We start from the raw sequence: 144,179 nt of genomic DNA on the forward strand, positions 1-144,179 counted from the left end.
TTATCACTCGTGACTTAGTCGTATGCTACTATTATCATCTGTGGCTAGGCCGTATTGGAACAAGACATAAACATCATAATCAAACTTTAATAAAAATATAACTTCAAAAAATCATGGCAAGGTTTTCAGATGCTACAACACATCAATACAGAGTACTGAACAAATTCAAATCATTTCACATCTTGAAAAATAGATTCAGAACATGTTCACGTCACATGCAAAAATTATCAAATTTTCATATTTGCTCCTTTTTCTCATTTTAGAAAACAAAATGCACAACATTAGCTTATCTTTCATACGGATCTCATGAGTAATGTAGAACAATAATAAAGGTTATTTTAGCATTTCTTTTAAAAAAAAAAACATATCATGCACATTTTCATAAGCCTACCCCAGTTCATGTTCTTTTATGCAAAGTCTAGCATAGGAACTCCACTTACCTAGACTTTTTAGTTTTTCAGAATTTTCTCACAACAATGTCGAGCAAATATTAATCATCACCTATAAAATAGACACATAGCTTCCGTAAATTCTCGATTAACACATATTTCGGTACTTAAATCTTAAATGCTAAAATAACATTTTTTTTCCTAAATGTCTAAAATTCTTTTAACCCTAAAATATCATTATTTTTCAAATTTCATTGATAACCATCTAATATTCACTTAACCTAATTCCAACTCAATCACAAGTCTATATAAAAAATCAAACTCAAACCCACACAAGATACTATTGGTGTTTTGTAACAATTCAAATATTTGACCAAACCCACTTGAAATAATTAAAAGTTTAAAACAATATGCAATAACTTCCAACAAAAGGGCAAATATGTAATTAGCAATAAAAGCAAACTTAAAATCTTTCATTAGAGCTATAAACGTGATACTAAGGCATTAGTGATTATGTAATATAAGTGTAGAACTAACGGCTAGAACTTGGAGAAAACAAACAAGCTTTAGATGAGGTGTAGTGAGGGAGGGACCGTGCGAAGTAACTCACCATGAGCAAGGCAATGAGCGGCGACCAAATGGTTGGGCGCAGTGGTAGAGCACTGGGAGAGGGAGAGGGAGGAAACTATTACTTATGGCAGAGAGAGAGAGAGGGGGGAGGAAGCTAGAGAGAGATGACGGAGAGATAAACAGTATGAAGGGAGATGAACTTATCTATGGTGGAGTAACTGAGACGATGGTGGAGTGATCGACCTGTGTAGTGTCTCACGGCTAGGCTACGGTGTACGGGCGGCAAGTGGCTAGGCGGCTTGTGAAGGAGTCGTGCATAACGGAAGAGCCGTGCTTTGTTTTTGTTATATAGGAATAGAGCTTTTCATGTGGGTTGAAAGCGTGGAGGAAGAGTGGCTCATGGTGCCTGTGAGTAGGAGAAAGGGTGCATTGACAAAAGCCTTGTCGTGGCTGAGTGTGAGCTTTGGTGGCTCAGATTGGCTTTCGGCGTGGGTCTGCATTGCTTGCCACGGCTTCAACAATCAATTGCTTGATGTTGCAGTTTCGTGGGGGACAATGGTAGCGATTCTCTAGTGCAAAGGAGGCTTACGACGATGTGGAGGTCCTACCTTGTAAGGGAAGGGCTTGTCGTGTGGGGTTGTGGCGTGAACAAAAAAAACTTGCAGTGGGGCTACCCTTCAGTGGTAGTGGTTGTTTACAATGGATGAGGGTAGCAGTGCAACTGGGCCTATAAGTTATGGGCGATGGCTACACAAAGGGGCTCGAAGTGGTTCGCAGTATAGGGTGGCTGAGCAGAGGAAGGAGGTTGCAGGGGTAGAGGGACTTGCAGCACGATAAATGTAGTGGAGTGGGTATATATACTAGCCGCTGAAAACCCTAGGGAATGGAGCCATGCATGGTGAGTATCTATATATGTGTGTGTGTGTGTGTGTGTGTGTGTGTGTGTGTGTGTGTGTGTATAGCTATACTGAAACCCTAGAAAAAAGAAAAAAAAAAAGGTAGAATTTTGTGTGGTGCCGTGAATGTAGTGGAGAAAGGAATGTACATGTGTGGTGAACGTGGGCGAACTAGCCAGAAACTAAACTAGGTTTTGACAAATAATAAGATCCACCCACGATGTATGGGCTGGAAATATATATCAATCGATTTAAGAATTGTAATGAAAAGGGGACTTTAGAAGAATTTATTGGGTTAATATTTAATTATTTAGGGTTCACTTGGTTCATAAATGGTAAATAAGCTTTAACCTAATTATCAAATCTAATAAAATTCATATCCCATCATAATAATATTTTTGAGCTCGTGACCAATTAAAAAATTATCTAATAAATATCAAATGAGCTTCCCATAAATAATAACTTAAAAAAAAAAATTATTGGTCTGGGCTTGGCTTGGCTTGGTGCTAGGCCCGGGTGTTACATCCTCAAAAAAAAAAAAAAAAATTCGTCTTCAAAATTTGCTAATACCACAAGCAAGGCCTAAAAAATTATCCACTCCAACCATTCCATGCTTATCCCAATCATCGATCATAATATTGAACCTAATATTCCAATATCCTACTTTCCCATGTTTTGCGCCCGGTGCCTTGAGTATCTTTAACCCTCTTGGCATACATATTTACACACTTATGTCATCGTCATACACCTCGAGGTCTATTTCAAGTTTGAAAATATGAACTCTAACAATTAAAGCCTAATAATAATCCGACATTTTTTTTTTGTCTTTCAAGGAGAAAATGAGTAGAGTACATATGGTCGCATAATTGTCGTCCTCAGCATCTCCAGGTGTCAGTGCAAACACTCAAGCCAGTTCCATTCTACGCTAATTGTTTCCCTGAGTTGTCTGTCGGGAACCTGGAGGTGGGTTGCGCTTGTTATTGTCTTCCAACAGTAATGGACACTCTTTGATGAAATGACTAGTCTTACCACATCGAAAACATGCCCCCATTTCCTTTCTGTACTATCCAATGCATGCACGGTTACAATACTTACAGTGGTTATTCGGTTGATTTCCATGCATCTGTCTCTGACTTGAGTTGTTCCCCTCCTTTCTCTTCTTCCATGGCCCTTGATCCATACTAGGGTGATTCTTGTGGAGTAGCTCTCTTCCTCTGTTTTTGCAACTCAGCACCTCTCTTAAAATTCTACTAAACCAACATTGTCTTATGCATTAACTCTGAAAAACTCTAAAGTTGTAGGACCATCACCTATTCATATATCATGTGATTCAAACCCTCCTCAAACTTCCTGGCCTTCTTCTCCTCATCAGGAATCAGGTATGATGCAAAGCGTGATAATTCCGTAAATCTTGCAGCATACTAGCGCATAGTCATAGTCTCTTGCATCAAGCTGGTGAACTCTCGAACTTTAGCTTCCCTGTCTACTTTAAGGAAGAAACGGTTGAGGAATTTTGCTTAAAGTGAAGCCAGCTAACTACTCATGTTCCCTCAGCTTCCCTGATGACTTTCTCATAATTCCACCACTTCTTAGCTTCCCCAGTCAATTTATAGGCTGCTAATCGTACTTTCTGCTGATCTATGCACTCCACGACACTAAATATCTTTTCCATGTCTTAAATCCAATCAGCTGCTGCGTTTGAATAGCCTCTTCCATCAAATGTGGGAGGATGGGTACGATTAAATTGCTCGAATGTGTAGTCTCGTTTATTGTTGGTTTTGTTCAAATCCTCAGGATTTAGAACTTGATAACGAGGTGTCATCCTATGAGTTTAAACTTGGTTAAACGTTCTAATGAAAGAAAACAAAAAATATGTATAAACAAAAATATATATACCAGATAAATATTTAAAACAGTTCAAGATTTTCTTGTTTTATCAATTCTTAACCATATCTTAATCAACTTGTAAAGCCCTTCTTACCATCTATAGTCGTAAACTAACATTGCTTTAACTTACGTATATTTTTAGAATCTAAACCTCAAACGTCATGACTTCAATCTTAACATCTGCTTAATCTAAAACCTCAAATTTCATAAAACAAAATCCTTAATACTTGCAGATTCTAAGACCTCAAATATTAGATGGATTGGCTCTTCCATCCGCAAATTTCTAAGCATCAAATCTGAAATTATTTCCTAAATTCGCTGAAATCCAAAACTTCATATCCTAATGTCTGCATAACAACAAACTTGGCTTTCAATTAAGCTTATGTACACTTTCAAAAACTTAGACCTTAAATCTTATAAAGATTATTTTCTATAGTTCACAAAATAAGCCAACCGAAACTAAAATCCCAAAGGTCATGAAAATCATTTCTTAAAATATAAAATATAGTTATGAAGTATATTCAATATATAAACATAAGCAATTAGGTTAAGTATTATATATTTGATCATAAAAATGCTATGTTTATATCATTAGTTAATACATATATATGTGTATATATACATAGGTGTATATATATTTATTAATATATGAATGAGCTTAATCGAGTCGACTCGGACATAAATAAGCGGGCCTTAACGAGCCTTAGCCGAGTCAAGTTTTGTCAGGTATGTTTCATTTACTAATTGAGCGGGTATCTGCTTTTACGAGTGATTTTTTTTTTCATGAATCGAGTTCAATTTAAGTTTAATCGGACGAGTATCGAGCAGGCTATCGAATAGGCTAGTTCATTTACAGCTCTACTCGTGAGAACGTTTTTCTTACGTTCTTAGCCTTCTGTTATGATTTTGAGGATTAAAAACTTAACTAAATTAGCATTCAATAGAATTAGAACTTTTGCATCAATAGTTGAATCTTTAATTGATTGTTAATAAAATGTATGTTGTTTTTTTTACCTTCTGACCTTGATCATTTGCTAGTTCTTTCTAATATAATATTTATGATATCTAAAATTTAGGCTCTGTTTATCACAAACTATCTCATTTCATCTCAACATCTAAATATTATTCAAATATCAACATTTTTAAATTTTAAATTTTTAACTTTTCAATTTTTTTATCTAATCGTTACCAAATCATTACAACTTTTACAAACTTTTAACAAAACACAAAAAATAATTCAATTTTTTCAAATCTTAAAATAAAAATTATATTAAAAAATTATATTTTAACAATATTTTAACTTTATAATATTTTTATTCCACTTTTTTTTCTCATTTTTTAAAATTCCATAAAATATCTTTACTCAAACTATTTTATTATTATTTATAAATAATGTTACTACTATTTACATATTTCTCATCCCATTTATATAACCGAGACTTTAATTTGGAGATATTGGCATGTCAAGCTCATTGACGGGTCATCGTGCATGCCTATATGGTTTTGGAATTGTTGGGGTCAAGGATGGTAGTATTTGAAATGACAATTAAGTTGGCTTCTTTTGTGGCTCTAAGTTCAACTACGGTCTTTGTTTTGAAAAATGACCGTAAAAAAGTAAAGCAGAATAAAAAAAGAAATCAATCACACGATATAAAAATTTAATTGGCTTGACAAGGTGTTTATGTCCACGAAGTTGCTGATAATTTTATTCTTTTGATAAATGATAAAATATATTTTGAGGTGAAATACACTGTTCCAAACCGGTCATATTGTTCATTACTTGCATATTCATAGGGTTGTACGACGGAAACCTTAATTTCACAATTTTTGGATTATTCGCTCCAACGAGCCTCAATCGAACTATTTGTTAGATGTTCGCTCGAAGGATATGTCGAGCAAGTGTTGAGCGAATTCTTTATCCGAGTTTTGCTCGAGCAATCAATCACTTGAATGTTGAGTAAATTTTATATCTGGCATTTTTTGAGTCAGCTTGGGCCCAAGCCTCATTCAAACTCTACCAAAAAAATTGTAACAAATTATTGTCGGGTTGAATCATTAAATCGAACCGCCACAAGAACAAAAGAGGCTTCGCAAACCTAACAAGGTAATCTAACTTGCGAGTGTTGGTTGCCATTGGAATATTAGCTTTTGAATATAGGCATAGAATGTTTATTAGTTAATTATCTTTCCTCGATCTTAAAGTTTGGTAAAGCTGAAATGGATGCTTCCTTTTCTGTGGTGTTCTAGTACAAACATACCTCTACTGCATCAATTTGATCTTCATTAGATACAGTTTCTCCCAATCATTTTATTTCCTGCGTGGTATTCTGACTTAATTATTACATGTTGAGATACTTCATGAGATACCTCTGCATAGTCAAGCCTAGTACTCTCAACTACTTGACTCTACACTGTACGCTTATTTCTGGGGTGAGTACTGAGTACTGCATTATGTCTTTAACTTTCTAATGCATTTTTTCTGGAGCAGGATGGTAGGCTAGCTGTTTCTTCATCTCAAGTATTTGTTAATTTCGATGCAATTAACAATCGTCTTGACTTGCTTTCTAGTATATATAATATGCTCCAAATTGGATGGAAAGGACTGCTGCTACACAACAGGATATAAGTGGGAATTTCAAAATAGCACCTGACCAGAACTTTGTTGTACAGAGTTGCTTGTATTGTCCTAATAATAGAGGCCCAGCATATTGACTTTTGAGCTTGTCGTGTACTCAGTCCACAAGACTTTTTGTAAAGTGGACGAAAATTGAACATTTTGAAGCACCATTGCTGGGGCTGTTTTAATTTCTTTGATAAGTGAAGAAGTCTCGAATTATTTTACTACTATTTATAAATTATTTATTATTTTTTTAATACTATGTATAGATCATCTGATATCACTTCAGCATCCAAACGTAACCTTATTATGTGGTGGTTAGGCTTCTCCTTCATGTGTTAGCAAGTTGTCAGCTTTACTTTTGCTGTTGGAGTGGTTCTGGTCCAAATATCCATAGCTGTTGAACAGAATGCCAAAACAACATTTGTCTCATCATATTCCTCTCATTTGGTTCAGTTTTTCGTATAGATACTGGCTAGAAGCTTTTTTTTGTTTCTTTTCATTTCTTTGAAAAGGATAGGGAACCATTTATCTTGTAAATCATATACTTTAGATTAATTAAATCCTACAGCTGTTCCTTACAAAAAGAAGGATCACTAGACTTGAAGATCGATCACTAATGATTCAAGAATTTTAGGGATCATTGGATGTATAAATTTGTAGCCTTCTACACCATTATGCTTATGATTCTCGCTCTCTCAATCTACCACACACTGTGAGGCGCTCCTTTCTGAGGTTCGACCGCAATCTCGGCTACAACATACACGACACAACAGAAAACATAGAAAACCCACATGAACAGTGAGCATTCAAAACATGCAAATAATGCAATCAATACTTGAAACATGGTGGGCCAAGTCCAAAATCCCTGGGGGGTCCATTGAACTGGTAAAGAAAGACACAAGGGTCCAGGTAACATAATGCACCACAGCTACTTCATTGAATACAGATCTTTTCTGGTTTCTAATGCCGCCAGAGGAGGATTGCATTGAAAAATAACAAAAAAGAGAGGTGGTTTAATATATTTTTCATTAGAAAAGCGAGCCGAATATGAAAAAAGAATAGCCACAGAACTAATAAAGTGGCTTGGATTCATATTTCTTGGTTGAGACAAGATTAATGGAACCGCAGCCTTGGTGGACTTTGGTGCTGCGGTTTGAGACCACAGCCTTGAGATACGCACTACTGCAATTGGCTGTTCTGGTTTGTGTGATGAATTTTTCACTTCCTTCTTTACATTCTCAGTTATGGAAAGCAAAATCATATCTAGATAGTAAGGATTGGACAACTCGAGCGCACTCAAAGATTACATGCATGCGTCTTTACCACAAAAGATATAAGCAATTTAACATATGTTTATGTTACTAATTTATGTCAAAATCATCTGCAATGAATACGCCTTTCATGGGGCTTTCAGGAGCAAATTAAAGTAGGGCAACTTTTGCTATATAGATATATATATATATATCCATGTCTTATTTTTGTTTTACTTTCTCCTGATCATACGATGCACATGAAGCAGAAAACAGGAGCCAACACCTAATTATCTGCATATAACTGGTATTATTTATTTTGTTTTCACTTTTCATTGTTACAATGGCAGCTTGTGGTTCCCAAGTGTCTATCACTCAATCATCAAAATGATACTTTAAGCTAAGAATAATAGTAAAATATTTTATGTACAAAATCAATATTCCTAAGCCTCAAAAACTGCAGCAATTCGGTAATGCTGTCCAACTTCTATTCCTTTTTTATTATTATCCTAATACTTTCTACTTTTGTTTTTATTATTCCCAACATTCAGTTGTGTATTGGAGGTTTTCTCTTGGCCGGAGAATAGTCCATATCAACTATATCAGTGTTGTCCGGAAAGTGCTCGAGGGCAGTACTCTCACGATGCTCATCAGATGTAGGCTTCCCACTAACCATGAAAGTCTGTTTCTCCCCATGTTCCCCACTACCCGATTGGCCCTTTGGCATTGGGTCGGCTTTATTGTAGTAGTAATCTTGACCACTCTTCTCATTCTGTATACATGAAGTATATATGTATGATCACATAATCATAAAGAAGAAGAATGAAGAACAAAGGGAGATTAGTTAATTTTCATTTCAATTTTCTTAATGTCTTAAATGAAAAACCAACCTTTGAAGTGGTGGTGATGGTAGAAGTGGTTGTGGTAATAAGTTTTCTATTCTTTCCTGCAACAATAGAACATTAGGAAACCCATTTAGATTCTCATGTGACTTCTGTGCTAATTATAATATGGGTCTGCTACAAAGTGTCTAATTTGTAGAGTAGTACATGATGGTCATTGGTTTTTGGAACTCCGAAAACCCCCAACTCCTTCACTAACTTTAGAAGATAAACTACTGTCTGAAATGGAAAAGAAAAAATAGAAGTCTAGAGGGTTGAAACCAAACTAATGGTGCCTAGGTCTGTGACTCCTAGGTCCATTGTAATCTTCATGAATGAACGGTAACCAGTGATGTGATTTCTTGGAAACATGACTAGCTACTCTTTTCTTCACGGTACCTGAAGAACAGTGCCCATCTTTGCAGAGAATCATCACCTGTTCTCCAGCACCACCGTTGGTTTTTTTCATCAAATCACTTCCATCTTCCTGTAATGTCCCAGTAACAGGAAATCCAACATCAGAAAAGGAAGACATGTCTTAATTAAATACCATTTCTATGAAAAGAAAAGTAAAACGAACTAAAATGCTAGTAAGGCTTACTTTCTGTTGCCCATGTGACATGAAGTAGTACTTCTTATCCAAGCGGATACCTTCACATAAGTAATAGAAGCTTATACATATGATCATGACAAAACAGATCAAAGCTTACCCTAATACTCATTATGAGGTGGATATATATTGCTTACCTTGAGCCTCAGAAAGGAGGAGGGACCAAAGAAGAAGAAGAGAGACTGCTAGATAAGGCCTCATGAGAGTAAAGGTTTTGAAGAAGAAATCAGAAAGGATATGCAGATTGTAGGAAGAGAACTAGGCGTTCTGAATGTGTAGCTTGGATTCTCTCTCTTTTCCTTCCTAAAATCTTTGAATGTGTAGCTTCTGACTGGTTGCTAACTAGCACGGGGAAAGCCTACTTAAATATAGAGAGAACCGTAGGGTCCACATGATGTTTAAGTTCTCCGACAGAAACTGAGAGCAGGGTTTTAATTTCTTCCACTTTCCTTTTCTTTTTCTATTTGTCAAAGGAAATGACTACTCACCTCATATTTCTACAACTTCATCAGATTCAAGCTAAAGAAAGAAGGCTGGAAATAAAAGATCACAAAAGTAGGGTTGCTTTTAGTCATTTCCTTAACTGCCCCATTCTTTTTTATGCAATAAGGAAATATATTCTGAATCCTTTTTCAGATTTTGCACTATTAGTCGCTTTTTACCCTTTGTCTCGTCCCCTTTCATGCGATCATACCATGCAGATAGCTAGCAAGCTAAGGCCGAGGTCTCAGATCTCCCTAGCTAGCTAAGGATTAGACAATTTGATTTGCCAAGTGCTAAACATCAGTACTACATGAACTGGGTTACATATCGTGAACATCTTTATTCATCGTCATCATCGTTCTTTAAACAACTTCACCTCTTTCTATTCGTCAACTACTCATGTAGTAGTACTGTTTCATATATTTATATAACTCATCAGATCAAATGGCGCTTTCAATATTACAGGGACTATAAAATTATAAATGATTCAGATCACCATAGTTATAATATTGCATGCTCATAACATTGGTCATGGTCTAATTTTCAAATTTAAATTTGATTAGAAGTTTAGGTTTTGGCTAAAATTAAAATTATTAGAGAGATTAATCTATGTTGGACTATATATCTATTTAAAAGTTAAAATAATAATATAATATTAGATATTTTAATAATAATTTTTTTTATATATTTTGTAAATACACTCCATATATTAATTAATAATTTAATTTTTATTTAAAATTATTATTTTTAAACTATTTTTTTCTCAACTTAATTATTCAACAGTAGCCATTGAGAATATTTTTAGAATAAAATATTATTTTGGAGATGAATAGTAACTAGTCAAATTTAAAAAAATGAATGAATTTACTGTAGTTAAAAAATGAAACCTTAGAGTTTTAACTACTCCAATATAGACCACTTTTAAACTACTTAACTAAAGTTTGACTAAACACTTACAATTGGCTAGGCTAATACCAGTGCTCTTACATGGTATGAGAAATGATTTCTATATGTTGAATGGATAAGTTTGACAAATCCTTGTACAAGAAAATTAGCGGGAGGCTTTTTGCTTAACCCTTAAAGTTTCCATTTGAATTTTAAGAATATTTCAAATTATTTATGAATAATAATAAAATAATTTTTAAATAATAATAAATAATTTATAAATAATAGTGAAGTAGTCTCTGTATTTCAAATGCAGTCTATCTTTATTCTTTGAAAAACTATAACCTTTTGCATGCAAGTTCAACTTTGTACTTTTTACTATAGTGCCTAAAGTTTACTGTTTTTAAGAAAAAATTAGATTGTTTTCTAAATTATTATTAGATTGATGTTTTATATATAGGTTTAATTTACATGGTTAATCTTGACATGTTTGTAGAATGAAATGATTCCACTGAGTCTTATAGTTGAAATAAATATTATAAAGGAGCTCGTAGGTCGGAATTGAAAAAAGTAATAATTGTAGGGGCACGAGAAGAAATAAATTTGAAAGTGACAGAATTAATAAGTCTGGAATATTTAATTACTCAACGCCAATTGGTGTCATAAATTGCCCCAATGGAAGCGGCCGATCCACGTGGAAGTCGATATCCAGGGGTCCGCCGGAGAAATGACGTGGCAGGCAAGTTGACAACGTGGGCGCCTCCTAATCACGCGGCTGTTTGCGCTCTGCCTAGCAAGATATAACATTTACATGACAACTATGTCGGCCGTGTTCAAATTTTTTTTTTCTTTTTTAATAATATAAATTATATTATTAACCATTTAAATTGGTTTTCCAACACGTACGTTAAATATTGTGAAAACTAATGATATCAAAATAATTAATATTTTTTTTCCTCCGGCCATTTTCTTAATTTACGTGATAAATAAAGTATATATGCAACTGATCGTTTCTTAATTTGCATGCGTTCGTTGGTCAGGAAACGATTTCAATATTTTAAAAAATAAAATAAAAATTCGAGCTAAAATCTAAAATAAAAAACATGCATGTGCTCAAACATAATATATATAAAAAAAATAAGAAATGATATTTACAGTCGTGAGTACGTAAGCGTCGTGCAATTACTTTGAAAAAAATAAATAAATACGGGATCCACATTAAAAAAATTAATTTTTTAATAGTAAACATCACCATTTTTCAAAGCGACTGTACGACGTTTGCATATACTATGACTACATATATATAACATTACTCTTATATATCTTGTGTGGATTCATTAGTACTTCTTTTGCCTAATTTTTGTAATTAATTTTTAGCTGCAAATTAATAATTAAGACATAATTTGTAGTGATTATGCACTCTGATCATTTTAATTAAATATCTAAATTAGTGCGAAAAGGATGTGGGGATAGTGTCATGATAATTAGTAAATCATGCAACCAGAAATTGGTTGTGTTTTTGCAATATTTCTCACATACAAATAAATAATATAATATAATATAAACTGATCTACTTCAAAGCTTTGAGGATTATGAGATTTTTCATATTGGCGTCAGGGTAATGAAGCTGCTCGTCGTGCTCAGTTTATCGAAGTGGCATCAATGTTCAGACTTTGTCATTGTTAAAGCATCGGTGGAAGTTGGATTGTAATTGAATCTTGATATATGTTATATTGTGTTTGGACTCTAATTTTGTATTTGATTCATTTCGTTTGAATGAATTCTGTTTCTTATAAATAAATAAATATATATATATATATAAGAGTGGCATGCATGTGTGATCAGAACTTTGGAAATATTGTTTTGAAACAATGTTTCATGCTTTTATTTATCACTAATGGTGAGTGGTACTGTGTATTAGAGAGAATACCCTTTTTACTTTGCATGCTAAACCATTGTTTCACTCACTCCAAAGTCCAGCTACCAAAAGTTTTGATTTACACTTAAAATTACATATTTTCTAATTTTGTTTAGACAGGTAAATAGTTAAGCAATATGGTATATATCATGTATGATATATACAAGCAATAAGTAATGTTAGATGTAGTCTTAAGATGCATAAGTCCTGCATACTCTTTTTTTAAAAAAGTGAGGTCTACCTTTAAAAAAATGATTTTTTTCATGTAGGTCTCAGATTCACCTATTTTTTAAAAAAAAGAATACGCAAAATTTACAAACTCTATGACTACAAATATTATTTTTTAAGAAATTTAAGCTAGCAGCTATATTATACATTCAACCCTCGATCGTATATAAGAAGCTGTAAATTATTAAGGTTTTGAAAATGTAGTACTTGGCCGTTTCTTGAAACTAGCTAGCTAGTTCCATCACTCGATCTGGAGAGATCATTTGCTGTATGCATGGACATGAACATGATCTTTTTAATTTCTTGATCTTGAAAACATGCATAAAACGACCAAAGAATTTGACTTCTGGCCGGATCAAACAAAACATTATATATACATGTTCGAATGAGTCCAAGATACCAAAAACTAGAAGTACGGGAATTAAGATGAACTTTCGGCCGACAAAGAGACATTATTTTAGACTTACCATAATAGATCGTTCCATTTCTTCCAAAAACAAAATAAACAATTAGTAACCTAACCTTGATCTCTTTCTTTCGGGGTTTAATGTTTTGTGACGATCTGTGCATGTCTGATCACAATCAAACAATATACCCTTAAACTTTGCATTAGATTGGGATCAGTTTCTAAACATGACTGATCATGTCTACAACCAAAACCTCCAGAAAATGATGGCAGTCCTATATATATATATATACGCGGTTTGGGGTGCATAAACAGTAAAAGAATGTAAAGAATATGAAGATGATCTTCTGCAAGTCATATCAGATACATTAAGCTTAGAAAACTTCGAGGAGCAGTGGCATGCACCCCAAATCAATGGCTGTGTGTTTAGACGTTGCATTCATTTCGAACTCCCATGCGAAAGAATGTACAAATAATATTATAAATCATAAATTAATACACGACAAAGGTACTACAGATCACGTACAAATAGACAGACCAAATTCCTAATTAAAACCATGAGCAGTACTGCATCCCACATAAACTGTTTCAGTGTTTGGGACTTTTGTAACAGATGTTTTCTCTCAAGATCGATTTGATTTATTTCGGTCTTCGGCACATTCCTTAAAAGCTGCTAGCTCCTCAGGATGCTGAATTTATGACCATTAATGTCATCAGATCGATGATAGGTTTGTGATTATCTGTGGTACTGTCGCTTACTATATATAATATTATCCATCTTTGCCATTATTTATGCCAATTTTTTTCTTAAGAAGAAGACGGTATTCAATTTTTTTTAATATTCTTCGCTTTCGAGATCACAGAAATACCATATACAAGAGAGAGAATTTGAGGATTACAAAAATTCCAAACCAAGTCCTAAAAATTAAACTGAAACTATATGATCAATCTATACAACAGTAAAATGAAGTTTATCATATACACTTCTGTACTGAACAAAACATATAAGAAAAACTACATTAACAACTACAGTCCAATACGCTACAAATGTAAACTATAGTATAACAGCTGTATAAAACCCCTTGATGGTGAAGGATTTGCATGATTTTGGAGTATCACTCCCTTCAAGGTCTAAGGTTCAATACCTCATGATGTGTACAAATAATCCTTTAGGGTCACACTCCTTGGTGAAAAGTCAACGATTTAATCAGTTTCTTATAAGAAAACTTCTAACGGTACTGTGCACGGGACTGGAGTTTACTTTACAGAGATGGGTCCGAAATGTCTTGTCTTGGAAAGGTTCCCCGATATAAAAAAGCAAAAGAAAAAAAAACTGAAACTATATTATTTTTGCCAAGTTTATGGAGGGGTAAGCATAATTAATATAGATGAGGTGATCATATATTATATCATGTCTTGTACCATGCAAACATATATATAATTATATCATGTCTGGTACTTATGCAAACATATATATGATAAAGGTGATGATAAAAAAACCAGATAAAAAAAAAAAATGTAAAAAGACTAAGGAAGAATAGATTGTATACCCTTCAACCATTAGATCTTTTGTAGTTTTTCATAGCCATAAAGATCATATTGTATACACATTGTAAGATTTTGTCACTTCATATTTTATTTATTTATTTTATTACCATATCAATTTTGATAATTTAAGCGCAGGGGTATTTTTTTTATATATACTAAATTATATATCAGTCTGCTGGTTGATTTGGACCATGCATGGACTAACCTGACAAAAACAAAAACAAAGAAATGAAATGTGCTTTTGATGTATGGGTCATTGGAGCAGGAATATGGACATTTCGTGTTCCTCGCGCTTGAATGAGTAAATGCTTGGTTAGGTGAGGCATTAAATGATCGATGGATCATGTCCATTCAATGCTCCCCCAGATTTCAAGGTGGAGACGCGACCATTAAAGGCTTTTTTCCCCGTCAAGGGAAGTGTTTTTTCTTTTCTTTTTTATTAAGAACAAAAACTGAAACACTAACAGTAGCAACTAGAAGTATTAACAGTTGAGAAATATTTTAAAAGAATTAGCTACGTTGATTTGTAAATTTAATTTTATATAATATCTGTATCTATAACAATTCTCTTAACCATTATTCTAAAAAAATATATATATATATTAGCTGTCAATCATCACTGAACCGAACGTTGAATTAAAGTGTCTTTAATTTTAGCATTGGATACATTGCTACTAATTATTATTTACTTAATTTTTTATTATTATTTAATATTTTATATTATTTTTTCATTACTATTTACAGAAAAATAATGCTAGTTACTCGTGATCTCAACTTCTATAATTTTTTATTATATTATGATGTGTCATTAGATGATTAAAGATTATTTATTATGTTTTACTTATAAATCTATCATCTAATATTATATTATAAGATGATAAAATAATAATAAAAATTAAAATAATAAATAAATTTTTTCTTTACAGAATATCTGAAAATAACTCATTATCCAAAAACAATCTTAGAACTCCATAAAATGCATCTAGAAGCCAATTACTAATCACGTACAAAATCACTTAAATTAAGCTGTCTGATAGGGAAGAGAACTGCAACTGCAACTGCAACTGCAACGGACAGAAAATGTTTCTCCTAATCACAGCGGAATAAAGGAATTTTGTAGACGGAAATAAATCACTTAAGTGTGACGTTTTGATCCTAATCATGGGGGAAGCGTAGGTCTAGATCATGGCAATCAACAAGTAATATTCCTTAAAATGATTGAAAACTTATACAGGACATGATATTATCACATGCGAAAAACATCTGCATAAACTAGCTTAGAAATAAACCTCACTGTAAGGAGGATGGTACGTATGAACTGCACAGATCCTACGTACGATAGGGATTCGTGTTTTCATATCGTTTTAATTTCAATTCGCAGTCTTCCACTGTGACTAGGATCCTACATAATTGTTTGGAAGAGAATTTCTTGTCCTTATAATGATTAAAAGGGCTTTTAATTATAGCATTGAATTAATTCTTCTCAAGTATATATATAGCTAGCTTTCCTTAGACTTATAAATGATATTAGAGACAATAACTTCATTTATTTAATTAAGCATCTTGTTAAGTACAAACAGTTTGATACGTACATCAAATTATATATAGACACTAACATGTCTTTTTTTATTGAAAAGAAAAAAATTTTGAGAGAATAAGAAGGTCAGCCTTTGTCTCATGAAAATTATTTATGTTTTCAATTCGTACCATTTCATTAAACAGATACGTTACATGTCAGTATCGGTGCGTAATTTAATATGCAAACTCGCTTGCAAGAAAACTTTTCTTTTAATTAAATGGGTTAGACCTCTCAATCCCATGCAACTCACTAATTTTGTATTGGATTTGAATTAGATTCATGGGTCATATCAACAATTCTAATTAGTCTTATATACCCCACAAAGCCTCACAACATGAACAAGCCGCTGCTTGTCAACAAGATTAGGAACGCAGCCAGCAGCTTGTTCACACAAAAAGAAACAAAAACTGAGTCATGCATTGAATTTCTTGTGGACTTGTACGTCCAGCAGAAACAATTGACCATGTGTTTTCTTTCTCTTGTGTTAGTGTACCAACGATCTCGATATACATATTGGTCCCAGCCTCATATTGCAAGTGTTATAAATTGCCCTATGATCTTCTCATACCTATATGCATGATGTGCTACATGAACCTTCACATGTTTACTGGTACACTGGCACATGGGAGCACGTGGGTACAGACTAACCTACACAATCCACCATGTACCAGTCCATCATTAACACGAGTACTGTTGGCCTGTCTTAACGGATCCATGTACTTCGGATCATCGATATATGCATGTGTCGGCCAGACATATTGGTTGGATCGATTTATATACCGACCATAAATCAGCAAAAGATCGATCATGTACAAGTGTGAGATAAGATGATCAGTACTGCTTTTACTAGCTAGGGTTCATTTGTTTTCACTTCTTGAATTTCTTTTAGCATATGTTTGGTATGATACTACTTCATTACTATTTATGATAAACAGTTTACTACTATTCAGTATTACTTTTTTTTTTATTACTGTTTATAGATCATTTGAGATAATACAGTATCTAAACATAGCCTTAATAGGCCGGATCAGTAAATTTTGATCTCCTTCATTTCAAGTTCTGCTACAGGCAGTACCACTTCATTGATCTCTTTGATAATTAGTATTGCATTGGGTCCAATGTTGGTAGAAAAGCTTGGTGAATGTAATTATCTAAACATTAACTGAGAATACATGCAGGCATGCATGCATCTGAATAATATTAGTAGTTTTCTTCACTGCATGGCCTGCCTGCATGCATCTCGGTTGAGGAAGATTAATTATTAGTTTAATGAAAAGCTAATGATCGATCTTGATCCGGCCCGCCTCTAATCATAATTTCCAAGTGTTGATCAGTATTGTGTACATGTAGTAATATCGGTGGCAATGTCAAAGAGAGAACACTTTCGAATTAGGTCAGGACAATGACTCGCATATAAAGAAATACCCGACAGTTTTCGACAAGAGCCTCTTTTGAATGACAAGGCTTACTCTAGTAGGGTTGCAAACAACGATTGATGGCTGGGTCAACTCAAAGTCTTCGACTCTTCGATCATTATTTCATTTTTGTAGTTTAGCTATGTGTGTGTGTGTATATATGTGTGTGTGTGTATATATATATATATATATATATATATATATATATATGTGTGTGTGTGTGTGGCCCAACTCTTTACGTGTTTTCTTTAGTAAGATGAGCATGTTGTTTAAGTGGATTTTATTGTGTGTGAGTGTGAAAGACGGGCCAGCCCATGGGTGTGTGTGTGAGCCAGCCCAGCCCGTGCAAGTGAACCCAGCCCTTTCTCTTAGGAGTGCTACCCACCCCTTACGGAGCGAGGGCACCCCTTCCCGCACCCCGCCCCGAATGGGGTGGGAGGTGGGGTTTTCACCCCCATCCCCCGCCCCGCCCCTGGGATGGGGGCGGGGTACCCTGCCCCAGTGGGCGGGGTGGATTCCCGCCTCATTCTACTTAAAAAAAAAATACTACATTTTATTGGATTTAAAAATTATTTCTAAATGTAAAAATAATTAAAAATACATTTTTAAACCCAAATTATAAATTTAAATTTTGTAAATATGACTATAATTTAAAAACTATGTAATTTTAAATTTGCTAGTACATATTTTGTGTAAATTGTAATGTATTAGTTTTTAAACTATATAGTTTTAAAATTTTTCAATGCATATTTTGTGAACAAGTCTAATAAATTGTAATATATATTTATATATAGACAATTTGTAAAATATAAATATAAATTTATGTTTATGTTTATATATATGTATATAATGTATATAGAAATGTAAGTGGGGCAGGGTTGGGCCCTCCCCGCCACCCGCCCCCGCTAGGGACCCTAGATGTGGGGCGGGGCCCTCACCCCCGCATGGGCGGAGCGCACCCCTACTTTCTCCTAAACTACCTCGTTTTAGCCTAAGGGAAGAAAACCCTAAATTTTTTTCTCTTCTCCCTCCTCCCTCCTGCGCCGCACCCTCCCCCTTCTCTTTCTCTTTTCTCCCCTGCAACCCAGATCTTGCCGCTGCCTCCTCTCCCACCGTCCAACCACCATTGCCTCTCCTCACTGATAAGCTCTTCCGCACCATCTCCCTCAATCTTCCTCTATTCGTCTATATATATATATATATATATCTACCCACAATCACATTAAGCTTCCCGTTAGGTTGTGCTCACAGTCGCAGAACCAGCCCCGTCGCGCCGATCGTCCCTCCCTTGTCGCTTGTGTGGTTCTAGAAGCATTGCGAAGAGACCCCTTTGACCATCTCCACCTTTGATTTCTTGACCCTCTCTCGCCGTTTTCTCTCTTCTCCTCCTTAGCTTTGGTGTTGCCACCACCAATTACGCTCATGGCCATTTGACTCCAAGGATGGGCAGATCTTCCATGGATCTCAGCCGACCCTCAGATTTGTCGTCGCACGACGTCATCATTCACGCCTGTCATCATTGTTTCCTTTTCTCAGATTTGTCAACCGCTATCTCTCATAGTTCCTCCACCACCCTCCACCGCTTAGTGAAGGTCTTCCGACCCCCCCCCCCCTCCAGTTCCAAATTGGCCTCTCTCTTCTCAAATCTTCCCCAACACCGAAACCAGATCTCTATCTCTCTCTCTCTCTCTCTTATGCCTCATTTGTTTTCAAAACTCATTTCAACACATTTCATCTCATCATTACAACTTTATATCAAATTTCCACATAAAATAAAATAAACAATTCAATTTTTTCAAATCTCAAAACAAAAATAGTATTAAAAATATATATTTTAATAATATTTTATACAATTTTTAATTTTAATTTAAACTCATCTATGAAAACAAACGAGGCTTTAGGGTTTCAAACCACCACCAGCCACCACTAGTCCCCTCCCCATCCCCTGAGTTTATCAGATCCACCACCCATAAATTTTCCCATGTGAGTTTTGTTTTGCCCAAAAATTGCCACTATTCAATATGCCCCGCCACTGTCGTCGCCGAGCTCCGCCTCTCCCAACGCAACCACAGTAAGTTGTGCACCACTATATTTTCGTATTAATTTTTAGGCATCATCAGTTTTAACTAACTGTTTTTTTTCATCTCGCTGTGACGCGCACTCACACACGAGATACCTTAGGCAGCACACTCGATCATCCTAGATTGCATTCTGCATTGTAAGTAAAACCCTAGACTGACTCTTAAAATACTTACATTGAAAATTTGTGTTTTTATTACAGTCTGGTTGTAATTGGTTAAGTGGCTGAGGGCTTATGGAGCGTTGGGATAATAACTATAGTTGGTGATGAACTGTTGGCTGAGGGTCGGGTGAAACGTTGGGAATCACGTGTAGTTGTGATGTGTGAATATGTGAATTTGTATGTTGTTTGGCCATTGGTTGATGTATTACTCCCATGTCATCCAATATCTGTCTGTTCACGCATCTACATTATTATTATTTTTAGTTATCTTGATCGTATTAACTGTGCTCTGATCTATGTCTATGTCGTGATTAATTTGTTAATTGTGCTATGTTCTCTGGTTGTGCTGCAAAACTGGAAAGCTTCGTTCTTAGTGTCATTTATTAAAAACGTGTTTTGTGGGTGGGTGCGTATTACGACCCCAAATCGAGATGGGACATTATCTCGGTGGAGCTCCTTTGGTTACTCAAGAGTGGTGTAAAACTGAGTGACGTCATCTGGGTTGTTGCTGGACAACAACAAGCTTGGATGAGATGGTAACGATCTCGTGCCGATTTTGTGGCCTTTCTGCTAGCGGAGGCTAGAGGATGCTTGGTCACATACGCGCCTGGTACGGATTAGGGCATTACTGGTTACGATGTCACATGCACAGTCGTTACCCGTGATGTGGCGAAGAGAGTCAAGGTGTGCGGATGGTCCATAAAGGAGACAATGGTGCATGCGTAGTTAAAAGGATGCTTTAAAAATGGAAATGTGGATTTTTGGTGTGCGTGGCATTTTCTGTAAATTGCTGAAAAACATATTGGTTTCGTGCATTGTTGAAAGATCTCATTTTTTTCAAATGCTGTGATATGTCTACTTTTTTTGTGCTTGTATTTTTGGGTATTATTCTATTGGTTTTACTTGCTGAGATTGCAAAATCTCATCGTAGTGTTCCCACCAGCAGTTCCGCTTTGCGAAACCATAATTTTGATGCAAATGATGGTCATGAGCTTGGAGAATTGGTTCCTCTTGAGGAGTGAAAACTTGGGTACCTTTTTCCTTGCGTAGCGCTGTTTGATGTTTTCCTTTTAATTAGTCGGATGATTGTATAAGTTTTATGTCGGAGATTGAGAGACTAGTGGCTTATGGATTTTTTTGTTGGAATTGTAAATTTGAATTTCTGACACTCTTAGCAGTTCAGACTTCCCTTTTTTTTATTTTTCAATTGTAAATTAATTGTACACATTTATCGAGTATGCGAGCACGCACTATACTTTCACATTATTCGAGGGGTGTTTGACCCAAGTGGATAGCATCCCGGCGTTGCAACTCCTGCCTGAGCCCAAGTGGGGTTGAGGCGCCACAATATATGTATGAAAATTCTGATTAATGTCAATTCTATTTAATTTGGTTATTTTTCCATAAAGAGTAATGTTACATGCAGTCGTAGAGTGCGCAAGCGTCGTACAATCGCTTCAAAAAAGAGTGGGGTCCACTATTAAAAAATTATTATTTTTTCATGTGAGTCTCGTATTTATTCACTTTTTTTAAAATGATTGCATGACGTTTGCACACACACGATTGTGACTATCATTTTTCTTTCATAAAAATGAAAAAATGGAGAACGAGCAAAGACTCATGAAAATTTACTAATAATGTTCAGAGTAGACCAAGTTGAAATTCACAACTCTCTAGGTAGTGTTTAGAATTGTTGTGGTGCTCTTCAGATTTCAATGGAAAGCAAATCTACTGAACAGTTGAAGTTTTTTGTGGCTGATCCTACTTATTAATTGTACAGTCTATTAATACCAATTGGACAGAATATTGGAGATAAAATTCAAAATGATCTTAACGGCACACCACAATAGGGGTGCTACCTGCCCCCTACAGGCGGGGCCACCCCTCCCCTCCCCCATCCCTCGCTTGGGTAGGGGTGTCAAAATTTCCACCATACCCAACCCCCGCCCAGGTGGGGTGGGGTACCCCGTCCGTTCACTGGGATGCGGGAGTGGACTCCCATCTGTCTGCCCCCTGCCCCTCCTACTGGACCTTCGGCCCAGCTCATTTTTCTGGGCCCTAAATGGCCCAAAATTCATTTTTGGGCCACTTTGGACCCAGAATTTAACTAAAAAAATAAATATATTTAAAAATTGAAAACAAAGATACATATATATAGATAGAACTATTAACTATATACTAAATTTTAACTATTAATTAATTAAGTAATAATCATCATTAAGGTACTAAGCTATTACAAATTACAATTTACAATTATACAAATTAAGACTCTAAGAGAACTAATAAACTTAAACTATTACAATATTACAAACTCTTCTAAAAATATTAAATATTACAAATTGTACTATTAACTATTGTAACAACATTACACTTAATTTTAAATTAACAATTATAACTATTAAATTTTCAACTTGATCAATTTGGGATGGCGCTATGGCGGTGAGTTCACTGAGTGGTGAGTTGTGTCGACTGCTGTAAGACTGAAAATCAAGATCATAAACATTAATAAGTTATAAAACCTGAAATATTAATAATTTAAAAATAAAACAAATTAGACATATAAAGTTATAAAATGAAACAAAAATTTAAAAAATTAAAATACAAAATATTAAAAGTACTAACCAAGAAGAGATTCAGATTGGGCAATTGGAATTTGAGATGCAGTCTTGAACATGAGGCAGATGATCATAGATCGGTCATTAGGATTCGGCATGTGTATATTAAGAATATAAAAGCTAAAAAACATATAAGCAAAATAATTAGATACTAAAATATAATATAAAATTATAAATGAAAAAAATAAATAAAGGACAAATTGTGCAAACCATGGCAATGGTGGGTCCAATACAAAGTCATACTGTATCGGAGGTAGCCGTAGACGCCGTCTCATGTATTACTATAACAATAAAAATTGAAATGAATTTAATGAATACCAATTAAATGAAAATAAATTAATTAATAAGAAATTAGAAAATAAAATTAAAATAAATACCAGATCCAGACTGATCACCACCCTCCTCCTCGACGTCGGCCTCCTCATACTCAAGAACATCCGGAACATGAATTGGAGTTCCCTTGATCCAATTCTGCATGCAAATCAAAGTCTTCATAGTGATAGGAGCTAATGAACTCCGAAATGAATCCAATATACGCCATCTGGTGCTAAAGGCCGACTTCGAGGCTATGATGCTAACAAGGATGGCCAAAAGACTGCAACTATCTCTCCAAGGATGGTCGTAGGGGTAGGGTACCTTGGGCTTGGAAAGGAGAACTCGCACTAGAATCTACTGGCATATCCATGAACTCAAGCAAACAAAAAATCTGAAATTAAAGCAAACGTAGCAACATGCAAAACAATTAATATCGAAGCATTAACATATATATGGGAAGTTGGAAGATCAAACATCAAACATAAAAAAAAAAAAAAAAAAAAATGAAATACCCAATTACCCAATTAAAATGAGTTATAAAAGTTGTAAAACAAATTTAATACCCAATTAAAATAGGTTATAAAAGTTGTAAAAATAATGAAATACCCAATTAAAATGAGATATAAAAGTTGTAAAAAAAATGAAATATGGTATACCCAATTAAAATCGATTAGAAAAGTTGTAAAAAAAAAAATGAAATACGATATACCCAATTAAAATGGGTTAGAAAAGTTGTAAGAAAAATGAAATACCCAATTAAAATGGGTTATAAAAGTTGTAAAACAAATACCATTACCCAATTAAAATGGGTTATAAAAGCTGTAAAAAAAATTAAATACCCAATTAAAATGGGTTATAAAAGTTGTAAAACAAATTAAATACCCAATTAAAATGGGTTATAAAAGTTGTAAAAAAAATTAAATACCCAATTAAAATGGGTCATAAAAGTTGTGAAAAAAATTAATTTCCCAATTAAAAATCAGATCTTATCCCACATTAATGTAAATCCTCAAAATCCCCCCAATCCAAAACCCTAAAATAATTTAGTGAAACCCCTAAATTATTTTAGGGTGAATCGAAATCCTAAAACAATTTAGGGGTTTCAATGATTGAAACCCCTAAATTAATTTAGGGTTTCGGATTGAAACCCTAATTTAGGATATTTCGAAAAAAATAAAAAAATAAACCAATCACATTCACGGAGAGATAAGAGATTCACACACAAACACACTGTCATCAACCATTCAAACCAGTGAACCACATGCACAATCAAGTCTCCACAGCACACAATTCACCAAATCCCATAATCTATCTCCGATTAAATCTCATTCTTCCTCCAATCTCCATTCTATAAAAGAAATTTCACAAAAAATTTCAGTAGATTTAGAGTTTCTTACCTTCTGCGACGGAGATGAAAACGAAGTCACAGAAGGCTGCAGCGATGGCTACAGTGATGACGAGCGATGGAGTGAGACACAGAGAGCGCAGCGACTGGTGTGTGTGTGTGTGTGTGTGAGAGAGAGAGAGAGAGAGAGAGAGTGGGAGAGAGAGAGAGATTCTGGATGAGTGAGTGGCAGATTGATCTCGCCCGGGGGGACGGGGGGATTCTAAACAAAACATGAAACGACGCCGTTTTGCCATTAACGAAACGGCGTCGTTTTGTTATGGGTATTAAAAGAAAAAAAAATTGGGCATGACACGACTTGGGTTATTTTTTTTATATATAAATACTTATATATATTTATATTATATATATATTTTTGAAACGGGCGGGATGGGGTATTTGCAGGGCAGGGGTTGCACCTATCCCTCCCCCACCTAGGGGGTTAGATGGGGCGAGGCCACCCGCCCCCTGCATCTGACGGACGAGGTGCTCCGCCCCGTTGAATGGGGGCGGAGCGAAAGCGGGGCAGAGTCCCGCTGCCCACCCCTACATCACAAGCCAAGGCAACAAGTGTGCTGAACATAACCCGAGAATGTTTGTTACTGATACTTCGGGCTAGCTGATTTATTAGCGTTGTGCTATTACTTATGATTTTCGAATAACTTATGTATAGGAGGGGTTTATGGATAGCTTGTCTATAAATCTTATACGCTATGTACACTTCAAATTATCTTGAATGAAAACGTCTTATCCATGCAATCTTTTTCTCGTGAATCTTTACATAGAAGATCCCAAACAATGAGAAAAAGAATGGTAGTTTTGATTGAAGTGAAGAATAATTTCTGTGTAGCTAAATTTAAAACATGATAAGAACGGCCTTAGCTTCGATCTGAAAAAAACCTGAAAATTCTAAAGAGCAAAAGAGAAAAAAGAAAGTAACTAAATGAGATCCGAATTGAATAAATTTCCGTGATGCTGTGCAAGCCTTTTTTGGGCTAGTTCTGGCCCAGTACAAGCCGGTTGTCATGGGGAATATAACAGGTCTGAATTTAATTGCTGATATTTTTCACACTTGTTGGTGCCGCTATTAAGGAAAACGAACTTTTGTGATTAATTTATTACAACCAGTCTGAGCCCGTTCGAGCATATGAATCATGAAGCAGCGAGTTCCTGCATGCACCTCTCAACAAGGCCAGGCCACGCTTCTTCCCCCTCATAATAAAATATAAAATAAATAATAAAATTTATTTCTTTTTATTAGTTTAGATTTTGGAAATAAGTGGTGATTTTCGTGGTATCAAAGCAGAGGTTCTTAGCTCGAACTTTGACTCTACACTCTATCCCATTTAAATATTTCACATGTTAGATTACCTATTGAAGGGGAGTGTTAGTATATCAAATAAATAATAAAATCTATCTCTTCCCATCAGTTTAACATCTTCAGACAAGTGGTGATTTTACACCTCCAATGCTATTAAGTGTACAGAATGAGACTCAAATTGTAGAAGTCCTTTGGCTCCCTCATCTAGAAAAAATAATCTTGGTTCATGACTTGAAAATTTGGTATCATTAAACTTAAAATTAATTTGTGGTTTAGAAGCTTTGCTAATAACAAGTGTAGTGCTGCAGTATTCGTATTCGTTCCTACCTGGCATAAGACTGTTGCAACATGAGCAGAATGTTCAAGTTCAAAATCAATCATTGACATCACTCTTCAAGGAAAATTATACCCTTGTTCTGCTGAATCTCATCCTACATGGGCAACTACTTTTGGTTTTAGATATTGAAAAAAGCCCATTATCATTATATGTGGTGTTTGAGATTATATTCTGAACTGCAACTGGAGTCAAAGCTGGCTTCTTTGCTTATGATGGATCAAGTGGGTGTTCTTCGATCAGATCGAATAGTTCATCTCCAATAATAAATCCAAGCATCCTGGCCATGTCACTTGTCTTCAGTCTAGGCTTTGGAATATCATGTCGCTTCAACCAAGAATAGACAATGAAGACTTTCTTCATAATAAACAGCTCCAGTGCCTCAGGATTAAAAACAATACCCATTCTCATGTTCATCTGCCAATATAAAATTTCAAAACTTAGAACATTAAAGAATTATCTATTCTCTATCTGTCTCTTACTATTTAATTAGTCATTACCTGGTGAGGGACTAGCATGGCTGCATAACGAGCAAGCTCTCCAGCTCTCCAGTCCAACAAGACAGGCAGCCATGGATAAGTGGCATCGAGTCTGACAAACCAGAGTCTTATATCAGGAAATTCTGATAATTCTCTGGGATCACGTGGATCTTCTCTTGTATAGTTGATGGAAAAGCCAATTTTACGTTCAAGGAACTCTTGTGGCTCGACTGTAGCAATATCAACAGAGAGGATCATATATATGAAACGATATCTTGATATATCCAAAAATAGTTAGGTTCTTCACATGGTGCTTACCGGATAATGGTGAGTTGATTCCTGTTGTGGCTTGAAATGGGGATAAGTCAAGACGGCGAATGATATCATTATCAATAACTATCTCAAATCGGCCTTCACTTGGTGGCATTGGGGGTGATGGTTTTGATGCATCTGCCAATCAAAATCTGTCAAAAATACTGTTCAACAAGTTCTACCAACTATGAGAAGGTTGCTTAATGCAGCTTTTGTGCAGTAGTGTATTCAACTACAGCCATAGCTCTTTTTTAAAGTGGAATTTGAGTACATGCAGATTTAAACATTTATGTGCATGATGTTTTATCTTGTAAGGTATTTTCGTTTCCTAAATCCAGTTAAGGCCATGTTCCAAGCTCTCTGCTTTTTGCTTTATTTTGGTAGAGGACAGGGGAGTTTATCTATTCAATACTAAGCTTGGCTATTCTCAACTTGATGCGACAGCTCTAAAGCTGAAGTTTTTATTCAAACACAATTAATGTGCCATTGTACTCATAAATCCGACTGACGTCTTTTGCAAGATTGAGCTAAGACTATAAGAAAATAGCGGACTGGTTGATAAATAACTGATAATTTACTTCATGTAAGTTTAAGGTGTTACCCTCTTCATCATCATATAAGGAGAGGTCGAAATTCCCAGATGGATTGAAGGAAACTGAGGCCGCCACTTCTCTACGGGGCCGAGTTGAATGTGAAATGTGCAGAAAGGCCATAGGATCTGAGATGGGTTTGCAGGACATCCATGGAGTGGAAGAGTAAATGGTCTGATTTAGTGGAGGAGAGAGTGGAAGTATAGGTTTGATAGATAAATCCATTGAATGTTTCAAGCTCTGTATCTGTATGTGCGTGTGTTTGGGATAGGGTCCGAGACGACTGTTGATGAAAGTTTTTCACGTTTTGCTTATTTTATCTGCATTTTATCATGGCCTTGTGTTTTCAATTCCCATATCCGGATCTGGGTTTTTGTAGTTTAAAACCTCATACCCGTTATCCAAAATTGCTCAGTGCCCAACTTGGGGATGGCCCATCTAAAGATCATCAAGTGTGGGTTATTCTTAATGACAAATATCGACCTTTTGCCTTTAAAATCCATATGCAAAACTTCCATCTCATATTCATAAAAGTAAAAACTTCGATATAAATTTTTTTTTTATCAGTTTAAATTTTTGAAATAAATGATGATTACACATGATATCAGAATAGAGGTCTTAAATTTGAATCCTGACTCTACACTTTATCTCAATTAATTAAATATTCCACGTATTAGGCCACCTATCGAGGAGAGCCTAACCCACACATGAGGAGAAGTATTAAGAGATGAAATAAATAATAAAATATACATCTTTCCATTAGTTTAAACTTTTAAAAGTAGATAGATTTTATTATTTATGTTATATTTTCACGCAACATGATCAAAATCTCCTTTTAGGTCTGGCCCTTGCTATTTGGAGTCTTGGCCAATAATAAAAGTCATTCAAGTATTGCAAAAAGCCTATGACTTAATTGACATAATCTCCTAACTTTCAAAATGGAGGTCTTGTGCTCAAAAACCCCTCCCCAAATGTATCAAAAAAAAAAAAAAAAAAAAAAAAAGCCATTCAGGTATTTGGTCGAATTTTGATGCTATTTTCATTTTTTTTTCTAATGCTATTAAAAAAATATCTTTTGTAAGCTTGTGTACTTAAACTCTATTAATAAGTAAAAAAATCTCATTCGTTGAGAAAAAAAGTGGTTTGGACTTTGAGACACACCTGCCCGCGTCCATGATCACCCATCTTGTTTTATTTGAATTTTTGTACTACTGTTTCCTCACATCAATTTCAAACAGTTTATGCACATGATTTTTATTGAAAGATGTTTCTTTTTATCAAATGACATGATCAGTGTGAGCAGAGTAGGCTTCCATATTCAAGATGTCTTTAATTCAGGTTCATTCATTGTGCTGTAAAAGTTGCCCTTTTGCCGCTTTTTATCTTCATAAATCTTTCTTTCTTTCTAAGAAATGATCGGATTGTTTGACGATCTAATATCTGATAAACAAAAGCACATAAACTCGAATATGTATTGTTCCCAAGCTCTCCTTCTTCTCCAATTACTGAGCGAAAGAAATGGATAAGGAGAGCGAAAGAAAAGGATAAGATTAGCACTTTCAACGACAGCTAGACACGCATGAATAAGGTCATGAGGTGCCATGCATGTTTTTTGTTTATGGATTTTTCTGTTAATATCGTTATAATGTTTCTGTCTTTGTTCCTTCTTGTTTGTAAAGGTAGCTCCTCGATCGATGGCATGCACTTGCTAAGTTGCTATATATAAGAATTTAGTAATTTTCATGTGTTTTCTGTCGACAGAAATCTAAAGAATTCTGAATAGAAAGGCAGTTAGCAAATCGGCCTCACTGCATAGTTCAATCGAGGGTATTTGAAAGTAGAACAAGCATGGACAAATATGGCCTCATGACCACAACAGTTTTCTGGGGATTTTTATGTATAAAATAGAAAAAAATTCTTCTCATCAGCCACTATTCACCACCCCACACCTCATACCCTATAAAAAACACTCCACAATCTATGAAAAATACTTCCACATCCTATGAAAAACTATATGTGTAAGGTGTGGGAGTCATGAATAGTAGCTGATGCATAGAATTCCTCAGAATATAAATCTTTTTTTCTATGTATAAGGGACAAAATATCTAGACCTAAGACCAGGTCACCACTAGGAGACAAGAGGAAAAGCAAGAAGGTAAGGAGAAGACTGTGTCAAGAGGTAAAAGGGGCAGTGTCGGGAGAAAGTGCAAAAGTGAGAGGTAATCAGACACGCAAATCGGACATCCCTCACCACTATCGAGCCGCACGCGAGAAGAGGGTCAAATAAATGGCATGCGACCAAACAACCTAGGGACTTTGACTTCATCTTCAAACTCTTGAAGGGGAGCTCTAGCGAGGGGTCTTTTCTAGGAAATATATTCAAAATCTTTATTGTACAGTGAGAAATGAGAAGTTATGGAAAACTGTAAACAAACATATTATAGTGGATTTGCTCTCCCCAAATACTCAGTAGACGTAGGCATTATGCCGGACCACTTAAATCTCTGTATCTGAATCTCTTATTTTCACTGTATTTATTTTTTATACACCGTCATGGATATACGTATCAACACCGTACGGCCGTACCGGACCACTGTCAGGGGCACCAAACCACACCGATCGAGACCCAAATCTTCATAGTGGGCCGAGAATGATTATTTCTCTCCTTCCGGCTTCTTGTGCAATTTTTTTTTGCATCAACGCTATGTATACATAGATTTGGTAGCTAACATAAGACGAATGAGGAGCACAATATTCCAAAGTGGACGTCAATTTAGATCTAGAAAATCTCTGAAGAAAAAAAAAAAAGAGCACCCACTATATATACATGTTTAATCAAACGATCATGTGCTGCTTATTTTTCCTATATAAAGCAGACTTGGTATTCTTGTTAGCCACAGCCAAGCTTCAGCTGTAATTTTTTAGTTAGAGCAAGAAGTACTTCGGAAAATGGAAAAACGGGTGGCGATCATAGGGGCAGGAACCAGCGGCTTGCTCGCATGCAAGTACATGTTGCAGAAGGGTTTTAACACAACTGTTTTTGAAGCTAAAGAGAGCGTAGGAGGATTATGGACTCATACTATAGAGTCGACCAAGCTCCAAAATGCCAAAGAAACCTACCAATTTTCAGATTTCCCTTGGCCTTCTTCAGTGCAAGAAGTGTTTCCTACTCACACTCAAGTGCTGAGGTATCTTGAGTCCTATGCTCAACACTTTGGCATCATTCCTTACATTAAATTCAACTCCAAAGTCATCAACATAGACTACGTTGGAGAGTCTTATGAAGAGATGGAGTCATGGGATCATTGGGGTGGAACCGGAAAGCCTTTTGGCTCTAGAGGGAAATGGCACATTCTCGTACAAGACACTAAATCTTGCTCCACAGAGGTAGTTTCCATTTTATAAATGATCTGTTACTGTAAACTTCAGCACTCTGAACACAAAGGATCTGCTATTCTTCTTAAACCCATCCCACAAACGTCCAATTCAAGGAAATTATTTCGTTTTATGTTTTGCAAAGTTATTTTTCATGAGAAAGTAACCTGGCCATATATGCCGGCCTCATTTGACCTATAAAATGTCATACAGTTTTATACTAAAATCATGCTCTTAGGTCATAGTCAGTAACAAACTAACCCCAAAATATAGATACTGTTGTCCAGACTTTAGTTTTCAACAGATTCAACTCGAATCAAATGCTGATCAATAGGTAAGAAAGAATGCATTTTGAATACATAGATCCTGAGATTATGTGTTGTTCTGCCAGGTGTACCAATTTGAGTTTGTGGTTCTTTGTATTGGAAGATTCAGTGGTCTCCCAAATATACCAGAGTTCCCTCCAGATCAAGGCCCAGAAGTCTTCAATGGTAAGGTGATTCATTCCATGGATTACTCAGATATGGACAAGGTGAGTGCAGCAGAACTTATCAGAAGAAAGAGAATTGCAGTTGTTGGTTCATTGAAATCGGCAATTGACATTGCAGCAGAATGCGCGAATGCAAATGGTGAGAAAAGTTTATTTAAGGATATCTTTTTCTTTTTTGAGTTATTTAAGGATATCAGTTGGAGGAAACTTCATGAAGTAAGAACTTCCTAGTTATACTTTGAGAATGTATAGAACTTTTAGAGTAGAACTTCCTCGTTAGCTGCGTTTCTCCAGAAGATATCTTTGAGAATATGCCAATGCTTCTCAACCTGTCCTTTTCTAAATGAGTGCTTATATCTTACCTTCTTTCGTATAGGAGTTGAGTACCCTTGCACATTGATTCAGAGGACTGCTCACTGGTTTCTCCCCAGTGGCTCTTTGTGGGGTGTAAGCCTTGGCTTCTTGTGCTTCAGTCGCTTTTCAGAGCTGTTGGTTCATAAGCCTGGTGAAACATTCCCATATAAGTTTTTGGCAACCATGCTTTCACCCTTGGTATGCTTTCTTTCATCTTTGAATGTGCATATTTATACAACGATAATATTTTTTAATCTTGATGCCGAAGGGTGCATTTTCAGAGATGGGGAGTCTCAAAATTTGCTGAAAGCTATCTTAGATGGAAATCCCCATTAAAGAAATATGGAGTGATACCTAAACATAGCTTTCTTCAAGATTTCTCTTCATGTCGGATTGGAATGCTGCCTGAAAAATTTTATGACAAAGTGGATGAGGGAAGCCTTGTCTTAAAGAAATCACAAAGCTTTAGCTTCTATAAAGAAGGTTTGATCATTAATGGAGAAGAACCTCAGCAGCTAAAAGCAGATCTTGTAATTCTAGCCACAGGATACAAGGGTGACCAAAAGCTTAAAAACATGTTCGAATCTCAAATCTTCCGAAAGTACATTGTTGGTTCAGCAACGTCAATAGTTCCTCTCTATAGGTCTGTCGGCTTATCAATGTCTTTTTAGTTCTAATTTTAGAGCTTTGTGTCTTGTTGATGCTCCTTAGTTCTTATGGTATGCTTTCTTAAATAAATCTGCAGGCAGATTATTCATCCTCGGATTCCACAAGTTGCAGTGATAGGATATGCAGAGAGTTACTTCAATTTGGGTACCTCTGAAATTAGATGTCAATGGCTTGCACATTTCCTCGATGGGAATCTTGAGCTGCCTAGAATAAGAGACACGGAGAAGGAAATCATATTGTGGGAAAATAACATAAAGCAATATGATGGGAGATATTTTCGGAACACGGGTATTGCGAGCTCTAATATTTGGTATAATGATCAGTTGTGCAAAGACATGGGATGTAAGCATAAAAGAAAGAAGGGAATATTTGCAGAGTATTTTCAACCATATGGACCGTTGGATTATGCAGGTCTCCTCAGTAAATGACAAGAAATGAAGATCAGAAATAAATAAACAAATTTGCTAGCTTGATGCATGTGTCTCATCCTCTCTTGTTCTTTTTTTTTTGTTTTTACTTGTATTCAATACCAAACAACTTGCATATTTGCTAAGCAAGCGTCTGTATTTTTACCCTTTAAAAATATGTTCTCCGAACTCAGTCTATTGTTTGGATTTCTATCGGTTCTAAGGCTATTTTATGAACTTTTAAGATTGACTGAGTATGCAAACCTAAAAAACGGGTTATACTTAGGGATGAAAGGGGCAGTGTTATAATGGCAGCAAGTAGAGTTGAGAACGAGGTTGAGGATCGAGAAACAGTGGAGTTGGTTGCTATGCTTCGAGGTCTTCAATTTTGTCTTCAGTCAGGTATCTCTAGACTAATTCTGGAATCTGATTGTTTGGTGATGATTATCGAGCTACAAAGACTAGCTGCAACTTCTATTTCAAAGTCGAGGAATCTGTTGAAAGAAGTCCGAGCTTTGATGACACGTTTTAAGCTTAGTTTGGACAGTGAGAATACTTGAGAAGTATTGAGAATAATAGTGAAAAAATAATAAAAAAGTAATAATAAAATATTAAAAAATAGGTGAAAAATAATGAATAGTAAAAAAATAGATAAAAAGTAATAATAAAGTAAAAAATAGTAATGAGAGTATCTCAAGTACTCTCACTTACCAAACATACTCTAGTGTGTAATTGTCAACATGTAAACAGGTTGGGTAACGAGGCATCACATAAGTTGGCTGCATGGAGTATTGATGATATTGTTATGTGAGGGGATCATGTTTCACAGTCTGTTGCCCAAGCTGTTTGGGTTGATAAAAATTCTTTGTAATTCTGTTATTTGATGAAATGCATGATCTTTTGATATATATATATATATATACATATATATAAAAGCAGCTTTAGTTTTTTTTTTTATAATACTAAGTGATATGTGACACATTCATTACCATTAGATGATAAAGAAACATATAATAAATGATCATTTAATAGTGATAAATATGACACATTATTCTTAGTAGGATGTAGAATGATCATTTAAGAATTTTTTATTAAAAAATTCTTCTTATTAATCACTATTCACCATTCCATATCTCATACCCTATAAAAAATACTTCACATCTTATAAAAACTTATAAATATAAAATATAAAAATAAATAATGACCGATAATAATATTCCTCCGGTCTATTTTGTCAATGACACAAATTATTCAAAACGAATAACAGTACGAGTGAGTGGAGAGGCAGCCCTCGAAGACTGTGTGGCAGAGCAGCAAAGTAAGATGTAAGAGTTTTGGGGAGTATATTTGTACACTTGGTTTGTCCCACAACGCCAAACAATACACGGTCAACTTGGCTCTAATCATTTGACAAATCCACCGAAAAAAAACACTACACTCTGAGAAACACGAAGAAGAAAGTGTCGGAGCTCATGGCCATAGCTTCCTCCTCGTCCCTTCACTACCCTCTTCGCCAAAGTTCATTCCCGAATCGCCCGTACCTTCCTAACAATGCTCTATTCCGTCCCCGCCTCCACTTCCCCTCTTCCTCCATACGTGCGAGCTCCGCAGTTGCTCTAGAACAGGTAATCCCTTTAGTTGTTCCAAAATTTTCCATTTTATTTCTCCTATTATATAATCTCTTATGCTAGTGTTTTTTATCCATATCAGTGGTAATCAAGACTGATTTATATATAATATAATCTGTTGAATTAAGGTAAGACTCTGTTTGATTGGCAAGGTTTTTTTTTCCTTAAAAGATGACAAACAGGACCTTGAAAAAGATTGTTCATTTTCTTTTTAATATAATATAGTCTTTGTTTGATTAACTTTTAAAGTTAGAACCTAATGAAATAGACTTGAACAGAGAAACAGAGTCTGAAAATATTTGTTTTCCTTGATATCGAAATGTTTGATACAGACTGCTATTTATACACATAAGTAGGAATCTTCTTTGTAACAGATTTTGTCACTACAAATAGAAACAATACACGTGTATAACAGAAAGTTATTCTTGAATATTCTGGATTGGTACGTCTTCTGCCTTTTCTGATGTGGTGTCCTTTGAGGGCTGATCTTGAGTGGTACTGATATTTCTGATACACCCCTGCGAGCCAAGCATGTCTGGAAGAACAGTGAGGCTCGATCTTAATGTTGAAAATTTGGAGATAGATAAGGGCTTTGTAAAAATATCCGCAAGCTGATCCTTGCTTGAAAGAAATGAAACTTGGAGTGCTTTTGCTTGAATTCGATCCCATACAAAATGATAGTCAATATCAACATGTTTTGTACGAGAATGCATCACAGGATTCATGGACAGGTAAGTAGCCCCCAAATTATCATAGTAAAGAGTAGGAGGTTTTGTTAAAAAAATTCCCAATTCAGACAATAGAGATTGGAGCCACAACAACTCACAAGTGGCATGTGCAAGGGCCTTGTATTCAGCTTCTGTACTTGATCTGGCTATAGTAGACTGTTTCTTTGAGCTCCATGAGACCAAATTTTTACCATAAAAAACACAATAACCACCGGTTGATTTCCTGTCATCGGGGCACCCTGCCCAGTCCTCATCGGTGTATGCAGCCAGAAATGGAGTAGAAGATGATTGAAGAAATAAACCATAATGCAGTGTATGCTTTAAGTAGTGTAAAATCCTTTTAACACTCTGCCAATGAGATAAGCATGGGGCATGCATGAACTGACAAACACGGTTGACAAAGAAAGCAAGATCTGGTCTTGTGAAGAGTAAGTACTGTAAGCTGCCCACTACACTGCGATATAATGTAGGATCTTCTACTGATGTGGAATCAAACGCAGACAACTTAGTGGAAGGAGACATAGGACTGCTAACTGGCTTACAGTCCAACATATTCACCTTCTTAAGTAAATCCAAAATATACTTTCGTTGAGAAATCATAAGTCCAGTAGCATCACGTCGACATTCAAGACCCAAGAAATAATGTAAATTGCCCAGATCCTTAAGAGGAAAATCAGTGCTTAACTCAGAAATGAAATGGGTTAAAACACTCGGACTGGAGCCAGTAAGCACGATATCATCTACATAGACTAGAAAATATACAGCCACCGATTGATGCTTATAAATGAATAAAGAGGTGTCTGATTTTGAAACTACAAATCCCAACTCAAGTAACTGAGAACTGAGCCTTGCATACCAAGCTCGTGGAGCCTGTTTAAGGCCATATAAAGCTCTGTTGAGTTTATAAACATATTGGGGAAATTGAGGGTGTATAAACCCAGGAGGCTGAGTCATAAAAACATGCTCATCAAGAGTCCCATGCAAGAAAGCATTCTGAACATCTAACTGGTGAATTGGCCAACCAAAGGAGACTGCAATGGAGAGAACTAACCTGAAGGATGTGGGCTTGATCACGGGACTAAACGTTTCATTGTAGTCCAGGCCTTCAAGTTGACTGTAGCCCTTAGCAACCAGTCTCGCTTTTCTCCGTTCGACAGAACCATTTACAAATACTTGGTTTTAAAAATCCATCGACAACCAACTATATTCTGATTAGAGGCAGGAGGAACCAGCGACCAAGTGTTGGTGGACATAAGCGCGTCAAATTCCAACTGCATTGCATGCCTCCATTCGGGAAATTTAGTGGCTTGTGTAACTGAGGTGGGTTCCTCTGGAATGACAATGGAAGTAGCATGGGCGCGTGGTATCGGCCATGAAACTGTGCCGTCAGTTCTTATTTTGGGACAAGTTTTGTTGGCTTTGGCTCTTGTTTGCATCGGATGATCAGAGCTGGGAGTGATTTTAGGAGGAGAAGTCGCGATGGGAAGGGAGGAGTCTGGAGAGGGTAAGTGTAAGGGTGCCCTAGATGAGTCAATGGGTGGGCTTGATGGAAGAGACGGTTCGGGTGAGTCTAACGGAAGTTGGGTTTGTGGGCTAGGAGTTGGAGATGAAAGGATATTGGAGATGAAGGGTGATGAACTGGGCCGTGTGAGATGTTGATTATAAGAAGAAGAAGGCCCATTATTTTGAGAAGGAAAAGGAAGTGGCAGCTGAACGTGAGATGAGTTGGACCGAGAATTATTTTCTGAAAATTTGTTTGATTGAGAGACCGAGAAAGGAAAATTATTTTCATCAAATAATACATCTCTTGAAATGTACATTCTTGCCGTAGGAATATGGAAGCACATATAGCCATGATGAGAAGAACTATATCCAAGAAAAACACATGGAAGGGACCTGCAGTTCATCTTGTGATTATTATAGGGCCTAAGATTAGGCCAACATTGACAACCAAAGTTTTTTTAAAAACAGATAATCTGGTTTTTGATGGAATAGAACTTCAAAAGGAGACTTGTTATTTAAAGTAGGAGTAGGAAGTCGGTTAATTAAGTACACAACAGTGACAAAAGCATCAGACCAGTAAGAGTGAGGTAAAGAGGAGTGAGCAAGTAATGCAAGACCCGTTTCCACAATATGTCTATGTTTTCTTTCTACTGACCCATTTTGAGAATGAGCATAGGGACAAGAGAGGCGATGAGAGATGCCAAAAGAGTGTAACACATTATTAAGAGATCTGAATTCTCCACCCCAATCAGATTGTAATGCATGAATTTTTGTATTAAAGAACGTTTCTACATGACTCTTGAAAGAAAGAAAAATTGTGACTACATCAGATTTACATTTTAATGGAAAGATCCAGGTAAACCGACTATAGTCATCAACAAAGGAAAGATAATATCTAAAACAACCACGAGATAGCATTGGTGCAGGACCCCATACATCTGAAAACAAAAGATTAAGAGGAGCAGGTGATCTATAGGAGGATCGGCCATATGGTAGTTGATGGAGTTTGGCCTTGCAACACGAAGAGCATAAACCCGAGGAGGTAGATGACTTGATAGGAAGAGACACTTGTGAAATTATTTTGTGAACTAATTGCATAGAAGGATGACCGAGCCGAATATGCCATTGAGAGGAGGAGACACGTTCACCAACATGAGCTTGAAGAGATGGTGATGTTTGTGGAAACACATACATGCCATCTTTAGTAGGGCCTTGAAGAAGAACATTCTGGGTTCGAGAATCCTTCACATAGAAAAAGGAAGAGTGAAATTCAAAAAATACACAATTATCTTCACAAAATTTTCTGACTGAAATTAAATTTTTAGAAATGGAAGGAGCATGATAGAGTTTTGAGAGAAGGAAATTGCCATGAGTGGAAGGGATGGTGGAGCTGCCAACATGATGTATTGGAAGAGAGTTACCATCACCTATACGGACTTGTTCATCACCCTTGTACTCCGATGGATTAAGAGATAGATTAGAAAAGTCATGTGTGAAATGGTGTGTAGCAGCGGAATTAGGATACCAGCTTGTGTCAGTGGGGTGTGAAGGTGTTTGAGTGGAGTGAGGTCCTGAAGTGAAATGTGCCGAGAGGGAGGGTGGAGGTGGTGATTGAAAACTAAAATCAAACCTATGGTAGCATGTGCTAGCTGTGTGACCTTGCTTATGACGCACTTGACAAGTGGGTTGATTAGGTGCAGAGACATGTGGGGAGGGGGGAAAACCACGGCCACCATTTCTGCCACGACCACCACGCCCTCTGAAACTTCCCTTGCCATGAGAGAAACCACGGCCTCGAGAGAAATTATTCCCAGTGTGTTTCTGAGTAGCATTAGCAGAAAAATCAAGAGAGGCAGTAAGACCATTGTTCTGATGAAGTATTCTTGACTCATGCATGAGAAGGTGACTATATACTTGAGCTGGAGTGAGGGGATCCACACGGGTAGTAATGGACGTGACTACAGAATCATAGTCAGTGCCCTAACCAGCCAAGAGATAAGTAATGAAGTCAGAAGGGGATAAGATTTTACCAGCCATAGCCAGTGTATCTTGAAGAAGCTTAGCACGCCTGTAGTATTCGGCAATGGAGTCCGAACCCTTCTTGAGGGTATTAAGTTGCAGCTGCACTTGCATGGTGCGAGCTTGTGAATTTGCAGCAAATAGTGCTTCGAGGATATCCCATATTTCACAAGAAGAGGATGCCCCTAACACATGTGCAATCAAAGGTTTAGATAAAGAAGAAATGAGGACACTCATGATCGCTTGATCCTGTTGGTGCCAAGCTAGATAGGTAGAGGTTAGTTTAGAACTTTTATCAAGCTGTTGGGGGGAACAATGGTCCCATCAATATGCCCGAATAGGTTCTCTCCTTTGAGATAAGGCATGATTTGTGCCTTCCACAAAATATAGTTTTCATTATTTAACTTAACAGTAATCAAGTTAGAGGGTGAGGAAAGAGAGATATTCGTAGTTGATTTTGGGAGAGTTGGTGTTTCAGGAGTTTCAGCCATGGACGTGAGCTTTGTGCGCTCTGGACTAAAAACCCCGAGGAAAAGAAAGAAGAAATATGGACGTGAGTCCTGACCAGCTCTCCGATACCATAATGAAATAGACTTGAACAGAGAAACAGAGTCTGAAAATATTTGTTTTCCTTGATATCGAAATGTTTGATACAGACTGCTATTTATACACATAAGTAGGAATCTTCTTTGTAACAGATTTTATCACTACAAATAGAAACAATACACGTGTATAACAGAAAGTTATTCTTGAATATTCTGGCTTGGTACGTCTTCTGCCTTTTCTGATGTGGTGTCCTTTGAGGGCTGATCTTGAGTGGTACTGATATTGCTGATAGAACCCAAGAAGATTATCGCATTCTGCTCCATCAATTCGATAAGGACCATGTAAATATCTTGGTCTTAAAAAAATGCCGACATTCTTGTGCTAATCTAACGTGGCTACAATATTTTGGTTCCTGTGACTTGAAAAGTGACTCATTTGATTCAATATCGGGGAAGGGGCATATGCTTGATCAACAAAGATGTTGCCTCTCCATTATTCCACTGAAAGATGTTTGTCATTGTTAATGTTGAGTGGCTTTGCTTCTTTTCACATGGGGAAGAATTTTGCTTACTATAATGTTTGAAGACATTAAGTGCATGTAAAGAAAAGATCCAAGTTTGATGTCTAGGTCCTTATGGGTGTGAAGGTTTTTTAGCAATTTAATGCTTCCCATGCTTTGTCTCCCTTGTGTCTAAAATGGTACACAAGCTCTCATTTAAAAAAACATGCATCTTATATTGAAAAGGTGCAGAAGAACATTGAGAAGGAAAATATGCAGAGGAGAGATAGTTGTTCTCTTGGTATGTTCTCCGTCATGAGACTTTGAGTTTGAGTGATTTGTTCCCACTCTTTTATAATCCATCTTTGTGATTAGTGAATTTCTTCATGATTGTCTCTGCCAGCATCTTTAAACCGAACCACTTAAATTTTGGTATCTTGTGTGATTGCTGAAATTTATTCTTGTATTTTCTACTTCTTGGTGATCCTAAAATCTCCATTTGTCACAACAGTTAACATGGTACTTATTCTTAATCATGATGTTAAGCCGAACGTAGAGTAGAAGGGTTTTCTTGGGAAACCAAGATATGGTTGACTCAGTATTATGAATGAGATGTTTGTTTTTAATTATCTCATTACCTTTCTCAATAGTGTATAGAAACTAATAAAAGAATGTGCTTTCAGGATTTAGGCACACAACAGAATCAGAAATTGGAAGTAGAATTGTTTGCATGCCCAGTATGTTATCAACCACTGATAAGAAAGGGCCCTCCAGGTATTAACTTGTAAGTTACAATATATAATGATACATGCAGGTGCATATACTTCGTTTCATTTTTCTGGTTGATTCTATTAGCTGGTTACAACTTGACTTTTCTTTTGTCCTGCAAGTTTGACTTTACACCTTTGAAACCCACAGGCCAGCAATTTACCGGTCTGGTTTCAAGTGTAAAGGATGCAATAAGGCATACTCCAGCAAAGACATCTATCTGGATCTCACAGTTACTGCTGGCTCAAGAGACTACACTGAAGTCAAACCAGCTAGGACAGAGCTATTTCGGTATACCTAAATTTCTTTTTTTGCCGGATACTTTCGTGATAATTATAAAGTTGATTCTTATCTGCACATTTAGATGTTTTCATGATCAATAGAAGCCATCAATTCTGACATATGGACAAAAACGCAACAAACCCAGTGCTTGATACCTTCCTCTAGATACTTCTCCAAATATTGTTCTTTTAAAGAGAGAGTATCTTGTACTGGTTATTTTCTTGCTGCATTTGGTCAATCTTTTTACAAATCTGAAAGTAGACCATGTGTTGCATATGAGATCTCGGATATCGTAAGATCATTAGCTGTTTGGATACATCTTACTTTGGTGCTTGCACCTTTGTAGGAGTCCGCTTGTTTCATTCTTGTATGAAAGAGGCTGGCGTCAGAATTTTAACAGAAGTGGGTTCCCTGGGCCTGATGAAGAGGTATGGCTTTCCTGGCTTTTTGTGTGGTTCAAATGCACTAATATTTGCAAAATGCTTTATGAGGGCGATTCTGTAATAATGATCCTGCAGCGGAAGCATCTTTATTATGTGTTGGTTTGTGGAGTCTCATTATGATCTTGGAGATAATCTATTTTTGAATTGTATCTTCATCTAATGGGATTAATTAATCTCAAGCTACTTCTATCCTTGAGCTTCATTGTTTTACTGGGGGTTAAATTACACTTTATATTTTGTAAAATACTTCTTATTTCATGTCCAATGCAGTTCCAAATGGCTCAGGCATACTTCAAATCTGCTGAAGGTGGTCTTCTGGTAGATGTTAGCTGTGGGAGTGGTTTGTTTTCCAGAAAGTTTGCCAAATCTGGGTCCTATTCTGGAGTTATAGCACTGGATTTTTCAGAAAATATGCTTCGCCAGTGTTATGATTTCATTAAGAGTGATGGCACTCTTTTAACTACGTAAGTTTAACTAATCCTTTAATAGACTATCAATTTATAGCTTCTGTGATGTGAAATCTTTCAATATTGATGTTTTTTTCCTTTCTATGATTTCTATAAGAGAACTCACTGCTATCCTTATCGACACTTGCATTGGATAATGTGCAGTAATCTTGCTCTTGTAAGGGCAGATGTTTCTAGGCTTCCCTTTTCAACAGGTTCAGTAGATGCTGTTCATGCTGGCGCAGCCTTGCATTGCTGGCCATCTCCTTCCAATGCTGTAAGTATTATATCTTCCTCTGGTTTTATTCTGTAAGTTTATCAGTGGCTAAGGATTTTTCGTAATAACTACCTATTATGTGTGGAATGGGATGATTACAAGTGTGTGATATCCCATATGATAAGAGGATAAGGTAGGTGGTGCATGGGATCTCACATTGCTTAGAAATGAAAAGTTCTTGCTCTTTATAATATTTCAATGGGTTTCCAATTGTATCATTGGCTAGTCCTTTTAGAGTATAGGTCATGTGGTTTGGATTTTCCATTGGGGCGTTAGAAATGGTATCAAAGCCTATCCCAACCAGAAATATGTGACTTGAGCCGTGCCATCATCTCCCCCAGACCAAACCAGACCAGACTGATCACCCCTGACCGGATCGGATTGTTAGCTATCGGTCCGGTCAGTCCACATCGGTCCAGGCCAGTGTCAAATGGGGCCCAATCTTACAAAAATGCTCATCATTCTTGAAGTATACAAAAAAATCTGCAATGTGTATTTTCAGCCCGATAGTATAAAAAAAAGCCCACACTATTTATAATTTTGAATAATTCAACTATTTAACTTTATTTGCACATTTTTGACTTAAAAATAGCCTAAAAAAAGTTGTTCAAATTATCAAAATTGATAATTATATATTAGTTAATTGATATTAGTTAATTAATAATTATATATTTAACATTTATATTCTCAATAGTCATAGGTTAGATAAAAATTACATAATTCACTTATATAACTACTATATAAAATAATATATATAATTTATAAAAAAATATTTAAAAATATATATTTGTAGCTCGGTTGGTCCGGTCCGATCCGATCCGATCCAGGGTGAAAAAATCCCACTCCGGGACCAAACTGAAACTCATTCGGTCCCACAAATGGAGGACCAAAACCGACCAAACAAGTTTTCGGTCCGGTCCGGTCCAATTGGTTTTTCTGGTCCAGACCGAAAAGTTTACACCCCTAGTGCTGCCTACGATAGATGAGCCCGACGAGGACATCCAGAATTTAAAGGAAGGAGATTGTGATACCCCATGTAATAAGAGAATAAGATAGGTGGTATATGAGATTCCACATTGCTTAAGAATGAAAAGTTCTTGCTCTTTATAATGTTCCATTGGGGTTCCAATTATATCATTGACTAGTCCTTTTGGAGTATAGGTCATGTGACTTGGGCCTTCCATTGGGGCATTACAAAGTATCTAGAGGACAGTTGTCTACAAATTAAGAGTCTGGATGCATCGTCAGGAAAGATTAAAAGAAAAAAAAAAATCATCTTGTGTTTTGATTGTATTCTTTGCTTTGTGTACATGGATGCTTCACTAATTCAAAAAAACTCGTTGAACTAATGAGATTCCATACTTGTCAGGTTGCCGAAATCACTCGTATATTGCGAAGTGGAGGAGTCTTTGTAGGAACCACATTTTTGCGGTACAACTCATCTACTCCTTGGATATTACGCTCTTTGAGGGAGGTAATACTTTTGCAATCTTTTCTAAGTCTGATCTATTGTAGATAAAAATCTTATGGTCAATTTAATATATTTTTATGGAATGTGCAAGCCCCATTGTCATGGTGAATTTTCTAATTGGTTGTGAGCTGCAATTTTCTACCCAAAACAACCGAGCCGCAATTTTCATCCTAAACTACCACTTTTTTTTTTTTTTTTTTTTTTGGGAAATTTGCAGTCTAAATCCAATATTAATGGTCAGATCTAAACTGAGATTTTTTTTTTTTTTTCAAAAAAAAAAAAAAAGGTCTCAAGTATGGGGTTCAAATTGACAGACTTGTAGCTTTGGTTGCAACTTGATAAAATGCGAGTGCAAGATGTATTTTTCCTTACAGATGTTAGGTTACTTGTACGATTTGACCAGTTGAAAAGCATCTGTAATGTTGCAACTCATTATCTGCTACAATATATAGTTTTGGAAGCATTAGCATTTAGAGGGCTTCGCTCCTATTCATCAAATATTATTTTCTCCCTTATGATGTAAGATAAACGTCCGTCTTCCCAAACATTGTGGAGTATTGTCTTTTGTTTTTCTCAACTTATAGCTTTTTAGTTTTGTAACCGATGCGTTAATTCATCTTCCTTAGAATTGTTAACTTGTTTCTTTACTTATCAAAAAAAATCTTCCTTAGAATTGCCTACAAGATCCAAAAGTTAGCTTTTTGGTCAGAGATTATGACTGTTCTTGCGTGGTTTCTGTCTGACGTAGTGTCTATGGGCGGATCTATAACAAAACTGTTCATTTGGTCATAGGATCTTAGGTTCTTTGGATGGGTATTTTGATTGACTCTCGTATGCCATCGAAACTCGGACTGACTCTGACAGCATTTTTTTTTTTTTTTTTGGGCAGAGGTTTGTGCAGAACTATAACTACTTGACGGAGGAAGAGATCAAGGACCTGTGCACATCATGTGGTCTTACGAACTACTCAAGCAAAGTTCAACAATCTTTCATCATGTTTTCTGCTCAGAAGCCTCAAAACTAGTTTTGACCATATAAAATTCATTTCTCCGTACCTGGCTCTGTTGATTTTTTCTATAATTTAGTTCTTCTGTATAAAGAAGTCGGCCTCAAAAGGTAATTACGCTGGGAGATGTGAAGTAATTTACAGTAGTTCCATGTCTTACTCTGGAAAAGAGAGAACGACTGTGAAAATGTTAGATTGTGTTGATTATGTTAAAAAGTGATGAATCTGAGGTGCTGATCAGAGTTGATAGACCAGTATCCTGTATACATGAAGCAAACTAATGGCGGATTGGAAAATTGGGTTCATTTTTGGGTTGACAGACCAAATGAAACTGCTGAGAAAACAAAACATACCAAATGAAACCATCTTCTACTAGATTCATGATTCCAAAAAAGAATACCAATAAGCAAGCGTTTTTTTGTATTATTCTATTGTTCTATTTTCACTTGTATTGTTGAAGGGCAAGCAAACTACCAGTCACTATAGCCTAATTTTTGAAGTCTTAACTACAATCTCTGTTATTGTTGTGCTATGTGCGGTAATTACGATGAAAATGACGTAAAAAGAGAGAAAGCAAGTAAAAAACACAAATTTAACATGGTTGGATGGTGTTCTACTCGCTCCATTCCGCTTTACTTTCGGCATCAGCCTGTTTTTTCTGTATACGTGTTCTACTCAATATGAGCTACATGCTACAAGGGTTATGATGCACCCGTGCACCTCTTATTTATGCATTTGCGCTTTCAGTTGCAGGTGCTCCCTCTAGATTTTAAAATATCTGGGGTTCTTAATTGGTATTTGCAATGAGATCTCAAACAACCCAACTCCTCCTCCCTCATCTTAGGAAAACAGCATAGCATTTCTTTATGCGATAACAACTACTACTAATATGTGATAACAAGTACTGCTAGAAGATGAAAGAAATAGGCTACAAGCATAAATGAAAAGAAAAAAGGAATCCCTTTTGATTGTTGATCTTCTTAATTTTTTAAGGTAACATGATGCTGAGTTATCATATTACACATTGTCTGCTCTGAAATACCTTGAGGTGGCAGATCAGCGCAAAGATGATAAAAAATGGTGATCTTTCCTTGATTAGGGCAGTTTTGGACATGTTTTGATATTTGGTTATAACTTTAACTACGTGTATCAGAATCGTGCATATAACCTAATTTGAAAAGCACTTTTCGGCACGCACATCGAGGTCACCTAGCTATGTTGGATGTGCATCATTTTTTAGGCCAAATTCCTTTGTTTTCCCTTCTGAATCTTTATTTTCATTTATCGTTTAGGAAGTGATTGAACTCGATTTGGGTTAGATTTTTAGTAGATTACTTCTTTTATTAGGTATTTATTTTTTATGTGATTATTGGGATTTTACTATTTTTTATAGAATTCTGATACGGTCAATTTTCAGCTATTACATTCCTGCTTGTGGGTTGATTTCATCATTCTTGTATATTGATAATTTTGAATTGAACATCAGAGGCATTTTCTTTGTGTTTTTGGGTGATTCTCTTGTCTTCATTCCCTGTGAATTATCTGCTAAAACTAACCTGCAGAATAATCATTATTATGTTCGGCGTCATACAACCAGCTCAGTGTCAAAACAGCTGGGAGCCAACACTTTCTTCCATTCTTTGTATAATTTATCTTGTTTTACAATTATAATATTCAACCCTTCTGATTTTTTTTTTTAAGTGCTTGTCAATAATGCACACGTGCGCCTCTGATTTATGCATTTGCACTTTCAGGTGCTTCCTCTTGATTTTAATATTCAAGCCTACTGATTTTTTTAAAAGTGCTTGTCAACAATGCACTTGAATCAAATAGCAACTGAACTTTTGCATCCTTTATTCTTTTAAGATTTGTGTGAATCAGTTTCTTCTCACTTTGTCCTCAGCATGTGGTCTTTGGGAAAAGGCTCTCCACGTGAAATAGCCCTAAAAATAAAAGCAAGGGCATGCAATTAAATAAAGGAAAACTAGTGGTGAAGCTGCCCTGCCATGTACAAAAATAAAAAAAAATAATTAAAAAATAAAACCCTCTTTTCAAAAATGAAGAAAGTGGGTTTTAGTTGTGTTTTAAGAGGGTATGAGGGGCTCCCAGCAGCTGGGTTGGACTTGAAGAAGCCTGGTGGCTGTCAGTAGTTTTGTTACGGCTGCTGGACCATTTCAGGTTCGGTAATGTTGTAGGTTATGCATGCTTCACGTTGTGTTATATATGTGCCTATTTTGCTGCTTTGGACATGCAGGGCGGTTTTGTGACTTTGTCCCCTAGTAGTGTTGTGTTACTGCAAAAATATGTATTTATTTCTCATTTGGAACAAGACCATCCTTATTCTTACTTGCACACACCTTCGCAGTGCACATCTGTTTTTTCTACCTTGACCACAAGCTCTCGTTTGGTGACGCATTGGGGAGCCAAAGTAGCCTTTGAGAGGCCAAAAGCTATGCCCCCCAAAAAAGGAGAAAACCCGAAATCTGGACATTTGGTGAAGAGTAATGCTAGCAACGGCTATGAACAGTCATCGACTTGAGAAAATGGTAAAAGAGTGGATTGAAATCTAGCGATTCTGACCTTGTTATATAAATTTGGTAGCTATTCACTTCTTGCAAAATATTAAACAAGCAAACGGCGTTATAATTAACACCTCCAACTTGGTATAAACTATTGATGTATTCGATATTCAAGGCAAGGATCTCGCGTTTTATTTTGTTATATATTTTGTTAGGAATTTGAACCTACCAAATTCACCTCCAAGATCTACTTTTTGGTGAAATATGAAAAAAACCAGAGAAATAATAACAACACAAGAATTTATGTGGAAACTCCCAAAAACAGGAGAAAAATCACCAGACCCAGAGAAGAAAATACACTATGTGAAAAATTATTACAATCACACAATTTTTCTCCTCACCCAAATGACACCCACAAAGCTTTCCTACTAGTAAAACTTTAACTCTCACCTCTTTTCTTTTTACAAGAAAAAGCTAATAGAGGACTTTTCTTAGAGTCACAAGTTACTAATTAAGCTTATGACTTGGTGTAATTAACTAAGAGGCCAAGCACCCTATTTATAGGCCTTGAGGCCTGCTCCTCAATTCTCTCCCACCGATGTGGGACTCCAAAGGAGCAAACCCAACAATCTCCACCTTGCGACTTTGGCTGGTCCCACAGCCACGCTCCACTGCAATGAAGATCTTCATAACTTTTGCTATCATGCTCCACCATAAAAGCATACCCACTCAGAATAAACTAATTCCAAGCATTTCAATTTCGGCCCATGTCGAAAATAACCTTGCTGAAAAATTATGGTGCAACTTCCACGTTTGGCTTTCCTGGAAGTTCATCAGCCATCGACATAAATTTCCACCACACACCCTGCATTAATGCCAAACCAATGCATGTGTGCAAACTTGTGGACCCACTAACATTAACACATCCTCTATCATGGCAACTTTAGGAATTAGCGGCATGCCATGAGGATGTACATGTCCCTTTAACAGACATCGTCTTCCATGGAGAGAGACACAACGTTAGTTTCATTACCAGTATCTCCATTTACTGACTTGGAGCCACTTGCCGAACCTGCTCCTGCTCTTGGACAATTTTTCTTGACGTGCCCAGATTGTCCACACCCCCAGCAGACTACTTTCATCTTCATGGAGTTCTTCCTCTTCCCATTACCAGCTACTACCAATGCTAAGTTTCCAGGTGAACCATTTCTTCCACCACCTAGTCTTCTCTCTTCAGAAAAGAGTTTACTGGTAACTTCTGAAAAAATTATTTTCTCCTTCCCATGTATCAAAATAGGCTTCATATGCTCATAGGAAGATGGAAGAGACCAGATGAGCCTCAAGGCTTGATCCTCATCATCAATTTTAACTCCAATAGATTCTAGCTCAGAGACAATGCCATTGAAAACACTTAAATGATCTGAAATAGTCGTACCTTCACTCATCTGTAGTGTATGAAACTGCTCCTTCAGGTACACCCGATTTGAGACGCCCTTTGTTTGATACAACTCTTCGAGCTTTTCCCAGAGTTCTTTTGCCGTAGATATTCCATGAATATTTGCAAGAACATTCTTGGCCAAGCATAGACGTATCGCACTTGCTGCTCTCAAATCCAGATCCTCCCAATCTTCATCACTCATTACAGATCTGCTCTTTGTTTCATCAGTCACGCTAGTATCACTGCTGACTTCAGGGATTGGTCTGCCCTTCAACGCCTTGTGTAATCCTGATTGAATCAAAATATCCTTGACTTGAACTTGCCACAAGCCAAAATTGATTCTCCCATCAAATTTCTCCACCTCATATCTGATAGAATTTGAAGCCTTACTTCCTGACATTGCCTCGATGAATTTTACTGTAGAAATGAATGGTACTCATTAAGTAAGTTCCCAGGAAAGATTATTATTTCCTAGACAGAACTTCAAGGTTCCCAGGAAAGATTAGAGGGTCACACTGGACCACTTAAATACCAATCTCCTAGACAGAACCTCCTTAGACTATACGTATCCACACTACCACACCAAAGCTCCACCCACCAAAAAGAACCTAGTGTCTCTGATACCACTTGTTAGGAATTTGAACCTACCAAATTCACCCCCAGGATCCACTTTTTGGTGAAATATGAAGAAAACCAGAGAAATAATAACAACACAAGAATTTATGTGGAAACTCCCAAAAACAGGAGAAAAACCACCAGACCCAGAGAATAAAATACACTATGTGAAAAATTATTACAATCACACAATTTTTCTCCTCACCCAAATGACACCCACAAAGCTTTTCCACTAGTAAAACTTTAACTCTCACCTCTTTTCTTTTTACAAGAAAAAGCTAATAGAGGACTTTTCTTAGAGTCACAAGTTACTAATTAAGCTTATGACTTAGTGTAATTAACTAAGAGGCCAAGCACCCTATTTATAGGCCTTGAGGCCTGCTCCTCAATTCTCTCCCACCGATGTGGGACTCCAAAGGAGCAAACCCAACATATTTATCCTGAAAATCATGAGTAAACCCAGAATTGATCTTCCATTTTGTTTAATATTCTCAAAATTGCCTCGTGCTTCTTATACTCCCTATGTAAACCAGACTTGGTATTCTTGGAAGACATAGCATAGCTTCATTTTAAGTTTTGTTGGTGAAAAGTTGAGCAATGGAGAAACGTGTAGGGATCATTGGGGCAGGAACAAGCGGCCTTCTTGCCTGCAAATACATATTGGATAGGGGATTTAATCCCATTGTTTTTTAAGCTGCAGAGAGTGTAATAGGTTTATGGAATCATACTATAGGGTCGACCAAGCTCCAAAATGCCAAAGAAAGTTACTAATTTTCAGATTTCCCTTGGCCTTCTTCGCTACAAGAAGTGTTTCCTACTCACACTCAAGTGCTCAAATATCTTGAATCCTATGCTCTACACTTTGGCATCATTTCTTACATCATGTTCAACTCCAAAGTCATTGACATAGACTATGTTGGAGAGTCTTATGAAGAGATGGAGTCATGGGATCTATGGGGAGGAACCGGAAAGCCTTTTGGATCTAGAGGTAAATGGCACATTACCATACAAGACACCAAATGTTTCTACACGGAGGTAAGGTTCATTTGTATAAACGTTTGGCAGGTAGTAAAGTAATACACTTTGTACTATGAAAGGCATATCTGGGAAGTAGTTAATCTTGTAAATTTTAGAACTAGAGCAAACAAAAGTTTTCTTCTCAAACACATCCCACAAGCGTTCAATTCGGGGAAAAGTTTATTTTCTAAGTTTTGCAAATTCTTTTTCAAGAAAAAGTATGCTATTAATGCACCCTTCATTCAATTGTATTCATATTATGCAGATTGATACTGTTACCATGATAAGGTCACATGATCAATAGTACACCTAATCTAAAAACCTAGATTTTATTGTCCCAATTTTATGTCAGATGGTATCAATCAGAACTAATCACTGATCAAAAGGTCAGAAAGAATTCATTCTTGAATAAACTGACCCTTGGGCCTCAATTATGTTTTATTTGGCCAGGTGCACAGAGTGGAGTTTGTGGTTCTCTGTATTGGAAGATTCAGTGGCGTTCCAAATATACCAGAGTTCCCTCCAGATCAAGGCCCAGAAGTGTTCAATGGTAAGGTTATCCATTCCATGGACTACGCTTAAATGGACAAGGCCAGTGCTGCAGAATTGACCAGAAGAAAGAGAATTGCAGTTGTTGGTTCACAGAAATCTGCATTGGACATTGCATCAGAATGTGCAAATGCAAATGGTGAGAAAATCTAACTTATAGATATTATTTAGACAACTTTAACTAGGAAATTTTGAATGGAGAATTTCAGATAACTGCGTAGATAGTAGTACCTTTCAGGATATTCAATGCTTCTTAACATGTCCCTTTTCACAGTCCTGTATATCTTACCTTCTTTAATACAGGAGTTGAGTACCCTTGCACAATGATTCAGAGGACTGCTCATTGGTTTCTCCCTAGTGGCTCTTGCTGGGGAGTGAGCCTTGGCTACTTGTACTCGAATCGGTTTTCTGAGCTTTTGATTCACAAGCCTGGTGAAACATTCCTGCTCAAGCTTTAGGCAACCATGCTTTCACCCTTGGTATGCTTTTTCTCATCTTGGAATGCCCATATTCTTACACCAATTATATGATGCTGAAGGTTGCACTTTCTTCAGAAATGGGGAATCTCAAAATTTGTTGAGAGCCATCTTAGAAGGAAACTCCCAACGGGGAAATATGGAAGGATACCTAAATGCAGCTTCTTTCAAGAGATCTCTTCATGTCAAATCGGAATGCTGCCTGAAAAACTTTATGACAAAGCGGAAGAAGAAAGCATCGTTTTAAAGAAATTTCAAAACTTTAGCTTCTGTAAAGAAGGTCTGGTCATCAGTGGAGAATCTCTGCCACTAAAAACAGATCTTGTAATTCTAGCAACAGGATACAAGGGTGACCAAAAGCTCAAGAACATGTTTAAATCTCAAATCTTCCAAAAGTACATTTTTAGTGTAGCGAGTTCACTAGTTCCCCACTTCAGGTCTGTCAGCTTATTAAAGTTTTTGAATTCAATGTCATTGCATTGTTTTGGAGTGATTAAAGATTACTTAGACTATTCAGTTTTGTGTTGTTCTGATCCATCTCATGATAAAACTTTCTTTATAAAAAAATGCAGACAGATTATTCACCCTCAGATTCCACAACTAGCAATAATAGGATATTCAGAGAGTCTCTCCAATCTGTGTTCTGCCGAAATTAGAAGTCAATGGCTAGCACATTTCCTTGATGGGAACTTTGTGTTGCCTAGCATTAAAGAAATGAAAAAGGATGTCATGATTTGGGACAATACCATGAAGCAATATAGAGGGAATTATTTCCAGAGGTCATGTATTCTTAGCATTAATATTGGTGTAATGATCAGTTCTGCAAAGACATGGGACAGGAGCATAAACGAAAGAAGGGAATATTTGCAGCGTATTTTCAACCATATGGCCCGATGGATTATGCAGGTCTCTCACCAGTAAGCGAGAGGTGAAGATCAAACTAGGTGGAATAAAATAATGAATGGAAGATTGAATAGCTTACGAAAGGTACTTTTCTTTAGGTATTTGACACCTCCTATATACTGGCCATCTCCTTCTAAGCCATATAAGTATAGTTTCTCCTACTTACTTTCTTGTGAAGATCTTCCAGAATAATTGGGTTTGGCTGCCCCAAAATGTGAAGCATATCCAAAATGAGAACCCTCCAAATGAATGTAATTGCTCTGTTTACATGGAGCTGTCACTAATTTACAAATTATCTTGAATTATTGTACTAGAGTTCATCTACTTCACTATTTCAGGAGTTAATACTTGTTTTGTGCAAGAGAAATGCAATTTATCATCCTTTTAACTAAATAATTGTTCAATTATCCGTCAATCATTTGATAAAGGATGATAAATAGCATTTTTTTCAGTATGATTTTTTTTTTTTGGAGTCTGATGAGTCATAGAGCCTAGAAATCCCATCTATCTGGGTGATATCAATATATTATCTGGAATGGAATGTGCTACATTCGCTGCAATGGTGAAATGTTCCATCCATATCAGGAGCAGGTTGAGTTTCTCCAAAAGACTGTTCATCTAAATAATTGGAATCCCACTTTACCGCAAAATATTGATTCACATGCTTGTGCTGTTGTTCCTAAAATTTCCGTATAATTCCACTAGAATCTAGAAATTAATTTTCTGAGGTCTGAAATTTCTTCACCTCCTAAATCATCATCTCAACCCAACAATGTTCTCTGTTTTTTGTCCCATGGAGAATCACGAAACTGTGCACCATAAGACATTGTCATATCCCCCATATTCATCTTTCTTATAATTGCCAACAAGACCTAAAGTTCACTTTTTGGTCAGAGACTATTCCTGGTCTCAGGTGGTGTCTGTCTTAGGTAGAGTCTGTCTATGGTTGGATCTATCACAAAACTGTTGATGTGGTCATAGGATCTTAGAATCTTTTGATGGGTTTTTCTCTTTTTTCTTTATTCATTCCTCTTATATGCCATCAAGATTGGCTCTTCCAGCATCTTTTTTTTAAAATAAATAAATAAATAAATATGAGGTGCAGAGGATTCTGCAGAACTATAACTACTTGACAGGAGGAAGAGATCAAGGACTTGTGCGCATCATGTGGTCTTACAAACTAAGCAAACTTTTAAAGCCTCAAACTAACATTGATGTATGGAAATTTCCTTTCTCCATACCTAGCTTCATCTTGTTCCTCTGTTGATTTCTTCTATTATGTATTTCCTCTGAATGATACTTTCCAAATAAGCAGGCCTGAAAAGGACATGACATGGTGAAGACGTAAAGTGACCACAACTTGTAAAAAGTACAGTAATTTAGTGTCCGAGTTTATAGTATGATAATGGCCTGGTCATCAGTCTGTGCTGACCATATACCGGCATTCTAATGTGATTGTATCGAGTATAGTGTGTCAGAGTGCGTTTTTTTTTTTTTTTTTTTTTTTTTTTTAATATGCAAATATGGAGAAATATGGAAACAATAGTAAGAAGAGTGTCTAAGAGATAGGAGTGCTTCCTTTCTAAGTAGAGGTGGATATCTTTTCTTGCCAGTTTGCTTGCAGTAAAATGAAGATCTGCACAACGCAGAAGTACTTTTGTGTGGTTTTGAGTCCGAGTTGGATTGGATTGGATAGTTTTGGGATTCATTTTTTGTGTTAATCATAGGAAGACCATGAAGTTACAACTGATTCTTGTATAATATAATTAAGACATGAGGTCATGATGCATATGAGATGTTGCCTTGATTTTATCCCCGGCCTTTGGTCAGGGGGAAAGGCCGTCCACGTGACATATATAGCCCTCAAAATTCAGGGCGTTCATTGATGTAGTTGTTGCTATAGTACCCCTTTTCTTTTTTCTTTTCCTTTTATTGGACATAAAACAACCTTTCTAAAGCCGACAAAGTTGGGTTTCATTTGGCTTTAAAAGAGAGTGAGGCTCTCTCTCACAGTCTGATGCAGCAGAGGCAGATAGATCCCCTCGTGCGGCTAGCCTCACACCCTCTGTTTCTTCTTCTAAACCTAAAGGCTAAAGCATCCCCCCCCCCCCCCCCCCCAGCTCGATCGTCAGGATCTTTGACCTTTGACCGCCAAGCGAAGGACAACCACTTCAACTACTTAACGAGTTTAAAAGAGGAATATATATATATATATTTGGTCAGTCTGTACATGACCAGCCTCGATCAGCTTTAGGGCTGTGGTACAAGTTTCTTGCTTTGTATAATATTTCTTGAAAGGATCGATCCAGCTTGCACGTGAGGTTCTTGCTTTGAATAATCCCATTCTGCTTTTCATGGAACGTGGGTTTGGCTACCTCTTGTTCTTTGTTTTGTTTCCTTTATTTTCATGTCACCGAAGGAACCGTCTTCTTTTTCTCCTTCTTCTTGTCATATGGGATCTAACTTTGCTCCTTCACGCATTCATGCATGCTCTTAGCTTATAATCTAAATAATTAAATTTACTTCCTCTTATTAATTTAAACTCCGAAAACAAATGTTACGCGCAAAGTTCATATATGATATAATACAAACTAGCATATCAATACTCCGATTAGTCGGGCATGAGATTTTGTTACTTGGTTACGGTTAACTCTATTATTGATAGAATTGTGCTATTAGAATTAGGTCTTTAGAGATCTGCAATCTAGATTAGACTATATCAGTTACAGAAGTGTCCTGAAAAATTATTAACATTTGTAATTGACTTGTTAATGAATGGAATGCGATCCGTTATTATTGAAAAAAAAAAAAACTAGCAATCACTTGATCGAGTTACGTGTGTGTGTGTATATATCAACTCAAATCCAAATTCCTCATCTAAATACATATACCAGGTGATCATCATTTTCCCAGATCAGAAGTAACTCTATTCTCTGTTATTTTTTGTAAAACTCTATAATTTTACCAGAACATGTGATTTGTATACTTTGAAGATTGATGTCCTGTACGCAAGAACCGTAGGGGCATAATTGGATGGCAGAGTAAAAGGGTATAAATGGAATCAATGATGCAAACATATATATATATATATATTGCTTGGACACACTACAGACCCCAATAAGGTTAGGGAGTAGAGCTTAGTTAGAGAAAGGAGGCTCAAGAAGCGAGGTCATCCTCAAAATTAGCACTAAATAATTAAAACCCCCATAATTGATAACGGGTCATTAATTCTGGTAAGTAGTGCTTAATGAGTTGTTTTTGTCTGTCAAATGTTTGGGACAAGACCACATTATTGTGAATTAGGCAACAGCTTGATCTCCTTAGTGGAGTGGTTGGTTGTATATGTTGCCGTGTTTGATTCCCCAAAAACCGGGTTTCCTCTTATTACATGTATCTGTTGTGGCTTTCTTATCGTCACGTATTCATGTTAGTGTTTAGGTGATGCCTGATCATTGGTGACTCTGACCCGATGCCCGGCATTTGACACTTTAGCACACCATAATATATGCAGGCTTTAGTTAGCTTTCATATAAATATATATATATATATATATATATATATATATATATCATATCTTTGAGGTGTGTTTGGTTGCTGAGAAATCAAAAAGGAGGAAAAGAAAAGAACATATATAGACTAGACTGTTGAATGTACGTACATTGTAATTTAGCTGGTTTGGTTTCTAGGACAAATTAAGGACGTACAGAACCTGCAGGCACCATGGCAATGGCATTTGCAGTACCAAATGATCGAGCCCCGCAAAGGGCAGGCATGAATTAAGTAGGGGAGTTGTTCCTAGGGACACCCAACCTAGCTTAGCTATATTAATTCATGAGCTGTGTTGGGTAGAAATTAGACCCAAAACAAAAGCTTATAAATATTAATCTTTTTGACCTATCATCACATGATAAAATAAATGCTGGCTCGCACTCATATCTCAGTACGTGAGAGGTATCCGGCCCCCAGCAACTTGTTATCTCTTCTTATAGCTCTTGCTGGATTATACTAAATTCTTTATATATATTTTTTTTTTTCTCTTGTTAATTCATATATATGTTGCTATGAAATCATTCATCTAATCATATGTGATCTACAGCTTATTTCTAAGCTAACATGCATGAGTACAGCTTCATGTATGAGATACATGTATGTAATTAAAGTCCAACATGCCTAATATTCTCTCTCTCTCTCTATATATATATAATTATGGTACGTACTGTCAAATCAGGTACCAGTCATCCTGCATCTCATAAATGCAATTCTCTTGCTCGACATCATGTTCTCTTATTACTTCGCTCCGGAGCCATAGAAAAAATTACTTTTAGAAATATTAATATGCTTATTTATATATATATATATACACACACACACGAATATATAAGCAATGTGCAGAAAGATGATATCTAGCAAACAGTAATTAATTTTCTGAGAAAAAAACAACTTTTTAGTGGTAAAAGAACCTGTTTCTTTAAGTTGTGTTTTATTAACTGATTAACTTGGGGGACTAATTACTAACATTAATTAGCAAGTGGGACTTCAAAAAATAAAAAATTAAATAAAGAAAAAAACAAGTGGCCAGTAAAAGTAGCTTGATTCCATCCACAATTTGCAGCTTTGAATATATGAAACTGAAGATCATGAGAAGTAACTAAAAAAACGGCAGTGTGACAATCAAGCACCTGGACATTTGTGACATTTCGAAAATGATTATTTACAATAAAAACAGATTTATTTTAATTAAAAATAATTATTTCACTAAAAATAACTGATCGTAAATAAATAATTTTCTTATAGTAGACATAGATCATGTTACATAACTTGGCTCATGGTAGCTTAACAACATATATCTACAGCCATGTAGTGTTCCTAGTTTCAAAGTCCAAATGCAAGTTGTTAGCTCCCAAAAAATCTTTCACGAGTTAAATTATTAGAAAGGGAGGTGGTAAAAAAAAAATGGTGTAGGGCATCTCCTTCAAGGAGAGCTTCGTTAGTTTAGCATTAGAGCTCTCCAGCCAAGGAGATTATAAAAAGAAAATGGTTTGAAAAGGTTATAAACAATGGGAGACACGGGAACAGCGCCCACGTTCCCCTCATATCTTCCTTTATTTATTGCTCTCTCTCTCTCTCCTCTCTCTCTCATATGACAAAAATTAATAAAATATTGTGTGCATCTCTCCAAGGAATAAATATATCCCTTTCCTTCCTTGTGAACCTCCATAAATACTCTTATCTCCATGCCCTATTCCCTCTCTCTTCATCTCTTCTCATTCACACCACTATACTTTGATAAAAGCTCAAAGCCAAAGGGGGTCTGTCCACTACTCTGAAGTGTTCGTTTATGTGATCATGGTATGCTCTCTCTCTCTTTCTCTCTCTCTCTCACACACACCCACAAAGATCTTAATTATATACTTGTTTGGCTCATCATACATACACAAAATTTATGTGTTTTGATTTGTTTATGATGGTCTATTAATAGGGAATTCCGAAGCCTGCATGGTTGGAAGCCCTCTACACGCAAAAATTTTTTGTTGGATGCTCCCACCATGAAACAGCAAAGAAGAATGAAAAAAATATTTGCTGTTTGGATTGTTGTACAAGTATTTGCCCCCATTGTTTACCATCACATCGATTCCATCGGCTTCTTCAGGTTCGTCGCTACGTTTATCATGATGTTGTTCGGCTCGAAGATCTTCAGAAGCTCATAGACTGCTCTAATGTTCAGGTTAGTACGTACGTACGTACGCAAATTAATAAACAAGGTTATAATTAAGTACTTCTCATGTTCTTTATAATTATAATCTCCAATATGTTTTGATAATTTTGCTGAATATTCTTCAACAGGCTTATACGATCAATAGTGCCAAAGTGGTGTTTATCAAGAAGAGACCTCAAAACAGGCAATTCAAGGGATCCGGAAACTATTGCACTTCTTGCGACAGAAGCCTCCAAGAACCCTTCATCCATTGCTCTCTAGGGTGTAAGGTAATTAGCTCAAGTCTGATATTGGCTCCTAGATTATTTGGAGTTTTTCATGATTTCTGAGACATATACAACGATTATATATACGTATATACAAACGTTAGTGCATGCAGTGGATATATAAACATGATCAGATGCTCAGTTATAGAATTATCATTACAAGAAAAATGAACATTTGTGACAGATTATTTACGACGATAATGATTATTTATAATAAAAACAGATTTATTTTAACAGAAAATAGTCATTTTCGTAAAAAATAACTAATCACAAATAAATAATTTTCTTGTAGTATATATGCAATTCAAATATTGATCCGTACAAAACTAAACTGATGAGATCGGATCATGCACATGATGATCATAATGAATAATTCGATATATATGTACTAGAAATATCATAATTAAGTTCCAAGAAATTAAGTTTTGTTAGTGAAATTAGTATTAGATGTAAATTAATTAGTTTTGTATTCTGAATGATGTAGGTGGATTATGTGCTTAAACACCATAAGGACATCTCTCCATACCTAAGATCATGCAATAATCTACAACTAAGTCCAGACTTGTTGATGCCGCAAGACATGACAGGAGAGGATCAAGAGATGACTAATGAGAGTAGTACACCTCATTCTACAATCGTAGACTGTGAAGAGCTGATGATGAGCTCCTCTTCTGGCTCATCAGGGTCAGAGAACAATGTGGCATATTGCATGACTAGTACCCAAATTGTCAGGAAGAAAAGAAGTGGGCTATATCTGTGTGCAAGATCTGCCATTAATAGGGTTTCTGATCATCACGAGGACATGGCTACCAGCATCAGTAGAAGAAAGGGCATCCCTCATAGATCTCCTTTGTGTTAGACAAAACAAACTTCTTATTAATTATGACTACATTAATATTTTCGGTTTTGATAGCTTTGACTGAATCCTAGCTAGCACTACCATAGCTTGCTTCTTCATATATATTCTTCTCTCTCTCTCTCTCTCTCTCTCTATCTCTCGGAAAGTTGAAGTTAATATAATCACTTGGTCGGGGGGTTTTGTCTTAATTAATGGCATCACGTGATTCCCAATTCCAAGTACTTATGGGTTTCTACATTTTTCTATGGTTTCTTCATATATATATATATATATATATATATATATATATTATGATCATATATGTATGTGAATAACATTAATTATTTTTAATTCATGAGTGGTCGTGAATTTAGAGTACTTGTCTTCCTGTCCCACATGACTTGTTATGAGCCTAGCTAGCTTCATTTCCAAAAGTTTATATACATATATACACGCAAGTGCAAGGCATTTTCTACACGTAAGCCAAATTAACATACAAGTACGTAGAGGGCGCACACGTGAATTTCCCTTAGTGTGTTTATCATATTGAGCACACTACTGAAACTGAGATATATTAACTAATATTGTAAATGCCAAACCCTGCAGTAATCTTTGTCACGGCCTTCTCATGATGCTTCCTTTGACTTTGACTGCCATAGCACCATTAATTAATCTTCTTGAAGGGAGAGAAAGGGGAAGAGGAAGAGATCATGTATATAACCTAGCTAGAGAGTTTGAAAACTAGTTTGACCGGTCAAACCACAACACTTTAGCTAGGGACTTGAAAATAGGATGTAAATTAACTAAGACACCTAGCTATGATATATATCATTTATGAATATTGACAGGCCTTGGAAGCTTTCTTCCTTCTTTTTTCATACTGCATGGGAATTATACTTTATCCCCAAACAATGACTCTTACTTAATTTGTGATCCTCTCCATTAAGAGTATCTAATGTCATCTAATTTTCAGCAACTCAACAGTCAATTCATGATAACAATGGAGAGTTCTGCAAATTAATGTAATTATGTTTCAAATTGAGGATACTATTGAGTCATGGAAATTCATGCCCACAATGTATTTGACAAAAGACCAGAAATAAACATGTATGTTGTATTCCTCTGTTTTTCCATAATGTTCTCAGTGCATTTACAATCAGTATATATAGACAAAATTTACAACAACCTATTCTATGATTTTATGAAATATGTCCCTTTACACGAATATTCTTCATTGCTTTGTATTGTGCTTCCAGAATCATCTGACTTTGTGGTCCTGCTGCATTGTTCTCTTGTTGTCATTCCTCTGTCATGTGAATATTCTGTTGTTGTATTGCTGTTATTCCGCCCGTGTAGTGGAGTGCTTCAGTGAGTGTTCTTTATCCTCAATAGCCCCCCGCGATTCAAGCGGCACGAGGTTAAGAGTGAGGCTTGAACGCATGAAATTAAAACATGCAGTAGACAAAGGTTTGGTCAAAATGTCTGCTAGCTGATCTTTGCGAGACAGAAATGAAACAGTAAAAGTCTTGGCTTCAACTCTATCCCTTACAAAGTGATAATCTAATTTTACATGTTTTGTTTGTGCATGTAGAATTGAATTTACAGTTAAATAAGTCGCCCCCAAATTGTCACACCACAACTTTGGTGGATCTTTAAAAAAAAAAAATCCTAATTCTCGTAAAAGAGATTGAATCCATAATACTTCACAAGTGGTATTAGCAATGGCTTTATATTCAATCTTAGTTGAAGAACATGCAATAGTGGGTTGCTTTTTGGAGCCCCAAGAAACCAAATGAGAACCAAAAAATACACAAAATCCTCCAATGGATTTTCTATCATCTAGGCATCTAGCCCAATCAGCATCAGAGAAAATCGAGATATTACACGAATAAAAGATAAATATTGAAGACTACCTACTACACTCCTATAAGTAAGAGGATCGTCAAATCAGAAATTGTCAAAAGCCAAAAGTTTAGTGGTGATAGACATTGGGGTTGAAACGGATTTCGCATTTTGCATGTTTGTTCTTTATAACAGATCCAAGATATATTTAGATTGACAAAGAAACATACCTTCATTATTTCGACAAATTTCAATACCTAGGAAATAATGTAACTGACCTAGGTGTTTGACAGGAAAAGCAGTACCAAGAGCGGAAATGAATTCTGAAATTAAGCTAGAATCTGAACTCATAACAATGATATCATCCACATAAATGAGAGCAAAAATGACATGAGAAGTGTTTTATAAACAAACAATGATGTATTAGATTTAGATTCTTGAAAACCCAACGAAAACAGCTTGTTGCTTAGTTTTGAAAACCAGGCTCTAGGAGCCTGTTTAAGACCATAAATGACCTTTATCAACTTACTCACATATTAAGGATACTTAGGATGCACGAACCCAATGGGTTGTTGCATATAAACAGCTTATTCGAGATCACTGTGTAGAAATGCACTTTGTATGTCAAATTGTTGCAGAGACCAGTTAGATGAAACAGCTAATGAAAGAATGATGCAAATAGTGGTGGGTTTAACCACAAGAGAAAAGGTCTTGGCATAATCAATCCCGGGTTATTAATGAAAACCCTTGGCTACAAGGCGAGCCTTGTGCCTTTCTAGAGTTCCATCAGCCTTCCTCTTTGTTTTGAGTATACATTTAAGACCCAAAATGTTGTAGGAGGCAGATGGAGGAACTAGGTCCTACGTGCAATTATGTAACAGTGCATGAAATTCAGTTTGCATAGCCAAACGCCACTCAGGAAATTTCATTGCTTCTGTGTAAGATGTGGGTTCCTCAGTAACAAATGTGGGTGTAAAAGTGGTTAGTGAAATAGAATAATTTCTAGCAGGCCATGAAACAGTTCCATCCATACGAATAGAGGTTTTCGAATATTTACTTTGCTACGAGTGATCATGGGATGGACTGAACATGAGGATGAATCAATGGTAGCAAAAGACTCAGGTGGCGCTACAGAAGATGTTGGAGTAGTGGGCGCCGCATTGAAATTGGGAGAAGACTCGGGAACCCTAGAAGATGAAAGTGATTGAATGAGGGATGGGTTGGGTTGACTTAAATAAGACGGTGAAGAGGTTGGGCTAGAGTGAGGTGGGCCAAGATTAGTGAGATTTAAATCAAAACTAGGGGTTCCCGAGTGTAGTGAATGTATGACTGGGGATGGGCTAAGTGTAGCGGGCCGAGTTGGATGAATGGAATGAAATGAAGACAAAATTAAGAGGTTCGAATCTGGGTAGTCAGTAGAATTTATTGGCCCAAACGTGACTGATTTGCAAAAGGGAATTGATTTTCATTGAATAAAACATCTCTAGAAATATAGGTCCAGCCCATTAAAGGATCAAGACACACATAGCCCTTGTGATCAGGACTATAGTCCATAAAGATACAAAGTTTGGATCAGAGATCCATTTTGTGTCTATTAAATAGTTGTAAATTGGGCCAACATGCGGACCCAAAAATACAAAGAAATTTATAGTCAGGAATTTTATGAAATAAGGCTTGAAACGGTGATTTGTTTTGTAAAACTGGAGTGGGCATTCGATTAATTAAATAAAGTGAGGTTTGAAAAGCCTCTAACCATTATTTAAATGGCATTGAAGCATGGGCAAGAAGTGAAAGTGTCGTTTCAACTATGTGCCTATGAGGTCGCTCAATCGTCCCATTCTGAGCATGAAAATAGGGACAAGTGAGGCGATGTATAATTCCATGATTATGAAGAATTTTTTGAAGAGGTCTAAATTCACCCCCAAAATCGGATTGAACAACTTTGATTTTACTTGAAAAGTAATTGTTAACAAATTGCATAAAAGCAAGAAAAATAGCCGACACATCTGATTTGGACTGAATAGGAAACAACCACATATATTTGGTATTGTCATCTATTATAGAAAAATAAAACTTACAACCATTTGAGGATAACATTAGGGTCAGACCCCATACATCTAGAAACATTAAATCAAAAGGTTGCTTAGACTTTGAAGAAGACAAAGAGTGAGGGAGAGAGTGTGACTTGGATTGAAAGCATGTGGTGCATGGCTGCATATTTTTGTTGGAATTGACAGGAAGTTGAAAATGCCAAAGTGTGAGGTTGGTGATGCGAGAGGAAGGATGGCCTAGTCGAGTATGCCAGTGATAAGTGGATGTGCACTCACCAATATTTGCTTGAAGAGGAACGGAAGAAGGCATGGAATATGTAGTAAGGACATACAAGCCGTCTTTAACGATGCTCCGAAGTAGAACCACCTTGGGGTGAGAATCCTTCACAAAGAAAAAAAGTGGAATGAAATTCAAAATAAATATTGTTATCTTCACAAAACTGGTGGACTAAAAATAAATTTCTAGTAAGAGAGGGAACATGTAAAAGTTGAGAGAGTAAGAAGTTGCCAGAGGTAGTATGGAGGTTGGCAGATCCAGTATGCTGAATTGGCATGGTAGAGCCATCTTCAATGCTTACTTGATCGGAGCCCTAATATGATATAGAATCCATATTAAGATTAGTGAGGTCCTGTGTAAAATGAGATGTTGCTACAGTATCTAGAAACCATGAGTGAATGTGAGCAGGTGGTGGGGCAGTTGTGGTTATATTTGACGAGAAAAAGGAAGTTGGAGATGTTTGATAACTATGATCAAACCGAAAATAACAATTGAGAGTTGAGTGCCCAGGTTTGTGGCAGACTTGACACAAGGGGCCACATCTCTGAGAAAAGGATGGTGAACCACAACCATGACCTCATCTCCTCCAAAAATTACGACTCCCTCTGCCACGATGTGAAGGTGAATACGATGGTGAAGATGGGGCAAATGATTTAGTAGTGGTGACATGAGCTGTGAGAGGATTAGCACTGAGAAGTGTTGTTGTTTGGTGAGTTAAATGAGACTCATGGTTAAGGAGGAAACTATATATTTGATGAGGAGTAAGAGGATCAGCTCAGGTGGTTGGAGATGTCACAAGTGAGTCGTAATCGGTGCCTAGTCCAACAAGTAAAAACACTGAGAACTTAAAATCCGAGAAGGGTTGGCCAGCAGCTCCCATAGAGGCTGCTAAAGTTTTGGCTTTGTGAAAGTAAGCCATAATGAACTTGGGACCTTTTACAAAATTGCAAGTTGATACTGCGTTTGCATTATGTATGCACTGGACTGTGCTGCAAACAAACTATGAAGAAGTGACCAGACTTCGCGTGAGGTAGAGCAGTCCAACACCTATGCTAGAACTTGCTTGGACAGGGAGGAGTTTAATGCAGAAAGAATAAGCTGGTCAGTCAAAACCCATTTGACATAATCGGGATTTTCGAGTCTATCAACAACAGAGGGAGGCATTTCATACTCCACATGATGAAAGAGTTGATGACATTTGAGGAAATGCACCATTTGAGCCTTCCACAAGAGGTAATTATCAATGGATAATTTTATATTTATAAAATGATTTGCTAAGTTAAGGATGTTGGGATTAATGGTGGTGGAATGCGTGGTAGAGGAAGAAATATCAGAAGAGTCGGGATTAGCCATGAAGAAGTTGAGGGATTGAACAAAAAGAAGAAGAGAAAAAAAAATGTAGACGTGAGTCTTATGAGGCTCTGATTACCGTATTGAGTTATGGAAATTCATGCCCACAATGTGTTTGACAAAAGACCATAAATAAACCTGTATGTTGTATTCCTCTGTTTTTCCATAATGTTCTCAGTGCATTTACAATCAATATATATAGACAAAATTTACAACAACTTATTCTATGATTTTATAACATCTGTACCTTTACATGCATATTTTGCATTGCTCTGTATTGTGCTTTTAGAATTATCTGACTTTGTGGTCCTGTTGCATTGCTCTATCATGCGAATATTCTGTTGTTGTATTTCTGCTATTCTGCTCGTGTAGTGGAGTGCTTCAGTGAGTGTTCTTTATCCATGTGGATCTCATATTTACTTACTTTTTTCAAAGAGATTGTACGGTATTTGTACATTTTATGACTGCAAATATCATTTTTCTTTTTTTTATTTATTTATTAATTTTCTGGTTAGCATTTTATTTTATTTTCTTTTGAACAAGAATCAGAGGAATCGACCATAGCGATCCATGAGCAGGATCTTAGCTCTGAATCAAAAGACAAAACACTCGTTTTGGACTGATATTATGTAAGGCATGATTACTTTTCCTACTTGCCATTTGGGCTATCAATATTGGTAGATGTTTGGGTTGAAACTGGATCGGGTGGCCATGTAAGCTGCTATTTTACTTGAAATCTGAATGTGGGCTTATTTTATATCCATGGCTATAGCCATTAGCCATGGGCTGGCTTGGTTGGATTTTCAGAGTCCTTAATTTGCAATTGCAAGCATGCTGATAACATTCTGATCTAATCACTTGTTTTCTTCTTTTGTAATTCTTATATGAAACTGAGACATGTAAAAAGTTTAGATACACAGATTACTTAATTACATAAATGAAAACTTTTTCAAGTTAGTTTCAGTGTGATTTGACAGCAACTTGATGTACTGAATTTCCTAACACTGACTAATTAGGCTTTGAAAAATGAGTCAAGTTCTGCTCCAATTTCTTCTGTAACCGATTAGTCGGTTGACTCATTAGAAATGGGCCATAGCCAAATTAACCCTTGTTTTCATCAAAACTCCTTTGTCTTTCACTAACCAGAATTTTGAATTACTTGCAGATTAATGACAACTAAAGTATTTCATCTTCATGATTACTGTTTGAAATCATCATCTGTATTGCTGCAATTGTTCATTAAGTAAGATTAATTTGGATTTCATCATAATCCTAAACCCAAAAAACAAGAGATCATATATAAATAAGCTCTGTTTTTAGTAAACAATCGATATACAACTTAAACTAAGCATTCATACAAGTGCTATTCCTAAAAAATAAAAGTCAAAATTTAAGACACCATCATGATCAGCATATTGTGACAGACCCCAAGCCTTCAAGCAAACGCTTCTCCTTTTTCTTTTATGTGTTGGTATAATTGTGCACTTTCCAGGTAATGGGGCTCCTTTACACCGATAAAAATATCTATTCATTATCTATTTTTTCATCATCTTCTTATCATTTTACGATATAATATTAGATTATAGATTAACTAATCATTTAATATAAGAGAGATGAAAAAAAAATCAGCATTAGCATTATTCTTACACTGATACTGGTCTCGTTTGAATTTAAAATTTACATCAATTCATCTCAACTCATTATTACAATTTTTTTAAATTCTCACATAAAATATAATAAACAATTCAACTTTTTCAAATCTCAAAACAAATTTCTCAAATTTTCATATAAAATATAATAAACAATTCAACTTTTATTTTACTATTTGTAAATCATTTTAACTCATCTCTAAATCAAACCATTCTTTAGGTTTCGATTAGAAATATAACTCATCTCAATTTATTTCAACTCATCATTATAATTTTTTTAAATTCTAACATAAAATATAATAAATAATTTAATTTTTTTAAATTTTAAAATAATAATAATAATAATTTCCTGCGATGGGACCGTACTGTCGGTGAGAGTGGATTTTTGTTTCTCTTATTCCATTTTCTACTTTGATAAATATAGAACAGACAGAAACAGATATGTCCAAAGCAGTTTTGAGAAAAGGCCATGCAATGTGTTTGCAAGGTGTCAAATGCTGTTGATTTTGAAGTAGATAAGCTGCCGACTAAACTGTGCAGTAGAACAGTGCCAAATGGCTCCTCAGTGGCCCACCCACTTGTTCAAAACCCTTTTAAAGCTCCTCTATTGTAATCATTATTATCAGTATGAATAAATTAAAAAGTTTTAATAAAGGCTATGCATGCCATGTGCAGCAACAGGAAATATGATAATCCAAGCTGGTCAATGAACTTAATCACCAATTCCCAATACGTGTGTAACTTTAATTTATTACGTGTCTCTTAATATAATTATATCTGAAACAGGTGGAACTATCCCAGTTCTATTTTTTAAAAAAAAAGAAAAAAAATTAATAAAATTTGGCTGGTTTGGATTGGATTGGCTGAAACATTGCTGTGATTAGATTCTCAACATCATGATCTTCTAAGGTTTTTATGATAATAATTTGTTTTTCATGCAGGATTGACAGCCAGCTAGGTAGCCACGTTTTTGCTGGTCCTTTCCTTCCTTTATCTTTTGTCTTGTTTTATTATTTTTTTGCTTGCTTCTCCTAATTCTAAATCAGGCTAAAAGTAAGATATTAATGCTTATCGTTTCCTTGTTTGGATGTGACACTCACCAACTAAACTTCATGCATTTTTTTTTAATTTTTTTTTTTTCTGTTTATTGTAGTGATCAGAAAGAAGATCATGAATTTCCCAACCCGTTTTAGTCTAATTTTCAATCATAAATCAAACATTATGAGCTTTGAATTTTAGGTGGACCATCCTCTATCTACATTGTATGCTTCTTATCCTTGTAAAGTACTAGGCAGCTCAATCAACCAACCAAACGCCTATCTTTAAGCAATCGTTTACAATATCTCATCATATTTGTTAATAATTTACGAATAATAATAAATAATAATATATAAAAATAATCTCAAATAAATCATTTAATTTATTTTCATAAATCATCTCATCTCATTATATCAATATAATTTTTTTAAATTTTTAAATAAAATATATTTTAAATTAAAGACACTCTTTTATATTCCTCGTGAACTTTGACAGTTCCCATATGATTGAAGAGACAAAATGAAAAGACTGCTTTTTTTTTTTTTTTTTTTTTTGTTTGCAAACGTTATTATGATTTTATCCGTTATTTTTAGGTTTTAATTAGAACTTAATTTTCTTGGCATTTCTTTTCATGAAAACGTAAAATGACCAGTGGACTGCCTAATGTTAAAGCAATTGATTTTTTGATTTACATAAACTCATATTTTTTTTAAATTAATTAATGTTAGTTGGAAGAGAATATATTATATTATATTAAATTGTTGTATAAAAACAAAAGATTATTCGATAGGAAATCTTCTCACCAGTCTGGAGATCAAGGTTTTTTACACAACAATGTGGACAAACCTTCACCACGTCGGTACCCTTTCTTCATGAATCATTTCTATGGTAATGATCGGCTCCATTTCCCGAGCATTGTGCCGCATTTATCTCAGCTCTTAAGGATATAATATCACACGCATACAAACACACTCTCTCTCTCTCTCCCTCTCCCTCTCTCTCTGTTTCTCTCCCCATCTCTTATCTGAAAAACCAGAGTTTCCAGCGTCAGTTAGTGGCAAAGGAAAGCGTACCCACAATGGTATGCTTCAGATCAGGCCCATCGTTTTTCCTTTTTTCTTTGTGCGTCTTCCTCTACGTCTCTTCTGCCTTCGGAAGCTCTTGGGTCCACCATACGCTTCGTAGTCGAGGTAATGACTAATGAGTTTGCTTCGCTTCGCTATTATCTCCATTTTCCGTTTTCCGAAACTGTGTTTTTTTTTTTCTTCAACAATCTGTTTCATAAAGGTGACTTTTTTTTTTTCATGTGTGTGCGGTTTTGGATGTTATAGAGGTTTTTATTGAGAAAGAATATGCCGGGGCTGTGCAATGGAGCACAAGGAGGTCTGTTGCGGAGGAGGGTGCAGGGAACTCGTCTCTGATATTGGCCGAGACGAGGACGCACAGGAAGGACCCTCTTGATGGGTTTAAGCGTTACACTGGTGGCTGGAATATCAGTAATGAACACTATTGGGCTGTGAGTTTTTTTTTTTTTTTTTTTTTTTTTTAATCTTATATATATTTTCTTATCTGGGTTTTTTTATTTCCTTGAATTACCGTTCCATAATTTCATCCGATTTTTTCTTTTCAGGAACAAGTGTTTTTTATTTTTTTTATTTATAGGTAATAAGAAATTTTATTCCAAGTAAATAGGCATAACCAAGTAGGAAGTATACAAGTGATTATACCTAAATACAAGCTAAAGAAAAACAAAAGTAAAACAAAACATTACAAGTATTCCCATCCCTTGCAAGGTTCTTCACCCAAAATCTTAAAGAGCTAAAGAAAAAATCCCTAAATTCCCCCACAGTACGTTGGCGATCATCGAAACACCTCCCATTTCTCTCTAACCATAAACACCAAAACAAACACAAGGGGATCATCCTCCAAAAATCTGCACTGCCTCCTCAAGTTACAACCCACTGTACCATGCCAACTAGCCAAGAAATCCACCACTCGCAATGGCATAACCCAAACAATGCCAACCCTTGCAAATATCTCATTCCACAAGGCTGTCACAAACTCACAATGGAGAAAAAGATGATTAGCAGATTCACCATCTTTTTTACACATAAAACACTAATCCATTACAAATAATCCTCTTTTCCTCAAATTATCTGCGGTTAAAATTTTCTCAAGTGATGCCTGCCAACAAAAGAATGCAACTTTACTAGGGACCTTTGTTTTCCAGATACATTTCCAGGGGTATGCTGAGTCACCATGACTATTTAACACCTTGTAGTAAGATCTCACTGAAAATCTGGAATTATAATCATGTATCCACAGCAGCCTATCCTCCCTATTCTGATCGATCTTCATATCATATAACTTTGCAAAGAAATCAGCAGCTTCACACACTTCCCAACCCTGTAATTCTCTATTAAAATCCACATTCCAGTGCAGAAGATTATTAGAGATCTGATACGATTCAGCCACTGCAGCCCCTTTGTTTCTAGCTATCCTAAAGAGATTAGGATAAATAGATTTGAGAGCTGAATCCCCACACCATACGTCATGCCAGAAAAAAAAAAAATATTAGTCCCTTTCCCCACTTTGAGTGCATATTGGATTCTTTTGTTTTTTTTTTCTATCATTGATATTGTCGTTTTAGAATCAATAATGGCCTACGACTCATTTGGGTCCTTATGTGCTTTGCATTTCTATTATTTTGGATAAACTCTGTTTCTGACCTTTGCCCATTATACACTGTGTTAAAAGTATTGCATTAGCCATATTGCTTGGAATTTGCTTATACTATTGTGGATTCTTATCTCAAATCCTGTGTTGATCTTCTAGTCATTAGTTTGTTCAATTAACTTTGTTTTTTTAACTCTGATAATGCAGTCTGTGGGTTTAACTGCGGCGCCATTCTTTGTCATTGCTGTCGTTTGGTTTGTCCTTTTTGGGCTAACCTTGTTCATCACCTGTCTCCGCCATTGCTGTTGTCCAAGAGAGCCTTATGGCTATTCTCGAATCGCCTATGCTCTATCCCTTATTTTTCTCATCCTCTTCACCCTTTCAGCAATGTATATCTCTTGTATTCCCTCTATAAAGCACACTCATTAAACTCTTATGCTCCGTTATATAATTGTTGAAACTAGTCTTTTCCAACTCCCACAATGTTTTCTTGTCCAATTACAGAGCTGGATGCATAGTTCTGTACACTGGTCAGGGGAAGTTTCACAGCAGTACAACCTACACACTTGAATATGTTGTGAATCAAGCTGATACCGTTTCCGAAAACCTCAAGAATGTGTCAGGTTATCTTGATGCAGCCAAGGGAATTACGGTGGATTCAATATTTCTGCCATCAGATGCCAAGAAGAACATCGACGATATTAGGACAAAGATCAACTCTTCTGCTTCCACTCTTTCTCGGAAGACTTCAGATAATTCAAAGGATATACAAGATCTCCTGGATAGTGTGTAAGTATAATCTCATCAACTTTTCCTGGTGCTTGAAATGATTTTGGTTAACATTTATCTGTTGCTCTGCTCTGCAGAAGACGGGATCTTATTATTATTGCGGCTGTTATGCTCTTTTTGGTATTTATCGGATTTTGTAAGTCTTTTGTTCTATTGGACTGTAGGCAGACTATTTTCAATATTTGACTTATAATAATTGTCTTTTTTTTTGCTACTGTATTTGTGCCTACTCGTTGCAGTATTTTCCATTTTCGGGATGCGACCTCTGGTATACTTGTAAGTGATATCAACATTAAAATTTTTCGTGTTAATTTATAATTTTGGAAGCAGTTCTGTTCAAGTCATCTTATTCTTGTCAATGAACACTTCCATGTGATGCCTACAGCTTGGTGATAATTGGGTGGATTCTTGTTACTGGCACATTCATTTTGTGTGGCGTTTTTCTCCTGCTCCATAAGTAAGTTCTGCTTGGCTACGGTTGTTTTCTGTCCATTATTTTCTTTTTCTTATCTATGCTGCCTCATCAATGTACTGGTTTTTAATATGTTCAGCTGATGTTTGGCTTTTATGAACCAACAATGTGACATTTCCTTATTCTTTCTCGTTTTTTAATACTTCTTTTCACAAACAAATGGGACCAGACATTCCAGTTTCCATTCTGAAAGAAAAGGGCAATCATTTACATTTTTTTTTTCATTGAGCTGTCTATAATTTAGCAACAAATATGGAATTGCCTTAACAATAGGTTGAGACATAAACAAGCAAAATGTTCCACATTTCTTTTTTGGCTCAGTTTTCTTTCCTGTGACTGACATGTCTTCTCATGCATACGAACACATTACTGGCCTTAATTGCGTTTTATTTTTTCAAATAATATGCACAAATAGGCAGTTCACCTTCATGCACTGAGATTTTCAGAGTCCTTACCCAGTGCATTACTGGTCATTTATCATTTTTTCTGTTTATTTAAACTCAAATGCTGTGAGTTATAAGTAGCCACTCTGAATGGCAACTGGTGTTGCAGTTGGTTCATAGAAGTCAATGGTTGTTAAATTTTTTGGATGGGGCTCCGAACATGTAATTGTGGCTCAATTTTTAGTTATATTTGTCAATGCCTATAAGGCAGTCCTGAAACTTCCATTTTGACTCATTTGTTGGTCCTCAGACCGTGATACCCCATATGACACAATTGGAACCTTACAATTGGTGCCCCATTGGAACCTTATAAAGAACAAGAACTTTTCCTTCTCAAGCAATGTGGGATCTCATTCACCACCTACCCTTACCCTTATCATATGGGGTATCACACAGACACTCTGACATCCTAATGATCCTTCCCTTTTGAATTCTATAAGAATAGCTTATACGATTATGGTATTTTGTTGATTGTAATGTTGGATGTCCAAACTTTAGTATATGTTAATGTGCATAGGATTCTGTAAAATACCTTCGATTGTGTTACAATGTAATTGATAGACCCGAGAATGACTGCTTTTTTCTCATCTCCACCCCTTCCCTATAACCAGCTGTTTTGACTGTAACTATCCTTACAATTTTGTTGAAATATTATGCTAGTGAAGTTTAGGAAGCAAAAACATCAAGATATATTTTAGAAAAGCATTAAAAATTCATGCCAAAAGAACCTTTTTTGAAAAGCAAGACCTAGTTGTATGAGAATTGGAAAGTTGTGATTTTAGGTTTAACCTTTTATCATAAAATTAGTTCGGCTGTTTTTATTTTTTTGAGCCTTTTTCTCCAGCTAATTGAGTTGCCAAATTCTCAATTGTTTGTTGATTTCTTGAGTGTCCAGAGTTCAAAGGCTAGCTTACTTATAGCTAACTTTGTGCTATTTAGTCCATCAAGTAATCTGAAATATATCCAAAGATCAACACTAATCACAGCTCAATCAATTAGCCGATGGATTGGTTACGGCACTATTTACCATATCTCATGACTCTTTTTTGCAACAGCTCCATGTTGCACATTTAATCTCTAGATCTAACTTCTTTTTGTAAATGCATTAGTGTGGCTGCAGATACATGTGTCTCAATGGATGAGTGGGTCCAGAACCCCACTGCACATACAGCTTTAGATGATATACTCCCTTGCGTGGACAATGCAACTGCCCAAGAAACTCTATTACAATCCAAAAATGTCACCTACCAGCTTGTCGTTGTGGTTGACACGATGGTCAACAATATCTCTAATATTAATTACCCATTTGGGCCCTTGTATTTCAATCAATCTGGTCCATTGATGCCTGTTCTTTGCAACCCATTTCATCCTAATCTCACGGATCGGCAATGTCCTGCTGGTGAGGTGCAGTTGAACAATGCTACAGAGGTAAGATAACGGAAGTATTTGAATTTTTTTTTTTATAAGATATAGATTTTTATTGAATGCCTGTACTAAATAAACGGTGTTTCATGCCCTGGTTTTGGCCTAAGTTGGATTTCCATTTAAATGCACATACTTATCGACTACAATCCCACTATAATTGTCAATGGAAACTTTTGGCAGTTTGGGATTTCCATTTATTTAAGGATTTGGAAACACTAATAGATAAAATTTGTGGGGATTTCCTTACCAATAAAAAATAATAATTTTCTTGTGAAAGTCCCGCTGCTGCTCTCTCGTGGCAGAAGCTTATCTACTTGTCTTTCACACATAACAACACTTGTTTGCTTATTGTAAACGAATGAGAGTTTCAATCTTTGTTTCAAGCAGGTGTGGAAGAAATATACCTGTCAAGTTTCAGCATCCGGTATTTGTACCACGCCTGGCCGGGTGACACCAACCTACTACAATCAGATGGCAGCTTCTGTAAATGTGAGCTATGGCCTGTACCGTTACGCTCCATTCTTGGTTGGTTTGCAAGACTGCACTTTTGTACGAGAAACATTCACAGCAATCAGTAACGATCATTGCCCTGGTCTGCGAAAATATAGTGAATGGATCTATGTTGGCTTGGTGATGGTATCTGCTGCTGTAATGCTCTCATTGATCTTCTGGGTTATTTATGCTAGAGAGCGACGCCATCGCGTATATACTAAACGGCACATGCCTAGATCCTTGGAAGAAGAAGGCAAGGCCAGATAGAGACATCCTAGTGTATCCCTTTTAGGCAAAAAAAGTTCTTTTCATGTAGGTATCTGTGAAAAAGTATGAGCGATTCTGTAAAAGTTTTGTACATTATGCTAGTGATCCTTGGGTTTGATGACTGCGCTGTAGTATTTGTTCCTAAATTGCACTTTATTATTGATGTTTAATAGCCGCTTCCAGGAGAAATGGTCTCTTTGGGCCAGCTTTTGACTCTTCAAACACAAGAAAACGACTCTTCCAAGTTTCAACCCCAGAAAATAAAATGTCTCCAACACATTAATTTAAGGGTAATGCTTAGAGTATGTAAGCATGATTGTTTTGAAAAAAATAAGATTTATTATTAAAAAATTAATTTTTTTAATGTGAGTTTTATATTTATTCATTTTTTTCAAAGTGTTTGCGCACTCACGATTGTAGCTATCATTTCTCTCAATTCAATGCTTGACATATCTGCTGCAACTTTTATAATAAACTTCAAGCAGAGGTCATTGCACTCGATGGTATTTATTTGATTGTACTAGCAAATATTACATTTTCTAGTGTCCCAAATACCGATAATATTAGAACAATCTTAATTTCAGTTCTTAGACGAGTTCCTGCGAGTTTTCCTTCCTTGTAAGAGAAGCAAGAACTGGCGCATTCATTGCATATAATGCTGTGTTTGAAATCAGGTGAATATTGTGAATCTAGGATTTGATTCTTCATTTGATTCGTCATAATAGATAAGCTGATCGATCTTGTTAATCTTTCGATTGAAGCAACAAAAAATATCTTAAACGTCTGATTATGATCTTGATTATCAGGTTGCGTTGCTTGCAGGCCGGCTGGCTGGCTCGTTTAAGCAAAGTTGGAAGTAATCATGGATTCTTACCTACACATCTTTTAAGTGAATAAAATTGCTTAGGCTTTGGGGCAAAAGCTCCATATATCCCAGAAAATTTCAGAGCATCAAGATTGGGGTTAAGTACAAGCTGAAACCAACAGATAGCATTAATTAATTAAGCATGATAGATGATATTAGTTTTATAGTAATCATTCACTTACACTACTAACCCTTTGTAAAATTTTGGTGAGGCTGTAAAACCATGAACAAGTGTATGAATGTTTCTACAACCAAAATGTCAAGGTTGGTAAGCTGTCATTATCTTCCTCCATGAGAAGGACATGCAACTAGCAGGTTTCTTCCCCCCCAAAAAAAAAAAAAAAAACTGATGCTGGCTTTACTACATTTGAAATCATTGAGATCTCATAAGGTTGAGTGAGAGCACTGTACACTCCAAGTCTAACCCAGAAGAGAAGGTCAATATATATCACTTAGGCACCTCAGTGACCGGAAAGCAACCCATTTCTTAAATTGGACTTTTTTTCTATTACTAAAATCTGATGAAGTCAGATAAATAATATTTGCAGTCGTGAAGTGCACAAACATCACGTAATTCTTTTAAAATAATTGAATAAATATGGAACTTGATAACTTTGAAAAAATAAGACCTGCCCCATAAAGAAAACCGCTCTGGTATCCTTGGTGATTGTCGTCTTAAGAACTTACTGCACTCATGAACAGGGACCAATCAAGGGGCTGGTTCAGAAGCACAGGAAATATGTACAAACACGTATATACTCTTTCCTATAATCTCACGCACGCGTACTACTATTTATAACATATTATACATCTTGTCATATATATAATCTGTTTTGTATGTTGCATGCCAAAAGAAGTTTTGATATTTGACAGGTTGTACCTGCCTAAAACGTATCCCCAACGTACGTTGTGGCCAAGAGTTCTTTCATAGACAGCAAGAGAGAACCTTCCTTGTTAAGTTGCTGTACATGTCAATGTCATTTGGACCACAATGCCAATTTCTGGAGTCCTTTCCTCCCCATACACACACACACACATATATATATATATATATGAGAACTATTATAGATACAAAGAAATTATATACACAAAAGTAAATTTACAAACTGATATAGTTTCATATGATGCGTTAAATCTACTTTACATAAAAAGTAACTTTACAATCTGACATACTGTATCAAGTCACGTCAAATACTAGAAATTAGTGCTCTTAAAACAGAACTTGGTGTTTTCCAGGCAATTTCGTATAAACACCCCAAAAAAATATAAACTTTGGTAATCGTTCACATCGAGTCATGATATATAGACCGATTTGCCCAATGATTTAAGTCTATATACAGCTATGGAAGAAAGGTCATTAACGGAATTACGAACCAAAAGAAGGTATAAAACGTCCTCCTCCCACTAGCTAGTTTAATTTGCCACACAAAAAGAGGGAGAGAGAGAGAAGTCCACATTCACACCAGATTCTTAGGAGTTGAACCATTCCATGGCCTCAAAAACTGTAGCTCCACATCCGATTAGGACGACGTCACAGGCCACAACCAGGACATGCTTGTGTGCACCCACCACGCATCCAGGCTCATTCCGGTGCAGTTTTCACCGGAGCTGTCATCCCCACAGGGCTGCCACCAGTCGACGTGTTTCTTCACCTAGTCGGTGGGAGGTGGCTGTGATTGCAAAAGCAAATTCATTGAGAGCCTTACTCCTCCATATAATCAAGCCCTCCAGCCATGATCTCCAGAGGAGGAGGAATTTCCAGCCCAAGCCTAGCAGGTTTTGCTTGATGAATAAAAATGGCACTCCTCATGGGGTTGCAGTTTCTTGATGATCATGATCATGAATATCATAGCTTCATATTAAAGAGATATTAATCAGAAGAACTTAGTTTTTGTTTAGGAGTAATATTTGTAAATTAAGGCTTTTTGCATCGATCTATATATGATAGATACCTAATCGCTTAGTAATTTCTCTTTTTATTGAATTTTGCCAACGATTAGCAAGTCAGATTAGATGCCCTTCATGGTAGCTTGGTTGCTTATAGCTAGGAACTCGAGGAAAAAAATTAAAGGCAAAATTGCAGGTGTTAGCTCAACCAATTTAACTAGAATCTCTTATATATTAATGTTGCACGGGACATAAGAATTTAATATCGGGAATGCTCCTGCAAGGTGGGAGAAACCCTCGATTGATATAGGCGGCATCACAACATGTTAAGATAATATTATAGCAGAGGTACTTGCAGACAGCCATTTCTGCACTTTTAGCTCCTTTTTTATCTTTTTGTGAAGTTCAGAAACCGGACTTCAATCATGCTTGGGTGATAAACTTTTTACCTAAATCACTATTTTCCAGTACTTGTTATCCCAATGATTGTAATTTACATATATAAAGCCTATGTTAAGAGAATTGCCTCGTTTAGTTATTCAGTTCAGATGTGTTGAAATAAGATGTTTTATTGAAAGTTGAATAAAATATTATTATAATATTATTTTTATTTTAAAATTTGAAAAAAACGAATTGTTTATTATATTTTATGAAGAAAGTTGTAATAATTATACGAGATGAGATAATTTAATTTTGTGTAACCAAACCAATAGTCAAAGACTCAAAAGTGATACAGACAGCTAGCCAATTAGCATATGCTTGGCAGTTTAGTTCAGATCTAATACCAGCCGATTTTTCTGCCCAAATTAAAGTGATCAATAAAAGTTTAGTTTCCATGCAAAACAAATTCATCAAGACCAAGTCCTTCATCCAAGAACTTTCTATGAGACAAAATTCAGACTCGTTCAAAACCCAAAGCGCCAATGGCGATGTTGATTAATACATATCATGACATGACATGCATGTGCACCAGCTTGACTGGAAAATTAGAAGCCATCCATGACTCCAAACTTTATTGGATTCCCGCATGGTGGGGTGTGGGAGTACTTTTACATGAATTCCATTCACATCAAGCAAGGTCTGAAAATTTCATTTCTATGGTAATAATATTAAATTGATCTTGATGATCATCTTGATCAGACAATGACCATTATATATATATATATATATATGCAGTTTGCGTAGAAGCTAGCTGCCTTATCCCTTCGTAGGTACAAACAGAACAAGAGTCATTGAAGAAAACTTGATAAAATTGAAAAGTAAGCCGTACGTCATTGCAAGTTGCAATAACGATTAACGATAACCCTGTTACCACAAGTAATCTCTCTCTCTCGAACTCACATCGAACTGTTACGTGTTGACTCGTTTCACGTTGATGCAAGACAAACTCAACTGTGCGCGGGATGGGAGAAAAAGTTCAATTTTTATTAAAAGAGAAAAATACTCGATATCTATTTTATTTATATATATATATATATATATATATATATATATATAATAGGCCTCGTTTACTTACACAAATTATCTCTTTTCATCTTGTTTTGAAGAGATTTGGATTATAGTGAGTTGAAATAATATGAGATGAGAGTTGAAAGTTAAATAAAATATTGTTAACATATTATTATTATTTTAATATTTGAAAAAATTAAATTATTTATTATATTTTATTTTAAAATTTGAAAAATTTGTAATAATTAAATGAGATGATATTAGATGAGTTGAGATCAACTCTGAATCTAAACGGGGCCAATGATCATTACAACTTTATCAAACTTCCATACAAAATACAATAAATAATTCAACTTTTTCAAAATTTAAAATTACAATTATATTAATAATTATATTATAATAATATTTTATTCAGTTTTCAACTTTCATCTCATCGCATCTCATGATCTATGTAACCAAACGATACTCGTTTATTTTCGCAAATGAAATGAGATGAGATAAATGAAATTTGAATAAAATATTATTAGAATATATTTTTTTAATATTATTATTGTTTTGAAATTTGAAAAAATTGAATTGTTTATTTTATTTTGTGTAAAAATTTAAAAAAATTATAATAATTAGATGAGATGTGTTGTGAAAACAAACGAGACACTTTTAGAACCATTAAAAAGTGTCATTAATGTTAGTATCCTGACCTAGGGGTGGGCAGCAAGGGCCGGCCCGCCCCCCGCTACCCCGCCTGCGTCCGCCCCACCCATGCATGGTGTGGGCCAAGCCGGAGGTGGGGAGGACCCTTCCCCACACTATGTGGGTAGCACCCCTATCATGACCCACTTTGTGCTTTTCATTAATTTCTTAATTTACAAAAACTAAAAAGCTCGTTTCAATGATCCAGATTGGGTCCAAGTTTTGCCACCTGAAATAGATCAGCTTACTAGTAGATCATCCAAAGATCCAGATGATCAATCCTTGTTCTCTTTATGCAGAAACTTAAGGACGTTTACAGCGTCTCTCGATCTAGAAGTGCAGACATTTTATGATCACTAAGAAAAATATTGAAAAAAAAAAAAACATGTTTCAAATGATGTTTATCATGATGATCTTCTCATGTCTGATATCAGTTGCATTATTGATCATTTTGTTCTTATTAATTTATGTAGCATAGGCCCTTGCACGTTTTAATTATCTGCACTATTTTATCCTAGTATGTACTTTTATTTAAAATCACAACTCTTCCAGTCAAGTTATTAACCTGGGTGATAAGTTTCCTCAAAATATTAATTACAATTTTTTATAAATTTATGGGAATCATGACTAGGGACTTCATATATATATATATATATATATATATATATATATATATATATGTATGTATGATCTTGACATCATGAGTTTAAAATTTTGGGAGGTGAGATGAGAATTTTATGTTTTGTTTGAGAGTTTAAAATATTGTGTTTTAATATTATTATTGTTTTGAGATTTGAAAAATGTGAATTGAGATTTGAAAAAGTTGAATTATTTTTTATAATTTGTATGGGGATTTAAAAAATGTATAATGATGAGATGAGATTAGACGAGAATTTTGTGTCTCATCCCACCCCCCCAAACCTGTATATGACAAAATGGTCAAGTAATTAATTGCAACCATAGTCCATAGATGCATACAGTCCCTAAGATCAACAAGAATTTGTGATAAATTATTTGTAATGATAATGATTATTTACGATAAAAATAGACTCATTTTAATAATAAATAATTATTTTTGCTGAAAATAACATGTCATAAATAAGTAATTTTTTTATAGCGACTCAGTAACAATAATACCCCTAAAATGCAAGATGTGCATCCTTGACGCAGACTTCTCTTTTTTTGTTAATGGATATCCTATTGCATGAGTAACCAATAGGACACCTTAGCTCCTCTTTCTGCCTTCAACCCAATATGAAATATATATATAAATATATATATATATAGAATATACACAGGTGCAACGACGTTCAAACTGATCTACGTACCGACGAACGTGTCTCTTAAGTTGCCTTGTACGTAACATATTTATATATTTCTGATCTTGGTGAAAGAGATAAGATCAATTGGGGGTACTTACATATAATAAGATGTTTTGTTTTTTAAAATAGACAGAATCCTTATGATCCTTTTCGAAAGTGACAATTACTGCGCGCATGGAATTAAGCAACGTGAAATAAAGAACACAAACATTTAAAATTAGGCCATTCCTCATCCAAACCTTCGATCATGTACTTATAATAAGGTATATATGGCCGCCTATGTCCAATATTTGAACAGATCACATATATACTAATATATTTATATATATACATATGCGTATGTATATATATATACGTAGTACTGCATATATTTATAATTTTACTTACAAAACTCATTTTATTAATTTTTTTTTTTAAATTCAAATTTTGAATTTCAAATTTCATTATTTTTAATATATCAATAACTAATATATAGATAAATAAGTTTTTTTTAAGTACATATAGCATTTTTCATATATATATTCATAGATCAAGAGGGGTCATTTTCTATATTCCAAAATTGTTCTGCTTTTAACAGGCCGTACCAAAAGAGTTCTTAGACAATTATAATTATTGACTTCTTCCTAATCCAGATCCATTTTTGTTTTAGGCCCAGTTTGGGTAGTAAGATAAGATGAGATAATTTTATATAAAAGTTGAATAAAATATTGTTAGATTATTATTTTTAAATATTATTATTATTTTGAGATTTGAAAAAGTTGAATTGCTTATTATATTTTGTGCAGAAATTTGAGAAAATTATAATGATGAGATCAGATAAGAGATAAAATAATTTCTGAATCTAAACGGGACATTAAATTGCTTTTTTCAAAATTTAGGGAATTAAGATTTTAGAAATTTTTTAAGGGGCAGTGCCGTAGTGGGGAGATCAAGCGTTGTTTTGGGTATTTGTATCTGCATCTTAGGATGAGGATTATTTTAAAAAATTTGGAAGGGCCCAAGACGGCCTGTTGGTTAAAAAAAAAAAAAAAACTCAAGATTATTAGATCAATGGGCCTGGGAAATAAATGAAAATGGAAATTGATTATTAATACTTGATAAAACTGTCATTAATAGAGAAATTAGTTTTATAAATGAGGAGAGGAAGCCAATAATGGGTTTCCGGCCCGTTAGGATTCAAAGATGAGTTAATATAAGTTAAAATAGTTTTAGATGAGTTGAATAAAATATTATTAAAATATTATTTTTTAATATTATTATTATTTTAAAATTTTAAAATTGAATTATTTATTATATTTTATATAAAAATTTAAAAAAATTGTAATAATGAGTTGAAGTGAGTTTTCCTGTATGTAATGGACCTTCTTCTTTTTGGGCTATGAGATGGTGTCGATAATGGACATTCTACTTTCCTGTATGTAATTAACAACTTCCTAGTAGTGTCTAAGTTGTGTGTGTGTGTGTGTATATATATATATATGTGTGTGTGTGTAGTGTGTATATAGTACGGTGTACATGATCTCTGCTATATATCTAGCAAATCTTTATATATATATACTACGTACAGTTTTTGTAGATCTCGATCGATCAAGAGCGAGGGTCTTGTACGTACGTGACTCAACATGATCATGAGATTTGTCAGATCCTCCGTATCTCAGGGTTTTGTTATAGATCGATCAAGTGATAATAGTCATTTTTCAAGATGGGTTGACTTGAATTCTATGAGCTACTTAGATACGTGCATTGGATTCGTTAAAGAATTAAAATTTCAATTTTGAGCTACAGTATATTTATTTTTATCTTTATATTTAAAGACATACTGTTTATAATCTATTCTCATTATTTTATTAGAAAATCGCTTCCTCCCGCTCTCAGATTAATGCCACCACGGTTTAAGTACTAATCAGGATTAATTAGGTTGAGAAAAAATAATTAGTTGGAAAATAATAATTTAAGTATCAAATTAAATTATTAATTAATATGTAACTAGTGTAATTGTAAAATATAAAATAAAATAAAATAAAAATAATATTATTTAAAAAATAATATTATATTATTATTTTGACTAATCCAATATAGGATTATAGTTAGAAAGATTTTAGATTTATGAAAAATATGTATTTTTCATCAAATTTTAGAGATAGTTTTGATGAAGTCAATGCCAATGTAATCTTTCACATCTTTCCCAAATCATTTGCTACATATATTATATATATTAACTGGTTTTTGTATGTGTGCGCCTAGTCTTCATTTGCCCATTTTGACATTGCTGTATAAGTTCAAGAAATTCTACTCAACCTTTGGTCTGCCTATCACACACCACACACTTAACATGGCGAACCCGGTTCGTTGCCCATGTCACAGTCTCCCTCACTCCTCACTCCTCACTCTCACTCTCCCTTCTCTGTGAGAAAACCCTTCTCATTCTTCACCCATGAAGCAACATTCTGCAGATTAATGAAAGCAAATGTCTCTTTCTTTTCACCTTCTCACAATCATGGGGTTAGGCAAATTAATGAAAGCAGTTTACAGCAACTAGCTAGATACGAGATACAGAAATGGAAACACAAAAACATACTAGATACGAGATGTTGGGAAACGGAAATGGAATGGAGAGAAAGAGAGAAAAACACAAACCCTTCCTTCGAAATAGACCACTGTCAGCAGTCACTAATGGTGCCATTCAGAAGTCGAACAGTGAGAAGCAACACCGCAGGCCGTGCGATGAAGGCATACGAAAGAGAATCGAGATTGGGTGAGAACGCTGAGGGGAGGGGGGAACGTAGGGAGGGGGAGACGCGGGGGGTGAGTGGGTGGGGGAAAATGCCAAGATTTTGATTTACTGCAAATGTTAAAATGCACGTTTGATTTTTTAAAAAAAAAAAATACACATAAACGATGTGTGAATGTTGTGTTATAGTGAGGAGGTTGTGTAGTATAACTCTATTAGCATATATGCATAGTGTGTCCATGTACTCAGACTTAGAATAAGTTCTTACTGAAAGAATTGGATAGAAATGGTTTGGTTTTTCCACACCAAGCCAATATATGTTTCTATTAAATTTATACATGAAGAACACATTAATGTACACTTGGTATGAAAGTAAACACAATCACATAGTCTCTAAGGTACTGATTTGTTTCAGTCTAGAAATTGATATGCAGAGAGCAAACAATCAAGGATCTTCCAGCTGGTTAGTAGTTGACCTTATTCCAACTATATATGGCTAGCTTGCTGATCCCAACAATTAAGGGAGGATGTTGACGTAATTTTGTTATGTATATGTTGGGAAAAAATATGACAATAAAGTAAAAGTAAATAAGAAATAATCAAATAATCAATCACACGACATAAATTTAAGTGGTTTAGCAACGTGCTTACATTCATGAAGCTATAGAGGATTTTATTATGTTAATGAATCACAAAATATATTTTTGGGATGATTTCTCACTGTTCAAAAACTGTCATACTATACAAAATAAGCATATTTATAGAGTTACACGGCAGAAACTCTAATTTTGATTTTTCTATGATATTCACTCAAACGGAATATCAAACACGCATTGAGTGAACTCTATCTGGTTTTTGCTCGAGTAATTGTCGAGCAAACTCTCTATTTGAGCTTCACTCGAGCCCACTATCAAACAAAACTCGAGCAAATTTTTTGTCTGATCTTCGCTTGAGCTGAAAGTCTAGCAAATTTTCTGTCTTAGCGCTTGTTGAGTAAAAAATAGTGTCAAAAATATTTAAAATACATTAAAAATTTATAATGAATCATTATCGAATCGGATTATCAAATCCATCGTCGCCACAAATAAACAGACTCCATAAATCCAATAATATATACTTTTGTTGTTAGATAATTTTGTTAGCCTTTTCTTTTTATAATATATCATGCTATATTTTAGTGAATTATGACGTGCACTTCCATGATTATAGAAGAAAGGCCAACACTTTATATACCGTTTAAAAGAAAAAAAAAAAAAAAAATGCCCCAAAGTTCAGTGGCTGGCACATACGGTCGCAGACCCCCCACCAAACAAGGATATTGTTGAAATCTTCATACGTACTTTTATTATTATTATTATTTCTTGTCACTTTCTCCTTTTTTTTTTTTTTTTTCCCTAGGCCATTATCATGGCGATATTCGTCGATGGCATTATTATTGAGGTTGCATTATTACCTCAAAGATTATCATGTAGACCCTTAATTAATGAATGAACGAATATCTTTTTACGTACTCATAAAATATATATTAATTGCATGTTTGATAGGTTTGAATTAGATGGGTATGGTTAAATATTATAGCTAGACTTCTCACTACAAGAAATTTTTTTATTAGTGATCAGTTATTTTTGATAAAAATAATTATTTTCTATTAAAATATTAAAATAAATATATTTTTGTTGTAAATAATTAGTTAAAATTTTGCCTTCATATAACTTAGATATATAGCATGTAGTGATTGTTTAAAACTAAGTCAAAATAATTAATAGAATAATAAAAGACCCCATATATATATATATATATTAATTTCAAGTCGGAGGAAAATCCGGTACGTTTGGAAACTAAATAAAATTTAACTCATTTCAATTCATCATTATAATTTTTTTAAATTTTAATATATAAAATATAATAAATAATTTAATTTTTTTAAATCTCAAAATAATAATAATATTAAAAAATAATATTTTATCATTTCAATTCAATTTAACTTAATTTAATTTTTAATAGTAATCTAAATATTTTGAATAAAAAAAAAAAAAGGGTTCCAAGTAATTAAAGATCGTGATCATGATGAATATCCCTATATGCGTCCCATGCATATTTATAACGTACAGTTTTTACACAATTAGCTAGCTAGCATGTTGATGATGATCTTTTTCTGACAGCCAGGTAGCTATAGGGTACCGACTACTTTTGGAGAAGTGATGTTTTATTTTTGGTTGCTGCATGCATGTGGCTCCAATTAAAAAAGAATTTAGGGACGTTAATGTTTCTTAATGTATATATCATGTCAAAGTAGTAGTGGCTGTAGTACTGATCAAAGCTTTAAAAAGTTTCTTAACTTTTGAGAACAAAAGAGATCAGAAGATCATGATCCGTCGAGGGTACCGAACGTGAGTGACGGATACCGATTATCGAACTCGATCGGGGAAGACGAACATATATTTATATATATATAGTAGTGACAAGGAAAAGTAACGTCATAGATCATGAGGAGACCATATATTTATAGGTTAGCTAGGGCGGTCACTTCGAATGATTCTAGCAGGCAGCTAGCTAGCTAGCTAGCATGCATGCCCCCACACCATGCAGCATGAATGAATAATTTAGCTTTGAAAACCAAAAAACTTTAGGCTGCGTGAGGATAATGAGCTGAGTTAAGTATAATAGTAAATAAAATAATAGAGAGTTATATAGAATTTATTTAAATTAAATTTAAAATATATTTAAATATTAAAATAAATTTAATATTTTTTTATAAAAAGTTAAAAAAATTATAAATCTTAAGTTTAAAGATATGTTAAATTAAAAATATTATAAATTTCACGTGTAAGCTATAAGGTTTTGAGTTGAGATGAGTTTAATAATTTGAGAATTAGGTATTTAGACGTTAGATTCAGTTTAAAATTAGACTGAGTTCATATGAGTCTTGAAACTAAACGCAACCTTAATTTTTGTTTGGTTAGTCATGAGTTTAGATTATATGAAATATTTTGTTAAAAGTTTAATAAAATATTATTTTTATTTTAAGATTTAAAAAAATTGAATTGTTTATTATATTTTGTATAAAAATTTAAAAAAATTATAATGATAAGATGAAATGAAATAAGATAAAATAAAATGAGATGATAATAATTATAAAAACAAACAAGACATTAAACTATTATTAAAACAGAGACTAATCAAAAGTAACAAATATATATATATAAATATATATATATATATCCATCAATTAAGCCTTTTCAGATTGAGAAATAAGACAAGTTAAACTGATTTATGAATAGTAATGAAATTTATGAGTTTAAAATTTGTGAATAATAATGAATAGATATGAAATCTCTCAATCTAAACCGCAGCCCTCTTCGTTTGTTTTTATAGCTCATTTCAACTCATCTCATCTTATCTTATCTTATCTCATTTTATCTAATTATTACAAATTTTTTAAATTTTCATACAAAATAAAATAAATAATTTAATATTTTCAAGTTTTAAAATAAAAATAATATTAAAAAAATATTTTATAATAATATTTTATTTAATTTTAATTTATCTTATCTCATTTTTAAAAATAAAGGGAATTTAATGTGTACGTTTTTTGGTTGATATGACTAATTTCTGAAACTATATAAATTAAGTATATATATATCGATCTAAAGGTGCTTTTATTGCATGCTGTCGGTGATCAACAGTGGATTATGATTTCCAGATCGTTTATACAACACGCGATATATGGGCGCAGGTGTTACGTACTTGGCTTTGCCCTTTCGATTCAATAATAAATACCGTGTCGGTCTCACATGACCCGTACTTCCCCTGAATCGACCTGTGCTCTCTTCGAATTCACTTGCGCATCTCTAAATTTTTATTTATTTACGAAACAAATTTTTTTTTTTAATATTTTTTTCTCTTATCTATTAAAATTAATTTTGTAAAATTTATATTAAGATAATTTTAATATATAAAATTTATATTAAGTTGATGATACAAAATATTTTTTAATACATATTAATATTTATTGATAAAATTAATCATTTAATATATGAAATTGGTAATATTTAGATATATAAAATTTATATTTTTGAACACATGATGTTAATTGTAAAATATATAAATAATAATAATTTTAAGAAAAAAAATTTAAAATAATAATATTTTATTATTATTTGGTTCAAAGATGTATAATCTAATGTAGAAATTTTTTTTAATATGTAAAATCAATTTTTAAAAGAGATGATTTTAAAGATACATGTAGAGAAATCAATACTAGTGCTAAGTTCTTCATTTCGGCCTATATATATACCCTCAAACGACAACTTATATAATCTTAGCTTATACCATAAGATTAATTCTTTAATTTTAGCTTAGATCATATGCATCGGTTCTCTCGAATCTGTCATAAGACATACATACATATATGATATATTATTTACAAATTTTATTATATCACAATATTCAAGTTATTGCATGTTGTGAGCAACCGATAATTTCAAACAATCCACTTAATTAAAGAGCAAAAGTAATCGTGGATTGTCTCCCATGTGGGTGCATGATCTTCCACATAATGTTGTGACAACTTTTATGGTTTAAAATCACAAAGGAGATAATTTCGAGTAGGTTGAATAAATGGAAGAAAAAGTACTTCTTGTCGCATATATATATATATATATATATATATATATATATATAATAGATATATTGCTGGTAAAGAGTTTTTTTCTAAAAAGCTAAAGATATTGTTCAACCTAGCTATTCCTATATGGATAATGCTTAATCCACATATGAAGGCCTCCGAAAGCAGCCACTTTTTTTTTTTTACTTAATAATGATTAAGAAGTGTTTTTAAATTATGTGATATTTTTTTTTAAAAAAAATTTAAACATATAAAAAAATGTACAAAAAAACAAATTTATTCTTTTTGGTGGCCACCTTAGGTGGAATTCATATGTCGACCTAGCAGCATCCATTCCTATATATATATATATGGTATGAGTGTACGAGTTTCAATTGTCGAGAAATTAAAGTCCCGTTTAGATATAGAAATATTCTAAACTCATCTCATCATTATAAAATTTTTAAATTCTCATACAAAATATAATAAATACTTTAACTTTTTCAAATTTCAAAATAATAATATATTCTAACAATACTTACTCATCTAAAATTATCTCATCTCATCTCATTATTCAAATGATCACTAAATTCTTGAATGCACAGATTTTGGTGAGCCAAGAGTATCATAGATCCATGAGTGTTTGGATCTAGCTACGTTGGCAAAAACAGTGCTGGAGGATCATATACGATGTAAAAGACTGACTTGCTAAAGCTTCTTTTTTTTTTTTTTTTAAGTAAGCATTTTATAGATAAATTAAGTGAGTATAAAATACTATATTTAATAGGGTGAGAATCTCCAATAATCATCCCAAATTAAACAAGATGCGGAAGGACAGATCAATATGGTTCACACCCACATGCATGCCCAACTCTATAAATAATCTCCGGTTAAAATCCCGGGGAAAAAAAATTTATTGTTATATATATAGAATTTATTGATGCAAATTCAAATTGATTCGGAGTATCAATAATTTTCCTTCAAATTATATATATTTACGATATTAGTTATTTTTTTTCCAAATCATATATTTATGTTTATTCTTGCCTTACTAGTAAATATTTAGTTTCTAAGTTTGGAAGTGATTCTGATTTCGATTTTGATCAAATTTTTGGTAGGATTCTCGTTTATTTATTTATCTATTTCTCGTGCAATAATTTAGATTTTTCATTTTTGGAAAAATCTTCATAATTTCAAATTTTGCAGCTATTTAAGTCCGACTTGTGAGTTTCATAAAATAATTTCAAACTTTACTATTAATTAATATTATTTAGAATTTTCTCTGTATTTTGGGCAGATCTCTTGTCTTTTCTGTTTCGATTATCTATTGGAACTACTAGTCAAAATTAATCTAAATTCTGTCTGGCATCAATTTGTATTAGAGCTTAAGCATCATTCCTAAGGTTACATCTCATCCGTTCCCATGGCTGGTGGTTGTGGTTGTCGTGGATAGGTTCTGAACCAGGAAGTCTCAAAACAGTGATTAGAGCGTTCAGGATGTGATAATTGAGAATTTGCAAAGATAGATTGTAGAGTTAACCTGACGTCTAACGGTGCAGGGCATTGGTGATCATGATCGTGATCAGATGGATGATCACGATCCCAATTTCAGTTTCGAAAACTTGTATCACAATCGTACTCTATTCTGGGAGCACCATGGTCGGGAGGAGCGTCACGGGGATCTCAGTTTTAGAGTTGATTTACCAGAATTTCTTGGTACTCTTCAACCTGAAGGTTTAATTTATTTATTGCATGATGTTGAGTGGATTTGCTACTCTGAGGAAGAAGAGTTTGAGGATGGACAATCTTCCATAGGGTGGAACTCTATACCAATCTGCGATATCTATTCTAATAAAGATAATTTAGTGGATGAGATTGTTAGAAGAAGACAAATATTGAATATTCTGCTTAAAATTTCATTTATCAATACTATGTCTGTATATAGACGTTACAAGAGGAAGCAAAGAATATTTTATGGTTACAATAACAGTAGAGAATAACAGAATGTATTCTCTGCAGTTGCACACTAATGATCTGCTGTTGTTGTGCTGTTGGTATGCTGCATAGCTGATTTATCACATAGTCTAATACGCCTCCTCGAGTCAAAGGGGGTGTCAACCACTTTGAGACTCGCTTTGAACTTATTGAATTTTTCTGCAACTAACGGTTTAGTAAGGACATCCGCTAGTTGGTCTTTGGAGCTACAAAAAGAAATTCTAAGAGTGTTGGCAGCAACACGATTCCGTACAAAATGATAGTCTATATCCATGTGCTTTGTTTTTGAATGAAAAACAGGATTAGCACAAAGATATATTGCACCAAGATTGTCACACCAAAGTGTTGGTGGTTGAGGTAGAAACAAATCAAGTTCCTTGAGAAGTGTTTGAAGCCATATTAATTCAACTGCCGAAGAGGCCAAGGACTTGTATTCAGCTTCTGTAGAGGATCTGGCTACTGTTTTATGCTTCTTAGAATTCCATGATATGAGATGGTTGCCAAGATAGATGCAAAAACCTCCAGTTGATAGTCGATCATCCGAACAACCACCTCAATCCGCATCAGAATAAGCTTAAAGAACAAAGTGTGATTGAGAAGCAAAAAATAAGCCATGATTTATCGTACCCTTGAGATAACAGAGGACCCTTTTCAGTGCACTCCAATGAGTAAGTTTGGGTGAGTGCATAAATTGACACAGTTTATTTACTGCAAATGAAATATCTGGGCGGGTGAGATTGAGGTATTGAAGACCTCCAACTAGGCTTCTGTAGAGAACAGGATCATCAAAATCAGGGGAATCAAACTTAGAAAGCTTAAGGGATGCTGCCATAGGTGAGGATATAGGTTTAAACTGAAGCATGTTGTTGCAGGTGAGCAAGGTTTTAATGTATTTTCTTTGGGACATCAACAAGCCATTTGATGTATGATTAATTTCAAGACCCAAAAAAAAAAGACAAAGTTCCTAGATCCCGAACAGGGAAGGCAGTGCGCATGGCAACAATCAGAGTATCAATAACAGAAGAATTAGATGCAGTTATCACTATGTCGTCGACATAGACAAGTAAGAAAATTTTCTCAGTACCAGTACTGAAAATAAAAAGGGAAGGATCAGCTTTGGAGGGGAGAAAACCATACTCAACTAGCCATGAACTGAGTTTGTCAAACCAGGCTCGTGGAGCTTGCTTCAACCCATAAATTGTCTTGTTGAGTTTGCACACAAAGGTAGGATGTGATGGGTCTACAAAGCCCTGAGGCTGCTGCATGAAGACATTATCAGTGAGATTTTCATGTAAAAAAGTGTTCTCAATATCGAGCTGGCGCAATGCCCAGCGCCTAGAGACAGCGATGGATAAGATGAGACGAATAGTCGAAGGTTTGACCATTGGACTAAATGTCTCGTGGTAATCAAGTCCAGGCTGTTGATGAAAGCCTTTGGCCACCAATCGGGCCTCCTGTCTATGAAAGGAACCATCTGCATTAGTTTTTGTTCGATATACCCAGCGGCACCCAAGAACATTTGAAGATGGAGCAGGCGGTACAAGCGTCCAAGTGAGATTTTGAGTCAAAGCATTAAATTCCTGAGCCATAGCTGAACGCCAATCTGAAAATTTCAAAGCTACTGCATAGCTTGAAGGCTCATCGGGAAGGGAAACAGTGGTGGTGAGGCACTGGCGGGTTGGGTAAGGCACCGTACCATCATATAGTACTCTAGGACGGGAGGAATTAGTCTGGGCACGAGTTATAATTGGTGACCGACGAGGGATAAGAATGGGAGGTTCGGTGATGATGGAGGGAGAAGAAGAATTTAATGTTTGACGAGGTTGGGAGGTAGAAGACGATGCAGGGGAAGGAATTTGGGATATTTGATTTAGGGCTGGGCCAAGAGACGAGGGTGAGTTTGAGAGAATTGGGCCAACGAAAGTTAGACGTGGGGCTGGGCCAAGTATGGAAGGAGAGAGTATGGGTAAGGAAGCTTGGGTAGAAGAAATGAACTTAGAAGAGACTGTGAGCCGTGATTGAAAAGAGACTGTGGGTCGAGATTTTGCAAGAGAAAATGTATTTTCATCAAAAGTGACATCTCGTGATATGTATAATTTATTGTTTGAGAGATCTAAGCACTTGTATCCCTTGTGTGAAGAACTGTAGCCAAGAAATAAGCAAGGAGTGGACCGAAAATTGAATTTGTGTGAGAGATACGGTAGAAGGTTGGGCCAAGACATGCATCCAAAAACTTTCATAATATTATAATCTGGTTCATGATTATAAATCAAAGAATATGGAGATTTGTGATTTTGTGATGGAGAGGGAAGACGATTTATTAAATAAACTGTCGTTTCAAAAGCATCAACCTAATATGAAAAGGGGAGAGATGCTTGGGCCAAGAGGGCAAGGCCGGTTTCGACAATATGATGGTGCTTTCTCTCAACAAATCCGTTTTGTTGATGAGTGTGAGGACATGAGAGACGATGTTGAATTCCAAGTTTGTGACACATGGAGGTGATGGGTTTAAATTCACCACCTCCATCAGTTTGTAAGGTTATTAATTTGGTGTTAAACATTCTTTCAACATATGGTAAAAACTTGGAAAATATTTGAAGAACATCAGATTGTTGTTTCATTGGGAAAAACCAAGTGAATCTAGTATAGTGGTCCACAAAGGAAACATAGTATTTATAGTCCAAACGAGATACATGTGAAGATGGGCCCCAAATGTCCGAACAAATTAACTCTAAGGGCCTGTGATACTCGGCCCAACTTGAAGGAAAAGAAAGCTGATGTGATTTCGCAAGTGGACAAACTGGGCATTTGAAGAGAGCATCTGAGGAGCAAAACGTCAAGCCGTTGTTGTGCAAAACACGATCAACAAGAGCAAGGGAAGGGTGACCCAATCTGCGATGCCATTGTGGAAGTGAGGTCTTCTGACTGACATGAATGGAGGGAGAAGACGATGGGACAGTGGGAAATACGTATAACCCATCACGGGTTGGCCCGGTGAGGAGCGTTTGCTTCATCTGTGAATCCTTAATAGAGAAATGTGATGAGTAGAACTCAAAGAAACATTGATTGTCTATGCAAAAACGAAGGACAGAGATCAAATTCTTGGTTATGGATGGAACATGAAGAAGATTTTTAAGAAGAAAAGAAGATGAAGATGAGAGAAGAGAAGAGTCACCAAAATTTTGTATGGGAAGTCCCGTGCCATCGCCAACCCTAATAGTGTCACCTCCACTGTATTGTTCAGATGAGAGATTCAAGTTTGACAGTTCACTTGTGATATGATGCGTAGCAACCGAATCAGGGTACCACACATTTTCTAAAGAAGAGCTAGGAGCAGTGAAATTTGCAGAAAAATTGCTAGGAGAATCATATTGGTAAGAATGATTAAACCTGTTTTTGCATTGGAGAACAACATGCCCTATTTTGTTGCAAACTTGGCATGTTAGCCGTGTTGATGGGTGCTGTTGGGATGAATGGTTAAAACCAGCACGATCACCACGATTGTTGTTGAAATGTTGCCCACGACCACAACCTTGTCTCCCAGCTCGTTGAAAAGGACGTCCCCGGGTGCCACTTGCAGAGCTGAAATTTGCAGAAAATTCAGGGGTTGTTGCTGTGCTGTTGGAAATGTGTGTGAGTCTGGTTTCTTGAATGAGCAGGAGTTGATACAGTTCATGAATGGTCAAAGGGTCAGATCTGGTTGTAATGGAAGTTACGAAGAGTTCATAAGAGGGTCCAAGGCCATTTAAGAGTAGGAAACAAGCTCTTTATCAGAGAGAGTAGTGCCAGTGGCAGTAAGGGAGTCGGCTAGAAGACGAACTTTACCAAAATATTCAGAGATGGTTAGTTCACCACGAGAGAGGTTGGTAAGTTGGAACCTAACCTGAAACTCTTTTGCTTGGGAGTGAGAAGAGAACATAGAGGAGAGAGAAGTCCATAATGCTCTAGATGTGGAAGATGATAACACATGACCTAGGATGGACTCTGAGAGAGAGGAGAACAATACACTTAGGACCATTTGGTCAGTATGCCTCCAGACTAAGAAAGCTGGATATGGTTTGGGTATTTGATCTGTGGCCGCAGTGAGATATTCAGGTGGGGAGGGAAGTGAGCCATCAACATAGGAGAAGAGATCTTAACCTCTTAGGTAAGCTGTGGTTTGAACTTTCCAAAGGAGATAGTTTTCTGTGGTGAGTTTGGTGGTAACAATGTGAGAAAATGTAGAAGTAATGGAAGGTACCGAGGCAAGGGAGGAAGAGGAAGAGGATGACGCCATGGATCGAAAAAGAGCTTAGTCAGAGGGCTCTTGATACCATATTAGAAGAAGACAAATATTGAATATTCTGCTTAAAATTTCATTTATCAATACTGTGTCTATATATAGACGTTACAAGAGGAATCAAAGAATATTTTATGGTTACAATAACAATAGATAATAACAGAATGTATTCTCTGCAGTTACACACTAATGATCTGCTGTTGGTATGCTGCATAGCTGATTTGTCACATAGTCTAATAGAGATAACTATATTTATTGAAAATATAGAAAATTTGGAAAAAGAAAATGGAGTATGTATGAGGATAACGTGGGGATGTGAAAGTCATGTTCTCATGGAACACCGGGGAATTATATACTACTGCCATGCAAACAGAGCAAATCTGTTAAAGTGGAGTATTATTGATAAAAACTTATATGCCTGTGAAAGGGAAGGGAGATGATGCATGTGTCACATCCTCGTGTGGCGATGTCTGGCCTTCAACAAAAGATCATGTTGCCATGGACTGTCTGCAATATATATGAAAATCCAGAAATGTTGATATGATGAGGGCCAATTTCTTGTGCTGGTGGCTATTGTAGCAAGAAAGATTTGGCTTCGAATTAAGGTTACGTACGTACTCAGTTGTGAACTATACAAAAAGGCCGGATTCGAATGTGGTGGCACATTATATATATATATATAGAGAGAGAGACCAAAGTCAAGGATATTATTGTTTTTTTATTAGAGAAGCAAACATTAGTGCTCTGTTGAGAGAGAGAGAGCGCACTTGATCTAGCAATCTTTTAGGGTGTGTGTGGATGTTAAAGTGAGTTGAGTTGAGTTGAGTTGAGTTGTGATGATAAAATATTGTTAGAATATTATTTTTTAATATTATTATTATTTTAAAATTTGAAAAAGTTGAATTATTTATTATATTTTATATTAAAATTTAAAAAAAATGTAATAATAAATTGAGATGAGTTGAGTTGCACCCTAGAAGAAGGGCCGCAGATTGCAGATTGACGTGATATCATTAATTCATCCGCATGCAATTAATTATGACAACTAGTTCTCGAGATAAAAAAAGAAAGAGAAACTAATTAACAAGTTAGGACTCGTTTGGTGATGATAATTTTATAAGTAATAATAAAATAATTTATAAATAGTAATGATATAGTTTGAATTAAGATTTTTTAGATTTTAGAAAAAGAGAAAGAAAAAATTGAATAAAAAATATTATAGAATTAAAATATTGTTAGAATATAATATTAGGGATTTTAAAAAGTTGATTTTTTTTATTTTTTGTTTAAAGTTTTAGGAAAGTTATAATGAGTAGTTTTAAAAAGTTATAATGAGTTTAGAAATTTTATATTTGAATTATGTTTGGGAAGAAGATATGATGAGATAATATGAGAATTTTGAGATGAAATATATTTCTAAACAAGTACTAAAATCTTGGAAGAAAGCAAATTGTGAGATTTAGGCATGGTTTGAATATTCGATAAGATGATATGTGAATAATAATAATAAAATTTTAATTAACATATCTTATGGAATTTTAGTAAATGAGAGAAAAAAATTAAATAAAAATATTATAAAGTTAAAATATTGTTAAAATATATTTTTTTAATATTATTTTTATTTTGATATTTGAAAAAATTGAATTATTTTTTATGTTTTATTTAAAAATTTAAAAAAATTGTAATGATTAGATAAAAAAATTGATAAAAATTTAAAATTAAGAAAAATTTGTACTTATAATATTTAAATATTAAGATGTGATGGAATGAACTAGCCATCCAAACTGGGCGATCACCTATGGCTATGCATGAAACTCATACGCCTAACAAAAGGCTAGGGTCAAAACATGCATGAAAGAGAAGTACGACTGTAAAAGATTACAAAACTGCCATCTGAGGTCAGTTTTGTAATTTTGGCTCGATTCATGTATTGAACAAGCTTTCGTGAATATAAGATTATAATCCATTATTAAATGATATAATTCATATAAAAGTTCGGATTGCAGGTTCTTATAATTTTCACCCAATTACTGAATTTCATATTCATTATTATTTTTAGTACTATTTCTATATTTATAATGAGAATATTCTTAATATTTATTGAGATTAGAGGAACTCATGTTCTTAATACTACAAATGTTACTTGATAATTAATAAATATGTATATAAACTTTATAAAACTATTACAAAAAGTCAAAACTGATTTATTAAAAATTGTAAATAAAATTATAAAATATAATATAATTAATCTATTTTATAAAAATGAAGCAGTTCGAACTCGTTTGAATATTAATTCAGCTATTCGTAAATATTAAAAAAACAAAAGGATAGACCTGCATCCATTTACATTATAGCTAAAACATTTTTGCTGCTTGGTGAAATATTATCATACTAAGGAAACAATATGCACTCTCAAATTTTTAACCGTTTTGCATTTTGCATAATAAATTACAAAAATTGACATATTGCATTATTAAATTATAAAAAATTAACACTTCACAACATATATATTATATATATATATATATGTATATGTATATGTTAAGATTTGAATATTATCATCTCACTTATATGTTTTTTCATTTTATCAGTCATAAATCAATTAAGATGTAAGTATCAATTTTTGATAAGTTTTAATAATTTGTAAAATGAGATGAGAATTTTATGAATAGTAGTAAGATAGTTTGAGTTGTGTATTTTTTGAGTTTTGAGAAATGAGAGAAAAAAAATTGAATAAAAAATATTATAAAATTAAAATATTGTAACAATATAGTTTTATAATATTATTTTTGTTTGGGTATTTAAAAAAATTAGAATTATTTTTTATTTGAAAGTTTGAAAAAGTTGTAATGATTAATTTAAAAATTTTATATTTGAATTATATTTGAGAATAAAATAGAAATAAGATCAGATGAAAATTTATATTGCGTTTGGATATTGAGTTGAGTTGACATGATAAAATATTATTAGAATATTATTTTTTAATACTATTATTATTTTGAGATTTAAAAAATTAAATTTTTTATTATATTTTATATTAAAATTTAAAAAAATTATAATAATGAATTAAAATGAATTTAAATTTCAAACGATGCCAGATCTCATTTGAATCTCCCAAACAAGTGTAAGGTACAAAAATCCTAATAATTTGTGGTGCAAAAACCTAATTTTTTTTTTTAGAAAAAATCTATATATATATATATATTCAGTATCAGATTCCAAGCTCTTACGCTAGCTTTTGGAATGGAATGGAGTGATAATTCTCAGAACCTATGGTGTCTAAACTCTAAACAGAGTCGCACTCTTTCTTTCCCCTTCAATTACTCCATACTGTTGCTGACTTGCGAGAATGTGAGAAACCCTCTACGTACTGACTAGTCTGCAGAGGGACAATAGGGACAGCGAAAGGGAAGCGATAGTGTTTGAATGGATCGATGCAGAGAGCTTGATTCGTACAAAAGAGCAGCAACACGCTTACAACCTCCACAGGTGCTATAAAAATCATTTGCTCTCCTTTTCATATCCCTTCCATCTTTTTTCTTTTTTAAAGTCTCCCTTCGCCTTGCCCTGTGGGTAGCGTGTAGCTGTAGAAACTAACAACAAAGTCCTAGTTCTTCGACTGTTCGGATGCAAAGAAAGAACGTAAGAAAGAACAGAACATACACAGGGCATTATGTGCCTCGGAAAAGAGCGAGGCTCGGATCAGCTCCTACCCCCCTCTCTCTATAATTCCGTGTTTTGGTTTTCAATCCCGAGACCCCAAAGTGGCAAAAAGAAAATAGAAAGGAAAGCAAACTAGAATTTTGTTCACTTTTTTTTTTTTTTTTTTCCTCAAGAAAGATGGGGGGAAAATAAAGATAGAAATAGGGTTTGTTTGTTAGATACTACATGGGTTTGAGTGTATGGGGTTGGCTGTGAACAGTGGAAAAGTATGCCGTTCCATAAAGAGTCGGACCATACCCTTCGACTTTCATCTTTTACCAAACAGATCGCCCCATAAAGTATCTAGGTCTATCCACTCAATGGCCTCTTCTTCTCACAAATCCAACCAAGATTACAAGCTAAAAGCAGGAGAAGATGAAGGAGGAGACTGGCTTGAGCTCGGTTTAGGCTTAGGCTTTGGAACAGGTTGCAGGAAAGTGGAAGCTGAGCAAAGATCAAACCCAGTTTCAGGCCATCTAACATCAGCAGCAGCAGCAGCAGCAGCAGCAGCATCTTCTTCTTCTTCACTACCCTTGCAAACCAACCAGCAGATAGGGTTAGGATTAGGGTTAGAGTTACGGTCTGGTTTAGGTTTAGGTTTAGGGTTTGAAAACGAGGGTGTCAGGCATGTGGGTTTACTGGCGCCGTCTATTAGTAATTATCAGGACTTGTTGTGGCCAGATCATTGTTATCATTATAATCAGTACTATGATAACGATGAGGATCATTATAATGGTGTAGTGCAGCCATCATGGCCATGGCACTCGGATCCAGCTGGTGCCCTCCTTGGCCTGCATGACTTGCAAATGCCGGTTCCCAATGATTCTCATAATTACTTCACCAGAAGACCCCATTCTGGCTTGTGGTTTTCCCTCCGCTCCTCAACTAACCGGTGAGTGAGCACGTTTTTCCTCATACCCATCATTAGCACCAGTATAGTAAGTCTTCTTTTATTCCCCCCTACCCGGCCTCTTTTTCTTGTTTTCTCGTGACTTCCTTTCCAGGGAGGTGGTGGGTCTCTCTCTCTCTCTTCTCTTCAAACACTCTAATTTGTTGAGTATAGATTAGCATGTACATGTGCCGATTAATATATATATATATATATATATCCTCGATCGGGTTGTCGGAACCCACTCTTCATATCTTCTTATCATCTTTCTCTTCATTTTCTTTCATTTCATCATGTTACTCTCTGATCTGGCATACAGTACAGACATGCATACCTACTTCGGGGTAGGTTTAAGATGTCTTGAACTGAACATACACTCTTCAGTTATGGTTTATTAATTAACTCTTTTGATTCTGTTGTTTTTCGAAAATATATGGTGTGTTAGTACTCTCTGTCAGTGAAGACCCGAGCATTGAAAATTGCAAACACAAAAATAAGAGTTAAAAACAAGGTTTTTCTTTTTCTAAATACGGCAGATTTTAGAAAAATTAATTAAGTACTCTAATGATTCTGCCGCTAGCTGCTGTCTCACTCGCGCTCGCTCGCTCTCTCTCTCTCTCTCTCTCTCTCTCAATATTTGCTTTAGTTTTGGTAATTGGCTTGTGTTTTATCTGTTGTCATGAGCAGGGATGGGGAAGCGTTGCCTCAAATACCAAAGGCGTATATTAGAGTGAAGTAAGTGGTGCACGTTAGAATCATACATGATCATATCAACGTCACGTTTTTTCTTCTTACCTAATGATGGTGTTCAGTGCAATGAGTAGAAAATAAAAGCTGACGTTACTTTTCGTTTTTGGTTTTTCCTGGCAACCTTCTTTTTTCTGGTTTGAATGAAAGGGACGAGAACGTGACGGTTTTCATGGTTAAAAAGTACCTGGTTACAAAGCTTGGTCTCTCCAACGAGGCGGAGGTAATCTCTCTCTCTCTCTCTCTCTCTCTATAGATGTCTCTCTCGCCGATTGTATTCGTCATATTTCTAATAATGACTAAGATAATGAAAGCAAAGCATGCATGAAAGTGATTGTTGTTTTAGTGAGATGACAAGCTAGCGCTCTCATTACGTGGGTCTGGCCTGTAGATCTAGTGAATGCTACCTGTCTTTGTAGACAGTGCCGGCCCTGGCCATCCCCATGCAAATCTACCCTTTTTTTTAATTTTATTTTATGGAAAGTTAGGGTTTTGACGAATGATTGGGCAGTGTGAACATATTATATATACAGTCCTGGCGCGGCCATGGTGTCCCCCGACATGCTTCTCAGGTCGATTCACTGTCTACACATGAGCATTTGGCCGTCATTTGGTTAGTAGCTAGGCAGCCAGTTCATACTCACTCAATCACATGAGCACACAAACAGTACCCACACAGGGGCCTGATCTGCTCTTAATGGTTCATATTTTAGCTTGATCTTACTTAAAGAGAAGCGGTGATTTCAGTTTCTTGGTGTTCTGAAAATGTATGGAAAACTACAACTAGTTCAGCAGTTGAAAGACGCATGTTTTCAGGTTTTTGGCCAGGGTTCCTGAGAGTTCAGCATGCAGCTTGCAAATATGCAGAATAAGCTGACATTAAATAATTAATTTACTAATGAAAAGAGCAGGATTCGGAATCCTATATAATTAGATCCTTTTAACTAAGTTCTTTTGCCGCCGATTTCAGATTATTTTATTTTATTAGAGGCGTGTCATTCATATGTTTGAAGTTGCCTTTTTATATATCTTTTGTGTGTGGATTTGAAGAATCCTATACATATCATTTGAAGCTCACCCAATACGTACAACATTTTTAATTACTTTTAAGCAAATGTATATTATTGCCCAATGGCCAATTAAGGCATACATACTTATAATTACTGATCGGAGAAGATTAATTGACTCTATGATCGACTTTATTTCATAAATATTGCTTATAATTAATGTATATCTAGGCCCAGAAGTACTCGCGTTGATCCACCATCTGCCTTTTACTTGGTCGAATCCCTTGGCTAGCTTTTACGAAAGAGAACCGTTACAGATATAAAAAGATTATACAAAATAAACTCATAAACTGATATGGCTTTATAAAATTTATTAAATTTATCTTATAATAAAAATAATTTTACAATCTGACGTACTATATCAAAGTTACATCAGTTTGTAAGATTATTTTTATATAATCCTTTGTGATTAAAATATTTTCCTTTACCAAATGTTTTCAGGCAATATTTAAAGTATTAATTATCTGGTATTTTGCTTATAATTTTGGTCTTTTAGGTCGATTGATGCTAGAAATCTGTTGAATAGAATCCTTAATTGCATAAGTTGACGAAAAGGTGAGAAAAGGGAAATTAAAGAACATGAGTAGTACTGGAGTTTCCTAGGATACCGTAAATCACGACAATCAAAATATATGATGAATTAGCATTCATGTGATCAGCCGAAATCTGAAAAAAAAGAAAAGATAAACTTTTCATGATTTCAGTTGCAATATGTTAGAAATGGAATGAGTTGATTGATCACACCTCATGATCACTTCTGTCTCTTTGTTCATCCAATGATCCAACGGTATAAATGAAGCCAGCCTTCATGCCTGCATAACATGACCCACTACCTCTCTTATATATTCTGCTATTTCATTTCATGCTGCAAGTGACCGTAGTACGGCGCCTCTATATATATGAACATGTTAAGACTGTATGTTCAGATCATCAGTGAAGCAAATTTCATAAAACAAAATGTGCACATATTAGACGAGCATGATGCATGCAGGTCCAATCTAAATCATGTTTTATCAAGACAGGATTAAAGTGAATATTATAGAATGCAATTAATTGGTATTGAAGTGTACCTTAAAACCTGTTGAAAATTGTGGCCTCTTGAATTGGAAACATGCAGTACCTAGCTAGCTAGCTAGCTACAATTATTCCTAATATTAGTACTCATTCATGCATGCTTATTCATTTGTGTATTAATATATATAGAAAAAATCTATTCATCATCCTATGATGGGAGGATGATGGAAGTTGGGATGATGAGTAGCATTAGTCATATAATATATATATATATATATATATATATATATATATCTGTTGTCATTGCTTGGTACTGATATGAATTATTTAGTACTGCAGATTGATATATCGTGCATGGGGCAGAATTTGTTGCATACACAAACCTTGAAAGAAGTAAGGGATGCAGTTTGGGTTCCTAGATTGTTAGAATCTGTAAATTCAACAATATTGTCACTTGAGGACTACTCCCTTGACATGTCTTCAAAACATTTGATGTCTTTACATTATGAAAGAAGATCATATTAATGAACTGATCATCATCAGCTGCTTAATTAGCTAGCTAGGAAGGTTCCTTGCATGCATGCCTGCCTGCCTTTGTTAATGTTCGATCCTGTCGCTTGATCATGATCAATATCAGTAGTTAATGATCATAGCTAGTATTCATGTACATATACCTATGTTTTATTCAGCAATTAATCATGTATGTTTAATTTGGATTCAGCCCTTAAATTGTATCGTACGTACGTTTTCTTTACATTACAATTGATCGAGAGGATCAGATGATCAAGGGTTAATTAAATTCTGAACAGGCTCTTGTCTAAATTAATGGCTTCATGTTCTGATCATCTTATTGAATTAAATGATTAGACTGACCTCATATATATATATATATATATATTGTGAATATTATGGATGTCACTTATGAATCCGCTGCTGCACAAACCAACACCACAACACAATCATGCGGTTCCACCAAAGTCAAGGACTCTAAAGTTGGAACCATATATTGCCAAGGAATTTATTCCTTGATTATTGCTATATATTTATTTTCTATATAAATGACTTTTCTTTCTTGTACAAGTACTTACTCTATTAATATACAAGAGGTACACGCATTGTGTGACTGAAAATTCATCCAAGCAACTCTGTTGCTGTTTTATGGTACCAAAGCAATAGACTTGCATCAAATTTTTATGGCATCCTCAACCTCTTCGGTCCCCAACTCATTCACTTCTTCTATCTCCACAAACACCACCTTTGTTGCCAATATTGTCAACCCTATACCTATATATGAACATTCAGAACATGGTGACAATCAAACTCATCGAGGATAATGTGATACCTTGTATTTATGTATATTTTGACTAAGTAAATTTTTACATTTATTAAGAATATAAGCTTTCTTGTTTTAAATTTTATATGATTTACATGATATTATTTTAAGATTTTTAATTGTTAATTTAATGTGTTTTCTTGTTATTAATTATTGTTCATTATTTAAATTGCTCTTTATTTTAAATTAGTTTAACGTTGTATTTAATTATTTTATTTTTATTTAATCACTACGTTTAAATTATTTTATTTAACTTGCTGTTTTGAAATCTTTTTCGTTGGATCATTTTTGTGATCCAAGATGTAAGGATTGGATCTCATTTTTTTCTTCACATTTTCTTTTTCATTTTTTCTTTTCCTCTTTTATTTTCTTCTTCTTTTCTTTTTCTTCCCCATTTTCTTTTTTCTCCTTTCTCTCTCTCTTTCTCTCCTGCGCGGGACGCCTTCCCTCTCTCCCCCATCCGTCCACGTCGTCCTCCACAGCGCCACCGTGTGCCGCCCATCTCTGTCACCGCCCCTCCCATTCTTCTGCCCACCGGCCGGCGACCTCACCTCCCAATTTCCAGCTCCTCTTGCTCCGCCATGGGCCTCTACGCACGGCATCAAGCCGCGGCCTTCTTTGTGTTCTCGCGCCGCTGTCTTACCACTATCGGCCACCATCTCTTCACCACATCATCCTTGACTTCCCAACAACCTAACCCACTCATCCTCAGCCCCAATCCACTACCGGTGAAGCTCCACCATCCACATTTGCGTTTTGAGCATTTTAGCCTCCAAACACCTCCCACACCGCCACCCATGGCCAACCACCACGCCAACCACCACCACCATTAGCTTCACCGACATCCCTAAACCATTCCCTAATAATCTCGAGTCTTAGTTTGTCCCTGTTCAAAAGTGAGTTTTTGAGACCCACGACCTAATGCATTTTGCACTGTTCTGTTGCTGTGCCGCCACCTCTTGAACCTCTGTGATCATTCGAAAATTATACTATAGCGCTGTAAGTATTTTTCCAAATAACTTTTGAGGTTTAAATGTAATTTTACTCTGACACATATTTACTGTGATTTGGTTGGTTATGCCGGACTGAGTCCGAAGAGTAAGGGGGTCGGATGGATTGAATGATGAAATTGTTTGTGTGACTGGTCTATGTTATGTTCTGTTAGTTGTTGGATAGTGTTGTATCATGTACATTGTATGTTTGCACACATGTTCATGTTTGTAAATGAAAACTAGATTTTCGAGTAATTGCATTCATGTTCATTTGTATATTTGAAAATTGAATTTTCATGTGAGAGAAAGGAAAGAGACTGTAGGGATGGTGGTAAGCAGGGATGGTGGTATAATCCTGCCTGTGATTCTCGCCTACGGTGCATGCAGTAAAGATGGTGGTAAGCAGAGATGGTGGTATAGTCGCGCCTGTGATTCCCACCTACAATGCTCTGATAGGTACTCATTGTGTGGAAAGGAACTGTAGGGATGGTAGTAGAGTCCCGTCTGTGATTCCTGCCTACGGTGTACGAGGTATGGATGGTGGTAAGCAGGGATGGTGGTATAGTCCTGCTAGTGATTCCTGCCTATGGTGCACGTGGTATGGATGGTGGTAAGCAGGAATGGTGGTATAGTCCCGCCTGCGATTGCTGCCTACAGCGTCCGATAAATGGTTGGATTTTGCGTGAATCATTTTCTGGAAAAATGACGGATTATATTTTTGGATCAAAATGGAATTTTGGCATGTGTTGGAAAACATTCATTTTCGGGAAAATGATATTTTGGGTCTGATGCATATTTCATCATATGCATACATGTTGGTTGCATTAATGCACTTTTATCTCGTGAGTTGTTTGGATTATTACTTACCTACGGTACCGTTTTATGATACCGTAGATTTTGATGCAGATGAGGACGAAGAGCTTGAGGGATCAGCTCCGTGAAGAGAATGACATGTGGTTGTTTTTGGATTATGGGATTTGTTTCCCTTTTGTCAATGTATTCGACTTTTTACTTTATTTTACGGATAACTGTATAACTTTTTAAAGGCAATTTATTTTGATTATTTGTATCAAACAATTCTGGTACTTAGTTGACTACTTTTAATTTTTCCGCTACGACTTTTGTGGTGCTCTTCTTGCATGTTGCACACACTTGAGCACTTATCGTTGGGATGCGTGGCCCATGTTGTCATCATCCCGACGTCATGATTCTCGCGTTTCCGTACGTGGGAGTCGGGGCATCACAGATAATTGAAAGGAGTAGGTTGGACCTTACCTGCACGGTCAGCAACTCTGTGGCAATGTGGATGGAAGTATCATCTATCCTCTGGCATTGATCCAAGGGACATCTTCAACTGATACTTGTTCAAGTCTCATCCCAAATTCAACATTTGAACAATGGTTCTAACGTGACTAGGTTCTTCTTGGGCTTTTGATATCTTCATTTTTAGAAAGCATCATAACCAATTTGGTTGGTCTAACAAATTCCCGCAATGTATGGAAAGCCCTTGAACGCATGTTTGCTACAAACTGTCAAGTTCGAGTTTTGCAAACAAGACTCAAACTCTCCACCATGAAGAAAGGTAATCTCTTTATTTATGATTATTTTCAAAATGTCAAATAGTTTGCAGATACTCTAGTTGTTGGAAAGACTCTTGAAGAAACAAAAATTGTTTCCTATTTGCTGGCTGGCTTGGATTCTTCCTATAATTCAGTTGTCACTTCTGTATCCACTAGTGAGGATCCCATTTCTCTTGAAGAAGTCTTTGAACATTTACTGGCCTATGAACTCCGACTTGAATAACACTCTTTAGTTGAACTCTCTATTGGCTCAATCAACATGGCCACTCGCAACGACAACAATATTGGACGTGGTAGAAATTCTGGCTTTCAAGATTGTCAAGGAAAAATGAGTCGTGGCTGTGGAAGAGGCTACAACAACTATGGCCAATCAAGACCAACCTGTCAAGTGTGCGGCAATACCGGTCATGTTGCTATCTCTTGCTATCATTGTTTTGATCGTGCATATCAAGGTCAAATGCATTCTGGTCAAATGCAAGCTTTTCTCACTACTCCACCAGCTCATCCAGACCAAAATTAGTATCCAGATTCCAAATCCACAAATCACATTACCTATGATTTTCAGAAGCTAAATATTCAAACTGAGCTCTACACAAGCACAAATTAAATCCAAGTAGGCGATGGCACAAGTTTGGATATTGCTCACATTAGAGAATCTCATCTAAAATCCACAAACTCTATTTTTCTTTTGAACAATGTCTTACATGTTCCTGGGATTAAGAAGAACTTAGTTTCTATTTAACAATTTACTGGTGATAACAATGTTTTTGTTAAATTTCATCATAATTATTTTTCTGTGAAGGACGAGCGCACAGGGAAGGAACTTCAGTGAGGCAAGACTAAAAATAGGCTCTACCAATTTCCATTTTCACATTCCCCAGCCACCTACTCACAATCCTTGACTTGTTAATGGGCTCCTCTGCTTGTTTGGCATGCAAGGCTTGGTCATTATGTATATCGTACTGTTCATCACATTGTTTCAAAATTTAGTCTTCCTGTGTCTGACAATAATGCTCCTACTGCCTGCGATGCATGTCAACAAAGCAGAAGTCATCGTCTTCCATTTAATTTGTCTATTTGTCAATCTAATGGTCCTTTAGATTTAATATTTTTCGATGTTTGGGGTCCATCTCCTGTAATGTCAACAATTAGGAATAAATATTATGTCTCATTTGTGGATCATTTCAGCAAATACGTTTGGTTATTTCCTATTCCTGCTAAATCTGATGTCCTATCCACCTTCAAATCATTTCAAGTGCATGTTGAGAGATTTTTTAATCGTAAAATAAAATCCGTTCAAATTGATTGGGGTGGAGAACTTTGAAATTTGCATAAATATTTTCAAGATATTGGTATTCATTATTGTATATCCTATCCCCATACTTCCCTCAAAATGGCACCGTAGAGAGAAAGCATCGTCATTTTGTGGAAACTGATCTTGTTCTCCTCTCTCATGCCTCTGTGTCCACTTGTTACTGGGACCACGCTTTCCAACTCGATGTATTTCAAATAAATTGTTTTCCTACATCTCCCTTAGGTATGGTTTCTCCATTTGAAAAATTATACAATCAGTCCCCTGATTTTTTGCAACTTCATGTCTTTGGGAGCACCTGCTGGCCATATCTACGTCCATTTAACACCTACAAATTTGATTACCGATCAAAGTAGTGTGTATTTCTTGGATTCAGTCCTCATTATCGTGGCTTTAAATGCTTAGACCCTAGTTTTGGAAAAATTTCCCTACCACGGCATGTGGTATTTTTTGAAAATCATTTTCGCTTTAAATCTCCACAATAGTCGGTCTCTTCAAAAGGATCACATCATCAATCGTCCTCCATGTTGCCACGGTTTTTGCCAAACTTCACTCCTGAAAATTCGTCTCCCATCATGGCTCATTCTCATGCTTCCACAAATCATTCTCCCACTTCATGTTAACTTTCCATTGCCAGTCCTTTGGTGCCCCACATCTCTCCCTCCTCCACCGACAAACAATCTTAATCATACCATGCCCTATGATTCCGTGTACAACTCTACTTCCCATTCCAAATCTCATGCCATATTAAATCCACCTACTTCGGGATCCTCTCCAAACTCGGGAATAATTTCCTTTTATCTGATTATGCTCTGAATTCACCTCATTCCTTATATTCTACTGCACCAAAAGCATTTCTCTCATTTCTAGCTGGTTCTCACTCTCCTAGCATATTTGACCATGCCTCCTCTTCGGCTCATTTACCTCTTGCTCCAGCTCAGCACCTTCCTCCTGCTCGTACACACCAGATGGTCACACGATCACAACAAAATATTGTTCAACCAAAAAAAATCCAATATGATATGGTGAGATATTTAATTCCTAAGACATTTCTTACTACTCATGCCTTTATTGTGGAGCCTACTTGTTTTTCAAAAGTTGTTAAGCATGCCGATTGGAGAGACACTATGGACTAGGAATTTAATGCTCTTATGAAAAATGGTACATGGACTCTTGCTCCTTATGACACTCCAGAACATCTTAAAACTCGTCTTGTTGTCAAAGGCTATCATCAACAGGAAGTCCTTGATTATGATGAAATGTTTAGTCCGATTATCAATCGATGACTATTCGTTTGATTCTAATTAGTTATGCCATTTCAAAGGGCTGGTATATTCATTAGATTGATGTGCAAAATGCATTTTTAAACGGGTACATCACATAAGAGGTCTACATGTTTCAACCCCAAGGTTATGTTCATCCTCAACTGCTGACTCATATTTGTAAATTAAATAAGGCATTATGTGGACTTAAGCAAGCTCTTCGGGTGTGGTATTCTCGCCTAAGTGACAAAATTCTTGCACATGGCTTCCATAACTCTCAGACCGACACATCTCTTTTTATTTATCATGTTTCGAATGTCACTCTCTTTATCCTTATGTATATATGTGGATGATATTCTCATCAGGCTCCACAACTCAGGCCGTTTCTTGGGTTATTGAATCTCTTGGTCGTGAGTTCGTCGTAAAGATAATGGGCAATTTGCATGATTTTTTAGGTGTTGAGGCCATACCCGGTTAGGATAAGCTCTTCTTGTTCCAAAGAGGTTACATTTTGAAGCTTATCTCTTGCACACATGTTGGAAGCCAAACATGTTGCTTCACCAATGCCAACCTCCGCTCTATTATCTCTCTTTACTGATTCTACATGTTTGGACCCCTCTCTCTATCCGAATATTTCATTCCAGGTGAATAAGGTATGTCAATTTATGCATAATCCCACCGAGGTCCACTGGACGACAGTTAAGCGTATTTTATGCTACCTCAAATACACCATGAATTTTCTTTTCGTCCTTCATCGTAGTTCCTCATTTCAGCTTTCTATATATTCGGATGCTGATTTAGCCAGTTGTCCCGATGATCGAAAGTCCACTAGTGGTTATTGTGTTTATCATGGTCCAAATTTTATTTTTTGGAGTTTTAAGAAGCAACCTTTGGTTGCCCGTTCAAGCACTGAAGTTGAATATCGTGCTGTCGCACATGACATTGCCGAGGTCATATGGTTGCAATATTTACTTCGAGAACTTGGGATTTTTCTTGCTCATAGTCCAATTTTATATTGTGATAATATTGATGCCACCTATTTAACTAGCAATCCAGTCTTCCATGCTCGCACCTGGCACGTCGAGATTGGCTATTATTTCGTTCGTGAGAAGGTTTACCAACGTGCTCTTGATGTACATTTCTTATCCATTAAAGACAAAATTGTTGATCTGCTTACGAACCGTTAGTTTCCACGTGTTTTTCCTTTTTGAGATCCAAGCTTAATGTTGTTGCACCACCCATTGGCTTGACGTGGGCTATTACGAATATTATGGATGCCACTGATGAATCCGATGCTGCAAAGACCAACACCACAAGTCATGCGGTTCCGCCAAAGTCAAGGACTCTAAAGTTGGAACCATATATTGCCAAGGAATTTATTCCTTGATTCTTGTTGTATATTTATTTTCTATACAAATGACTTTTCTTTTTTATACAAGTACTTACTCTATTAATATACAAGAGGTACACGTATTGTGTGTGATTGAGGAAATTCATCAAAGCACTTTGTTGCTATTTGAATACACACACACACACACGACATTAGTTATACTTACTATTTAATATATATATATATATATAGGAACTTGATCCCCCCAAAAAAAGGGTACCTGCGGTCGAACTCTAATTCTGGAAATCCGTCGGGGCCCTTTTACCAAGTCTACTGGATAAAAGATGATAGAGGGCCAACTATCGTTGCTTTGCACAAGACGGTGCCGTCTCACTTCGTTGACTCTTGTAAATGGTACTAATCCCCACCTCGACCTCTGTTCGTTCAAAATGTATTCCCTTCTCTTGTTTTATGTATCTCATCCAGACAATACTATCTGGATGCTGGATGAGTATGCCTGGCTTCTCCATACATCAATTAATACAGATATATGGTTCAGTCATCAAGTTGAGATGGTCGCATCTCCCATTTGAAGCGGGAACAGAAAGAGACATCAAGTTCGGATAGTCAACGAACCCCTATCATCCTTTCTGAATCTCGAGTCTGCTGCAAGTGAAAGACCTAGTGGGTCCTTGCTTAACGAGTTCTAGCTTACGCCTTGAAAACTTAATATATATATTGTATGCATAGTGCATCACAGAGGCATTAGCCAGATCTGACCGTGTGTAAATGGCCTTTGGGTCAGTGTTCATCGACCAAACCAGCGCGAATACTTAAAAAGATAAGATGCTTACCCTTTATACGCTCTAAAAACCGGTTAAACTGTATTGGAATAGTTGGACAAGTAGCTCATTGTCGATTCCCATTGGCAGTAGAGTTCCGACATACATTATGATATGGGCCCGTACCATGTTAAGGCGCCCCCCAATGATTGTACGAAGAGCATAAGGCACAGTGCTCCATTCTGCGCTATCGCCCACATCTTACCAAGAAATGCGATAGTCATACAAGATTCGAGTAGGTGGGTTGAGGTCCTACGAGGTACCCACTACTTGGAGTACCCTCCCAAAAGGAAAAAATATGTATTTGATAGATTCGGTTCTTATTAGTTGGGTTAGGTAGGTTTGACCAGAATTGCTATGCTTATACACAAGATTGCCGACGAATAATCGATACCCCCACCCATGTAATAGGTGAACGTTTCGTGCGGTTCGGGGGGTACTTGAGTCAGCCGTCGGTGCCTGACTACATCTTGACCCCTATCCAATTTTCTACATAAGCTAATAGGCCAAACCAACTCAGGGGAGGCAAAGCAACCAGACTTCAAGAGCTAAAAGGCAATTAGTTAGTTTGTGGATCACGGTCTCATGCACTAATCCCTATAAGTGCCTGAACGCGAATAGGAATTAGAAGTTCTCGAATGTGATTAGACCAAACTGGAATGGTCAAAGCTGAGCATCTTGCAAAAAAATGAGAAATGGATAACGAAAAGGGAAAAATATGTATTGCAGCCTACTGTGTGTTGTAGCCGCAGCACACCCTGTGCTGCGTTAAAAAAAAAAATCGCATGTGGAGTGTGTAGAGAGTGCGGCTGATGTATAGCCGCACTCAACGAAAAGTGATGTTAACAGAAGGATAGTTTTGTTATACTTAGTCGAATGCACATACATACACACCATTATTTGTACTTACTAATTTCATGATCAGTAAGATAAGTTTTATTGCAGCAAAATCTAGCTTAAAGCTCTTATAACTTATCCATCACTTACGTGTTTTGAAGATTCATTTAAAAAATTATAACTTGACAATTTTTATTCATATATATCCAATATTTTTCAACCCCTAGGTAGCTCGGATCTGGCTTGCTCAAGTACTACTGCCAACTAAAGATAAAGTCTTAAGTAGGTTAGCTGAATGACAAGGATCATAATTGGAGTAATTGTACGATGTTACCATTTTGGTTTAAATAGGAATGAGATGATTTGAAATGATTCGTAAATAGTATAAGATTATTTGTAAATAGTAATGAAATAATTTGAGTTAAAATATTTTATTAGAAAAGAAGAGAATAAATTGAATAAAATATTATTATAATATAATTTTTGTTTGAGATTTGAAAAAGTTAAATTATTTTTTATGTTTTATTTAAAAGTTTGAGGAAAATTGTAATAATTGGGTGAGAGTAGTGCTACATGTACTTATAATTTTACTTACACTTTTACTTACAAAACTCATTTTGTTAGTTTTCTTTTGAAATTCAAATTAACTGATTTTCAGCATATCAATAATTGACATGTGGAGAAGTAAGTTTTTTGTAAGTTTTTCTTAAGTACGTTTAGCATTTTTCAATTAGGTAATGATTAGATAAAAACGTTGAATATTTGAAATTGAAAAATGTTTGTCTTTGTGATGTTTATTGAGATAAGATGAAATGAGATGAAATCATATCCCTATCCAAACTAGACCTTATTTATCCTGGGTTGTCTCAAGTGGTCGGGAAAGGCCATGTTTGGAAACTATAAGAATTTTTAGAATTTTAAAACTTATCGTAATTTCATTATCAAATATAAAACACTTTTCAGTTTTAAATTTTTAATTTTTTTTATCTAATTACTACCTAATTATTATTCAAATACAAAAATCAATATAATTTTTACAAACTTCAAAACAAAACTAATATTAAAAAGGTTGGGACTTAGGCCATGTTTGGACACTATGAGAATTTTTAGAATTTTAAAACTTATCGTAATTTCATTATCAAACATAAAACAATTTTCAGTTTTAAATTTTTAATTTTTTCATCTAATTACCACCTAATTATTATTTAAATATAAAAATTAATATAACTTTTACAAATTTCAAAACAAAACAAATATTAAAAAATTGTATTCAATTTTTTTAACTTTATAATATTTGTATTCAATTTTTCTCCTCTTTTTTCAAAATCCAACAAAATATTTTTAGATATTTCAAGTATCCCAACAAGCGATCTCAAAATTCTAATTTTAGTTAATATGTTTAATTGAGTTTTGGCAAATAAAAGAGAAATTTTTGAATAAAAATAATATAAAGTTAAAAAATGATTTGAATATAATTTTGAATATAATTTTGTTTTAATATTTGAAAAAGTTATATTGATTTTTGTATTTGGATAATGATTAGATGAAAAAAATTAAAAATTAAAAATTAAAAATATTTTATATTTGAATAATATTTAAGAAAAAATTATGAGAAGTTTTGAGAATAAGGTAGTGATAGGCTTATTATCCTATTACTACCCATCTACTATTTAAGTGTATTTTAAGTTTTTTTTTATGTTTTTATCATTTTCTTTGAAGTATTTTTTTAACATTTTAATCATTAAGAAAAAATTAAAAAAAAATATATAACTTTATTAATACTCAATTTCTTAATCATTAAGTAAAATAAAAAATTAAAAAAAATCAAATAAAAAAATAATAAATAAATAGTAGTAAAATGATAACTTTATCATTATTGAATATCTCATATCGTCTTTATATAAAAAAAAAAAAAAATGGAAATTGGAAAACAGAAAAGTAAAAGAAAAAAAAAAAAAAGTTCGAAAAATCGGCTAAAGTTTGCGTTCATTCGTTTTAGCAACTTTCGCTGCTTAGCATTCGAATCGAATCGAATCGAACCGAACCAAACCCTTCCCCCTAGGTTCTTGATCCCCCTCGCTCTCTCTTCTGAGTCTTCTCTGCTTGCAGCTCCTCCAACCGTCGCCGCGATCTCGGTCAGTTTGTGTTTTTTGCCTCCTTTCGTTTCCTTTTCCGTTTTGTTTTTTATTCATTATGGTAGAAATGGACCGTGATGCGCCTTAGCCCAAAACGATTTTCTCATAGATTACCCAGCTAGTGAGTTAAGATTCCTTCAACTTTCAAGAGCTAGCTCCAACTTCATTTAAGATTTTAGAACGTGAGCGATTGAAGCCAGTAGAAAGTCACAATTTTGAGGGTGTGGAACTTAGTGAAACAGAGAAATTTGGGTCGTCTGTTCGAACTAATGTAGTTTTTATATCGATTCAAAAAGAAAACAAATTCTATTAAACTATCGCAAATGGTTGGTTTCATCTCTATTCTTGATTGGAGATCTGCAACTTAGAAGTGGGTATTCAAAACACCACTACTTACTGTGAAAATTGGAACAATTATAAAAAAGCTTCCAAACACAATTACATGAGTGATGTGTTTGATGCGTCAAAAGGTGCTTACAAAGAGGTTTTTTCTTCTTATTTCACTCTTTTTTTTTGCCTTTCCCTTATACTATCTTGAAAACCGAAGACTGAGGCTAGTTCTCTGCTATTCTAGTGTCCTACGAACTGAACAATCCAATGTTTGGAATCATATTTCTTTTTTCTTCTTCTATTTTCCTGCAGTTCTGTTCACAATCTCGTTATCATCATCGTAATCCTTCGTTTTATTCATTTCTCTCTCTAGTGTAGTAGGTAGGAGGCAAGATATGTCGAGGTTCCATGTGGAAGGGAAAGTGGTGGAAAGTGTTGATTTGTTGAGGAAGAGACACTGGCCATGGAGATTGGATGTATGGCCCTTTGCTATTATTTATGTTGTGTGGTTAACCACCATTGTTCCTAGCATAGATATTGGGGATGCTGCCATTGTTTTGGGTGGAGTTGTAGCTCTTCACGTTCTGGTCTGGCTCTTTACGGCTTGGTTTGTCGATTTCAAATGCTTTGTCAAATATAGTAAGGTATGCAATATTCCTCATATCTCAATCAATAAAAATGTACGACATATATTACATATGTAATTGTGTGTGTATGAGACTCATTTGAGTACTCGAGGAAGTGAATTGAAATTACAATCCTTCCAACCTATGTAATGGTATTATGAAATTTGCTTACAAATGAATTTTTCAGTTTCACGGTGTTGTCTATTAGTTGAAAGCATGCAAGTTTCCTTTGCTAGGTTTTGGGATGCAAGTTTTGGGATTTTATTGGGGCTTATTTATGTATTCAGGTTACTGATATTCACCAAGCAGATGCATGCAAGATTACTCCGGCCAAGTTTTCTGGTTCTAAAGAAGTAGTGGCTCTTCATTTTCGTAAATTAGTAAGTCCAATCTGCCTTCTCAAATTTCTTCTCCCTGATTATAAAGAAATATTACAGTTTTTTGTTTCTTAAGGACTTTTTAATTGTAATAAAACTTTATAACTCACCTCTGTCTGCTAGGTTTTAGAGATTAATCTTGTGGATTAATATTCTCATGGGCATTCACTTCTTGAATATCTTTCTCATCATTGGTTATCATTGTGAGCTTTGTGAAAGCTCTTAAACGATAAGCTTGAGATTTTTGTGTAGGTGGATCTGGTGAATTTGAAATAGAAACGTACGTTTTAATCAGCAAGCTGCAGTTCTATACGTAGTTGATTTATTGAAGTCTGATAAATGCAGTATTGGATGCTTAGAGTTCATTAAGTAAATGATGTATAGAACTGTAAATTGCTGATTTGACCTGGTAAAACCCTTTGGTTAAAAGATATCGCGTATTCTTTCATTGTTTCCCTTTGGTTTATCAAATTGAATGGAGAAGTTTTAATATCTGAATTAATTATTCTAGTCAGGCATCGTATACATGAATATTTAAGTCAAGTTATTATATTTGTAGATAAAGGTGCTTAAAAATTTCCTGTTCAGTACTTCGTTCCTTGGGGCAGCTTCTATAGATTTTAATGGGCTGAATTTTCATGGTTTTGTCTCTTTTTCTATTTATAATTAGGTGTTGATCATGTATACTTCTTGTGTACTCACGCTGCGCCCTTTATGTTTATTTATATATTCTTCTAGTACTTTTCAGAAAAAAATGTGTAGATAGATAGATAATAGGTTTCTTTGTACCGGTGGCTTATGTTGTTGGCAATTTTGTTTCAGTTGTGAAATTTATATGCTTAATGATGTACTACTTCCCTTGAACAGCCAGCAGGTTCTTCATCACCAGTGGATTTGGAAGAGATATACTTTGAATTCAGAAAGCAATGCTTCATCTATTCAAGGGAAAAGGAGACCTTTTGCAAGCTTACTTACCCTACCAAGGAAACCATTGGTCGCTATCTCAAAAGCACTGGCCATGGCTCTGAAGCTAAAGTTGTTACTGCTACTGAAAAATGGGGACGAAATGCGTGGGTTACCATTGACCTTTTCCCTTATGTTGCATGTATTGGATATATTTCACTGTTTGATTTTGCTACTAAATAAATTTGAATGGAAATGTAAGATTGTATAATGATTCTTCCTTAATAGTCATAGCATCTCTCATAGTGGTTGTTTCTGGGTATTCCTGCTTTGCTGCCTTGATGTGTAGTGACATGTGTCACATGTTGGACCTATAAGCACAGGTCCTCTTGCAATATCTGTGCATGGAAAAGGATTAGGACTAGCTATCATAGTTTCCCAATTACGTATTATGTGTGGTGAAGTAAGTTCATCTTTATAAGATTTCCGAACTCTCTGACCAGTACAGTTCTTGGAAAAATTATCTTTCAATTTGGTGGTTAGATCTGACCTGACCAAAAAAAATTGGTAAGAATGCATCATATGGAGCTTATTTCCGCTTACTAATACACTTTATATGCCTACATTGCCTATTTCATTTATATATATAATATCTATCTTTTACTGATCCAAAAAAAAAAAAAAAAACTTTATATGCCTACATTAGCATACACTATGCATATTGATTTCTTTTAAATGGACCAGTACGGTTCTTAGAAAAATTGTATTTCGATTTGATGGTCAGATCTGTTTTGACAAAAAAAATTGGTATAAATGCTTCAAATGGAGCTTATTTTCACTTACTAATACACTTTATATGCGTACATTAGCATACACTACAAATATCAATTTTCTTTTATCAGATGAAGTATGTTTGGATCCTGTTATTATTATCATTGTTAATAACACCAGTTGCTTCTTTATTCCTCTCGTCTTGGGTCTGTTTTAGTGTTTTTACTGTCATCATTTATTTGCCTCATATTTTTATTTTCTAAGTTTTGGATATAAATTACTAGGTTTTGTCTCTCATGCCTTCTCCAAGTGGTGCCAATTGACATCAATAAATTGGACAAGGATTTATAGCCCTCTTTGTATATTTATGTTTTATGTACTGACCTAATATTTGATATTGATTCATTTATAGCCTTCTTCGTTCATTTATTTTGCCAATAAATTATAAAGCTGATTAATTGAGTCTTGAGCTCAGGGAGAATGTGTTTATTTATAACATGGGTGGGGTGTTATGCGGAAAGATCTTCTACTTATCTTTTACATGTTCTGCATATGATGAACCCGTAGTGCCTGTGTACCAGTTGAAATTATATTTGTTTAGTTTGCATCACGTGCTTATCTTTAAGTTGTTTCTTTTATTTTTTCCTCTTATTAGGTCATGTCATGTTATTAGAAATTGATCTTTCTGAGATTGTCAGACTGGTCTTGGCTTTAGTGATTGAATTCTGATCCTTAATGCTATTTCTGTCATGTAGATTTGATTACCCCCAACCTACCTTCCAGAAATTAATGAAAGAGCACTGCATGGAACCCTTTTTTGTATTTCAGGTCATCTCTACTCAGTCCTTTCTGTCTCTATCTCTGTCTGTCTCATATTCCAGTCTTCATTTTATTTATTTTTGTTCCGTTCTTCACTCCTTTGCTACTTGTTATGCCATCCCTGCATGCAGGTGTTCTGCGTTGGTCTATGGTGTTTAGATGAGTATTGGTACTACAGTTTGTTCACCCTATTCATGCTGTTTATGTTCGAGTCAACAATGGCAAAAAGTCGGCTAAAGACTTTGACTGAGCTAAGACGAGTTAGAGTGGATGGCCAGACTCTCATGGCATATCGATGTGGGAAGTATGTTATCTTTATGTCAATAACCTGGTTCTTTAATTGTAAAAAAAAGAAGTTAATTTTCAGGTTTTTCCATAGATGTGTCTTATTATGTGAGGATTTGTTTTTACAGATGGGTTAAACTCTCTGGTACTGATTTATTGCCTGGGGATGTTGTCTCCATTGGGCGTTCTTCTGGTCCACATGGAGAAGATAAGTCTGTACCAGCAGACATGCTTATATTAGCTGGAAATGCTATTGTGAATGAAGCCATTCTCACAGGCGAGTCTACCCCACAATGGAAGGTGCTTCTCTATTTCTATTAATTTGTTTTCATTGTGTTTTCATTGTGCTTACTGATGAATCTGACATGGGGCTTCTAAAATGACTATGTCCTTTGCAGGGTTAGGTGAAATGTAAATGTTTTTAAAGGAAATGTTCTTTCATGAGTTTGAGCAATCATGTATCTTAGATTTCTGTTTTTTATTTATTTTATTCTTTGATATAATTCTAAATTAGTTCAAAATAGAGTTATAATAGTATTTAAAACTAAATATATTGTGCACTAGACCCCTTTTTGTTGGTTATGTGGTTATTAGCATGATTCTGAGACAAACTTTTCAAAAAGCATAATTGTTAGAATTACAATCTTCAGGTGGCTCATAAGAGTGGTAGGAACTGATTCTTCCTTCAAAAACAGGAAGGAGAAAAAATAATAACAGATCAGATCAGTGTTGATAATACTTGTTTTTTATACGTGATAAGACTTCATCAAAATGTGCAGAAGTGGCAGCCCAAGAACGCATGATGTATATAAGAGACACCTATCTAGGTGAAAAAGATACAAGAAAATCATGAAAGTTAGGTTCATTGAAGTCTATAGAAGTTTTTCTTTTTGACAAGTAGAGTCTATAGAATTTTTTCAAAGGAGAGTATCAAAAAAGAAAATTTTGAGCTCTTCCGGCTTCTGTTCATAGTCCTCAAAATATTTAGCATTCCTTTTATTTGAAATACAACATATGAGACAATTGGTTACCATCTTCCACACTCTTGCAATCAATGTTGATAATACACAGATTGAGCTTGATATTATTTGTATAATTGTAACAGACTACAATCAAACTTGTACATTTGTTGGAATATCATATGCTTGGTGATCTACTTGTTCCTTCATGATTATGTTTGTAAATAGTCTGTACTGTTGAGTTTTCTTCACTTTGGTTGTTACAGCTATTTGATTGCTTTAATATTTGCCTGAATTGCTTATTAAAAAACATAGTTGTCTGATTATCTTCTGTTTTCATAGTATCTTGCATGGATTCAAAATGTTAAAAGTGGGAGTTTAAGTGGTATTTGGAGAGCACGTCCTGTTCTCGCATTTCTCTTTAAAAGATAAAATAAGCTTGTATGGGTGATACATGAGCATCTTCCTATCAGGGTTTGTCGGAGCTATAAGCATATGGAGCCGTGGCATGCACATTCTCACTTTTGGCTTGGTTTCGGTTATCATATTTTCACTAATTTATAAGATGAGATTGTTTTTGTCCAGGTTTCAATCATGGGAAGAGGTATTGAGGAAAAGTTATCGATTAAGAGAGATAAAAGTCATGTTTTATTTGGTGGGACTAAGATATTGCAGCATACTCCTGATAAGGTCGGTCATATGAAAAACTTATTTTTTTAATGTTGAGGCATGCTCATGTCTTTTAAATAAGTTAAAGACATGAAGCATACTCCTTATAAGATGAAGGATGGATGTAAATTCTTTTCTTTCTGGCTTTAGTTTCCAGAATTTTCTGGATCTATTTACTTAATCTAGGTGTATACTCCATGTATCAGAAATTCACTCCGTTTTCTCCATATCAATAAATCTCTAATGTACTGCCAAAAAAATATACTTTTTTAAAGTTTCTTACTGGTTTTCAGACCTTTCCCCTGAAGACTCCTGACGGTGGCTGTATAGCTGTTGTTCTGAGAACTGGATTTGAAACAAGTCAGGGAAAGCTGATGCGAACAATTTTATTTTCTACGGAGAGGGTAATTGATAAGAAATTCTGAGTTGGGCACTGGTTGTATACAAAGCTTTAACACCTTGTTTTCGGTGTGACCTGTTTCTCCCCCTCACGTTGCAGGTTACTGCTAACAGCTGGGAAAGTGGGCTATTCATTTTATTCTTAGTCATATTTGCAGTAATAGCGGCTGGTTATGTACTTAAGAAGGTAAATAAGCGGTGCCCTTATGGGGCTCATAACAGATTCTGATTACTACTGTGTCATTCCTTTTTGTGATAGTGAGAATATCATTGATGTAGGGGTTAGAGGATCCCACGAGGAGCAAGTACAAGCTTTTTTTGAGTTGTTCACTTATTATCACTTCTGTCATCCCTCCTGAGCTGCCAATGGAATTATCAATAGCTGTTAATACATCTCTGATTGCTTTGGCACGGCGTGGAATATTTTGTACAGAGCCATTCCGAATACCGTTTGCTGGGAAGGTACATTTTCTTTTTTTACTTATTTACTTTTAGCTTTGGCATAAAGATATTAAAATATGCTGGTTGGCCTCATGCTTCATCTGTTATGTCTGTTTTTCTCTTCCTGGTTTTGTTGTTAAGTTTGAACAAATATGGTGCGTGAAAAAAAAGCTATTGCTATAGAGCACATTAATTCATAGTTGCATTAAATAGAATTGTTTCTCCCACTACAGGTTGATATATGCTGTTTTGACAAAACTGGAACACTTACATCGGATGACATGGTAAGTGCCTTTTTTATTTTAAATTTAGCACATGTTCCATTTTGATGAAATTTTTTTGTCTTTGGTACTCTTTCAGGAGTTCTGTGGAGTTGGTGTGTTAACGGGAAATGTGGATTTAGAATCTGATATGTCTAAAGTGCCTCTACGTACTGTGGAAATTCTAGCTTCTTGTCATGCCCTTGTGTTTGTCGACAACAAGCTGGTATGAAACATCACAGTTTAGATGAGCAGTATTAAAGACCCTATTTGGTTATGGCTTAAAGTATTCTTCTGTGCTTGGATGCTATATGAAATTCAGTAGTTCGAACAATTATTAGTATCTACCAAGTTTACAAGTGTAAAAAATTATACTTCTCACAGTAGAGTCTATATGGTAGGGGGCTTGCGTACCAGAGTATATTGATTTTGTTATCTTTTTTATTTTTATTTTTGATAACGGGGGAACCACCCCATGGCAGAACCCTTAGGACTCACTCATTAAACCTAAATCCCTGGGGAGACTAACATAGTATCCCACCACCATGGCTCCCACTTAAATTGCAGTTTGATCCTAGGGGAAATCGAACCTGTGACATGGGGCTCATGCACCCAAGTTTGCCCTTACCACTTGGGCTACCTATGGGTGGGTTGGGTTTTGTTATCTACTACTATAATAGTAATAATGATGCTCTTGTATTCCACCTTGTATACCTGGGCTTGGCCTATTCTTATTTATACTACCGTTTACTTATCAAAAAAAAAAAAATAGTAATAATGATGATGATGATGATGATCATCATCTTGATCATCCAGCCCTAAATATGAGCATTTACCCCGACAGGTGACCCTAGAAACTATGCATCATTGGAGAGTAGTTCTGATCTCCCCTTCTGGCATTGTTTGATATGTACGTTTCTTTGAATCCCTGCCGAGCTAAAAAGTTTCATTCTTTAAATCTCATTCCAGTCGTGGGATTAAGCACTCATGTGCATTTGGGTTTTTAATTTCTTGCATCAGTACTGAGGCAAGTTGAGATTTTGCTATATGTTTCCTTCTGCACTAGGGAGAGGAATAAAAGAAGTTTTGAAGATCAAGAGCGGTCAATGGATGAGCTTAGAAACTTATTTTTCAATACCGTACTTCATTTGTCGATTGTAATTGGTTTTCATGGCATGACTTTTCATGAATTCCTTGTATCACTAAACTAACACGCTTAGGTATTGCTCTTGTATGTGTCCCGTAAACTTGGGCTCTTTCTGACTCTTTGTTCAATAAAATTTTGTTTACCAATAAAAAAAACGTTTCCTTCTGCACTGATGAAAACAGTATTGTTTGAAAGCCTTTTGCTTTATATTGCTCCTGTTCCTGTAATATTCCATGAATTACTGTAGGTCCACACTTATAAGAAATGATAAGAACTTTTGGTTATAGGTAGGTGATCCTCTGGAGAAGGCCGCACTTAAGGGAATTGATTGGAGTTATAAATCAGATGAGAAAGCCATGCCAAAAAAGTAAGCCATAACATCTTAACATTGTCAGCCGTATTGCTGTGTCATTTTAATTATATTTTTCATTTTAATCCTTTAATCTGTAATTCAAATGCAATTTTAGGGAACAACTGAATTTAGCAAAGGATAGTAACCTTTAGCAAAGGATGGTAACCAAACTATTGACATTTATCTATGGGATCAACAAGAACCAATTTAAGTTTAGCCAAGTTGATCTTCAAACCAGATGCTACTTTAAAACATAGAAAAACAAGCATTGCTATGAGCAAAGATGATCTGTAATTGCCTCACAAAATTGAAGTATCGCCTGCAAAGAGAGGACGAGATATAAGCAGCCCATCAACACCCTTGATCCCACTGAAAACCGGATAATAACCCCCCATCTGTCCATCGTAGTTATCATTTTACTCAATGCTTTCATGACAATGATGGAATGAAGTGGAGACAAAGGATCCCCCTGGAAAAAATATTATTTCTATTGTGTTATTTTTTTTATAACTATTTTTATGTGTTATGGATTGCAGGGGAAGTGGCAATGCTGTTCAGATTGTTCAGCGTCATCACTTTGCATCCCACCTGAAACGAATGGCAGTTGTTGTTCGCATTCAGGAGGAGTTTTTTGCTTTTGTAAAGGTATGTTGATTGTTACTCTGCAATCTGTATGCATGCATATAAGGATCAAGTTATGTCATTTTACTTGGTGCGTTCATAATCAGATAGCTTATAAATAAGTAGTTAACATGTACTTTGTGACGAGTGAAGGTTTATCTTGGGTTATTTATCATGTTATTCTCTCAACTAGAAGAAATATTTCTCAAGATTGTATACATGTTTTCCCTTTTCATTAGCAAAGTTAGTATACTAGGTAATAGAAACATTGATAGAGCAATTTGAATGCTATAAAAAACATATGTAAAGAAATTATGGAAATATCTCACCTTGAGTTTCACACGCCATTCCCAAGTGCATTTTGATATCTTCCCGTAAGTTTTTCACTAGTTTCCAAGAAGTTTTGTTGGACTTTTGTAAAGCATCCTGAAGTCCGTCCTTGAGTTTTCTGGAAGTTTCATTTGAAATTGGTTATTCTCCTAAATGCAGTGTGTTTTTCTAGTGTGCATCCATGTTTGTTTTCTCTTTAGATGATATAATTGCATGGGAGGGACATTAATTTAAGGACCCTCTTAACATGCTCCTCCCATATATTGGTATAAATTATAACTTTTTAAAATTTACCCACCTAGACCTATCAAAAAAAAAAAAAAAAAAAAAAAATTTACCCACCTAGATGATAGCTTTCTTCGAAGGGTCAGTGGAGTTCAATGAGTGCCCGAGCAATTACTAGGCACTTGTAGTCCTGTCATCCTGCATACTAGATAAATACCAGGATAAGTTCTGGGGGTGGCTACAAAGTGTAAGCAATAGGATTTTGGAATTGGGCAATGCCTCTACACATTATGAACCCTAGCTGAAGAGAAACTCTGCGATCCCCAATAAAAGGCCAATGGCTAGAGGTCCTTTTTTTTGCATAAAAAAAATAAGAAGTTAGGTTTCTTATTGAATATGCCAATTGAAAAACGTTCATTACAGTGCAGAGAGTTGCTTGGTTATAATTGAACAGCATCATCAGAATAATATATTTTACACTAATTGTCAGCCTAGGAGTGGCTTGATTCAGTGTAAGTTGACATGTTATTTTCTTTTCAAAGAATAATGTTTGATTATCCTTTTTCCATATTTATTAATTTTATTTCGAGTAGAAACTGAGATCTAAAATATGACATTTGATACTATCCTTTGCACTTGATTGTCGATCTGACTATTGTTTGATATATTTGCTCTACTTCTTGTGACATGTATTGTTGCTAGTGATACAAGACATCCACAAAGAAGCATTTGTAGACTCGGCGCAGCCTTTTTGTTTGTAGGGACTTTTCTTTCCCGCTGTTGATGAAAAATTTTTAAATCTCATTGCAGGGTGCCCCTGAAACTATTCAGGATAGACTTATTGATGTGCCATCATCATATGTTGAGACCTACAAGAAATATACACGTCAAGGGTCTCGTGTCCTAGCTCTTGCTTTCAAGTCCCTTCCAGATATGACAGTAAGACTTCTTTAAGATTTATTTTCTCCCCAGTTCAATAGAATTTTATTTTCCTTATTTTCTCCCATTGCATTAGGATTCTATTTTTCCTCAAAATTTTGATGTGAAGAATTGGCTCAAAGGGGATTTTTTTGGTTTGGAGACAGATCCAGTTCAATGTTCTCTATGTAGGGGAAAGTTTGGTTACAATATTTTTTGGTCAAAAATTTCAGTTTTACTTTTGACTACATGCGGTTAATTTGTACTTTTTGCAAATCTATTTCTCTCATTCCTTTGCTTTTACATAATTTACTTTACTGCACTCTCTCTCTCTCTCTCTCTCTCTCTCTCTCTCTCTCTCTCTCTCATTTGGTTATTTTGGGAATGGACAAAATGTCGTGGTAATAAAATACATCAGATTGAGTCATGCGTGATTTCTAAATCAACTGTTATTATATTTGTGTTACTCCAGAGTTTTGGAGCTACATTGAAGGATTAAGTGTATTTATAAAGTGGGGGATGCACATGAATCTCATTTTCTACTCACACAGAATATACTCATTTTCCTTCTCTCTCTGGCATTACTTCATTGATCGTACAATCCATGTGTATCTGTCATTTGACTTGCTTACTGTCTGTTAATTACATGAAGGTTAGTGAAGCTCGAAGCTTGGATAGAGATATAGTGGAGAGTGGCCTTACTTTCGCTGGTTTTGCGGTAAACGAAAAACACTTTTATTCACATCCAAATTCCTTATGTTAGATAAGTTCCTGTATGCTTTTTAATGAAATTTGCTGCTTATAAAAAACCTTTTGTAGCCAATGATTGGTAGTTGTTATTTTTTAGCCTTCTTGTTCGTAAATGCTCATTATTTTGAGGTTCAGGTATTCAACTGTCCTATTAGAGCTGATTCAGCCAGTGTCTTATCTGAATTAAGGGGATCGTCGCATGACCTGGTAAGCAACATGTTCTTCCTAACTATTTTGTGAGGAAAATGTCGGGAAGACTCTGTAAATTAGTTTATCTGTTAAATTTCTAGCAAATAATTCAATGATGAAAATACTAGTGTGCTTTCCGAATGGTCTGGTTGGAGTTTAGCCCATTGATGCTTAAAATTTTCGCAGATTAGCCATATACTTAGATCTGGATGGATTTAGATTTTGGTTGTGCACTCTACACCTGTCCATATCAATCTAGATGCTTTTCTTAGATGCTTTTCTTTTTATAAGTTAAAATATATTAATATCAATAGGTGTAACCAAGTACACTGAGTGTATGCAAGAGAGAACACCTAACCCATAACAGAGAGCCCCTAAATGAACATCGCCCAAAGAGGGAGAAATTAGAAACCTATCCAATATACACCAAGCCCTATTGGGACAAAACACGCATTCCCAAAGCAAAGCAAGTCATTGTAACTACCCCAACACTTGGTCTCCCACACAATTAATACTCTACCCGAATTATCCTACGAGGAATGAGGAAGGCTTTATGCCTTCCCTCTAGTCCTCGCTCAACTTCTACTACCTCCCTTTGCGTTGTAGTTAATTGCCCAAGTAAGACGCTTTAACTCCCTGCTCTTCTTAAATCTTGATTTTGTTTCAAGTGAGTGGCCCGCCTCAATTGCAGTGAGTAGTGCTGTGAATTGGTCGTCAAATCCTCCACAAGTAATCCCCACACACTGTTGTATCTCATTAACCTTTTGCAAAACCCAATCCGATGATGATCCAGCTATATTGTTTAATGGAGGAAGAGATAACAAGGGGACAATATCTTCCCTAGACAGTTCCCAACTGAACACCAGGTCCTAAACATTCATCCTCGCAAGGCACCAACGACAAACCCATATTCAAATCCCGTACCTTCTCAACAACTCCATTGGTTCTCTCCAATGGTAAGGTCATGGTCACCATTGGAGATTTTCCTTCACCTTTGGCGACCCTTTATGTGCAACTTCGACGGACCTACATCTCCTTCAGACCTCGGCGTTGCACCATTTTCCTTCAACTTCGATGTGGACTATCGGTCTTTCCTGTGTCACCTGTGGCGAAGGGCATTCCATTACGGATGTCTCTACGCTGATACCCGACGTAGAACCCACTTCAAATAACCCGGTTTTCCTTTTGACCCGCCACACTCTCCTGGATCTGGTTATAGGGACAGTGCCGAATTCGATTTTCCGTTTTCCTTTTATCTGAGTTCAAAGGATTCGGGCCTATCTTAGGCTTATTTCTTACGACCCTGTTGCCTCCAGCTGAAAGCAAGTCTATTTTCGTAGACAAGAAAGCGATCGCTGCCTTCAACTCGACAAGCTAGGTTTCCATCTCCTTTAATGTATTGTGCATGACGACAAGCTGGTTCTGAGCTTGTGTGATCTGCAGGCCACTTTCACAGTTCCCCTCACTCTGAGTCACCGAAGCATGACCCGTCTTCAGAGTTGCCTCATGTAATCGCCTCGCCACTGTGGTTGTTCTTGGGTCTTTTTGTTTCAACTCCAGGTTGATGTTCTCATGATCGGATGTCCTCTTCTTGCTTTCCTTCCTTGACCCATAAGCATGAAAGGAAAAAAACATATCCGCAGCTTTGCATAATTTAATAGCAAACTTCTCCCAACCCAAACCTTCATACCCTTCAGGAATGACTACAACATTCTGTCGGCCTCCTCCACCATATTCGGTGACAGTTAGATACCTATTATGCATGTAGGAGCATCGTTGAGCCACAAATGCTCTGTTTCCTTCGCGCAAATGTTTTGTGAATTCCGAATTTCTCCCCGCCTGTAATACTGCTTCCACTGTAGCCATCAACCATCCTACACCACTACGACCCATAGCTACAAACCTCCAAACCCTTTTGCTCCTCCATGCTTCTGGAAAAAACTCAAAAGCCTTTGATTCCACCTAAAAGCACACCAACTGACCCATATTAAGTTCAAACTTTCGATTTCAGATGTAGGGGCTTCCCATGCTGAAGGGCTTTCCAAGCTTCATTCTTGTTGAATGTTTATGCAAAGATACGAGCACAAGCTTCGGTGCAAATTTGAGGCAGATCTAAAGAAAGATCTGCGAGAGGGACATGGCTGAAGAGCTACGGAGCCCAGCTGCAGATAGGGCTCATGGGACAGACAAATCTTGATGCCAGAGTACTCCCAGCAGACTTGCCAGAGGCAGGCAACTCTTTTTGTGTTGACGGCACGGCCAACGGAGCCGTCGGTAGTAAGTGCCACTACGGGCTCACTCTGAAAGACGTCATAGAGAGAAACTTGCAAAAGTCCAGGTCGCCAGAGGGAGGACCAACACCGGACGGCCCTCAGTGAAGTCGTTGGGGCCCGTTGGCCTTGTTTGTGACAGTGGTGAGGTGTCACACTAGCTAGGGTGGGTGAAGGGTGGCGTCGGGTTTGGGTGCCTTTGGGTTTTCTCTCTCCGTAGGGTTTTTTTCTCTCTGTCAATCTAGATGCTATAAGGCCGAAGTATTTAGTACTGCTAAGGCTGTGGCTTTTTTTTTTTTTTTATTTGGCTCCCTTGCCTGGTCTCCTAGTTATTTTGACTTCCTTACCCATTGGCTGCTTGACCTACCGCTGAAGTGGATCTCTAGCACTTAAGGTGTAAAAATATATGGTTTTCAACAACAGGTGATGATTACTGGTGACCAAGCTCTGACAGCTTGCCACGTTGCTAGCCAAGTTCATATCATATCAAAACCTGCATTGATTCTTGGTCCAGCAAGGAATGGTGATGGGCATGAGTGGATATCCCCTGATGAGACAGAGACTATTCAGTACAGGTAAATTTATTGTCTTTTTTTCTTCCTCATATTGGCTCTTGTTTTGATTGATTAAAAAAAGTGCGATTGATATCAGTGAGAAAGAAGTTGAAGCCTTATCAGAGACTTATGATCTCTGTATTGGTGGGGACTGCATCGGAATGTTACAGCAGACATCTGCTGTTCTACGAGTGATTCCTTTTGTGAAGGTAACCGGTTATACATACTTCACCTATGATACTTATTTTGATCTGGTGTAGTCTTGACAATTCATATCTGGATCATTGTCTCAGGTTTTTGCAAGAGTTGCTCCTGAGCAAAAAGAACTAATCATGACCACTTTCAAAATGGTGGGAAGGATGACATTGATGTGTGGGGATGGAACTAATGATGTTGGAGCTCTGAAGCAGGTAATATGTTGCTGAAGATAGTTGTTTTGTTTTGTTTCTGCTTCTCAAGTTTCCTGGGTATTTCACTATTCTCAAATAGATAATGACATACTTCCCTCCAGTTACGAGACCCACTACAAATTTGGTGAAACCGCACTACTAGAACTGTTAACGGTTAACACCGATATCTCAATTACATTGCTATGTAGAAGTGCCACTCCTTGTAGCCAATATCTTGGTTTTTTGGTTCTTGCTTTCCGTGTTTGTTGGTTCCCATGTTACAACCCAGCAAGAGTTGCCTTAGGTTTAGGGTTACAATTGTATCAACATGGGTCCCATGTTACAACCCAGCAAGAGTTGCCATAGGTTTAGGGTTACAGTTGTATCAACATGGGTAAAGAATACTTTGAGTCCTCCTGCCTTTTTTTTTAACTAGTCCACCAACTTAACATAATGTTTCTATTCCATCCCGAATCTCCCAACTACAGTAACTTTGTCCTTGCATTTAAATTAGATGATGGAATTGGTCATTCAAGTTACATGGTTGCAATTATTGAAATGGCCTGCTTACATAGGCGTACAATTCTCTAAATGCTGTATGTCACCTCTGCTGTTCGAAGCACAAAGCTCTTCTTCTGTTAAGCCACATGATTTTTTTTCAATTATTTAAATTAAATTAAATTAATTGTAAGAAAAAAAATTTGAAACGTCATAATGTAACCCTCCATCCTCTTGCAAACATTACATACCCTTTATTACCAATTCATTACTTGTCTCTTGCATTTCTCGTCAGTTACCGCTTTGCACATTATTATTTCTACCATTTATTGTCATTTCATTGCCGGTCTCTTGCACTTCTCATCTCTTGCATATCCCGTGAGTTTCCACTTTGTTCATTATTATTTTTACACTTTATTACTACTTCAGTACCCATCTCTTGCACTTCTCGTCAGTTACTATTTTGTTCATTACATTATCATCATTTTGTATTCATTTATATGCATTTTATTAAAACTAGTAATAGAAAAAGATTATGTTTAAACAACTTCACACAATCAAGTTATAAATAAAATTAATTTTTTTTTTTTTTTTTTTTTTTTTTTTTTTTTTTTTTTTTTTATCGGTAAACAAGATTTACTGATCATAAGGGTAGGCAAAAGCACAAGTATACAGGAAAATAAAATTAAAAAACCTAACAATGTCCCACGTCGCGCGGGTGTGCAACTAGTTTGTATGCGCGTTGTGCACTCGGGCATTACCTTTTGATCATGAGTGGAGTTCAACTTATCAAAAAGGATCAAAGCCATATTACTCTTTTTACAATTACGGAAGGAATGAAAAACTCCATTAATTAATATTTCTCTCTCTCTCTCTCTCTCTCTCTCTCTCTCTCCCTCCCTCCCTCCCTCCCTCCCTCCGTCTCTCTGGTTTTGCTGTGATTTGAAATTTCAGCCATGGCATATTTCAGTATGAAGCGTTTCGATTCTCTTACGTAGTAGGGCACAATAATTAGACACATTTCATCCAGTATTTCTGTTACTCATGCATTTTCAATGGACAAGATAATTAAAAGGTTCCATCTAGTCATAATCTTTTGCCTAGTTTTTGTCAATATCAAAAAAAAAAAAAAATTCTCCTGAGAATTTTTTTCTTTGTTTTTCAGGCCCATGTGGGAGTTGCTCTTCTGAATGCAATACCTCCAAGTCAAAGTGGAAACCCTTCTTCCGAAACGTCCAAGGATGAAAGTACAAAGTCTATCAAGTCAAAAAAATCTAAGCCCACATTGGAAGCAACTGGAAAAGCTTTGGTTCTGAATGGAGAAGGCTCTTCAAAAGGTAAAGGTAGCTCAAAATCGGACGCCACCAACATCTCTACTGGTAATCGCCATCTGAGCCCTGCAGAGATTCAACGACAAAAGCTGAAGAAGATGATGGATGAGCTAAATGATGAGGGTGATGGTCGCTCAGCTCCCATTGTGAAGCTTGGTGATGCCTCTATGGCATCACCATTTACTGCAAAGCATGCATCGGTTGCCCCCACCATGGACATTATTCGTCAGGGTCGCAGTACTCTAGTGACTACCCTCCAGATGTTCAAAATACTTGGCCTTAACTGCCTTGCTACGGCGTATGTGTTGAGTGTTATGTATTTGGATGGTGTCAAACTTGGAGATGTTCAGGCTACAATCAGTGGTGTATTTACTGCTGCCTTTTTCCTTTTTATCTCACATGCCCGCCCCCTTCCCACCCTTTCAGCTGCACGGCCCCACCCTAATATCTTTTGCTCCTACGTCTTCCTTTCTCTCATGGGACAGTTTGCTATCCACCTATTTTTCTTGATTTCTTCCGTGAAGGAGGCTGAGAAATACATGCCAGAAGAGTGCATTGAGCCAGACTCTAGTTTTCACCCCAATCTGGTGAATACGGTTTCATACATGGTGAACATGATGCTCCAGGTGGCTACCTTTGCCGTGAACTACATGGGACATCCTTTCAACCAGAGCATCTCAGAAAACAAGCCATTTTTGTTTGCACTTTTGGGTGCTGTTGGTTTTTTCACGGTTATAACTTCTGATCTGTTCAGGGACTTGAATGACTGGTTGAAGTTGGTGCCTTTGCCAGTGGGATTAAGGAATAAGCTAATGGTATGGGCTTTCCTCATGTTTTTGTGCTGCTACTCCTGGGAGAGAATCTTGAGGTGGATTTTCCCTGGTAAGATTCCAGCCTGGAAGAATAGACAGCGGCTTGCTGCAGATAATCTAGAGAAGAAGAAACATGCATGAGTGAAAAAGAACATTGGACTGACGTGGAAAGAACTGCATTGTGCATCATTTTAATGGCTATATGATTGGTGCCAATGGTACTGTAGAATCAGAGGCGGAGCCGTTGAAAGGGAGATAGTTGAATGGCTTTACTTTTATGACAGTTTCCTCAGTTTAAATTTTGTCGAAAAATATGAATCATCTATATATTGCTGAGAATTTGATGTCTAGCACGGACTAGTTTCTCCTCATTAACTGTGATTTGAGATGCATTTTTTGACGTAGGAGATTCATAGCGGATGGTTTCTGCTTTCACAGCTTGTCATGCCTGACATAAATGGATCCCACATTCCTTGTATTACGATTAAAAAAAAAAAAAAAACAGTTGATACAGAGATTGTTCCTTTAATTCTTGTTTATTGCTTTATGTCTTTTATGTTCTTGAATGCTTGCAGTATTGGAATGGATAACCAAAACGCTCCTCATAACCCAGATAATTGTGACTAAAATTTACAAGAAACAGATCATTGTTGGGGAGTCTGTTATGTTTGCATGGAAACCATGAGGGCTAATGCCAGTTCAACATGTTAGCCTTACATCGCTGGAAGTGAAACAAGATCGAAAAATACATTTATACTCAAATTGACTATACCTTCTGCCCAAGAAGTGTGTGATCCTCAAGAAAGTCGATTCATCACAAGGCAGGACAATGCTCCTCTGGCTATTAAACCCATACTCGTCAGCAGCTTTTTCCAGCAGTTGTTGGAAAATGGTATTCTTCAAGAAAGATAGAGGAATTACAAATCTTTTCAGTTCTTTGCCCACGTAAACCACGAAGTGCCCCTTTGGTGCTCTCTCTGTCACCTCGTTGTCAATATGTTTCCTTCCCATTTTTTTGTCAAAGACACTTTAACAACACTGAAATTGATGTAGAATTGAGAGTCTGCATGAATATGCTTAAAACGCTATCCTCTGTATCTCTATTTATAAGTAGAGAGTAATGATATCCATACAACATATTTCACAACACATGTTATAAAATAAGGATATTTTTGTAAAATGATATTAGTTTTATAAGGTATTTTACAAAAATATCCTTTATTTTAAAATATTATTGTATAAAATGTTGTGAAAAGTGATGTGTGTTTATTATTTTTCGTATGTATCTGGTCAATGTCAACTAAAAAGAAATAGTAACCATTGGAAAATGTTGACAAAGTACGGCAGAGAGAGAGAGAGAGAGAGAGAGAGAGAGAGAGCGGGGGGCAGAAATGGTTGGTAGTGCTGTATGTTGTTCCGTGGAAACGTGTTTCCCAGCACTGAATGCAGTAGATCAGTATATAGTACCATGCCACTAAATTCCAACTTGCAAATGACTTTAAATGCAAGCTTCACGTACAAATGCATGTGGCTAAGAGCTTATCTTGACTAAACTCATCATTCGTGTCTGCTTCCAACGAATTCAAAAAGGTGTGAAACTGTGAAAAAGTCTACCCTTTGAAACGACTAAACATATTCATGAAACTCATGTCTTTATCTATATAGATATGAATACTCTTGTCTTTTGGTTTGATATCTATCCTCAGCGTACGACCACTTTCTTTTTGCCTGTGAGGTGCCGACTAGTCTTAATTAGTAATTGTCTTGAGTTTGTTAAATCAGAAAGTCATGCTTTAGCACAAAAAGGAAAAGTCTGTAAGTTATTCTGCGTAGATTTAAAAAAAATAAAATTTCTAACAATCTTATCTGTTTGTTCATTCCTATAGGATCGATGTGATCTATACTAAGCTCAAGACTCAGAAATTAATGCCAAGATGAACAACAATGTTCACGGAATTTGCTTCTGGGTATCATATTGTGCTAGCTTCCATCTCTAGGATCATGATCATGTGGAATTAATGTTGTAATTAATTTGATTAATATCGTATGGTATGTCTACCGGGGCTGCCTGCCCATGGGCAGCAGATCGAGCATTGGACATTAATGGACATGATCAGTACGTAAGATTAAAGTTTGTGATCCAGATCTTACAAGGGAGTACTACTGGCCAGTCTGTCCAACCAATGTTGTTCGACTACCGATCATGTATATAGAGAATTACTGGGTCGACATAAGAATCCTTCAAAAGTTATTTTACAGTTATATAATACGCTGATTAATTTGTCGGTTAGTCTTTATATCCTGAGCTAAAGTTTTTTTATTGAGTCAAGACGGACATTGTCATTGCCAAGTCTAGCTTATCATGTAGATGTACATACCACTTAGAAATGGAGGGCTTGAAATTCAAAGAATGATATCGCGCGACATTTATATGGACCATGTATATTCAAAACTCGGAAGGAAAGTTCATGCATGAAAACACTCTGATCATGTTAGCGCGCGCGCAGCTCTTTGCCACAACTCAGAGAACGTTATAATCCTTCATGCATGCACCTCAAAATTGTCCATTGGATGAACCGAATGTGGGGGAGGCAAAATTAAAGCATCTCCTATCAATTATCAAATGATGAGGAGCTCTAGTATCGAACACAGTTAAAAATGATCGCATCACATCGAATTCAAAGATCTCTTCCTTGTCAGTGATATTCTTTTAAGCTGCCTCCAAAAGATTTCATGATGGATATTTATCAAAGTACTTCACCGAAGTAGTCTGAACTCAACCGCATACAACTTAGCACGCTAGGCTACCCACCTTCCATTTTACACACATGAGAGATCATTACCAATACCATCTCGTATTTAATTTCTTGTTTCAATGTTAATTTTCCCATTAAGGAGAGAGACACATACACTAGGTGTCGCCCTCAATGACCACAACATTAGTTCGACTATCCCAGAGTCTGTCACGAGGATTATCGGTTTATTAGAAGCAGTTGAAGTTGGAGATCAATTGCTTATAAAGTAAATATTTATCTTTATTTGGTGAGACTCTTTGAATTTCTAGGCCTAAGCTAATGAATTTCCAATGATTGACTCATATGAAACCAATTAAATGATGATCATTAAAGAAACTATGCTATTTGAGGAAGAAAACTAACGATGCACGGGGCTCGAGGAAATGCCGCTGAAAGAAACCTCTTTGATTCATTCTTTTCTTTCATATGTTCTCTTCCTTTTTACATATATTTCCTAAGCTATATTTATACAGTTTATGCAAGGATAGATCAGATCATATGGTTTACAATCATGTAGTCTGTTATGGGAGAATCTCCTAGAGCTAGGACACGTGTGATTATGTTATTTGCAATATTTTGGAAGCTTCAAGTTTGGTAGTGGCTTAGTGCGCTGATCCTGCTTGTGTGAGGACTCTGCTACCGCAACCTTCTCTTGTGAATTTCCTTAGCTGCTGCAACGATCTCTTGAGACTTTCTTGTCTTAATATCCCCTAGCGAGTCAAGCGGCACTGGAGAGATAGTGAGGCTTGGTCGAAGAAAATTAAAATGAGCAGTAGATAATGGCTTGGTGAATATGTCTGCAAGCTGGTCTTTGCTGGAGATGAATGAAACTTTGAGTGCTTTGGTAGCCACACGTTTTCTCACAAAGTGATAGTCAAGATCAACATGTTTTGCATGTGAATGTAAAATAGAATTAACAGATAAATATGTTGCACCCAATTATCACACCAAAGCGTAGGCGGATTAGACAAAAATATACCAAGTTCACCAAGTAATGAATGTAGTCAAAGTAATTCACAAGTGGTGTTAGCAACAACTTTGTACTCAACTTCAATGGAAGATCGAGTGATGGTAGGCTGCTTCTTAGATCCTCAAGATATCAAATGTGAACCAAAATACACACAAAACCCACCAGTGGATTTGTGATCATCAGGACAATTGGCTCAGTTGGCATTGGAGAAGGCAGATAAGGTAAAAGAAGAGGAAATGGAAAAATGCAAACCAAAGTGAGAGGTGAGACTCAAGTACCTAAGAATGGGTTTAACAACTTACCAGTGAGAGATTCTAGGACAGTGCATAAATTGACAAACTTTATTAACAGCAAAGGAAGTGTTGGGTCATGTAAAAGCAAGATACTGAAGACTCCCAACAATGTTGCGGTAAAGTTGAGGGTCCTCAAATGGTAGATATGGACATAGGAGTTGACACTGGCTTAGAGTTATGCATGTTTGTACATGTAAACAAGTCAGTGACATATTTGATTTGAGACATAAATAGGCCATGAGAATTTCTATGGACCTTGATTCCATGGTGGCCTCTGTGAAGGATGTGGGTTCTTCTGGGACAAGGGAGGTGGAGGTCGTGAGATGGAGGGAAGGTTTTGGGGTTGGCCAGGGGATGGTGCCTTCAGATCGGTGAAGGGGGTGATGGATGTGGTTCCGGGATTGAGTTATCATAGGATGTGTTGAGGTAGGTTGTAGTTGAAGAGAAGAAGGTGAAGCAGATTGTTGGTTTGGAGCAGGGGGTTGGGGCATAGTTGAAAGTGTTTGTGAAGAAGATGACCTAGAGGTTTGAAGAGATGCGTGAGGGACGGGGTGGTGCGGTTGGGTCATTGGGCTGAGATGAGTTAAAGGAGTGGGCGGGGATATTGAGAGAGGCCTAGGTGAGGATGAAGTGTTTGGAGGCATAGTAAAAATTGAAGAAGGAGAGGGGGACGTGAGCAATGAATCTGTAGATGGGCTTGTCGAGTTGTTAACAGAGGAAGGTAGAGAACGTGATGCAAATGGAAAAATATTTTCATGAAATTGGATACCATGGGAGATATAGGTCCGGTCCGTATTGATGTGAAGACATCAATACCCTTTATGGTCTGGGCGATAGTCCATGAAAACACAAGGTTGGACCTAAGGTCTAATTCGTGGCGATTGAAGGGATGTAAATTGGGCCAACATTGACACCCAAAGATCCATAGAAAATTATAATTCGGAGGATGATGAAAAAGAAGTTGAAATGGAGATTTGTGATTAAGGATTGGTGTGGACATTCAGTTGATAAGAAATACAGCTGTTAAAAAGGATTTGGCCCAAAATTTTTGTGGGACAAAGGCATGGGCTAGAAGGGAGAGCCCGGTTTCCACAATGTGACAATGTCTTTGTTCAACAGTGTCATTTTGGGCATGTGAATAAGGACACGTCACACGATAGCTAATTCCAATAGATTGAAAAATAAAGGTCAAAATTTTCCTCCCTAATCGGTTTGGACACAAACAATATTTAATGAAAAGAAATTATTAACATATTTATGAAAAGCTAAAAATATTGTCATATCATCTGATTTGGATTGAAGTGGAACAAACCGACTATATTTACAAAAGTCGTCTATTATAGACAAATAAAAACGACAACTAGTGGAGTATGGCACATACACGGGTCCCCAAACATCCAGAAACAAAAGATTAAAATGTTTGGTTCATCCAATGGTGGGAGGGTGAGGTAGAGTATGTGATTTTGCTTTTGTGGTTGAAAGGAATTAGAATGAGTAGGGGCCGATTTTGCTAAAACATCAATAGGTAATTTATATAGCCCATTCCTAACATGGCCCTGAAGAAGAGTTACCCGGGTATGCAAATCCTTCACAAAAAAATAATTGGAGTGAAATTCAAAGAATACTTAATTATCAAGACAAAATTGAAGGAAGGAAAGTAAATTACGAGTAATGGAAGGAACATGAAGAAGTTTATGGAGTAGAAATTTGCCGGAATGAGAGTGTAAGTGAGCGGGTCCAATGTTCTAAATTGAGAGTGTGGATCCATCACCAATGCTGACTTGGTCAGATCCTTGATAAGATGCAACATCCAAATTTAAAGTGGCAAAGTATGCAGTAAAATGGTTCGTAGTGGCTGTATCTGGAAACCATGCATTGGAGTTAGAAGCACGAGAGGGTGCAACCATGTAATGAGTAGCCAATGAAGTCGGTGCAGGGGCTTGGTAAGCCTAATTGAACCCGTGATAACAGGCTATGGCCATGTGACCAGGTTTTTGGAAAACCTGGCACACAAGTCGACCAGGTGAACAGTTAGAAAAAGGGGCGGTGTTACCGCGATGTCTTCCGCGACCTCGTCTACCATGGTAAAAAATTCCCCTGCCTCAGCCTGAGATAGAGCTAGAGAAGGTTTGCCGAGTGGTGTTGTGAGCTGCAAGAGAAGTCCTTGCAAGTAGAGAGTTAGTCTGATGAGCAATTCTTAACTCATGATTCAGTGAATAACTAAATACTTGGGGAGTGGAAAGAGGCTCAGGCTGAGTAGTTAAGGAGGTGACACTAGACTCATAATCACTCCCAAGACCAACAAGTAAGTATATGATAAATTTAGTGGATGAAAGGGGTTGGCCAGCAGCTCTTAGAATCGCAGCTAGAGAGGTGGCTTTATTGAAGTATTTTGTGATGGAATTAGATCCTTTTTTCAAAGTGGCTAACTGAAATTTTGTTTGCATAATATGAGCAGAGGACTGTGCAAAAAAAAAAAAAAAAAATAGTGTGAAGAGTGTTCCAAACATCACATGAGATAGAGCAATTTAAGACTTGAGCAAGAACAATGTTCAAAAGAGAGGCGTTAATTATGGAAATGAGGAGTTGGTCTTGCAAAACCCAATTGGAATAATCAAGGTTTTTCAGGCCATCAATCATGGGATGGGGCTTTGGATGAGACCCATCAACAAATCCAAAGAGGCGATGACCCTTAAGAAATGGAAAATATGTGCTCTCCACAGTAAGTAGTTGTCTATTGTGAGTTTGATTGTGATGAAGTATGTGGAGGAGTTGATGATAGCGGGGTTGATGGTGGGTGGGAGAGAAGAAGAAACGATGTTTGAAGACAGATTTTTTTTTTTTTTGTGTAAACTTGCGAAAGAGAGAAAGGAAGTTATTCCTTGTATAACTTTGGATACCATAAAGAAACTATGCTATTTGAGGAAGAAAACTAATGATGCACGGAAAGTGCTTGAGGAAATGTCGCTAATAGAAACCTCTTTGATTCATTCTTTTCTTTCATATATTCTCTTCCTCTTTACATATATTTCCTAAGCTATAGTTATGCAAGGATAAATAAGATGATACCAAATCAGATCATACGATTCACAATCAAGTAGTCTGTTATGGGAGAATCTTCTAGAGGTAGGACACATGCGATTCTATTATTTGCAAGGTTCTGGAAGCTTCAAGCCTGGTAGTGGCTTAGTGTGCTACTCCTGCTTGTGTGAGGACTCTACTATCGTAACCTTCTCTTGAGAAATTTCCTCAGTTGTTGCAATGATCTCTTGAGAATTTCCTGTCTTAATAATCATGAATTGAGAGTAAGATCATTTAAATCTTCTTCATGCATGTAAAGGTGACACTGTCTCTTTATGAGTTTTGTTGCTCACTATAAACATATTACTGATTACAGGACTTGTACTAGTCAGAAAAAAAATAAAACATATATTTAACACTAGTTGATCGAGCAAAACTTCCACTAGTATGTTTCATATATCAATGATTGGAATTAAAAATGAACTTCTATTTGTTCTTCTCTTTCTTTTTAACTGGAGGAAATTAAAGTACTGACCAACATTAATTATTAGATCCCAACAAAAGCTTTAGGAAGGACACTTAACCCTCTTAGTAATATATATAAAGTTGCTTTAGACAGTTATTTTCTAAGCATGTTTCATATATGTATTAAACATAGGTAAGTTTAAGATACATAAGCACGAAGTGGAAACCCAACATACACTCATTTACAGTTAATTCGACACAAAAAATAATAAAATAAAATAATGGGTTATGTGATCGATCAAGCGGTCCTTAACCATCCCTACTAAAGGGAACTCGTCATTTGAGGTTTTGTGCAGTCCAACTTGAGGACTATGTTGCCATGGTAAGGAGCCGTGGCATTTGGGGGTATGCTGCATCTTGTTGTTTTGAGTTGGATGATGGAAAACTCTGCTTCCTTAGCTTGATAATCTTTGGTTAGAGGAAGCAGATAGGAGGTGTAAGGGCTTTAATACCACCATAAGGGCTTGCGGGGTGCTACCATGGGCTGGAATGCATTTAAAGAATGAGGTTTCGTGGGGTAATTGGAGGGGCCACTTTCTACCAAAAGGGCACAATGGCATCTAGTGTAAAAGTCCCATCACACAATGCATGATGAGACTTCGCGGGATAATTGGAAGAGCTTTAATACCATCATAAGGGCTTGCGGGGTGCTACCATGGACCTAAGTCATGGTGGCCCGATGAATCACTCAACTCAAGGCTCAAACCCCTTTGGCCCGATAGGGCTCATGCCAGTTTGTCAAGGACATGAATGCCCGCTCGCTTATCTTGGGACAATTGAGATATTTACTCATTCAAAATGAATAAATAACCTGAATGTTTTAGGGTTCAAATCTCAAATAGTGGGCAAAACAGTTAATCCGAGTGGTCCTAAGAAGTCAAAAGCTCTATTTAAAGAATTTGGCTCTCGAATAATTTGGCTCTAAGAAGATTCCTATCATTACTAACTTATGCAATCAGAGGCGTCCCATCAAACCCCCCAAGCCACCTTACTTTTTGGTTGCAGGAGATCGGGAGTGCGTAGTAGTGAAACACGTCCTTAACAGGAGGCAATGGATAGTTTGAGTCGTTGCTAGCCAAGAATATTCATTTGAGGTTGTGCATGGGCATTGGGACCATATGCCTGAGGTCTAGGTTTTTGGGGAGTAGGGAGTCAGGGCTGGTAGAGTTGATGTCGTTGAGCCTTCAGGAGCCACGTGTATCAGAAGACAAGTTGCAGCACATGGATCTCACGTGAGGCGTAGGCTACACATGAGGCACACGCGCTAAATGTATTGGCTATGTTTCTCCTAGTTTCTAAAGGATCGGCGGCCGATGAGTGCAATAGAGCGACGCGTGTAGAGCTTTGGACATCACAAGGCAGTATATCGGGCCATCTCTAAGAGCACTCTCAATGGTTTTTGTATCTTGTTTTTCAAAATATATTACCAAAATCCAAATTTTCTATCTTACCTAATAAATTTTACAATATACCATATATCAACTTATTTAGTTTTTTTATATCATTTAAATAATTTTTTAATATTATTTTATTCATTTCAAATATTTCCTCTAACTACCAATAAATTTGCAATATCCTCGTATCTTTTTATATTTACAATATCTTCACATATATAATGTCGTATAATTATGTCCTATACACACAAAATAGAAATTTATAAGATAGACAAAATTAAAAATAAAATCAAGATATAAAAAATGAGATTAGATTACGAGAATATTCTCAAGATATTCATGACTATATTATAAGAATGAAAAATTTTGTATGCAGTCCGCACTCTAGGACTCTGTTAGACCCCCACGTCGAGTTGCCTCTAGAGGAGCCGCCCATGCCTTAGTCATGGTGGAGACATGCACCTTGGCTAGCCTACAACCATGCCTTGGCTCGTGGGATGACACGCACGGGGCGCCCAGCATGCATGCATGCCTTGGCCCGCGCGATGGCACCCACGGGGCGCCCAGCATGCAGGCTAGTGAGGCTAGCAGGCGCACGGTAGCATGCGCAGCATAGACCCGCGCGCACATGCGTGCAGCGTAGGCCAGCGCGCGCATGCGCGCGGCACCAGGCGCCCAGCGGGCCGCACGCCCAGACTCTTCGCAGTGCGCAGATTCGTGCGCACACCAGTGGGCCGCATGGCCCTGCGAGCACCCAAGCGACGCACAGGCAAGCCAGCCCGCGCGCGCGCGCACACGCCTAGGTTAACCATGCCGCACACCCGCATGGCCTTAGCAGCCCCTGCCGCACATCAGCTTGACCATGGGCCCTTGCCGCATGCCAGCACACCCACGCCCACCCTGCAGAGCACCAGAGAGGCTAGTGGCACGCCCCATGGCGTGCCATCCAGCGCACGGCTCCAGCCCGTGCCATGCAGCCAACGTCCAAGCCACCCACTTGGACCATGCCGAACCAACACTTAGCCATGGGCCAACCAACCAACATGCAACCACTTAGCCCACCATGGGCCCGTGCATGTCACACCATGGTTTAGTCCATGACTCTATTTTATTGTTTTATTTACTTGATTCTTTAATTAATTGTTATTTACTTTGAAGGGACCATTTTAGGGTTTCCAAGTTGTAACCTATAAATAGGAACCTTAGTCATTTCATGAAGATCTTTTGGCAAATTGGGTAGACTTTTGTTCTTGAGATCACATTTCGGTGCTAGAGCACTTGGGCTTTTTGGGTGCAATTCGTGAATCCCAAAGAGAGGATCACACCTTGCAATTCGTGAATAGGTGTGGTTCATTTATCTATCTTGTTTTACTACTTGGTGCAATTCGTGAATCCAAGTTGTTGTTCTACTTTTTATGTTCAAGTTCATCAATAAAGAGGTTTATTTCATCTATGTGCAATTCGTGAATCATAGTTGAATTGGCTATCTTTTGTTCACTTTGTTCTTGATAATTATATCATTTGTTCATCGTGTTCATCCTTTGTTCATTGGTGTCATTCACCCCATTACATTCATTCAATCCAAACCAACACCAATTTCGACCAACACAAGTGTTAGTCAACTTCCCATAGTTGAGTGATTCCTTGTGTTACCCTAGCCGCATTCTTCCATAATCAATCAAGTCAAATTCGGCAATCACTTGCCTAATTAGACTTGACCTAGCCGACCCTCATACTTCCCATAATTAGAGTTCCTATAGGAACCCTAATTGACCATTTCCTACCATATCCGGCCATATCCTTGTTTCCTTCTAAATCCCACAAATTTAGGAAACCTTCCTAAATTCAAATCCCAAGCCGTCCAACTCCTCCATCCTTGTCCAAACCCTAGCCAACAACATACCTTCCCAAACCCTAAACACCAACCCGAAGTGGCGCCAACCCTAGCACCTCCTAGTGCCGTGCGCCCACAACCATTCCTAGCCATACACTACCTTGAACCATTTCCTTGTTACCATCATCCTTCTAGCCTAAACACCTAACCTCACCATATCATATCAACCTATTGGTCACCTTGACCATCATTGGACGTGGACCAAGCAAGAGAAGAACTATGACTCGGTCACATTGAGGCAAGCTTTGGATTGGCAAGGCAAGTGTTTGGGAACTAGACCGGGGTCCTTAACAGACTCCCCGTGCTTGGCTAGAAACTAATCGTTTCATTAATAATCAAAACATTGTCATTCCATTAAGTGGAGTAAAACGCATGTACCAATTCTATAAAGAATAACAGGAATTTTAGATAAGAAGCCATTTCCTTTAGATAAGAAGATATATAGATGCAAAACAAAACCACGAACAAATTAATTATCAGTACCTTCGATCAAGCATCCCTTTTGTAAGTTTTGATTAAATATCTTGTAAAACTTATCAAAACAAGCTGAGCACAAATTACTTAAAAAATTTAAGCAATTTTCAAGTTTATTTTTAGGATCGAGACTTTGACACAGTTTGACTATGTAGTGGCAGTGAAAACCCTGGAAGTACAAATTGTATAGAAACTACAAATCATTGCCAGTACTGAAGAGGAAGTAGTGAGATCTGAGCAACATACAATAAAACAAATAGATTCCTTACGTGGTCGGTGGTGGAGGCCGACGATGGTGGAGAGACAAAAAAAATTGCCACTACGTTGGGCACAAATTGAAGAGAGGAGGGAACTTTTTTTTAGAGAAGCAACTCAATTGTTGGTTTCAATTTCAGAAGATTAGAAAGGGGCAATATGGTCCTTACATAGAAAAGCACGAGCACACGTAGAGGACTGCAAGGGGAGTCCCCATCTGAGACTGTACATAGCAGGACTCTATGAGAATATCTATTTTCGGTAATTGTGAAAGAATATTCTCAAGGTAGTCTTGAGTATATTATGAAATATACCTTATTTTCAAACACTCAAAACTTCAACTATAACACCTAAAGCTACTCAGAGGACTATTCTTAGAATTGCTATGGTTAAATCCTCTAGCTCATTTGAGAAGTATCTTGGGCTGCCTGTTGTGGTAAGATCAAAATTTGCTGTATTTCATTCTCTTATTGGCAAAATCTGGGCAAGGATTTCAAACTGGAAAACAAAAGCCCTTTCAGTTGTTGGCAAAGAGGTGCTTTTGAAGGCTATTCTTCAAGCCAATCCCACTTATGCTATGAGAATCTTTCTTCTTCCCCTCTCTATTACTCAAAGGCTTAACAAGCTTTTGAAAAAATTCTAGTAGGGCTATAATGAAGACTACTCGAAGATTCAGTGGGTTAAATGGAACCAAGTGAGCCATTCCAAGGATCAAGATGGGTTGGGTTTTAGAGATTTCAAGAGTATTAATATTGCCATGCTTGTCAAACAAAGCTGGAGGATGCTTCAGAATCCCACATCTCTCATTGCACAAGTTTTTAAGCAGAAATACATCAAAGATGGAAATCTGTTGAAGGCAAAACCAGGCTATAGCCCTTCTTATGCTTGGAGGAGTATTGTTGCAGGTTTGAAGGTGCTTAAAAAAGGTCTGTTTTGGAGAATTGGTGATGGCAAATGAGTGAAAATTTTGGAAGATAGGTGGATACCAAGACCCCATTCATTTAGAGTTTTATCTCCTAGAGTAGTTTCTAGTAGCTATGTTCTTGTTGCTGACTTGATAGATTCTGATGTGAAAGCATGGAAAGAAGACTATTTGCAACAGCTATTCTCTCCTCAGGAAAGAGAGCTGACCAAGTCCATTACAAGTAGCCTGGGAGGTAGAGAAGACAAACTAGTGTGGCTTCATTCTAAGAATGGTCTCTTCTCTGTCAAGACTGCATATCATCTCCACAAAGATCTTGAGGGCATTTCAGTAGGTGAATCATCTAATGGGAGGAGGAACCAGGGATGTTGGAAAGCCATTTGGAAATTGAAGGTTTCTAGTGTAGTGAAAATGTTTATTTGGAGGGCCTGTAGTGAAGCTCTTCCCACTCTTTCCAATTTAGTGAAGAGAAAGATAGCAGAGGATGATGTATGCCCTATCTGTGGTTTGAGCTCTGAATCTTCAGGCCATATGCTGTGGGGTTGTGCTACTGCAAGTGATGTTTAGAGCCAGAGCTATAGGAAGATTCAAAAAATAGTGTGTCAGAGTGATTTTTTCTGGATATTTGGAACCAAATGGTCCAAACTTTGGAGCAGGATGAGATTAAGGAGGCTGTTGTGACCACAAGACTTATTTGGACAAGAAGAAATGAACTCACACACGGGAAATGTTTCAAACACCCAGCTGTACTTCTCAGGCATGCAAGAGAGGAGTTGGTGCTATTTAAAAACTCCATTATCCATCCCCATAAGGAGTCATCCAGGTTAGTGAAATCCCCACTCAGATGGTAAAAACCTACAGAGGGAGCTTATAAGATTAATTGGGATGCTGCTACTAAGAGTGCAATTGGCAAGATTGGCATTGGCATGATAGCTAGGGATTTTAAGGCTTAAGTTCTTGGCACTCTTAGAACTCCTAGACAATTGAATGACAATTCCTTCACTGCAGAAGCTTATGGTTTGTTGGCAGCTGCTATATTTTGCAAAGAACTGGGTCTCACAAATATCATCCTTGAGGGGGATGCGTACAACTAGTTAACATGGTGAATAATGTTGCTACATATTGGAGTTTAGGGGGCTTATTGATTGAGGATGTAAGAAAAGTCCTTAATTCCTTTGCTACTTGGTGAGTGATTCACACTAGTAGAGGTGCTAATATGGCAACTCATTTGCTAGCTAAAGATGCTCTTAATCTTGATGAAGACATATATATCTTGGAAGATTTTTCTCAACGTATACAATCTACTGTTATTAGTGAGATGCTGTAAGTCTTTAGTTATGAATAAAGATTTGTTTCTTAAAAAAAAAAAAAAAAAAAAAAAAAAAAAAAAAAAAAAACTTCAACTAAAAATAAGACCGTTTGTTTTTCACCAACATTTTCATTTTCATTTTTTTATACAATTCTTCTAGTTCTCCTTTCCATACACTCTTTATGATCCTATCTTTGAGATATTTTTCACTCTTCGTTGTCTAACGACAACTTGGCATTAAATTAATAAATTTACTTCTTGCTATGGAATAAGAATGGTTGGGTAGTGAAAGAGGCTCGGCTCAATGTCGCGTCGTAATCCTATTATGTGCCACACATTCATCTGATGAAGTTCTTTCAAAGGCCACCAACGCCTTTTCTTGGATTATTTTGCTAAATCACCCATATATCCTACGAATGTATTTCATAGAAGGTTTCGAATGCAATGTCCTCTTTTTTGCATATTCAAGCTGCAGTCAAAGTGTACGAACCATACTTCTTCCAGAGAAAAGATATTGCTAGAAGGTGTGGGCGTTCCTCTGTTCAAAAAATAATTGTTGTAATGAGAATACTAGCTTATGGAGTGTTTGGTAATTTTATGGACAAATACTTGAGGATTGCAGAAAATACAGCAACCAAGTGTTTGAAGAGATTTTTTGAAGCTGCCATTTGCATATTTTCCCATGAGTACTGAAGCTCACCAAATGACAGCTAGATTGCTAGCTATTGGAGAAAGTTGTGGGTTTACAAGGATGTTACAAAGTATTGATTATATGCATTGGAAATAGAAAAATTGTCCAAACTTATGGAAATTAATGTATTGTGGTCACATTCATAAACCAACGATAATTTTGGAAGCTGTAACATCATACGCCCTTTAGATATGACATGCACTTTTTAGATTACCAGGCTCTCATACTGATATTAATATTCTAGAAAATTCTTTTGTTTTTGGAGAGCTTGCTAAAAGACGAGCTCCCAAGGTCAACTAATCAGTCAATAGAAATGACTATACAATGAGATATTATGTTGTTGGTGGTATATAAATTTCATGGTTGACA

At 36.0% G+C, this 144,179-nt stretch overlaps 8 protein-coding genes, 1 long non-coding RNA gene and 1 pseudogene across 13 annotated transcripts; 7 read left to right on the forward strand and 3 right to left on the reverse strand.

The window, feature by feature from the left end:
* Positions 1–7,906: 7,906 nt before the first annotated feature.
* On the reverse strand, positions 7,907–8,976 carry LOC121241983. The gene is made up of 3 exons (XM_041139855.1): positions 8,893–8,976; positions 8,503–8,558; positions 7,907–8,384 (listed from the first exon to the last, which is right to left on the reverse strand). The coding sequence occupies exons 1-3, from the start codon at positions 8,960–8,962 to the stop codon at positions 8,160–8,162; spliced, it is 351 nt and encodes a 116-aa protein (XP_040995789.1). The 5' UTR covers positions 8,963–8,976; the 3' UTR covers positions 7,907–8,159.
* A 16,693-nt stretch (positions 8,977–25,669) lies between these two features.
* Positions 25,670–27,477, reverse strand: LOC121241894 (protein CHLORORESPIRATORY REDUCTION 6, chloroplastic). The gene is made up of 4 exons (XM_041139755.1): positions 27,169–27,477; positions 26,574–26,705; positions 26,277–26,485; positions 25,670–26,193 (listed from the first exon to the last, which is right to left on the reverse strand). The coding sequence occupies exons 1-4, from the start codon at positions 27,380–27,382 to the stop codon at positions 25,987–25,989; spliced, it is 762 nt and encodes a 253-aa protein (XP_040995689.1). The 5' UTR covers positions 27,383–27,477; the 3' UTR covers positions 25,670–25,986.
* Positions 27,478–30,040: 2,563 nt separating this feature from the next.
* On the forward strand, positions 30,041–32,645 carry LOC121243644 (probable flavin-containing monooxygenase 1). The gene is made up of 5 exons (XM_041141762.1): positions 30,041–30,544; positions 30,924–31,161; positions 31,399–31,574; positions 31,658–32,019; positions 32,122–32,645. Exons 1-5 carry the CDS (start codon positions 30,107–30,109, stop codon positions 32,471–32,473), a joined length of 1,566 nt encoding a protein of 521 aa, XP_040997696.1. The 5' UTR covers positions 30,041–30,106; the 3' UTR covers positions 32,474–32,645.
* Positions 32,646–33,680: 1,035 nt separating this feature from the next.
* LOC121243516 (uncharacterized methyltransferase At2g41040, chloroplastic) lies at positions 33,681–44,373 on the forward strand. 2 transcript variants are annotated; one of them, XM_041141642.1, is made up of 10 exons: positions 33,681–34,077; positions 39,622–39,676; positions 40,059–40,149; positions 40,294–40,434; positions 40,772–40,853; positions 41,139–41,332; positions 41,480–41,591; positions 42,961–43,065; positions 43,952–44,089; positions 44,123–44,373. In XM_041141642.1, exons 1-9 carry the CDS (start codon positions 33,925–33,927, stop codon positions 44,084–44,086), a joined length of 1,068 nt encoding a protein of 355 aa, XP_040997576.1. In that variant the 5' UTR covers positions 33,681–33,924; the 3' UTR covers positions 44,087–44,089; positions 44,123–44,373. The 2 variants fall into 2 exon arrangements, with proteins under 2 accessions (XP_040997576.1, XP_040997578.1); XM_041141644.1 differs by lacking the exon at positions 39,622–39,676 and having other exon boundaries at positions 33,688–34,077; positions 40,059–40,159.
* Positions 34,295–39,302, reverse strand: LOC121243518. The gene is made up of 2 exons (XR_005936166.1): positions 39,172–39,302; positions 34,295–34,336 (listed from the first exon to the last, which is right to left on the reverse strand). It is a non-coding gene; the product is annotated as an uncharacterized LOC121243518 (long non-coding RNA).
* A 4,704-nt stretch (positions 44,374–49,077) lies between the features above and the next one.
* On the forward strand, positions 49,078–51,648 carry LOC121243268 (annotated as a pseudogene).
* Positions 51,649–56,843: 5,195 nt separating this feature from the next.
* On the forward strand, positions 56,844–58,635 carry LOC121243220 (protein RGF1 INDUCIBLE TRANSCRIPTION FACTOR 1-like). Its single transcript, XM_041141307.1, has 4 exons — positions 56,844–56,934; positions 57,065–57,310; positions 57,430–57,570; positions 58,052–58,635. The coding sequence occupies exons 1-4, from the start codon at positions 56,932–56,934 to the stop codon at positions 58,424–58,426; spliced, it is 765 nt and encodes a 254-aa protein (XP_040997241.1). The 5' UTR covers positions 56,844–56,931; the 3' UTR covers positions 58,427–58,635.
* Positions 58,636–67,370: 8,735 nt separating this feature from the next.
* On the forward strand, positions 67,371–73,346 carry LOC121242653. Its single transcript, XM_041140560.1, has 9 exons — positions 67,371–67,802; positions 67,944–68,128; positions 69,496–69,677; positions 69,793–70,077; positions 70,155–70,213; positions 70,317–70,353; positions 70,463–70,534; positions 72,102–72,420; positions 72,805–73,346. Exons 1-9 carry the CDS (start codon positions 67,691–67,693, stop codon positions 73,174–73,176), a joined length of 1,623 nt encoding a protein of 540 aa, XP_040996494.1. The 5' UTR covers positions 67,371–67,690; the 3' UTR covers positions 73,177–73,346.
* Positions 73,347–96,252: 22,906 nt separating this feature from the next.
* Positions 96,253–101,131, forward strand: LOC121243735. 3 transcript variants are annotated; one of them, XR_005936241.1, is made up of 4 exons: positions 96,253–96,489; positions 98,279–98,326; positions 98,489–98,561; positions 100,759–101,131. XR_005936241.1 is itself a non-coding variant. In XM_041141869.1 (4 exons), exons 1-4 carry the CDS (start codon positions 96,903–96,905, stop codon positions 100,942–100,944), a joined length of 999 nt encoding a protein of 332 aa, XP_040997803.1. In that variant the 5' UTR covers positions 96,496–96,902; the 3' UTR covers positions 100,945–101,131. The 3 variants fall into 3 exon arrangements, 1 of the variants encoding a protein (XP_040997803.1); XM_041141869.1 differs by lacking the exon at positions 96,253–96,489 and adding an exon at positions 96,496–97,594; XR_005936242.1 differs by lacking the exon at positions 96,253–96,489 and adding an exon at positions 97,622–97,713.
* Positions 101,132–111,856: 10,725 nt separating this feature from the next.
* On the forward strand, positions 111,857–129,796 carry LOC121242551 (probable manganese-transporting ATPase PDR2). Of its 2 annotated transcripts, none has more exons than XM_041140429.1 (22): positions 111,857–112,042; positions 112,746–113,016; positions 113,286–113,378; positions 114,243–114,445; positions 115,805–115,877; positions 116,000–116,172; positions 116,282–116,453; positions 117,698–117,802; positions 118,075–118,185; positions 118,281–118,367; positions 118,460–118,642; positions 118,855–118,905; positions 118,982–119,107; positions 120,316–120,395; positions 120,917–121,025; positions 122,367–122,495; positions 123,127–123,192; positions 123,360–123,431; positions 126,107–126,258; positions 126,335–126,446; positions 126,531–126,647; positions 128,290–129,796. In XM_041140429.1, exons 2-22 carry the CDS (start codon positions 112,768–112,770, stop codon positions 129,406–129,408), a joined length of 3,582 nt encoding a protein of 1,193 aa, XP_040996363.1. In that variant the 5' UTR covers positions 111,857–112,042; positions 112,746–112,767; the 3' UTR covers positions 129,409–129,796. The 2 variants fall into 2 exon arrangements, with proteins under 2 accessions (XP_040996363.1, XP_040996361.1); XM_041140427.1 differs by having other exon boundaries at positions 112,751–113,016.
* Positions 129,797–144,179: the final 14,383 nt, after the last annotated feature.

Source organism: Juglans microcarpa x Juglans regia, chromosome 8D (genome assembly GCF_004785595.1).
Source record: "Juglans microcarpa x Juglans regia isolate MS1-56 chromosome 8D, Jm3101_v1.0, whole genome shotgun sequence".
Classification (NCBI taxonomy): Eukaryota; Viridiplantae; Streptophyta; class Magnoliopsida; order Fagales; family Juglandaceae; genus Juglans; species Juglans microcarpa x Juglans regia.

Excerpts from the sequence above, each read along its gene's own strand:
- LOC121241983 (XM_041139855.1), bottom strand. The coding sequence starts at position 8,962 with ATGAAAAAAACCAACGGTGGTGCTGGAGAACAGGTGATGATTCTCTGC. Across the intron at positions 8,559-8,892 it reads AGATGGGCACTGTTCTTCAG|GAAAGAATAGAAAACTTATT; the intron begins GTACCGTGAAGA and ends CTATTGTTGCAG. Across the intron at positions 8,385-8,502 it reads CCATCACCACCACTTCAAAG|AATGAGAAGAGTGGTCAAGA; the intron begins GTTGGTTTTTCA and ends TCATGTATACAG.
- LOC121241894 (XM_041139755.1), bottom strand. The coding sequence starts at position 27,382 with ATGGATTTATCTATCAAACCTATACTTCCACTCTCTCCTCCACTAAAT. Across the intron at positions 26,706-27,168 it reads CTTATATGATGATGAAGAGG|ATGCATCAAAACCATCACCC; the intron begins GTAACACCTTAA and ends TTTGATTGGCAG. Across the intron at positions 26,194-26,276 it reads CCATGCTAGTCCCTCACCAG|ATGAACATGAGAATGGGTAT; the intron begins GTAATGACTAAT and ends TTATATTGGCAG.
- LOC121243644 (XM_041141762.1), top strand. The coding sequence starts at position 30,107 with ATGGAAAAACGGGTGGCGATCATAGGGGCAGGAACCAGCGGCTTGCTC. Across the intron at positions 31,162-31,398 it reads AGAATGCGCGAATGCAAATG|GAGTTGAGTACCCTTGCACA; the intron begins GTGAGAAAAGTT and ends TCTTTCGTATAG. Across the intron at positions 32,020-32,121 it reads TCAATAGTTCCTCTCTATAG|GCAGATTATTCATCCTCGGA; the intron begins GTCTGTCGGCTT and ends ATAAATCTGCAG.
- LOC121243516 (XM_041141642.1), top strand. The coding sequence starts at position 33,925 with ATGGCCATAGCTTCCTCCTCGTCCCTTCACTACCCTCTTCGCCAAAGT. Across the intron at positions 41,592-42,960 it reads GGCCATCTCCTTCCAATGCT|GTTGCCGAAATCACTCGTAT; the intron begins GTAAGTATTATA and ends CATACTTGTCAG. Across the intron at positions 43,066-43,951 it reads TATTACGCTCTTTGAGGGAG|AGGTTTGTGCAGAACTATAA; the intron begins GTAATACTTTTG and ends TTTTTTGGGCAG.
- LOC121243220 (XM_041141307.1), top strand. Across the intron at positions 57,311-57,429 it reads TAGACTGCTCTAATGTTCAG|GCTTATACGATCAATAGTGC; the intron begins GTTAGTACGTAC and ends ATTCTTCAACAG. Across the intron at positions 57,571-58,051 it reads ATTGCTCTCTAGGGTGTAAG|GTGGATTATGTGCTTAAACA; the intron begins GTAATTAGCTCA and ends TGAATGATGTAG.
- LOC121242653 (XM_041140560.1), top strand. The coding sequence starts at position 67,691 with ATGGTATGCTTCAGATCAGGCCCATCGTTTTTCCTTTTTTCTTTGTGC. Across the intron at positions 70,078-70,154 it reads CAAGATCTCCTGGATAGTGT|AAGACGGGATCTTATTATTA; the intron begins GTAAGTATAATC and ends TCTGCTCTGCAG. Across the intron at positions 70,535-72,101 it reads GTTTTTCTCCTGCTCCATAA|TGTGGCTGCAGATACATGTG; the intron begins GTAAGTTCTGCT and ends TAAATGCATTAG.
- LOC121243735 (XM_041141869.1), top strand. The coding sequence starts at position 96,903 with ATGGGGTTGGCTGTGAACAGTGGAAAAGTATGCCGTTCCATAAAGAGT. Across the intron at positions 98,327-98,488 it reads AAGGCGTATATTAGAGTGAA|GGACGAGAACGTGACGGTTT; the intron begins GTAAGTGGTGCA and ends TTTGAATGAAAG. Across the intron at positions 98,562-100,758 it reads GTCTCTCCAACGAGGCGGAG|ATTGATATATCGTGCATGGG; the intron begins GTAATCTCTCTC and ends TTAGTACTGCAG.
- LOC121242551 (XM_041140429.1), top strand. The coding sequence starts at position 112,768 with ATGTCGAGGTTCCATGTGGAAGGGAAAGTGGTGGAAAGTGTTGATTTG. Across the intron at positions 116,173-116,281 it reads ATGGCATATCGATGTGGGAA|ATGGGTTAAACTCTCTGGTA; the intron begins GTATGTTATCTT and ends TTGTTTTTACAG. Across the intron at positions 123,432-126,106 it reads GGGGATCGTCGCATGACCTG|GTGATGATTACTGGTGACCA; the intron begins GTAAGCAACATG and ends TTTCAACAACAG.